Source organism: Bactrocera oleae, chromosome 5, assembly GCF_042242935.1.
Source record: "Bactrocera oleae isolate idBacOlea1 chromosome 5, idBacOlea1, whole genome shotgun sequence".
In the NCBI taxonomy this organism is placed as follows: Eukaryota; Metazoa; Arthropoda; class Insecta; order Diptera; family Tephritidae; genus Bactrocera; species Bactrocera oleae.
This window is the reverse complement of record NC_091539.1, coordinates 23,758,374-23,896,122: the sequence shown is the minus strand read 5'-3', so window position 1 is coordinate 23,896,122 and position 137,749 is coordinate 23,758,374. Positions and strand designations below refer to the sequence as shown.

The window sequence follows — 137,749 nt, the reverse complement described above, 5'->3', positions numbered from 1 at the left end:
AATTTGGAATTAACGTAAACGGAGGAAAAAATGCTAAGGAAGTCAACGGAAACCTAAAAGATGAGATGAGGGATATACATGCTATGGTGAGATAGCGCACCAAAATTATAAGCGATAAAATGAAAGTAGAATACGACAAGGCAGTGAACTCTGAATGTGATTGGGTATTGTTATATAACCCACAACGAAAGAAAGGATTATCTCCCAAATTACAGTGTAATTGGGAAGGACCATACCAGGTTATTAAAAGACTCTTTTCTAATTAGAGTATTGCTCTTTACACGAGCAGTTAAGCTATAAGCAATAAGTTGTAAACTCGGAAAGCGAGCAATAAGTGTTAAGTTGTTGGACTTAGAAATAAAGATAAGTTTAAAGCATTAAATTCGGACTTTAATTTAACAATCCAGTGATCGAACTGAAGAGGGAGTTACAAGGTAGACGATATATCGAGAAATCCGTTACAATATTAAGGCCCTTATCAGGTCCCACGGTGGTAGGGGAAGGTATGCCCGCGCCAGGTATCCGTAAGCTCCGTTCGAGACTGGGCTATTAAGGACCCCCAGTCAAGTTGATCCTCGGGACTGGTATGACACTTTGATCCAGCCCTTTATAGTGCCCCCGACCATGGTAAGAGTCCTTATCTTTATGCTGTGCTATTGAGCAACAACGAACACACAGGTTAGAAGGCTGACCTTAGCTAGATCCTCACGATTACGGCAGGGGAGGACTGTTACCAGCTCGTCCCTTCTTACGTCGTGAAACTGTGGTATCTATTACCAGTCGGAAGCCTCTGGGAGGGTTCAGCGGGGGATTTCTGCCGACCTGAACACTCACTTACGCTTTTACAGACCGTACGGTATAATATCTCAGTCGAATACATTTATCTATTAATAGGTAGACTAATTTTAATAATTATAACTAAAAAACTAAATGTGTGGAAAGATCGTATATGCATTTTGAATAATGGCCACATTGATCAAATGAAAACAAAAGAGATCAACTGATTTCCACTACGGGCATAACTTTTGATTTTCTAGTGGCGAACTTTTGTTAAAGATTTACTATATAAGGGCTACCGGACTGTGCAGCAAACACAGTTCTAATTAGAGTGTTGCAATTGAGCTATAAGCAATAAGTTGTAAACTCGAATAACGAGTAATAAGTGTAAAGTTGTTAGAATTAGAAATATATATAAATGTATAACCATTATGTTGGGACTTTTATTTAACATCCAATAATCCAACTCTAGTGTGAGTTACAAGGTAAACGATTTATCGAGAACTCCGTTACAACACTGTGACGAACAAAATTGAACCGACGATAAAATGCCAGAAGAGTTATTGTTTTGGTTAGCAGTTTGTTAACTTTAACATATAAACATGTTAGAATATTTGTTACCTATTTGTTAGCTGTAACAAGCATATCTGTTACCTCGATTATCCTCGATATGTTATTTAATTTGTTACCTATTTATTACTTCTAACAAATTCATATGTTAGCCTTTCGGTTACCTTCTTGTTACCATAACCAATTTCAATTCTTTTAAATAAAATATCATATTTTTTCTATCATGTCGATTTATTTAATTATTAAAACACATTTCCTTAATCTAAATATTAAAATTAATAAATACCTTATTTTTATTTTAATAGATGAAGACCAAAGCATATTTTTTATGCATATAGATTTATAATTGTAGTATAAGTAATTGTTAATAAGATTATATTGATAAATGCACTTTACTTGTTTAAGCATACATTTTAAGTGTTACTATCTATGTATATTTAGCTACATATACTTATATATATATATATACGTATATAGGTTTAAATGCTCATATATATATATATAGTTATATAAAAATAATGTGACGAACATAGATAATAGAACAAATCGAATGAACGATAAACTGCCAGAAGCAACTAGTTAGCGAATTCGTAGTTGCCAGAATGTTCTAGAAGCAATGTTTTGTTACAGATTTACTATATAAGGGCTGCCGGATTGTGCAGCGAACACAGTTCTAGTTAGAGTGTTGTCGTGATAAGAGCAATTAAGCTATAAGCAAGAAGTTGTAAGCTCGCATAATGAGCAATAAGTGTTAAGTTGTTGGAATTAGAAATAAAGATAAGTGTGTAGCCATTAAATTGGGACTTTTATTTAACAATCCAGTGATCGAACTCAAGAGTGAGTTACGGGTAGACGATTTATCGAGAAATCTGTTACAATAATAACACTACACAAGGTTTAAATAACAATCACTAATACTAGAATTATAAATCTACATATATGCATAAAAAATACGGTTTGGTTCTTTTATCACGATAATGCACCATGTCATACTAGTTCTGCGTGGTTTTTTGCCAAAATCACGACCATAAATGATATCATTGATGAGTAAAAATTTCTCCAATTTAACCAATTAAAATGCTTGTATCGTCTTGATACCTTCAACAGAATTGTGTTGAAATTGCACTATTAGTTGTTTTATATTCAAATTATGATATACATATATTATTATCAGTTATGATTAAATAAATCATAATTATAGATTATTATAATGCCGATATATGGCCTTAATTATATACAAGTATAACATCTAGAAAAGTTATATTATTTACTTACTTGTATTCATTAAGCTATCTTTACCTCACATAACAACGCCAAATGAGGAAAGTTCACGTACAAGCCGTAGATATGGTGCACAGCATTCATTTCCTCTTCAACCAATTTACGCATAACCTCTAAGCATGGAATATTCCACCTCGATACGCAGCAACCATGGGGAAATCGGGCTTTTCAAAGTAGACATTTACGTATTCTTGATTTGCCGAGATGACAGTCCTCTACGTATAAGTAGAAGTCTTGGCCATTACTTTACGCAAAGTGGTGTGCTCCAAACGACACTGCACATTCTTAGCCTTCTCGACGCCGCACACCCAATGTTGCGTTATTTGATGACACACCAACAAAATGTAAAGTGTTGAGAGTTGAGTGTCATCTTAAAACACTTAACAAATACACAAAGTAAATTAATAAGTATTTAGTTTAAGCATTGCACAGCCACGCTTGGCCGTGTAGTATGTTCACCCAAACTTTGAAGACTGTGAACATGCGCTTATTGATTTGGACAATGTCTTGCATATTCCAAATCTTGCGCTGCAAACTGCAAGGAAATACAATTTAGAGGAGGCAAGGAAATGTAAGTAATTGGTCTTTCTAACTTTAAAGCAGAAAATGAGGTAACTTGCCTTGGAATCACCATTTGAAAAAATTTCAGCAACGCTTCTCCATAGCAACACAATTGATCCCACTACATTTCCAGGTCGGGCCGCGCATTGATAGTTTTCCTCAGTCCTCTGCTATTATATTTCATCTGTTCTTTAGAAACAACATAAAATTCTAGTACTTACTTATAAAAGAACTTTGTTGCTATAAAACAAAATAAAATAACATTATATTTAAATAGCAAATCAGAAATACGAACTTACCTCAAAATTTTTATCCAAATAATGCCGGCCATTGTTAATGAAAAATGGAATAGCGTGACTCTCTTTCTTACGCATTCAAAAAATATATAAGATGAATGTTGCCATTCTTGCAATAGAATTTTAAATTTTAAAACAAAAAGTTAGCTTTGAATATGTAGTGGTACAATAGGTGAAACTTTACAAATGTAGCACTAAATTAACACGGAAATTGTGCGTGAATTCATTAAAAAAGAGCCGAAATCATCGCTTAAATATATGGAATCGGAACTATCAATATCCGCAGCGTCGATTTATCGTATTTTGACAGAAAATTTGGGCCTCAGAAAGGTTTGTGCTCGATTTGTCCCGCACAATTTGAAACAACGCGAAAAAGACCTCAGAATTCAACATTCAAGAGACACTCACCACAGATTTTTTGACCAAAAATCGCATTCATATCATCAACCATTCACCCTATTCGCCTGATATGGCACTCTGCAATTTTTATTTGTTCGGAAAACTACATTTGGCCATGAAAGGAAACCGCCATGCTGACGTTGATGCCATCCTCAACGCTATACCGACAAATGGCCTAAAAAAGTCATTCGATAACCTTCTTGAACGTGCAAAAGGTGGTATTCAGGCGGAAGGAGACTATTTTGAAGGCGACCAATAAATTTAAAAAAAAAAATAATAATAATATTCGTTTTTTAATAAAAGTCCTGAAACTTTTGAATTGCACCTTGTATGTTCTTCGTCTCAGAGATTGAAACAAAAGGAATGTACTATACAGGCATGTTCCAGAAATCAAATGAAATTTATGTGATTTCCTTTTTATAAACCGAATGATATCAAGTAAGGTGTTCTGCAAACCGAATGACTTCTTAAATTTCGAAGTCATTCTATTTCACATCGTAATAGCTGTATGAATCAAATGACATATATTATCAACTGTAGCCTGTGTGTATATAAATATTGTATCGGATTTCACGATAAATCGTCTATCTTGTAGAATAGAATATATAAGAATAGAGGTATGCACCGCGACCTATGGTCTATTGTGCCCTCCCCTGAATCCCAACGACTCATCTAGCCCCAGCATATTGATGAACTCCAATATACTGCTAGGTGCTAGTGAAGCGATGCGATCCCTGTTTGGAAACATGGATCCAGAGAACTTAAATCTGCATCCACTAGCAGGTGTGATGGGGTTTCCGACTCCATTTCACAGAACCGGCAGTTTGCAGAAGAGACCAGCCCATGTTAAATAAATGCTTGTTGAGCCTGCAATGTCCGGTGTAGAACGCGACAAGTAGCCGGAATTTGTTTCTCGGGAGATTGATTACGGTTTCAAACCGTCTGAGGTCATAACCCCCCATTAGCGCTCGGGCATGTCGCATGCCTTAGAGATGTTGCCAATGTCTTTCCCTGCCTTCTCTTCCCTCTTTACGGAGCAGCTCTTTAATGGTGTGTGGACCAACTGCTACGCACGGTTCTGGTCCTACCATTTTTGTGGAGGCTGCAGAGCGGGCCAACTCCTCAGCCAGTTCATTTCCTGCTATAACCCTGTGACCAGGCACCCAGATGTGAGGCACTCTATTGTGACTAGATAGGCTGTTCAGCCATTCTATGCACTCCTGCACTAGTAGCGATTTGACCTCAAAAGCCGAAATCGCTTTAAGTACCGCCTGACTATCGCTGAATATGGCAATACTCTTATTGCAATAGTTGCGTTGGAGCTTTATCTCTACACACCAACTTATAGCATATGCTTCCGCCTGGAATATGCTAGGAAAACTTCCCATGGGAACGGAGAGCTTGGTGCGTGGTCCTGCTACCCCTGCACCAATCCCCTCCGCCGTTTTCGAGCCGTCGGTGTACCACTTGATAGTGCTATGCCTTAGCAGTAGGTCCAGCGTGGAATCATTCCATTCCGCCCTACTGCCAAGGGTAACTTTGAACTTCCTAGTGAAGTTTACTGTTATGGTAATGCTGTCCCTTGGAAGAAGGGCCAATGGCATTTCGTCCCTTAGGGCCTTCATCTGTTGGGACGTGATTACCTTCCCTTTGCCAAACCCTTCTGCTGACATTTGAAGCAGGGTCTGTTTGGCCGTCTGTTCGATCACTATATGTAACGGTGTGAGCTCCAGCAGTCGGACACGTACGCATCGCGCCCGACGCTGCTTCGCGTGAAGCGGTGCAGCCTTCAGCACCTTCGATCTTATTTCGTGATCAATGATGTTTTCCATACTTTTAAGTTAAGGAAGGAAGTTAAACATATTGGCCTAAAGGAGTTTGCCAACGAATAGCCTTTCCTTCCTACTTTGGGTATGAAGATCATCTTTGCAGTGCGCCAAGGCTCCGGGATATATGCCAGCGCCAGGCTATCCCTCATCAGCCGAACAAGGTGGGGCAGTAGGACCTGCTCTCCCTGTTGCAGAAATGCTGAAAGAATGCCATCCGCACCCGGAGACTTATATTTTTCGAAGGAGGCCACAGCCCACTTGATGGAGTCTGCAGTGAAGAACTGTTTTGCGACTGTCCAATCTATGCGAGATGGTTTTCCATACCATACCATAGGTCGAATCTGGTCTACTCGAATTGTCTCCGGTCCGTATAGGTGCTATCCGATCTTTTAATTGCTAGTACTGTGTCGGTCTTGCATCTAGCCAGAGCCTTATGCAGCCTTGCAGCCTCTGGCGTTAAGGAGACGCTTTCACAGAACTTGAAGCTCTTCTGCTTTGCTGACCTAATCTCCTTGTTGTAAGCAGTAAGGCTGTACCTGTAGTTCTCCCAGTGCCAGTTTTTTTCAGTTCTGAAAGCCGCAGCTGCTCTTGGTGGTCGTCTCTGGGGGGCAGTTGCTATTATATGCCTCTCTAATGGACTGGTTTAGCGCAGACAATCTGCTCTCCAGTCCAGAAGCAGTAGCAGTGCCGTCCAGCTGCCCCATCCTATTGACCTTTATTTCAAGCGTATCCCTAAAATTGGCCCAGTTCGTGTTTCTGGGAATACGCCTGTGAGCGAGTTGAATGACCTCTACCCCAAGTGCGAATCTTATGATACGGTGATCTGACATGGAGGGTTCCGATGACACTCTCCATTGCCCGATCAGCCCTGTCGTAATTTCGTTACTCAGAGTGATGTCAAGCACCTCCCTTCTTACACTGGTTACAAAGGGGGTTCGCAACCCCATGTTTACAATACTTATATTCCTACTGGGTATAAATTCATGTAGATATTTACCCCCTGTATTGCAGTCCGTGCTGCCCCATTCCGTGTGAAGGGCGTTGGCGTCGCATCCCCGGACTAGGGGCAGGTAATCCCTCCTGCAGTATTCAACGAGGTTTCCGGCGGCCTCTGGTTGTGCTGTCACTGTGTCTCCCGGAAAGTAGGCCGCTGCCAGGACGAAGTCCGCTCCTTCGTTACTTTTAGCCTGCACAGCGACCAGTTCTTGTGTTGGGAACTCTGAAATACAAAAGAAAGCAATATCGGTCCTAACTTCTATACAGGTTTTGGTGTCTCACTTGAGAGATCCCAGATTACCTTATTATTCACCGTTGTGATGCATCTGACCTCTCCCTTGTAGATCCATGGCGCCTGGATCAGCAGAATGCCCAGACCATCCGCTGTGAACCTGCTCGCGATGACAGGCGAGGCCGACGCCGCGTGTTGCAGGTTCACCCGGGCAACTTCAGTATGTGGACCCACTATAGGATCGGTTCCGTGAGGAGCTGGTCCTCATCTACGCCGTCTTAGGTCCTTGCGTCGTACTGGTGCCACGATGAGTCGCAACCTCATCTACCAGCATCTTCTCCCCCGTTTCGCTTTCGGTGGCCGTCTTAGGCTTAAATGGCCTCAGGACCACCGAGCTGAATCTGTAAAGCTCTCTCTCTTGACGAATTATACGATTCGTCATCGATGCAGAGATTGAGCCTCCACCCTGCATCCTCGACCTTGCCGGTGACTACTCGCCAGGCCGATATGCTTACGCCCTCGTTCTGATTTTGAATGAGCCCGAGAGCAAACTCATACGGCTTACCTGCGCACCTGGGGAGGAACACCGTCATACTATGCATGGGCGGTATGTCGTTTCCTTTTTTGCGCAGAGGACGGGGGCATTCCAGCCTGCCAGCCTGGGAGCGATCTCCCTTAGTCAGCTTGCAGACCTCTCGTCCTTGCAGTCCACCTGCAGCATGCTTCCTTTAAAGTAAACTCCATGGAATGAGGCTTTTTAGACAGACTCTCTGAATATCTCTTCCATGAGTAGTTCCTGAAGCACAGTAAGCTCCTCCGACACCAGTGTCTCCGCCGGGTAGTTTAGAGGCAGCACAGCCATACGAATGCCTTTAAGGGGCTCCTGTGGCGTTAGCTGCCCACTTTTGCGCTGTGCGGCCTGAGTTGCGTTAACCGAGCGTTGGCTTCAATTTCCTCTACTCCGTTTACTGCTGGACGCGGGTTTGCCACCCTTCCGCTTCTCCGAGACAGGCGAGGCATTGTTTCTCCTCACCCTGTTACGCGCCAACTTTTCGGCTTCCTCCGGAGTTCTTCCCTCCTGGAGGTGTCTGAGGTACCATTTAAGGCTGGCACCGCTCATTCCTCCCCTCCTGGGATCATCCTGTCCGCCTGGACTCCCAGTTGGTAGTAGAGGGGGTAGTCTTCCTCCCCTCTTCCATTTCCGTTTGCGTGCTCCATTTCCAGTAGATGCGCGTTGCGAGTCACCCAAGTCCGAGCAGGTGATTATGCTCGAGGGAACCTCGATGGGGTTCGCTTTATCAGCGTCGGCTACAATCTCGGCTGCAGAGCGCCGCTGCACGAGGGCATGTCGTCGTCATCGTCCCTTGCATGCTCCTCGAACAGCGCCCGCTCTTCTGGCGAAAGGGCATCCAGGAAGCTGAACTTCTGTTTAGCCCCTGAAACTCCCTTACCTGCACCGGTGCTTGTTTTGATGGCCTTGTCTTTGTCCGTTCGCTGTTGTTGTTGCCTTATTGTATCCGTTATTGTGTTGTTGGTTGTTGTTGTTGTTTGCTTGTTGCTGCTCATTATTTTTCTTACGACCTTAGGCTCGACGTTGCGAGCCGTCCGGTCAACGTTTAGTAAGCGGAACGCAAAAGTCCACCGCGCCAGAGCCCCATAACGCGGTAAGGCCTCCGTTACTTCCCAGTTCGGCCCGGTATTGGGAAGGCTCCGTTAAAATACAGCCAAATTTACCACCTGGCTGCAAATCATCCAATGGGCACAGGAGTCGCATAACACTTTGGATTAGGAGGTGGCAGCTCTTGGTTGTCGCACGCATGCGGCTTTTGGCAACCTATGTGAGAGGTGCTAGGCAGTACATCCGAGCATTATAACTTCTTACTTATATCTCAATTGCTCTTTACACGGCAGCACTCTAACTAGAACTGTGTCTGCTTCTCGAACATTCTGGCAACCATGAATTTCGCTGTATGGTTGATTCCAGCAATTTATCGTCTATTCCATTTTGTTCTGATATCTTGCAACGATACACGTTTGATAATCAAAGACTTTACAGGAAAGGCTGCGCAAGTAGGCTCCCGGCCGTCGATATCCAGCAACTGCAATGATACGGTGGTGGCACACTTGGACAGCACATCATCGTAGAAAGCGCGCCAGTAGACCCCTTTAAACGTGGATCCAAAATCACCCGGACTCCAGGAAATTCACCCTTAATGGGAAGGCCTTATCGAGCAAAATCGTCCCGCCCTCATTACAACAAGAAAGTACGCCTCCTTCTTTTGTGGAAAAATTGCATTCTGGTAGGGATTTCAAGGCAGAGGGGTAACATAAACAAGCTAGTAAGTTTGATGAGTTTACCGCCACGCTCAATAAACAAGAGTAGGAGGAAGCTTCTAAGTGCTATTTCGCGACTGCACACACGAGCAAAAGAGCAAATCTTTAATTCTAAGAAGACTGATCTAGCTTTCACTCTTACTCAAGCTGCTGCAGAAGCAAGGGAGAAACAAAATAATCGGAAAACACCACCCTTAGAGTGAAGTCGACCAGCGAAGAAAGAGAAAAGGTTAGCGTTACCCGCTGTCGTAATAAATGAAAAGAGACGCTAAGTTATGAAAATTGGGTTACTGTCAAATACAAAGGTAAAAAATCTGATTAAAAGAGTAAGACTATCCATAGGCCCCCACCGAGAAAACGGGTAACATGTCTTATAGTGATATTCTCAAGGCGGTAAAAAAAAAGATGACACGTTACAACAATTAGGCGAGAATGTGTCACGAATCAGGAAGACAGCCAAAGGAGAGATTATGCTGGAGCTAATGAGAGCACAAAAAAGAAGTACCGATGAATAGAAGGAAGAAATTTACAAATTACTATGCAATAAGTCGAGAATAAAAGTTCTTACGTACAAGAACTTACTAGAAATCCGTGACCTAGATGATGTCATCCCAAAAGACGACATACTACAAACTATTTGTTCACATTTCAAGCAATCCAATCTCGGTGAAGACTCCACCAAGAGCATAAGAAAAGCATATGCAGGAATACAAACCGCAATTATAAGCCTTCTGGCGCGAGAAGAATCGCAACTATTAGACGCAGAAAAGATGAAAATTGGATGAGTTGAAATGTTAAAATTTAAAAAATGCTTCAGATGTCTGGAATATGGTCCCGTAGCCAGCAGATGCACTAATCTAGAAGACAAAAGCAGATGTTGTATAAAATGAGGAGAAAAGGAACTTTTCTGTGTATCCTGCGCTGAAAGAGAAAATACAAACCATCAAATTGGTAGTAAAAGATGCCCAGTTTACTTAGCAAAATGTACGGCTGGAAAATTAAATGTCTTCAAAGTAGTCTGAATCATTGTGAAGCAGCTGAAGAATTGCTAAAAAAAAAAAAACGGTGTGTGAGAATAATAGACCTCGTTCTAATCTGCGAGCAATAAAATAGGCCAAAAACAGGAACATTGGTCTCAGATAGCACAGGTAAAGTATCAATATGGGCCTGCGGCAACAAAGTGGTGCAAGATAGACTATTGACTGGTAGATCTTTCTATGTCAGAGCAAAGGTGTGGTGTCCACATCTGTCGTTGCTACGTGCCACGAAGTTTATCGCTAGAAGTGTATGAAAAAATGCTTAATGATCTAGTTAGAGATGTCCAAACAACGCCAAATCGAATAGCAATATATTTGAACGCCTGGGCTTTGGAATGCGGAAGTACAAAGATAAACTAACGGGGAAATGTCTTGCTCAAAGCATTCTCACTACTGGACGTGATACTGCGAAATAATTGACATAGTGTTATCAGTAGATCCTTAGCGAAAAAAACTAGGACTAGATATGTGAAATATTCACACATAACGACCATCAAGCAATAATGATAGATGTTGGCGAATATAAGAAATGCCAAAGAAGAAGGGAGCGGCCGAAAAAAGCCCAAAGTAGATGTTGGAAAGACGAATCAATGGATGAAGGCTTATTTACGATTATGATGGACGAAGAATTAAGTAACTCAAAAGACGCGAATTAGCCTGATGCTGCCATGATAAGAAAAAAGAACAACTGCCGTCGAACGCCAGTATATTTGTGTAGAAAAAGAACTGCACCAAATAATAATCGATGCAAGAATTAGTTATAAAGTAAATGTTGTTAAAGCCTGCGAAAAAGCTGCGAGAGTAAACACGGCCTTAAGCCGAATAATGGCTAACATAGACGAGCCTAGTCAGAGACGAAGGCTAACAGCTAAAGAGCGCGGCGAAGAAAGACAGCAGAGTATAAATGAGTGGCAAGCACTGTGGGATACAACACCCAAAGGACGATGGACACACATGTTGATCAGAGATGTTGAAACCTTATTTAATAGAAAGCACTTTTATTTGACACAGTTCCTGAATGTTCATGGTTGTTTTAGGGAATACCTATACAAATATGGTCACGATGATGCAGCAGTGTGCTCATCTTGTGGTAGTGAAAGAGATAATGCAAAACATGTCTTTTCCCACTGTCCGAGATATAACACATATAGAATAAATTTGGAGACTTAAATTTCTGAGATACTAATGTCAGAAAATATTGTGCTACACATATTACGGTCAAAGCAGGTGTGGAATATGTAAAGTCTTCAGCTGCAAAGCTTCTTGAAGAGCAGTGAAGATTAGAGGGAATATAGCGCTGCAAACAGCCAAAACCAGCGAGACGTTCCAGACAATAGGCTTAGCTAGCTCTATGATGTAATACTTAACGGGAGTTCCGCAAAGCAATCAAAGCTTCGAGTTATTTTCTTCAGATGTTTGTTTTAGTGGGTTAAAGTCTCACACTACTATTGTAAGGGCAACATAAAAAACACACTAATTGTTTCATGCGGAATCTTTTTGTTGACACGGACAACCAATGACCCGAAGATCATGTTTTTTGTTTTCATGTCAAAGAGTCAATCGTGTAAGAGAACTGACGCGAAGTAGAAAATCTGAGCTGTCCAGAAAAAAGCAAACGAACGATCGCCGATTGTCACCGCTTCCCTTCTTGCTCTTACAGGTTTGCCTACAAACCATCGTAGATATGTGTGTTTATATATGAGCATGCACACATATCGACGAAGATTTTTGCGAGCCACGGAAAAATATTTAAAAATTGATAAATATTTTAATCGAAAAGATGTATGTTGCCACTTTTTTCTGTGGTTTGCGGAGTTGTCACTTTTCCCTTCCAGAGAGAACATCAGAAGGTTTTCAATCTATGATTTTTAGCTTTTGCCATCGTCGCGAAAAGCCGCTTGTAGGCAAACGCATGCTCGGGGAGATGTTATGGCGTCTGCTTGCGTTTATGAATGAAAGTGGTGTTGTTGTGCATTTTACTATAAATGCGTGTGTGTGCTGCTTATGCTACTTGAGACGATTGTTTTGTTTGTAAGACAATGATAGTAGTTTTTGCTGGTAACACATTGACATGTGTACGCATATATGTATGCAAGATTGTGTATGCATTATCGGTTCGGCAATGTCATATTCACATGTGTGAGTCTCTGGAATATGGGCACGTAGCCAAAAGATGCACTTACCCAGAAGACAGGAGCGTATGCTGTATTAAGTGCGGAGAAAAGGGGCATTTTGCTAAAAGCTGTAGCAAGGAACCTTTCTGTACATCCTGCAAAAACGCTGGAAGGACAAATACAAACCACCAAATTGGTAGTAAAATATGTCCAGTTTACATAGCAGCATGTAAGATTGGAAAATGAAATGCCTGAAAATTAACCTAAACCATTGTGAAGCAGGACGAGAATTGCTGAAACAAACGGTGTATGAAAATAAAATTGAAAATTGTGGCAATATGGGCCTGCGGCGACAAAGCGGTGCAAGATAGTCCACTGCTTGGTAAATCCTTTTACGTAAGAGTAAAAGTGTGTGGTATTAATATCTATAGTTGTTACGTGCCACCAAGCGTATCGCTAGTAGACTTTAAAAAGTTTCTTGACGACCTAGTTAGGGATGTTCAAACAACAACACCAAATCTAATAGCAGGGGACTTCAACGTTTGGGCTCTGGAATGGGGAAGTCGAAAGACACATCAACGTGGAAGTGCCTTGCTTAAGGCATTCTCACTACTTGACGTGGTACTGCTAAACACGGGATCCAAGAACACTTTTGAAAATAATGGATATGGCTCCATAATTGACATAGTGTTTGTCAGTAGATCCCTATGAGGCAACATGAAGTGGCAGATGTGTGAAATGTATACACATAGCGACCACCAAGCCATAATGATAGAAGTTGGCAATAATGACGAACGCCAAGGGAAAAGCGTGCGGGTGAAAAAAGCACAAAGTAAAGGATGGAAACACGAAACCATGGACGAAGACGTATTTACCTTCATGTTGGACAAAGAAATAAGCAACTTAAATGACGCGAAAAAACTAGCAAACTTATTAATTGATCATCTTAGCAGAGCTCGCGATGCTGCTATGACAAGGAAAAAGCAATACAGCCGTCGAAGCCCAGTCTATTGGTGGAATAGTGAAATCGCTGATTTGAGGTGTCACAGAGTTAGGCGACAATATCAAAGAAGTAGAGGTACCGTGGAATATGAGTGGCTACGCGAGAGTTTTAAAAGAAAACGAAAAGAACTTTAAGCAGCAATTAGGAAAAGCAAATCCACATGCTTTAAAAAACTCTGTGACAAAGCAGATAAAAACCTATGGGGTGGAGCGTATAAGGCTGTAATGTCAAAAATTAGAGGCGATAAAGGGCAAATGCCGACCTGCCTGTATTACTAAAGGCTGTAGTATAAAACCTGTTTCTAGCACAACAAACGCAAGCAAAGGGAGAACAACCCTCTGACAACCAAGAACCCGCCGTTTTTCTAACAGTCGATGATAATGAGGTAGTGCAAGCATCGGAACGTTTCGGTAATGCAAAAGCGCCTGGATTGGATGGCATTCCAAACGGAGCATTAAAAACTGCTATAAAGGCCAAAACTAAATACTTCACAGAACTTTTCAATAAGTGTCTGCGGGATGGAGTTTTTCCGAATATATGGAAACGACAACATTTGGTTCTGCTATTAAAACCTAACAAGCCACCAGGAAACCAAAGTTCGTACAGGCCACTTTGTATGATCGATTCCAGTGGTAAGCTCTTCGAACGGATCATATGTGATCTGATAGAAAAACACCTTAAAGAAGTAGAGGGCCTATCTGACTATCAATACGGTTTTCGCAAAAGACGCTCGACAATTGACGCGATAAAAAAAACTGACCGAAATAGCAGGCAAAGCCGTTGAGGGCACTAGGTGGTTGTATGGCTCCAAGGAATACTGTGCAGTCATTACCTTGGATGTTAAAAATGCGTTCAATTTTGCGTGTTGGGCCCACACAACTCTAGCTTTAGAGATATTATATGACGGAATCCTTCGCCTTCTAATGACGAAAGAAGTGAAAATAATTGGGTATGCTGACGATATTGCGGTGAAAATCGTGGCAAAAGAACTGCACCAAATTGAGCGCATATGCAACTGGCAGGGCAAATAACAAAAGCCTTATTAATTTCAAGCAGGAAGAAAATGGAAGCCATCTTCTTATATAATATATTGACGGGCATAGCATCACGTCACAGCCATTTCTCAAATATTAAGGCGTAATAGTTGACGCGAGAATAAACTATAAAACAAATGAAGAGAAAGCTTGCGAAAAAGTTGTAAACACGACCTTAAGTCGAATAATGGCTAACCTAGGCGGACCTTGTCAGAACAGAAGGCTACTATTGACAAAAGTAACCCAATCAATAGTAATGTATGCAGCGCCTGTGTGGGCCAACGCTCTAAAGCAAAAATCATACGCCGAACCAGTTAGATCCTTGTTCAGGTTAAGACTCAGGTTAACACTTAGAGTTGCCAGCGCTTTCCGCACAGTGTCGCACGAGCCGCTGGAGTGATATCTGGTATAATGCCACCGGACATAATGGCTCTGGAGTATAAGAGAGTTTACGATAAAAGTAAAAATCTAGGCAGGCCTCTAACAGCTAAAGAGCGCGAAGAAGAAAGACAGCAGAGTGTAAATGAATGGCAAGCACGGTGGGACGATGGACGCACTTGTTGATCAAAGACGTTAAGAAACATGGCAATATTGACTTTTATTTGACGCAGCTCCTAAGTGGGCATGGTTGTTTTAGGGAATACCTTTATAAATATGGTCACGACGAGGCAGAAATGTGCTCATATTCTGGCAGTGCGAAAGAGAATGCAGAACACGTTTTTTTCCTTTGTCATGTTTGAATTTGGAAACCCAAATTTTTCAGAGAGAGTGCCAGAAAATCTGGTTCTACACATGCAACGGTCAAAGCAGGTGTGGGATTATGGAAAATGGGAATGGAAAATTAGCTTTTAAATCCCTAAGACGTTGTAGCCAATAGGCTTAGCTGCCCCTGTGATGTAATACTTAACGGTAGTTCCTCAGGGGAATCATAAAAAAAAAAACTATGAGATATGTTCTTGAGATGTTTTTATTTTTTTTAGTGGTTTAAAGTCTCACACTACTGTTGTAAGGGCAACAGTGTCTTTCGATAATTTTTTCACATATCGCCAAAAAAAAAAAAAAAATACTCACATATGTACATATAGAGCCGAGAAGTGATAATATGGTGATTTGAATGAGTGACAGCGTTTACACGTTTTAAATGATGAAAGATATTATTAATATAAATTACTAGTGCAATATATTTACTTTTTTAGTATATTATGATAGAATATTATGTATATAGTATACACATAGCCTGTATATATTATATTATCAAACATAAGAAATATTTATTTAAAAAATATGTCTTATTTTCACATTCACTACATATATTCCTTTGAAATATTCAGTATAATTTAATTAAAATGTAATCAATTATATCAACATGCTTTCATAGCTATTCACATAAGGAATTTTATATCAATGCATGTGATTGCATATAAACGTATAAAAATATAAGCAAAAGGTCTAACATACGTCTGTGATAGCAATATATATTTTTGAGCATAATTTTCACTCAATACTTAGCTCTGTTTACGCGCCACTAATAAAATTTCTCTTTCCGAGCAAGCTGATGTGATTGTACTAAATTTGAAAAATATATGTATGTATAGCAATTGGAAAATAAAAATGTTATGCGCTTTTTATGTTTGTCTAGGGTTGCTAGCTCTGGCCTAAGCTGTAAAATTAATGATTTTTTATTGTAATAACATTTAAACGCAAGATAGAATTTTCTTATTTTAAAAGTAATATAAATATATTAAAAAATATAATAACCTCAGAACAATAATCTAAGATTTTAAATGAGAAAAAAAAAACATTTAATTGGAAGCCTGTGAGGGGTAAAGTACTGACTATTTGACCATAGAGACCATTAAAAAACCATACAAATAGCTGGTACATTGAACATCAGCATAGTGTGGATATTCGATTTCGTCACTTTCTGCATTAATTTCTGATTCGGCGACTTGGTTGGATTGCAAATAAAAATGATCTGAATCTAAATCACTCATATTAGAATCAATTTCTCAACTATTTCTTCAAAATTACTCCGGCGGTTTATTTATATAAAAGACAGAACAATTATATAAATAAACTTACTATACAGTTGTTTGAATTCCCGAAATAATAAAATAGTTACGCAAACACAGAGCTCCGGTATTTTTACCTGTAAAAATATTTGACAAGCTATAAATATGTTCAAATTTACAAACCACAGTGCATACTTCGGCTTACAAAGTTATACCAGAGAATATAAATTAACGAGGAGGATAAATTGAATTTTGTATGATGTTCCATTGGACGGCTAACAGAGCTGAAAAATTCCGAGCAGGCAACTCACCATTTTCTGTGGTATTCGCCGCTATTTAGCAGAGATGAGAATGCTCTCTGGCAGAAATATGTACAAAACGACTATTAACTTGCAGAGAATCTGTCTGCATGCATAAAAAGAAACATAAAAGTCTTTGAACGGAAAATAAAAATGCCACTTCACATGTGTGTAATTATGAAATATTTTTTGTGTTGAAAAATTTGTAAAATCAGATCGCCAGAGAGTCCCTTGTTCAATCCCAATCACACAAACATAAATATGTATATATACAAACAAACATACAATCATACGATTATGTCTCTACAAAACAATCAAAAACATGAATGAATCAAAAACAGCAAAAACATGCCTTTCAACTCTGCTTCCCGCACAAGCGTCGCTGCCTACAAACTATATCGCGACGATGGCAAAAATTTATAATGGTATTTTTCTGAATTTAATAAGAAATGACGCAACAGTGTCGGCAGCTGAACAAAAATTGCAAAACTATTAAATATTCTAATTATACAATTTATTCTATTTGAAAAATAAAAATCAAGAAATGGAAAATAAATTCCGCTGCGATTCGAATCTGGGCACTCATCGATGACTCTTTAAGCGTTTACAAATCAGACCACGGTTGGTGATGAATTGTGTTGTCTTAATTATGGTTTGATTATTCATTTAAGAAATATATGATGTTCAAAAAATTTTTTAAGACCGCAGAAATATGCTTTTGAAGAACATTTGCTTTCAGAAATAAACAGACAAATGTGCAAACGTCATAATATATTGTACAATGTATGTATGTCCATTTGCATATCTGTTTCTACGATAGTCAAATTTCTCTAGGAAAATTAACTGAAATTAATATTGAAATAAAATAGACTTTTGAGCAACAAATATTTTATTAAAAATTCAAATACATGTTTTTATACACATTAATTAAATTAATTTAAATTTGTAAAATATTTGTAAAATAAAACTATTATCAAAAGATCTAAAAATTGTAAAATGGGCCGAAACGAAACAAAGAAGTACATATTTACATACATAATTACTTTTGCATATAGAATTCCCTAGTTGAAAAAAAAATTGAAGCAGGAATGTGAAATGCCGACGGCTAAACGCAATTTTTTCAATTTTTTACAGCAATTCCTTGGTTGAGAAAAGTAACAAGTAGCATGAATGTGAAATGCCGACGGCAAAATACAATTATGTACTTTTTTGTATTTGGAGGACTATGACCTTTTTTGTGCTGCAATTTGCAAGGGATTTTGTTTTGAATTCTTGATTTTCTATTGCAGCACCACCTTAAGAGCCAATTTTTCTTCTACTTTGGAATGGTTTGTAAAATATACTTGTGCTCAACACTGGCGAGCGTTCTTTATTAGTGCACTTCAAGTATAAAAATGGACGTATAGCAAAACTACATTATTTCTGCGCGTTGATTGCGACAAGATGTAGCTTGTATATGTATAGATTTATGTGGTACACATGGCTTGTTGCTAGGTACATTTGAAGTATTTGAACACGAGCACATCTCTATTGCTATTGTGTCTAAGCTAGCACAAATAGTTTTCACATAGACATAGAGTCTTCGGTAGACTTCAATGATATTAAACACATCTCATATACAATTTAAAATATCACGTCCACCGTTGAATTACCGTTAAAAAAAATCCATAAATGAAATTGTCAGATTCAATGCATTAACTGCTAAGAGTATGGGCACACCAAATCGCATTGCTCTCTTGGTAGTGTTTGTGTATTTAGTATGTGGTAATCTACACCCAAATGTACTCTTAACAAAAAGAATTTTTCCAAAAAATTTTGAAATTGTGGTCGAACCATAGGGAAAGGTGAGTAAGTTTGGTGGGGCATGTAAAAATGGGGTTAGTATTATATGCTTTTTACAGAGGGTATGTTTAGTATGGTGGGGCATGTAAAAAGGGGGTTAGTATTATGCTTTTTACAGAGCATATGTTTAGTATGTCATGATCATTTCTGGATAGGTAGAAGTTTAATCTACTACAATAACCAGAACGAAGGAGCGCAAGTTTGATTTCACGAAGAAACTTGAGCACAAGATCTACCGTAGGTTGTTTTTCGACTTCTAGGACGCCATTCTGTGGAAAAGACGCAATATAGATGTTGATAGCTCCCCTGCAAATGGCATTCAGTATTTATCTGAAGTTTGTCGTGTCCGAAAATTCTCTTGATATTATCTGTGAGGGCATCCCAGAAGAACTGCTTGAAGATAAGTGCATTGTGTTCCTTAACCTGGAACATACTGTGCAGATGTTCAATAGGAGACATAAAGAGACATCCAGTTTGTCCAGAGTGCAATGAAGTGAATGCTGAGAAGCTTGCATGTTCTTTAACTGCGTCTGTTGCACACAGTCGACCATTGCTGCGTAGTTTATGACCAGTCAGCCGACTGCCTTGTAAGTGGCCAGCAAAGTGTATTTGTTCTTGCCAAGGCACAGTTACAAAAATGGTTGCTGAAGATACGTTTTAGGTTTCATATAGGAGATAGTTAGGATTTTGGGCTCCTTGCAGGGAAGAAGCGAGAATGATCGTATTAGTGCCTATAATAATAAGGTGTTACGTGGCCTCTTCACAGGTAACATCTATTGTCAACCTTTTGTTACATTTGTTTTCATTGCCGTTGGTAATAGTATCCTATGGTCATTTGTTGTGGTTATAAAATTTTTTACAAAAATTAGAAAGCTTTAAATAACTAGCTAAGATAAAATTCGCCGGCTAGAACGCACGCAGCCACCATTAGCCATCATTCTCGAAAGAGCATTATGGAATATGTTAACTTTATCGGAAGTATGCGTCAGGTGTTCTTTAAATTTTAGTTTGGAGTCCAATATTACTCCCAAATACTTCATGCTGTCATCCGCATATGCGATCGTTTACATGTTTCGTGGTTGCTGTTTTCTTAGCACCCGTCGTAAATCAGGTTCCATAGTAGAGAGTCCAAGACCGAGCCTTGCGATACTCCACTCGAGATAAAGAAGCTCTGAGTGCACTCGTCTGTGTCGAAAAACATTTCGAAATAGCTCTTTATAATATCTGCAAGATATTGCAGAGCGCGTATTTCGTATATAGCTTTCATTATACATATTGGCCTATTTGACGGAGTTGAACGCATTCTTCACATATAGGGTGATAAGCGCGCAATACTTTTTTTTGTGCTTTTCGCTTTGCATCAGACCTGTGTTTTGAAAGAAAAGTACGTTGTAAGCTTTCGTATAAGTTCGTTCAATTCAAAAAATAACGCGGCTCTCATCTTTTTAAGCTTTGCCACGCAACAGTCGCCATTTTTATATGATGGAAATACCAAAAGAAAAGCTATCTTTCTGCCCTTTCCTTTTTCACTTCGTTGTTAATGTATTAATTGTCAAGTAAAGCGAGGAAGGTTCCATGTGAATCAGCCCTTAACCGCTAGATGGGTTGTAGGGTCAAAGGTAAAGTCCTAGAAGCAGAGTTTACTGCCAGCAACGGTTATCAGGATATTTATTCGGGGAACTATTCTATATGATAAAAATAGCCATACACGACACACTAGTGTTTTCGATCGGTAGTAAATCTTTTCACCATAAACGACATACAGATCCTTCTTGCGTTCGTCCTAGAGATGGAAAAGTTTTACAAAGAATCGATTCAAAATTGTGGCGAACACGAATACCAGAACAAATCAGAATCGACGATAAACTGCCAGAAGCAACTAGACAGCGAGTTCGTAGTTGCCAGAATGTTCTAGTAGCGAACTTTTGTTAAAAATTTACTATATGAGCAGAGAACGTAAAATATAGAGAAGGTCCAACTACGGACCAGCGTCTGAATTGTCAAAACCTAACAAAATGCGATGAGCGTGTTTCACCACAGTCGGCTCGGAAGGAGAAATTTTAACAGTGACGAGTGAACAGAGCTGAGCATTGAATAAAAATTATGCTCAGAGACTTGCGTTGATTTAACAGCCGCATGTTACTCTTTTGGCTTATATTTTTATACGCGTATATGCAATCATATTTATTGATATGAATATTATCCAACATTCTAATAAAATTATGTAATTTTAAAAATATTATATATAGTCAATTTGGGAATTTAATGATTTTATTTAGATTTTACATAATATACTTTCCCAATAGAGATTAAATTTATTACAATATAAAATATGTATATGTACATATGTACATCTTTTATCATATTAATCTTATATATAATCATATGTACATATAAGTATCTGCACAAGCACATTTGAATGTGCGGATTCAGAAATTCAAATCATAATTTTATCATATTATATATCAACACAATATATGTGCGCGCATTGATTTATATGTACACACATATACATATGTATGTATAAATGACATTGCCGAACAAATAATGTATACACAAACCAACCTACATATGTATGTCTATGCGTACATATGTATATATGTCACCCGCAAAAACTACAAACATTGTTCTAAAAAAACAATAATCATGACAAGTCAATATGTCAGCCAAATAGCCGAATCCCAAATTTATACTAAAATATACAACAACAACATTTTCATTCATGAACGCAGGCGTACTTTTGACAAGCAACCTCGCTTCATTCATAAAAACAGATACCCGCGCATCCCCTAAAGCATACTCTTGCCTACAAGTGTCTTTTCACGACGATGGCAAAAGCTAAAAATCATAAATTGAACAAATTTCTGATATTCCCTCTAGAAGGGAAAAGTGACAACTCCGCAAATTAGAGTATTAAAATATTTTAGAATAAAAGTGACAAATATTTCTTAAAGAAAGTATTCAATATTCCTTTGATGTATGTATACTGTAATCCCGGGTTAAGTATCACTCCTCCAATCCCTCTTATCTGCCTGTGTCTTGCTGCATCTCACGTTTTTTTTTTTTAATTTTTTAAGGAAAACGGTAATTTTTTTTTAAATACATAGAAATTATTTTTTTTGGTACCACTCGCTTAAGTACCACAATCGCTTATGTACTACAAAGCATAAAAAATCTGCAAATTGGTTTTGGCACTTAACCGGGATTGACTGTATTTGTGAAAGAATGTAAATATTCGAATTTTTTGCACTTGCCCATATGCGATATATGTTTGTAAAAGTGTGTATGGTTTCCCATGAAACAAAGTCCTTCGACACAGTGACTCTTTGACAAGAAAACAAAAAACATGAGCTTCGGCCATTGGTTGTCTGTGGCAACGGAGATTTCCCATGAAACAATGAGTGTACATATTTACATACAAATGTTGCATGTAGACAAATAAATAATTATAATGGGTATTTTCATATTTGTTTACATGCACATAATTATACATATATTATGTATAAGAATATTTGCGACCGCTTGGTCTTTTCAAGAGGTGTACAAAATCAAACCCAGAAATCTGACTGAACTGAAGCAGTCCATTAAATAGATAATTGAGGCAATCCCGAATTAGGTGTCGCATATGCGTGGTTGAGTATGGAAGAATATTTAATTGTTTAAATAAAATAAAATTTTCTATACAATAAAAAAACTATATGTAATGCATTGACTAAAAAGAAATTTATTGCGGTTTAATTTTGTAGCACGATTCGTTAGCCACCCTGTATAGGCAGAATATCTTCAAATTATATGCAAAGTCGTTTGCGCATTGTAAATATACGAATCTGTAAGCGTAAATTTCTTAACATTGAAATTAGCATTATTTTTCACAATTAACATTGAAATAGCTCAATTCTGCTATTTTTCAGTCCCCTGATGTTCGGTGGTGAAACACGCTCATCGTTTTCAGTACCCCTTCAAAATGTGGTGAAACACGCTCATCTCTTTCAGTCCCCCTACGAAGCATGAACTATTTTGCTAATGGCCGCACTGTGAACCTTCTCTATGATATACGTTCTCTGATATAAGGCTGCGAACTGTGCAGCAGACTTAGTTCTAATTAGAGTGTTGCCATGTAAAAAAACAATTAAGCTATAAGCAATAAGTTGTAATTTCGATTATCGAGCAATAAGTGTTAAGTTGTTGGAATAAAGATAAGTGTATAGCCATTATGTAGGGACTTTAATTTAACAATCTAGTGATCGAACTCAAGAGTGAGTTACAGGTAGACGATTTTTCGAGAAATCCGTTACAATTGGTGTCAGAAGTGGGATTGTCAAATAAATTCCCAAGGAGATAATTATTTGAAAATGGCCAAGTTTAACGATCTGAAGATTCTACAACTGAAAAAGGAGCTGGAGCAACGTCGTTTGGCGACAAATGGATAAAAAACAGAATTACAATCACGGTTGAGAGAGGCCATGAGGCGAAAAACATTAATGTTGAGGAATATGTCTTTCACATGGAATTAAAGGAAGAGACAACAAAGATAGGAAGAGGCTCAATGCTCGTCAAAGACTGTGGACATAAACATGATTTTTGCTGCAATATCGCAGATGGGAAAGACATGTCAACGCAAATATCGATACAAATAGCAGAGGTGTCATCACAAATGTTGGCACAACACTCCCAATTGTCCTCGTTAAAAACGCAGTTGGAAGAGCAGTTCGCAGCGCAAGATGCACGTATATCAGCACAGGTGTCCACACAGTTGGAAGAGCAGTTTGCAGCGCAAAATGTACGTATATCAGCACAGGTGATCTCACAACTAGCAGAAGCGTCCACAGACACAGATGTGTTTTGATAGTCATGGACTATTTCAGCAAACGGCCAGAGGCATACGCAATTCCTAGCCAAGAGGCAGGAACAATGGCGGATGTATTCATCAACAATTGGGTATCGAGATATGGTGTTCCAATAGAATTACATTCTGATCAAGAGAGAAATTTTGAATCAGCTCTAATTCAGGAGATATGCCAGAAACTGGGTATCCGGAAAAGGCGTACTACATCCGCAGTCCGATGGCATGGTAAAACGATTCAATCGATCTTTGGAAGAGCATTTGAGGAAAGTTTTGGACAATTATCAAAAAGATTGGGATACCCATATATTCTTGTTCCTGATGGCTTATCGGTCTGCTGTACATGAAACAACGGGGCAGACTCCAGCAAGGATAATTTTTGGAAAGAAGAATTCAATAGCATATTAGAAGACGAGATGAGGGATATTCATGCGATGGTGAGACTGCGCACTAAAATTATGAGCGATAAGATGAAAGCAAAATACGACAAGGCTCTGAGGGTTTTACTGAAGGCGATTGTGTATTGTTACATAACCCACAACAAAAGAAAGGGTTATCTCCCAAATTACAGTGTAATTGGGAAGGACCATACCAGGTTATTAAACGACTGAATGATGTAGTGTATCGCATATAGACCATTGGAAGATCAAGGAATAAAATGAAGGTGGTTCACCTGGAACGGCTTGCAGCGTTTGGTACCGCAAATATGTCTAATCAGGACGATCAGACTTAGGTAGAGAACAGTGTGGCGAACACGAATACCAGAACAAATCAGGATCGACGATAAACTGCCAGAAGCAACTAGAAGTTCTAGTAGCGAACTTTTGTTAAAAATTTACTATATAAGGGCTGCCGGATTGTGCAGCAGACACAGTTCTAATTAGAGTGTTGACGTGTAAAAAACAATTAAGCTATAAGCAATAAGTTGTAAACTCGAATATCGAGCAATAAGTGTTAAGTTGTTGGAATATAGAAAAGTGTATAGCCATTAAATTGGGATTTTAATTTAACAAACCAGTGATCGAGCTCAAAAGTGAGTTACAGGTAGACGATTTATCGAGAAATCCGTTATAGTATATTACAGAGAAGGTTCAATTGCTGACCAGCCTGTAAAGTGTTAAAACCTAACAATATTCGATGAGTGGATTGCACTACAGCTAGCTCGTAAGGAGATATTTCAACAGTGGCGCGTGCACAGAGCTGAGGATTGAATGAAAATTATGCTCAGAAGTTTACATTGATATTACAGCCGAATGTTAGCTTTTTGGCTTATATTTTAATATGTTTATATGCAATAATATTTATTGAAATGAATTTCATCTTGCAAATTTTTATGCATACATGCAAAACTGATTAGACTCTAATTAAATTATGTAATTTTCAAAGAGTCGAAGTATTGACGACTGCTTGCGCGACGAATAGCGTCACAACATTGTGTTGTTGGTAGAAAATCCGAGCTGCGTCGAAAAAAAATAACGAACGGCCGTCGATTGTCTCTGTCTACGTATGTTAAAATTGTAAAATATTGTAAATAGTCAAACGCTTTGTTGCCATTTTTGTCACTATGCATTCTGTGTGTTACGGAGTAGTCACTTTTCGCTTCTCGAAAGAACATCAGAAATTTGTTCAATTTATTATTTTTAGCTTTTGTCATCGTCGCGAAAAGACGCTTGCAGGCAAAAGCATTCTCGGGGAGATGCGGGGCTATCTGCTTTTATGAATGAAACGTCGTTGCTTTTTGAAAGTACGCCCGCGTTCATGAAAGAAAATGTTGTTGTTGTGTGATTTACTATACATTTGAGTTTTGGCTATTTTATATTGACTTGTGATGATGTTGTTTTTGTGCGAGTTACATATAATATTTATATGTGTATGCATATACATACTTATTGGTTTGTGTATGCATTATATAGTGTATTGAAAAGTGATAAAATCGTGATTTGAATTTCGGAATACATACATTAAAATGCGCATGTATATTTATACATATGTACATATGACTTTATAAGATTAATATGATGAAAGATGAATTTATAGGTTTTAATATATTTAATCACTAGTGGTAGCAATTATAATACAAAATATTTATTAGGAATGGATATTATCAAAATTAAATAGTATTATTAAATGACCAAAATGGCTATAAATTGTATTTTGAAAATTACAAAATTTAATTAAAGTCTTATCAGTGACCACTGTTAAAATTTCCTTCTGAGCTAGCTGTGGTGATATCGAATTTTGTTCGGTTTTGACAATTCACACGCTTGTCTGCAATTGAACCTTCTCTATCATATACGTTCTCTGGTGGCATATTCTTTGTTTTTTGACTAGCGCAATTTAGTAAGCACTCTCTAGTCACTTTTTGAGACATTTTGAAGTAAATTCTCAGCTTGTGACATGTTATTATTCACGATAACTTGTTTTAAATCACAGAATACTGTCTCAAATTTATCACTTGATAGTAAGGGGTTACAAAACTAATAAGAATTTTTGTTTTCAATTTTAAATATACAGACACTTCACTTATAGAGATCTTCATAGTTATTTATTAAATGACGATGTTATATATTGGAAACAGCTCTAACACGTAAAAATAAAAAGAATATCAATTTTAAATAAATTTCTTAATTATTGTATATCAAAGTCTACATTTTATATATATTTTTATTGATAATTATATTTTTTGACTGCTATATAGAAAATTTAATATATATTTGTTATCGAAATTTTTTTTCATTAATGTTTTATATACATTTCTTAATATCGAAATGTAATAGCTGATTAGATCTCTTCATTTTCAATTGAGAGATTTGTGTGACTGTCACGTACTAAAGTTTAAAATCGTCTCAAGTTACAAAAATTATCTGACAACATTAAAATTATCGAAACAGCACTTATTGCCTGTCTAAATGCCTGTTAACTTGGTCAAAATATTACTATCGCAATCTGCTGGTAACTTTATGTTGATGTGTTATACACAGACAAACTGTTGAGTTATAAACAATAATGTAAAATGCATATAAAGCAGGTAAGATATTATTATATGAAAATAAAAGGGATTTTAAATTTCGGTATTACAGATTATAATACAAGGATTTAAAAGCTACAAAGACCAAACAGTGGTCGAACCTTTTGACAAGAGACATAATGTGGTTGTTGGAAGGAACGGTTCTGGAAAGAGTAATTTTTTTTATGGTAAGAAAATAAAAAAATAGCGGTGTGTTGAATTATAGTTCATACTTGAGTAAGGTCACATATTTCGAATGCAGGTGTAAAAGTATCTTATATCGTTTAGGCCCCCCAACTAAGGAGGCCTCAAAAATTAAATTGTTTTTTAAATCTTATTTCATTTTACGCGAAGATTACAAATCGGGGGGCGGAATGTGAATTTTTTCAATAATTTATGTATATAAGTATATACAAACTTTGCACAATTTAAAGTGCGTATATTAGGTCGTATATCTTTGATTTATAATGAATTAGATTCATATATTTTTAACTTCTATATCCAGTAACACTTTTCCTAATTCTTTTCACACATCAGTTTTAACTTAGTACTTAGTACAAAAATAACTTTAATACAATATTTAACTTTTGTTCAATTCTTCTTATTAACACGATAACAAAGTGGCATTCGGCTGGGATTTAGAATAGCCTCCTCCGAATTCGGAGTTAAATGGGTGTGTACAGAGAGAGGAGGTTCTACAGATTAAGAAAATATATATATTTATCTAAAGTGCGTGTTTCTTATTATTATCCTACCTTAATGGTAAGAAATACATTACTAGTTTTTCGCGTAGAACTCTTCGGTATTGGCGGTCGATTCAACACCGGGGTGTCCTCAATTCGGGAAAACTTTAGTTTTTTTTTCTAAATTTTATTGGATTGGCCAGGGTTATTTTTTTGAAGCGCAGCCGAAGGCCGCCAGTGCAAAAATGAGTTTGACGCGATTGAATTATGAACACCCGGTGTTGGACCGACCAGGGTTAATTTTTTTGAAGCGCGGCCGAAGGCCGCCAGTGCAAATAAAAAATCTTAACAAAAAAAAGCAATGTTAAAGAGAATATATCACTCTCTATAAACTTCAATTTTTAATAAGGATAATTATAGTAACTGAAGATTTTGAAAATTTGATATATGAATACATATGGCAGAAAAATATAGTAAATCAGCATCATGACCCATTTGTGAAATTATCAGATGCAATAAGACATACGTTTAAGCCATAAAACCTTTTTCTTTTATTAAAATGGAAAATTAAGTTCATAATATTTTGTAGAGGGTGATTGGGTTTTTTTATTTATTTTGATTGCTTTCATCCGTTTGGATATGGCAACACTTGTTAGCTGTCAACATGGAACCCATTTGTTATTGTTCATATTACGAAAATTGTGTAAAAATTAAATGCTTATTAAAAGCAAATACTTAAATATTTAATATAAAAGAAATATGTGCCTTCGGATGCGCTCCAATAAAATAACCCTGGTTAATCCAACACCGGGCTGACGGCAGTTCTCCTTTTTGTGTTGAAGGCCTTCGGCCGCGCTTCAAAAAATAACCCAGTTCTTTCGCGTGGAACTCCGTTTTTCGATGGCGGTTGTTGTTGTAGCGACAGAATTCTGATGGCGGTCTTTGGCAGCTCTTCAAAAACAAAAAAAAACATAACACTGGTTGGTCCAACACCGGGATTTACCAAGACAAAGGAAATTCTGAAAGAGTTTGCTTTACTTTCATCATTTCCTTGAGCAGTAAATTTTTAAAAACTATAAGCTTTGTAGTTTAAAGTGTTGCTTCTCATTGAGTTAGGTTAGGTTAATAAAAATCACAGAGAACATTTTGTAGAGCATTCAATTTCCTCAAAAATTTATAAAACGAAATATGTTTTCAAGTAATGGGAAGCGACATATGAATCTTTCAATTTGATCATAAGAAAAAAGTAGAGAACGGTAAAGCGAAGGACCTTCACGTTATAATTAAGAGCTGATACTAGAAGATCGTTTCTTAGAGGTGTCTACCGACCAATTGTTCGAAGTACCTAGCGAAAAAAACAATTTTTTTTGGCCCACACTAATCTATATGTTACTAAACTCTACCACATTGGTTAGACCAATGCATTTCCGATGGGATTCTAGGTTAAATCTTTCTCTATTGTAGTCGTTTAAAACATACAAATCTACTTAAACTTGATAGTTGTTGTTGTTATTGTAGCGGTAGAATTCTGCCGAGTTGACAGTCCTTGGCCGAAATAAATCCGGTTACGTAGACCCGACTGTCGTGGGAACGGTTAAACTTGCTGGTCTTAGGGATGAATGCCATGCCAGGTTGCTAATGGGGGGTTACGACTTCACAAGGTTTAAAAATGTTATCAATCTCCCGATAAACATATCCCAACTACTTGTCGCGTTCTTCACTGGCCATTGCAGGCTCAAGAAGCATCTTTTGAACATGGGCTTAGTCTCTTCTGCAAACTGACGATTCTGTGACATGCTGCATATGTCACACAAAAATAACATATTACGGGCTTCAACGGGAACACTGGTAAAAATGCATTGGCACAAATTTAGCGACTACAACAACTCCAAGCGCGGTGGCACATTCAAATTGCCTATTTGATCCAATTGTTTATTCAGGGAAAAATTAAGCCAAAACCAAAAACTAAACCAATGATTTTGCAGTAAGAGGACCATTCTAGCACTGGACAGGTTTTTGACACTGTCGAAGCAACGTTACGCTTCCTCCAGGGATGAAGAAAAGAATTATCTCGTCAATCATCCATACTATTTCGAAGTTGAAATTTTAAGTCGGAAATAATTAAATAGGGAGTTCCGCCAAGCCGTGTCCTTTCCCAACTACTGTTTAACTTCTGTATCTCAAAACACCCTCCTCTACCAGAGGGAAATTCGATTACTTCGGGGCTCCGCAGAGCGGTGTCCTCTCCCCGCTACTGTTTAACATATATATCTCAAAACTCGCATTACTTTGGGTTTAGGCTTTAGGTTAGGATGGCGATCCTAAAAAGGATCTCAGTTGGACAGCTTAGAACGCCGGTCCGTTGTGGTACCGAAAAACTCCTATAAAGCTAGATCAAAAGACACTTACATGTCGACAAGGCGCTTTGAGCCTATAACAAATTTGTTGGGACGGCTAATATCCATTTAGGCTAAGTCTTCTGAAGGCAGACTTTCTTGACTAGCTTTGATTGCACGGTTCGCGCACTCAGAGCTATTATTGCCGCTCTGCTGTTGGAGTGAATGTTCTCTTCTTTAAACGAGGTTGCACTTCGTAGCAGTACGTCTAGCGCCACATTGATAGCAGCCACTTCCACCTGAAAAACACTGCAGAGGTCCTGTAGCCTGAAACTAAGATTGACGTAAAACTCACTGAAAAGAGATATCGTTGGGGTAGTCCGTAGTGCACCGGAGTTCCCGATGAGCGCCGCTCTTTGGACCCGCTCAAGTTTTTCGGTTTCGTAGAGCCAGAACTCCACCTTTGGTGAGAGTCCCCACATTTTCCCTATAGCTCCCCTGCAGAAATATAAGGCGACCGAATGCTTTCTTAACTCGCTTCTCAATGTTTCGCCTTTAGGAAAGCTTTCTTCGAAGGATAAGCCTTAGGTATTTCATCTTATCAACGGCTTAGAGACGTAAACTCCCGAAAGAGGGAAGAGGCCTCCTAGTAAATAAAACCATTTCAGTTTTACTTGGGTTGAGGGCTAGGCCGCTTCTATTCTCCCAGTTGAATACCACGTTTAGATACCCTTTGGTTAAGAACCAAATCATCAGCATAGGATATCGCCAGGCAGCCTCCTTCGAGTTCTTTAAATAGGTCGTTTACCACCAAGATCGAGAGTAGTTAAGGGAGTACTCCTTTTAACCTTTCTGGTTGCTTTGGCACTACCCTACTCTACTACGACCATTCTGTCTCCAAAAAGACTAAATATGAGGTGCTTGTGGTTCGATTCCACCTCAAACTTTTCTAGGGCTTTACGGCTGCCTCTGGCCGCACGTTGTTGTTCGCGTAGATGTAGCCAGCCAGTTGCATGGCACCTTGACCGTACGCTGTAGTTGCGCCGGTATAATGCCATCAGGTCCCGGGGACTTGAAACCAATATATTTATGATTGGAGAAAAAGTGGTCGTCTAGAACTCTCCATTCCCAGATCAAGGGAGCGCCTTTTCTAGAGGTTAGCATAACATCAAGGACTTTCGCCCTGCTAGCAGTCACAAAAGTAGGACAATTTCTCCTATTACCAATAGAAGGTCTACACCACATATAAAATCAAAATGAACCTTACCTCTTGCGTTAATGTCCGGACGGTGTGCCTAAAATTGGCATCCGAGCCTATTAAATCTGCGACTCCTTTACGTTTGGCCTATGCCAGAGCCCTCCCCAACACGTCCGGAGGTGGCTCTACATCGTCGTCATGCGGCATGTAGGCTGAGACAAGCCAGAGTTCTCCAGCACTGTCCTCCTGCCCAGCAGGGACGACATCCTCGTTGCTGAAATCAGGTAAAAGAAAAACGTTAAGTTCGTTTCTGACCAACAAACAGGCTCTGATAGGGTCGCTATACCCTCTCTTTCGCCCCAGCCGGAGTCAGCGGGTCATCCGACCGTTCAGAGATGACCGGCGCAAAGAAGGCAGGGTATCAATCCTGCATACTCACGACACACCGGCCCAGGGTTCAACCCATCCCTCTCATTACTTTATACACTGATGATTGCGCGACATCGATAGTGGACATAGGAATCGATGATATGTGTTGAAAAACATCTATCTTCTTGACCTTTATCGCTTCTTCACTGCAAGAAGCCTAAAACTCTCTCTTCCTAACCCCTATAATCAACTTCCTAACCCCTATTAACCAACTGTGCTAGGGCATACAGACTAGATCTGAACATTTTTCTCCATGAAGTTAAACTTCCGACAGTGAACAACCCTAAAATTTTGGTAGTTACGTTTGATAGTCTGTACTCCTTCACTCCGCACACGACCACGCTTATTACCAAAGTAGAGAGCCGCAACAATATTTTGAAGACGTTAGCCGGAAGCACCTGCGATAAGGACAAATTTAGAACACTTCTCTCCGGGATACTACAGGATGTCTCTTGATGTCAACCGTCGAACACCTCCATTAGAAGCCCGGGTGCTTCCGGTTGAGGAATATAATGCACGCCTTTCCAAGCAGTTGCTACTGGGTTCTTTTCGTAGAAATCAGACCAAGAGGAACCCCAGCGCAACTTTGTTCTGAATACTGCAGTAAGTTAAACACTTACTTATCCAGAATATGCCTCGTCATACATGACACTAACCACCTCCTTGCATGCCCTGCAATACCCACTTACTTAACACCCCTTTCCCGTTCATCCGACTCCGTCGAAACCCTTGAGTGATTTCAACTGCGTATGGCTGACTTTTTGCCGAAAATATTGGTCAATTTGTGATATATTTTATTGAAATTTGGGGAGAATGTTATTTTAATAATAATATACACTAGCCCTCATAAGTCTACGCTCCTTTGCAAAATAACTATTTACTGCTTTTAAGTCTTAGAAACCATCGCTTAAAGAACTAAAATTTTTTATGTATGCTATTGTCCTCAGTAAACTAAATTGCTAACAGTACTAATCATGCCACACAGACAGGTGACGCCATAGATCACAGGGCTTTTGTTCCTGCACTAGAGAAACTGATACGTTCAAGTGTATGCTCATCTCGTTTCAGTTATAGTTATTCAGGAGTGTTGTATTGTAGAATCGGTTAGTTGTCAGAATCATCGGAATCGATAAAAAAAATGTTGTAAATGTAATGAACCAATAATATCTGAATTGGTTTGACTTTCGACAGAACAGAAATTGTATCGGTTTTGGATGTCACGGAAACCAATTTTATCGGTTTTGTTATCAGAAACAAAGCAAGAGCATAACCGCTGACAGATTTGAAATGTAAGTTAAAGTAAAGAATGTCATAATTATTGAGTTATGGAAAAAATCCATATATTTTAAGAGGATTAAGAAATCGTAATAAACGTAATTTAACAATGCAATTTCTACCAATGGTCTATGCTATTTTGGGTTTTTTTTTAGACCTTTATTGTGCAATTTAATAAGATGTAATTCTTTCATCCTTTTTAATTTTTTTCGCTTTGTCTTCATTACTACCAAAACCGCGAAATGTTTAAAAATCTATAAATTAAGGCTTTATAAAAATTGTTTTTATTATAAAAATGAGTTTTTATTTAAATTAGTCGGGTGTACGATACAATAACTAGAACTGAAACGAGATGAGCGTACACTTTTGAGGCATCAATTTCTTTGGTGCGGGAACAAAAGTCCCGTTATCTATAGCGTCACTTGTCTATGTGGCATGATTAGTACCGTTAGCAATTTATTTTGCTGAGGACAATAGTATAGTGTACCTCTGTGTCAAAAATGTTGAATCGTGTCAATACTTCCCTTAGCCCAATATACCTAATATAAAGATTTTCGAACTTCCAATTGGCTTTATACCACTTACGTATATCGGCAAAAATGTGAATTATCTTAATAAAGTTGGGTGAGTATGTTTTTCCCAGTGTCTTTGTGCCTAAAATGGATAAAATCGGGCGAAAACTTTCTTTAGCCCCCATATAACTGATATTCAGGATTTTGAAACGGACGATTAACGTTACAACTCATATAGTAGCCAAAATGTGGAGCATCTTCTCTGTTATTGTAATTGCCAAAATTAGATAAAATCAGGTCAATACTACCGGATATATTAGTAAACGTAAACATCTAAGATATCTTAGCAAAATGAACTGAGAGTATAATAAATTATCTAAGAGTATAATATTGGATGTACTATAGTTTAATGCCCCAACTCCCTTATACTATATATAATGATATTCGTTATTCTAACAAACCATAAGCCGAATGGTCGGTCAGTTTGTGAGTTATATGTAGGCAGCATTTTTTAAAATAAAGATTTGCCAACAACTGAAGGTATTTCCCCGGCGTGGATCCTTACAAGTTGCAAGGAGTTGAAGAGTATTGCGTAAAAATTTCAAGTCGATTGCAGCTAAATTGACGAAGTTTCGAAAAATTGTGCGCCTGTCTAATTATTTTTACATCAGATTTCAATACTTTAAAGCATTTTCCTCACAATTCCCGTTTGCATCTCATAACTTCAAAACTACACCGATTTTTTTGAAATTTTTACTATTTCTGTACATAATTTTCGACGGAAAGTTTAGTTTTCTTTAATTTGTTAATAATTTTTATTTTACAATAGAAAATTAACTGATTTTTTCGTTATAAATCGAGTTTGTTGATTTTGGATGATCCAGCCCCAAATTATGTGATGCACCGCAAACCTACTTTTTCTGAGACATGTTCACTATTAATGTCTTTTTAAATATTTTTTCGTGTACTGCACCTCCTTTTCTTCCAGTTCCTCGCAGTCGCACACTAAATGGTCGTCGATCCACGTCTGTTAAGCGCATGCGAGGTTATTGTTGTTGTAGCGGTTATCTAATCCCCGCTTGGGCAGTAAACTTCGGGTTGGTTGTCATTGACCATTGGCCAGTGCTACAACGCAAGAGCACAACGAAGTGAGTTGGCAAGGGCCCCCTCTTGCTAGGCCTTTGTCTTTGCAGTTTCCAGGTATTCTGCTATGGCCAGGCACCCAAACGAGTCTGATAATAAAATAGCTAAATTCTATTGCTATTGTATTGTAAGTTAGCTTAGCGCTAGTATTGCCGCTCTGCTGTTGGAGTGAATTCTCACTTCCCTGAAAGATAATATGTTTACTGATACTTTAATGGCAGCTAATTGGGAATGAAAAACACTGCTATCTAATAGCCCACACAACCTGGGTCTTTAAGAGACCTTCGTAGCAGTGCATTTACCGTCTATATCCACGGGTGCTCTGTGTGGGTAAAATGGCACTGAGTTGGTGTAGTCCGTAGTACGCTGCAGATTCTGATAAGTAAAAAGTGCGCAAAATTATTCAATCTGCTTTAAAAACTTAAAATGTAAGTATTTACTAACGTTTGTTTCAATAGCTATAGTCCGCTTGCAAAGGCTGCATTCGGAAGAAATGTGAATGCAGAGCAAATGAAAGAGGACAATTCAACAAATTTTTACTAACCACCGGTGAGGGAGAAGTAGCTCAAATTTGCGGAATCTATTCGTCCGTGGAAGACAGCGCAAGTAGTCCTTGATTTGGGATTAACGTCAATACTATCGATGTCGTCAGCGATTTTCTGGATGTCATTCTTTCCGATACTGATGAATTTGCCGGCGGCGAAGTTCACACTAGACAACTGCAACGCGTAATACATTTTTGTTCATATTCGAATACTGATCCGTTACTCTGGCTGATTCTGTCACTTTGATTCATATACACGAATCGAACCGTTCGTCTTCAAATCAGTAACAAAGAACAAATTTGAATCCTTAGCGATCAGCTTATACATGATTTTCTTATGAACGTTAGCATTTAAAAAGAATAATCATATTTGTATGATTGAAATGTTCGACACACAAATACGCTTGTTTGTGTATGTTAACCCTTTGAGTGCCGGAATCCGATATATCGGCTCTTGTTGCACTGGCGAGAAGTGCCAGAGCCGATATATCGGCCCGCGCCTTGTAGCGCTTTACTAATTGCATTGCGGGAGAACTCTATCTCAAAATAAATTTAAAATACAATACGTTATAAATTATCTAATTTCATTACAAGAGAATTAAAATAAATAGTTTTTCGTTGCATTTCTTTGACGACAACATTTTCCTATCGCTTGGAGGTACCGAAATCTAAAAAAAACTCCGATGGTCGAGTTATGTTTTATTTTCGTTATGTAGTTTTGTTTATCTTGTTACAAAATGCATTGGAAATGCTAAGTATATACTTTATAATAATTGGCCCATACAAAATTATGATGGAAGGTGACTGTTTGTATATGCAAATATGTTTTGTATAAGAGAACTCAACTTTTACTTTTTTTTATAAACATTTATACTTTTGTTGTTTCTAAAATTTTAATTGAATACAAAAATAACTAGTGTTATTATTTTGTTCTGTATTTCATCCACAATATATGGTTTTTTGAATCATGTAAATATTGTTCCTCGTTGGGTTTTTAAAAACATTTTCCCGAATCCTTGTAAAACTATAAAATTCGGCAGATTTTTCTCGTATTTATTTTTCTCCCCTATTTAGCCCGGCACTAAAAGGGTTAATATACATACATACATACATACATATATGTATGGAAAAAATGCATTTAATTTTTTTTTTTACTTTACCATTAAAGGAATCGAAAATTATTGTTACGAAATGTGTTTATTAGTTTTTAATAAAAAATATATAGATAATTGTAAGTTATTTAAATAAATAAATTTTTTATAAATATGTGATAAGTTCTTTCAGCTTCAAATATACACTGACACAGATGTTTTCACGCATCGAAACCTTCCAACATGCGCTCAAATCCAAAGTTTATATTATATATGTTTACTCGAATATGCCTCACATGATTTAAATCAATCATACATTACACGAGGAAATTTGCCTGTACTCGTGGCTTACCCGCAAGCATACATTGGCTCAATTCAATCTATCGTCGCAGCGCAATGTGCTGATCGGCCATACTTTACTCGATTGTGACAAAGAAAAGATTCTTCATATTCGAATTGATCAACAATGTTGTGTATGATCAGCCGAATTGATTTGATAGCTTTTCCGGTTCGAGGGTTTGATCTGACTTAATCATACTCGTTGCAGGTCTCTGGTCCATACACCGATAAGATGAAAATATGAATCGAATGCAATAGTGGACTGCAAGTGCGTAGTGTGCAGTATATAAAGCTATAGATAAATTGACTAACTTAGTCGCGCAACAGCACGTGTTCATTCCCAAACAAAACCAAAATCGCCGAAATTTGGTTACAGTAAATTTAATTTAAAAAATGGTAGAAATCGAATAAATTCGAGTCCAAAGAGATATTTACGTCACATCCATTAAAAATTGATATCTAAGAATTAAATCGAAGTCACTTAAATCAGGTTCCTTTTATTCAATAAAATCATATGCATATTGAACTATACGCATTAAGTTATTGTATTGTAATTTGATCGCGAATACATCAGCGGTATATTGAAGATATTCAGGAACTTCTTCATCAAAAAAATCTTTCACTATAGTATAGTAAAATCAACCAATCAACAAAAAGGTTATGATGGCGGCAAACATTTATGACTTTCACAGCTTTTTTTGGTGCCTATGAAAATTTTGTTTGCAGACATTTAAAGCAGCTAAGAGCTCCTACTCTCGCAACGATTTTTCTTGCCTTAAAAAGTGTTGTAAATTGAACCCGTGTTGTGATGTCCAGCGTTTGCCTCACGACCTCTTAAGTAAATGTGGCTCCAAGCCATATCGTGAATCTCCTAATAGCCAAGATCTATAGTTTCCGCCCGCATACTTAGATAAAATATATGTTTGGCACCATTTAAAGAAAAGATGAACGCGTCTTAACTGGAGCCAGGGTAGTATGCATCTACAGCCATTATACGCAGTCTGTAATCATAAATCTGTTAATGAACTGAATTAATATTAGCAACGAATTTTAAATTTTTAACTACAATCATGACATAATTTTTACAATTATAAATGTTCAATTCTGTCAACTCTTGGAAAAACCATCTGTAAATAAAAACTAAAGTATATATATTTTCTTTAAAGAAATTAAAGGTATTCAAAGTCCAAAATTCACAATGTAGACAACTGCTTTTGATTAGTTGGTTGATTCGATAATGTGCACAATTGTCTGCGGTAGGTAGACCACACTGTCTCATATAGTAAAAATTGGTATTCTGTTGTCGAATGGCTCGCGCTACTAGAGATGCATAAGGGAAGGAGAAGGAGTAGTCGAGGTAGGCTGATACATAACAAGTAAGGAAGACCTAAGTCCGGGTGTAACCGAACATTTTATATTCGCATTTTGTAGGAAAAATATCTTCAGGTGTTGCTAAACTTAATATTAAACATTTATTAACAGTTACTGCCCGAAAACGTGAAGATTTGGTATCTCATTCACGTATATTATAGGCATTAGCTACTTTTTAGTTTCATTACTATATTTTTCTTCGTGTATTAATAAAATTAAAATGATCATCAAATATGTAATAATGGCTCAACCAAAAGAAGCTATATTATTTAATATAGCGGGTATACCAGAAAAAGTCAGTCATTGGTATTAAGCTTCACATATTCGTTATTTGTGGTTTGATAAGTTATGACCCGATTTCGACCATTTTTATACGTAATACGTCATACCCAGGTCGCTTTTGTGCAAAGCTTTATTCCTTCATTGGTGTTTGATTTGTATACATCAAAGAGAAAGAATCATATGAAATGTAAAATTTTGGTCATATGGGAAGTAAGAGTGGTTGTATTTCGATTTCGCGTCAGGATAGCGTTATGTAGTTAATTTGGTTGAAATAGGTCGAGTAGTTCCCAAGATACATGATTTCGCGTGAAGGCCGGCAGTGGCATGACCATTGCCAAGTTTTTTTTTTTAATTATTAATTTGGAATGTAAAAATAAATGCTTCTGGCGTACTTACTTAGTTAGTTATCGTGCATTAAGAAGTTTTTAACATAATCGTTATGTGGGTGTGGGCATGGTTACTATCCGATTACATCCATTTTCACACAGTCTGAGGAGGTACTAAAAGGAGTCGCACTCAACAAGTTTGGTTGATATACACTTATGGACAAAATAATAGGTGCACACAGTTATTGTTTTATAACTTTGAAGTATTTGCAATTAAAACAATTTTGTTTTAGACGTATTTACACTTTACTTTATTAAACATAAATACACTCAGAAAAAAAAACCCGCGCAGTCGAAAATTTTCAACTATTCCATTTTTAAACTTACTATTCGCTCAAAATACGCTATTTGTCTAGTTTGACTTTTTTATTATGTGACTACATTAATTTACCGTTATTACTGAAACCGTTAGTTTATGCAAGCGTTTATTTCAGTACTTGCTGTAATTTCTTTTGAGTCAGTTGTAAAAATAAGCAAAGTTAAACATGGTGTTGTCAATAGAGAAGAAAGCAGAAATCATAGCTTTATATAAAAATAAAGTATCCAAACGTCAAATAACTCGTAAAATTGACATAAGTGATTGGAGTGTGCGCAATATTATTAAAAATTATACGAATTTTAATTCTTTAAATCGAAAAAAAGGCAGTGGGCGTCCGAAATAAGTAAAACCTCGACATGAACGACAAATTAAACAGATGTGCATTACTGGTCGCTTTCAACATGCTGGAAAAATCAATTCAATATTTTATTAAACTACTGGGGTAAAAATAACTACATGTTCTATGCAAAATGTCTTGAATAATCTTGGATTACGAGCGCGACATCTAGCTAAAACGCCACTTCTCATTACCCGAATGAACAGCGGCTAGAGTAGGCAAAATCACACAAATGTTGGACTGCATCAGACTGGGGAAATGTAATTTTTTCCGATGAATCCAAAATTATATAATTGTAGAAAATTAGAGCGTTTTTTAGAAAGCTGTGTTTTACCCACCATAAGCATTCGCCCTATTTAATGGTATGGAGGCCAATACCCAAGTTTGGTGTTGGGCAGTTTTTTATTCTTAAAGGATCTGTGAATGCAGAAAAATACATTGAAATTTTGAAAGAAAGAGTTTTGCCAACTATTGAACAGCTGTTCGAACACACTCAGGATGATTCAGCCCGTAGCCATAGAGCCAGTACGGTAAATAAGGCATAAAAATATTGAAATAGATTTTTCCATAATTCATTATAAACACTTACAGGTTACAAGCAGCCAAAAAAATTTTTATGGAATTGAGTCTCTCACGTGGCCAGGAAACAGTCCAGATCTCAATCCAATTAAGAACTGCTAGCATTATATGGTCAAAAGGATAAGAGAGAAGCGTCGAAAAAGTCTCAAAAAAATGGAACAAATTATTGAAGCTGTTTGGAGTGAAGATATTAATAAAAATTATCTTGAACGCTTGTTTAAATCCATGCCTAAACGAAAAGTCGAGGGTATTAGGAGGAGGGGGTGTCTACAAAATACTAAGGATTTTTTGTAACAAATAATTTCATTTTGCTTTGTTATGTATTCAATTTTTAAATACAAAACATATAAAACGTAAAATATGTAAATAACTTTTTTCAAAATTGTATTATTATTCATAATTGTTTGTGATGTGTGTGTGCTTGCATTTTTCACTAAAACAAGTGTTAAGCTATAAGTTTATTATATAAAAATGCTTTAAACATGAAGTGAATAATACTCAAAAAAAACTGTCTAACTTAAGATAACATAAAGGTTTTACGCTATATATAGCCGAATTTTTGGCAGGTTTCTAATGGGGTAGTATCCCAAAGTTCTTTTGCTTTCCGCCACAATTGCTCCTTATTTTGGAAAGAAAAGGCTGCCAATCTCCTCTTAAGGTCACTTTACAAGTTCTCAATCAGGTTGAGATGAGAGGATTGACTAGGCCATTGCATACAGGTAATATTTGCATCCCTGAACCACTCAGATATCAATCTTGATGTATGTTTTGAATAGTTATCTTGTTGATAACTCCATCTCAACTGCATATTTTCTTCAGCAGATGGTAGCAACACGTTTTGAAAAATGTCTCTGTACTCAATGGCGGTCATTGTGTCCTTTATCCAAAATAACGGACCAACGCTTTGCCAGGAAACAACATTATGTTCCGCCTATTATGTTCCGACTTTTAGGTGAATACCCATATCTTGGGATCTGCTTAACCGATTTCAACCAAATTTGGTACATAACATTCTTTTTATATATCTATGTTATGTGCAAAAATCGGATTACAACCACGCCTATTTTCTATATGACACCATTTTAAATTCCACTTGATTTTTTCACTTCCACTATGCAAATCAAGCAACAATGATTATATCGGGGTAAAACTTTGCGTGAATAATACGTTTAAAGTATGCCACCTTGTGACCAAAAATTGTCTAAATCGAACCAAAACTGTTCAAGCCCCTAAGTATTAAATATGTGGACTCCAGTGCCTATAGTTGACCTTCTACCCAAAATATCAGTCAATCCACAAAGAAATCTCAAACGAGTACACCATTTCAAGTATAAAATGTTCGGTTACATCCGAACTTAGCCCTTCCTTACTTGTTTTTGTTTCTGTTTGGTCAACGACTAGACGATAGAACGTACCATCAATGATAGATAAAGAGGTTTAGCAGATTAAAGTTCCGCACTTCAGCTTTCGATGCTTTGCCCTACCTAAAAAAAAAAAGACAAAGAGGTGAAGTTGATTTCGCAGGAACGAAACCCTTGGTTAATCATCTTTCTTCGTTTCCTCATACTTAGTGTAGTTTTTTTCAGACGCAGTTCTGTCGTTTTCTGTGTCTTAATCTGCGAACGTACATTAGTTTCTTATTCCTTGATATTATTATAGCAAGTAAAAAAAAGTATTAAAAATAAAATATTTATATTGGAATCAGGGAATCTCATGAATAAAAATAGGTACTACCCACTGATATGTTTATATTTTCTGTATTCATAATTTTTATTGAATTTTAATTGTTTAATTTTTTTTAGCAATACAGTTTGTGCTGAGTGATGAGTTTACTCACCTGCGTCCTGAACAAAGGCAGGCGCTTTTGCATGAAGGAACAGGCGCTAGGGTTATTTCGGCTTACGTTGAGATAATTTTCGATAATAGCGATAATCGAGTTCCAGTAAGTATACAAAATTTTCAGACTATTTTGAAATGGTATAATAAAATTTAACCTGCGTTTTTATTTATGTATTCCTTGCATGATATATTGGTACGTTTATTTTTTATTCTTTCAGAATTCGGTTAGCAAATATAATTGAAATACAATTTCTCTTATATATATTATAATATAATATTTTAAATTTTTTAATGTAAAATACATTTTATTTTCCACTTTCACTTTAGGGCACTTCACGGACAAACTGCGCTGCTACGTTTTCGCTTTACGAACGGGTGTCGAGATACAAAAAGAAGGGGCCATTCTGGTCTGAACAATCCTTTTTGTTTATTTGGGTGGGGAAAAAGACAGTGATTGAAGTGTCGGTGTATGGTGTGGTTGGTTAGTTGTAAATAGTTGTGTTGGTAGGTGATATGGTGTGTTGTAGGTGGTGTATGATATTGCATTGTGTTATGTTGTGTTGTATGATGTTGTACGGTAGGTTGTGTGCTTGGTTGAAAAATGTCGCGGGATCAGAAGTCGCATGAACTGTATGTAAGTTGATGTCACTGATTTTGGCTGGAATAAAAAAAATTGTGTTACGAGCTTGATTCACATTTTATTAAATAAAACTTCGAAATTGTCTTATTAACCCTTTTAGTGCCGGGATCCGATATATCGGCTCCGGCTGTACTTGCGAAAAGTGCCAGAGCCGATATATCGGCTCGCGCCTTGTAGCGGTTTACTACTCGCATTGCGGGAGAACTCTTATTTCAAAATAAATTTGTAATGCGTTATAAATGATCTAATTTTATTACAAGATAATTAAAAAAATATATTTTTTTGTTTGAACTCTTTGTGAACGAAGTTTTGCCTATCGCTTGAAGGTACCGAAACCTAACATAAACACCGTACCTTCACGTTATGTTTTGTTTTTGTTATGTAATATTGTTTTTCTTGTTACAAAATATATATTGGAAATACAAAGTATATACTTTATAATAGTTGACCCATATAAAATTATGATGAAAAGATGACTGTTTGTATGTGCAAATACGTTTTCTACACGAGATCTCAAATTCATTTCATTTACAAACGTTTTTACCTTTGTTTTTTCTATAATTTTCAAATTAGTTCGGAACAGCTTTTTGAATCAAGCAAACATTGTTTCTCGTTTGGATTTTACAAGCATTTTTCTGAACATTTGTAAAACTGTGCAATTCCGCTGGTTTTTTCGCATAAGCACCTCTATTTCGCCCGGCACTAAAAGGGTTAAGTATAGGAGCTAGACAAAATACTGAACCGATTTCTCAGTTATTAATACTGAAGTAAATTTTGTTTGTTCAATTTTGGGCCCGACAGATTTTGGGCATGATAAAACATTAAGTGGATTATCATTAAGATGTATCATATATTGACCGATATACAATATATGGTATACATTTCAATTAACTGATCAAAGTTAGTTTCTTTATAGTAGTGAAGATAATTTCCCAAAGATAAGCGGCAATTTTATGATATGAAATGAGTTTTCCCTACGTGGAAAGATAAAATTATGTTTTATTGCCATGAAAATTTATTAAAAAATAAAAAAACCTTAAAATTTACTTATTTTTCAACAAAACAACAAAAGGAGGTAAACTCAACAATTTTGCAAAAATGGCTGGAAGATAACTAATTGATTTAGTTACTAGGATATGTCACATAATCAATAAAAAATGAAGTTGTAACTCTCTAACACATTTTTTGTCCAAATTTTGTTTACGATTTTGCGTTGAAGCATGGTTTAAAATATGAATATAAAATCAATTAGAAAGCGAAATTTCGTATTTACCACTAAATTTCAGGTTTATTTAAAAACATACGCTTCTTCCATTTGCCAATTAACATTAAGGTGAACTCATAAATGGGAAATAATCTATTGAAATTATTTCATTTTTTATCTTAATGATATTGTAAGGCAATATCAAACTCATCTTTTATGACTTAATCAGTCTTAACTTCCTCTGTTAATTAATTAGGATGATGATTTACATATGCTTTGTTATTCTAAGTTCAATCCTTATGTGTTCATGGTCTATATTTTTCCTGTTTAAAACTTTAAAAAGATAGCGACAGATGTACTCATTTTATTTAATTTTCAAAAAATCAGATTTGACAGTTATTATTAATTAGCAACCAAAAAAACTTAATTTTTTGTTACAGTGCTACGTAAATTTTACTGCACATAGTATAAATCTTTCCATTTAATAGTAAAATGTTAAATTATCTGCTGTTCGTAGGGTTGAATACAAAAAGATAAGTGCGTTCTCAACCACTTCAATGCCAAAATCAATGCTAACATTAACAATTTACTACAACTATATCATCATCGTCACAATGAGCTATGGTGTAGACACTATACATCAGAACCGCCTTCATGTCGTTTACGCCAATAATTCCAGTCTTTATTACAATATTTTAGTTTTAGCCAGGGTGCTAGAAATCAAAATTTTGAATTGTGTGTGTTAGAATAATGTTTTTAGTCTAAGTTTTTTATGAAGTTGGGATGAAACGATTTCTTTGTTAGAGCCCCTCATAAGGTTCGTAAATACATAGTGTTAACTTCCAGAATCTTTATCGCCTTCTTGCCCGTCACCGAATAGAATCTCTTATTATATTCCACAGCCGCTTGAAGAAAGAGTTCACCTTTCCACACACTTTGTAGTTTACAGCAACTTCCTCGGCAAATTTTGATAATTTTCGGGAAGTAGTAATCAAGTAAAATCTGCTTTACATCGTCCTCTGCAAAGTAGGCAATTCCCAGTCGATAAAGATGTTTAGTCTTTATGCAAAGTAAAGTGAAAGTTCATTTTGAGGATGCGGATGACTCTTCAAGAATTATGTGTTTCCTGAAGCATTTCAGAGGCTTGTCCATAACCGTAATCACATGTGTCTTATATACCACCTAGAAGTGGGTCACGCTCATTGTCTAATTTTCAACGATTCGCATGCGGTTCTACTGATCGATATTTTCTGTAAAATTTAATATTTCTTCTTCGATTTTCTGTAACGAGTTAATATATGTATTTTCAGCCCTCCCCGGCTGTTATCCGATTTCACCTATTTCTTGTGTTGAAGAAGTGCTTAAAATACATGCATTTTGATATAGCAGTTGTTTATAAGATATAAACATTAAACATATTAGCATGCGGGGCTACGCCCACTTTTTAAAAACAATCCTTTTGGGCCTGTTGGGACACATACGAACGTACCGACAGAAGTTTTCTCACAATAAATGGGGACAACGCATTTTATTCATTTTAAATGTGTTCCGTCTGATATTTCCAAATTCAAATAATGGTTTCGAATAATTTTTGGGCAGAAAAAGTACAAGTGATAGTGCTCGCATAGTTTGCTAATTATTTGTGAATATTCGAATGTTTCAGCACATTATCGTTTATGGGACCTATGTGTCACCGTAGGTTTATTTCTTGGTATTAGTATGTTCCTCTGAGTGTTTGTTTTCCTAAAGGAAGTGGGGATTTAATTTTCTGATTTTTTTGTTTGTATTATATATCGTAAAATTAAAAAAATCACCAAAGCCGAGATTGATATGCTGGTTGCTTTATGGTTCGAAAGGGTTAAACCATAGGACAAAGAAATTTGAAGTTCATTGAAACATAAAATCGTTATATTTGGTAATTTTAAATAAATTTTCACGTTATCCACGAAATTACTAAATCGTTATGTATTAAATATTATAATCACAAAGTGCTTTACTGTCTGATCATAATTTTTTTTTTAGAGAATGGTATTTGTGAATAATTGAATTGATGACGACCGCAGTTTAATAACATTCATTGAAAAGTAGTATTTTCCTTGGATATATTCAGCAGTATCAAAGGGAAACGTCACAAAGAAGTAATAAACACGATTAATGCAATGAACCAGATTACTCAACTTGAAGTTTATGTTGCAGTAGAGCAGTGCAAATTTTGACATATATTTATATATACACTTGCGTTCAAAAAACCGGACTATATTTGTAGACTATTATGGCTATATATGCATATTTGGGATTTCAAAAAATTACATAAAACGAATATTAACACTTGATGTCAATAAAAACGCACCACCACTTTTGTGGACTATCTTCAGCTATATAACTGTAAATTAAAAAAAAAAATTCTACTAGATCTGGTAGCCACTAAGAAAAAAAATATTTTTTATGAAATAGGGTTGCACACTGTTCAGATATAGTCGTGTTTTGGTTATGTATTTGAAAAGTTGTGCAAAATGTCAAATAATAAAAAGAAATTAACGCGTGACCAAATAATTCGCATAATGGCATTAGACGAAGAAAATTTGTCTTTTCGGCAAATAGCAGCAGTATTGGTTGTAGCCATTCAATTCGTCTTTTACAAAAAAACAAAGAAAATAGTGATGTGTTGGAGCGTAAAAAGGGATCACGTCGTCTTCGAAAGTCAACTGAGAGAACAGAAAACTTACTGCGGCGGATAAGTTTAAGCGACCAAGTGGCCTTAACTGTCGAAATCATACGCCGACGGCTAGAGATGTGGGTTTATATGGAAGACGGCCTGTCAAAAAGCCACTATTAGTACAAAAAATGAAGGCTGCATGACTTTTTTGGGCTGAAAACTACCAAAATTGGGATACAAAATGATTGGCAACAGATTATGTGGACTGATCACACAACGTGTTCCGTTCAGGTGGTGAGAGGTTCCAGGATAATTGTGTAGTGAAAAAAGTTAAGGTTCCTTAAAGTCAAATGATTTAGGGCTGCTTTTCATGCTATGTTTGGGGCCTCTACAGCTTATTGATGAAATAATGAATGCACAAAAATATGCGACAGTGGTTAACAATTTTTTAATATTTTTTGATTGGAAACAAATCTTCTATACAACATTTATACAATTTTAGTGGGTTTGATCCTATTCAGCTCGGATTTTTATATTTAGTTGGCCAATACATTTAACGATCTAGGGATACAACGCTTGAAATGGCCTGGAAACTCGTCCGATTTTAACCCTATTGAGAACTTATGGCGCTTAATGAAGTGTGAAGTTGCTAAACAGAAGCCAACAAATAAAAATCAATTTATAAAGATTTTAGAACTGGTTTGGTATGGTCCCAATTGAGGTCCTAGTGAATTCCATGCCTTCAAGAAGTAAGGAAGTTATTGAGGCTAAAGGCGGAACGACTTTTTATTAGAAGCGCCTATTTTGTAGTCTACATATATTTCTACCGTTAGTGGTGAAAATGATTGAGTCGTTTTAAATTAACTTCACATTGTTTTCTTTTAATTAATTCTAAATATCATGGAATGTATATTTTTGTTAATTTTTTTTAAATTAATTGGTTATTCCTTATAAAAACCATTTTCGAGAAAAACTTTTGTGGATAACTAATTTACACTATGTAGCCAAACAAATAAAAATGGCCCTAATATTCTAACTTTATAAACAAATTGTTCATGTGATCTTATTTCAATACTTTATGGTGGTGCGTTTTTATTGACCGAAAGTGTAAATACATGCGTCAAAAGTGTACGCTCATCTCGTTTCAGTTCTAGTTATTGTATCGCACACCCGACCTCAACATCGCCTGAGCTATACCCTGGCATTCAAGGGTAGTATCCCTGCGGACGATGTCAACATCGATTACACGATACACACGGTGTAGTGCAGTATGAAGGCTAAGCCTCCATCATTATGGGAGGGATTGGTTATATTGAGGTCCTTAAGGCCGTGGAGGTCCTTTCTTGGCCACTCGATTTGAGCGGTGGCGAACAAGGTGCAGATTGCACAGCCGTTGAAGCAGGTGTCGCAGTAGTGCGTTGGCAGCATAGGGCCACGTAACTCGTGGTCCACTCCCTATGGGTCTTAAGGCCTGAGCAGGTCTTAAGATGTGTTGCGCCTAACCGAGGGATGAAGCCCTTTAGCGCAAATGCAGCAGAAGAAATCCTCGGGGTCCAGGTTGGACTCGATGCCAGCACGGGTCAAGAGGATACGGAGCAACCCTGCTGCTAGGCGTTGTTCTAATGACTACAAACTTAAACTAACATTTACCGATCCAAACAGGGTTAGATCGCCGAAATATCAGTCCTTGGCCGGATAAAATCCGGGTCAATTCCAGTAACGTAGAACCGGCTGTTGTGGGAATTCGCTCGTTTGTTCGTTTAGTTTGGTCAAAATGTTGGATATTTTATTGAAATTAAGTTAAATTTATTAATGGTTTAGCGCTTACTATAAAAGAAATTGGTCTTTGTCTAAACCACATATCTCTAATAAATCATATGTTAATGAATTCCGATCCTTTGGTTGACATTTTTCACATCAACTTAATATAATATATTTAACCTTTTCGGTTAAATTTTTCACATCAACTCAATATAATATATTTAACCTTTTCGGTGATATATATCACATGTATCTTATTTGAGGATGATTTTAGTATAATTTTCGCTGATGACAAGCAAAATAAATGTATAAGATTCCAATTTGATTATAATCCATTCACGACTTCGTCAAACAATGAAGTTGAACACTTTTGCTACTTTTTTACATAAATATATGTTTAAGTTTTGCCAGCATCTGAAAGTATTTTGCCGGCTTTGATCCTTGCAAGTTGCAAGAATATAAAATATTCGGTTACTTTTATTGTACTTTTCGCTAATAGTTTATTGCTCTCAGTTACATTTAAATAATTTGCTGTCATCATTAATGATTTTAGTTTTATTTATTATATTGTAGTTTATCTTCGCATTTTGTATTCCTTATGTTATAAGATATTGCATATTTCCTAGAACATTATTCTTTATCATCTACAGGTAAATTAATATACATAAGTATATTTTACTATATTTTAGATAGACAAAGAAGAAATATATCTACGAAGAGTCATTGGTTCTAAAAAAGATCAGTACTTTTTAAACAAAAAAGTAGTTCCCAGAACAGAAGTTGTGAACTTACTTGAATCTGCTGGATTTTCGAACTCTAACCCATACTATATTGTCAAGCAAGGAAAAATTAATCAAATGGCTACAGCAGCTGATTCATACAGATTAAAATTACTGCGCGAAGTAGCTGGTACTCGAGTATATGACGAACGAAAAGAAGAGTCGCTTAATATTTTGCGAGAAACCGAGGGCAAACTTGAAAAAATTTCAGAGTATCTCAGAACTATTGAGGAACGATTGAAAACATTAGAAGAAGAGAAGGAAGAGTTGAAGGAATATCAAAAATGGGATAAAGCAAGGCGAATGCTGGAGTATATAATACACGAAACTGAATTAAAGGAAACCAAAAAGGCACTCGATGATTTGAATGAACAAAAGAAATCATCTGTCGACAAGAAAAAAATTTATAACATCGAAATTCAGAAGGCTCAAGAAAACATAAAAGAAATTCAAAAGCGTTTAAAAGATGCAAAAAAAGACGTTATCTCAACGAAAGAAGAACGATCTGTATTGTTAACAGAACAGCAACAACTGCTGCGTGAAAAAACAAAGCTTGATCTTATTATAATCGATCTTAATGATGAAGTACAAGGGGATAATAAATCAAAAGAAAGAGCTGATCTAGAGTTAAAAAAATTAAAAATAACAATAGCGGAAAAAGAGAGAGAGTTGGATGATGTTAAACCGAAATACGAAGCTATGAAGCGTAAAGAAGAAGAATGTTCACGAGAGTTATCCCTTAAGGAGCAAAAAAGAAATGAGTTATATGCCAAGCAAGGACGGGGGTCCCAGTTTTCCTCAAGAGAAGATAGAGATAAATGGATTTTAAATGAATTAAAATCTCTAAGTAAACAAATAAGAGATAAAATTAATCACAATTCGAAATTAATGGAAGATTTAAAAAAGGATAGCAATGCTGAAGCAGATCTAAACAAAAAAATTGAAGAGCATTCTAACGAACTTGAACAACTGCGACTTCAAATAGATGATCATAACAAAAAATACTATGAATTGAAGAAAACCAAAGATCATTATCAAGCAATGAGGAATGAATTATGGAGAAAAGAAACTCAAATGACGCAACAACTACAAACACACAAGGAAGAACTATCTAAAACAGACCAAGCACTCAGAAGTATGGCAGGTAAACCAATATTAAACGGTCGAGATTCCGTTCGCAAAGTGTTGGATAATTTTTTTGAGCGTGGTTCTCCTTTTGATGAAATTGCCAAATCTTATTATGGACCAGTTATTGAAAATTTCAGTTGTGATAAGACAATATATACAGCTGTTGAAGTTACCGCTGGAAATAGACTATTTCATCATATCGTTGAGTCAGACAAAGTTGGAACTCAAATTTTGAAAGAAATGAACAAACTTAAGCTACCAGGGGAAGTTACATTTATGCCTCTAAATCGACTGCAAGTAAAAATACATGATTATCCGGATGATCCAGATTCGATTCCTATGCTCTCAAAGCTTAAATACGATGAACAGCATGACAAAGCATTGAGATACATATTTGGAAAAACTTTAATATGCAGAAATTTAGAAAGAGCAACAGAACTTGCTAAAAGCACTGGATTGGATTGTGTTACTTTGGATGGCGATCAGGTATCCTCTAAAGGATCTCTAACAGGTGGCTATTTTAATACATCACGATCACGTCTTGAAATACAGAAAAAACGGTCTGAATATACACAACAAATACGAGATTTTGAAAAAGAGTTAAGTAAACTAAGAAATGAGATCAAACAAACAGAAAATAGTATAAATTCAGTTGTTTCGGAAATGCAGAAAACAGAAACAAAACAAGGAAAAACCAAAGATATATTTGAGAAACTCCAAGGTGAAATTCGTTTGATGAAAGAAGAATTATTAAGGATTGAAAAATATAGATCAACCAGAGAAAGATCTGCATCTCAATGTAAAGCTAGTTTAGAAGCAATGAACAGCACAAAAGCTGGGTTGGAAGCTGAGCTTAAGCAAGAACTTTTATCCAGTTTGTCGGTACAAGATCAACGAGAAATAGATCAACTTAATGATGATATCAGGAAATTAAATCAGGAGAATAAAGAGGCTTTCACTCAAAGAATGCAGTTAGAAGTTGTAAAAAATAAGCTAGACAACCTATTAACCAATAATCTATTTCGAAGACGCGATGAATTAATTACAGCACTTCAAGAAATATCTGTCGAGGATCGGAAACGAAAACTCTTGAATTGTAAAAATGATTTAATATCTGCAGAAAAGAGGATTAAAAAAGTCAATATTGATCTGGAGGACATTGAAAAGAGGTATGCATATTTATATTTTCAACTATCTTGCATATTCCTAGTACTATGAGGGTCGCCTTTTACATTTCGGGATAAAAGAACAGAAACAAATGTTAATCATCAAAAATAGCTTTGTTGCTTTTAAAAATATTCTCCATTAAGATCTATACACTTTTGCATGCATTTGAACCAAATGTTGAAGCACTTTTGCCACTGACATGTGTTCTGAACGCATCAGCCGCCTCTTCAGGTGTCGAAAAACGTTGACCTCTTAGTTTATTTTTTACGTACGAGAATAAAAAAGAATCATTCGGTGCCAAATCAAAACTGTACGGTGGACGACTCATCAAATTGATGTTTTAAGTGCTCAAAAATGTAGTTTCAGTCGATGTGTGAGAGCTCGCATAGTCGTGATAAAGAATAATCCATCTTCGGCGGTTGGTTTTCCTGATTTTTTGAAAGACAACTGGCAAACAAATGGTTGTGTTCCACTCAGAGTTTACTGTTCTACATTGTTCTAGTGGTATGGTTACGACATGTCTAGTTTTTCCAAAAAAAACCAGACAACCATTTGGTTGGAAGTGCCTCGTTCGCGAACAACTTTTGTTCGATTCGGCTCATTTGAAAACTCCCATACAGCCGATAGCTTTTTACATTCGTGCTCATACGCGTAAACCCACGATTCATCACCTGTCACGATGTCATAGACGTGTTTCGAAGCACCGCTATCGTATTTTTTTTAACATTTCTCTCGACTAATTGATACGACCATTTTTTTGAGCGATTAAAAATCAAATGTTCATGCAATATTTAATGTACACATGCTGTCCCATTAATCCCTATGGTTATCTCAATCTCACTATAGGTCACATGACAATCTTGCAATATCAGTTTGCGCACAGCATCAATACTTTCCATTAAAACAACTGATTTTAGACGACCTTTACGAAATTCTTCTTGGAGTGATCTACGTCCTCGATTGAATTCACCATACTATTGATAAGCACTGGTTTTTGAGAGCTTCGTCGCCAAAAATTTTATTAAGTTCATCAATGTACTGTAGCTGAGTTAATCCAAGATATACAAAATAATCGGGAGAAAATTTTCGCGATTTAATTCCATTTTTGGCCGTGATGAATGTTTTTAGTTACTATAAACAACGCAAAAAGCGCTCATATGTCAAAACATTCTGAGTATATATAACATCAAAAATGTCAAACTTTACGATAAAGTTGTGAGTTACCAGATTGCAACTCGGGTTGCTAAGTCCCGAAATATAAAAGGCAACTTACGTGATTTGGAACTTTGAAGTTCATTAATATACATATATTTCAAAACCACATGAGTTTACCTCAATGGAACTAATATTATGCACATTTTTATTTTTATTGTATTGTGACAATATTATTTCTGCAGCTATTCGTTTTTTTTCCTTTCATTGTCAGGTTGCTGTTTAGTTCGTTAGGGCCTATTTCAATTATAAGCGAACAGATGGCGCCAGTTTCATGTAGGTTCAGGCAGACGAATGGGTGCCAAATGTCGATTTACAAGATGTGAAAAAAGGTTAAATTTGGCTAAAGAATTAGAACTCAATTTCATTGAAACTGATCATTTAACGGTGCGAAACGCAAAGTTTAAAAGAGAGTTAAGAAATTGTTTAGATCCCTATAGAGAGGTTTTAAAAGAAGACGAGTTAGGCGGAGTGTTGAAAGGATGAGTGTTGAAATATTAAATTTTACAAAAGTCTTTCTTGTTTTTGTTGGAAAACAGTTTTTTCAGTTTAGTTTTGGTATCATTTATTTATATAAACTCTTCAAGTACTTATTGGTCTCCGTATAACGCGGTACGAATGATGTGATTTGTACTAATTCTGCGTTTCTTATATATATTATATATTCAACGTAGAAGGTTTCCATAGAACGCGCTACGAATTAGCCTGGTGTGTACGGTTAAATCCGAGTTTCTTACAGCGCGGTTTCCATATAACGCGGTACGCACTCACCGCGTTATGGGAGGGTTGACTGTATTTATTTCTTATCATTCGTTTATTTTTGCAGAAGGTCCTAACGAAGGCTTTTGTTTTGTTTTTGCAAAATCACAGTCGATTTTACAATTACATTCGATGAGTGTTGAACAAAACATTGTCATACTATTAGACAGAGGGCATGCGATGCGCCCTCTTCTGTTCTCCTTCTGCCGTTATGCACTATTGATAACTACTATGCACATTCGGTAAGTTATATGTAGGCATACTGCTGATTTACATTACGCTCACATGTCACATTACAACCGATTCGTAATCGTATTTTGATCGTTATCGTTGAAGTTCGTGACTGTGTACTTGGAAACCTGTATTTATTTGTCGTTTAATATATAATATAATAATATAACTCAACTGCATCTTACCCAAAGCAATGCGTGAGCGAGGTCTTCTAGTAGATCTATATATAAGAGTCTGTTTTCTTTTTTTGTAAGCATAAATGTTATGAAATTCGTAGACATTCAGATTATTTCTTAGGAAGCTCTAGAATACTTGCATTCTAAAACTGGCGCAAAGAAATAAATAATCGAAAACAAAATGCTTATGCCTGTTACAGACATGTGGTAACCAGTCCATACTACGAACAAATGCCAGATATGTGTCACCAAACACTAGCACTTTTGTGCAATGTACTATTTTGCTGATAACAATACATTATATTTCATTGTAGTAAGAAACACAGCTAAAAAAGGTAACGAACTTAGATAAAAGCGTTTGCACAAAAGTTTTTTTTAAATATTCTATCAAAAAAAAAAAAAAAGAAGAATAATAATAATGAACACATCGTTGTTTAAAATTTTTTAAATTATTTGAATTATATATTGCCTATGAAACAAAGCTAGTATTTTGGTTTACTACTTTGCTATATGTGGCATCAACCGTAGTAAACAAAATACCATAATATTTGTATTATGGTATTGTTACCACATGTCTGTCACAGGCATTAAAGATACACGCTTGGTTACAAATCGATGATAAGCCTGCCAAAAAAGGCCATTGACATTATATATATCAAACACTTCAGAAACATAGGTTTTGAAAGGTATTAAATATAGTAATGTTGATTAGTCCTAAATTAAAGACATCTCTGGAACCAGTCAAAGCCATTCCATTGTAAATGTTCATGTAGGAATCATTTACGCAAATTCCCCACAATAAAGTAAATGATCGCAATGCCAATTAAATCCATGATTATTAATTCGTTAGTATTAGATACATACATTATAATTAGGAAAATAAACATTTACTATTATGAGTTATTTATAAGAGTTGACAACACATGTATTTTTTTATGTATTGTGGCGAACACGAATACCAGAACAAATCAGCATCGACGATAAACTGCCAGAAGCAACTAGACAGTGAATTCGTAGTTGCTGGAATGTTCTAGTAGCCAACTTTTGTTAAAAATTTACTATATAAGGGCGGCCGGGCTATATATAAGCTATAAGCAATAAGTTGTAAACTCGAATATAGAGCAATAAGTGTTAAGTTGTTGGAATAAAGATAAGTGTATAGCCATTAAATTGGGACTTTAATTTAACAATCTAGTGATCGAACTCAAGAGTGAGTTACAGGTAGACGATTTATCGAGAAATCCGTTACAATTGGTGTCAGAAGTGGGATTGTCAAATAAATTCCCAAGGAGATAATTATTTGAAAATGGCCAAGTTTAACGATCTGAAGATTCTACAACTGAAAAAGGAGCTGGAGCAACGTGGTTTGGCGACAAATGGATAAAAAACAGAATTACGATCACGGTTGAGAGAGGACATGAGGCGAAAAACATTAATGTTGAGGAATATGTCTTTCACATGAAATTAGAGGAAGAGACAACAAAGATAGGAAGAGGCTCAATGCTCGTCAAAGACTGTGGACATAAACATGATTTTTGCTGCAATATCGCAGATGGGAAAGACATGTCAACGCAAATATCGATACAAATAGCAGAGGTGTCATCACAAATGTTGGCACAACACTCCCAATTGTCCTCGTTAAAAACGCAGTTGGAAGAGCAGCTCGCAGCGCAAGATGCACGTATATCAGCACAGGTGTCCACACAGTTGGAAGAGCAGTTTGCAGCGCAAGATGCACGTATATCAGCACAGGTGATCTCACAACTAGCAGAAGCGTCCTCACAAATTTCGGAATGATAAAATTAAAACTGAAGTGGATGAATTGAAAGATCGTATCCGCGGGCTAAAATTAAATCGGCCAATTGTGTCAACAGCTTCTGCCAAGGTAAAACCTCCATCCTTTGATGGCACTGTTCCGTTCCACGTTTTTAAGCTTCAATTCGAAAAGGCGGCACCTTCAAATAATTGAAGATAAAGTAGCTGCATTGTTCGTTTCATTAAAAGGATCTGCAGCGGAGATATTACAGAGCATTTTAAACTGCGAGGCGAGTGGCTATGAAACTTTGATGGGTACATTAGAAAGACGGCATGGTAGTAAGCACAGGAAGCAGATCATTCAAATCGAGTTGCGAAATCGCCGCTAAAAAGGCAATGAGTCTCTGCAGGAGTTTTCTACATAGATTGAGAGGTTAGCTCACTTAGCTTATGCACATAAATCCGTGAAATACATCGACATTGACGTTTTGCAGAAACCGTTTCGTATGCTCTGACACAGGAAACTGCATCTCTGCTTTGCAATCAAAAATTTAAAGCTCACAAAGTAGAAATAGAGGAGTTCACACTTGGGTGAACCAATTACTTTAAAATATTGACAACATGCAGAAAGCACCTGAAAAATCTACGGAAGCGCATAAGAAAAATGATGGTGTGCTTAAATGCTTCAACTGCGGAAAAAGTGGCCATATTGCACGCAACTGTAACCAGTCCAATAATCCAGTTGGACGTAAACGGAAAGCTGAGGAAGATCAAGCAAATGTCAAATCAAACCAATCGTTAACCTAAAGCGAGCCAGCCGGAAAGGACACGAGCTGGCTCTCGCAAGCAAATGCCCTATAATCTCCATTTCACAAATAAGCAGGAATACGAGTAACGTTCCCGTTAGTGGATGCGTAGACGGTAAAAAGCGCATACTGACTGTGGATACGGGCGCATCACATTCCATAATTCGATCTGATCTGGTTAAAAAAGAAGTGAGACCATTAGCTGGGGTAAAGTTGCGTACTGCAACGGGAGAAGATACCGTAGTTCTCGGAAAGGTAACGTGCGAGATCGTAATTGGAAAAGCAGCCGTGTTACACAATTTTATAGTGGCAGATATCGTTGACGAAGTCATAATTGGAGTAGATTTTCTAGCGAATCAAGGAATCAAAATTGACATGAAAAACAGGATTATGTACAACGTTAGACGAGTGATAACAACAGAGAGCCAGCAGATTCCACCAACATCAGAAGCAGTTATTTGGGCAGAAATAGATGGAGACTATGGGACAAACAAGTGGTGGATTGTTCAGGTTTCAAAAGAATCTACACCAAACTTACTTATAGGCAAAACCTTGGCTATGACAAGACAAGATAAACGTGCTCCAGTAAGAGTACTTAATGAGTGCAAGTTACCAATCAAACTCTCCAAAGGAGCTGTATTAGGGCAGAGTGAAAAGATTGAGGTCATGATAAATTGCAAAATAGGTCTTCAGTGGTTCTCCATGGGCGAAAACGATATATCGAGCGAAATTAACGCATGGACCGAGGAACTAGAGGCAAACTTTCAAACTGCGGCTAAACAACTTCTTCACAGATAATCAACCATATTTGATAAAGACGATGCCAAACCAGGAAGAACGAAAGTTGTGAAACATTTTATTAACACAGGTGATGCCAGACCAATCCGCCAGGCTTCTCGGAGCGTTCCTTTAGCAAAACGTGAAGTTGTAAACCAGACCATACGTGAAATGAGAGAAAGCGGCGTAATCGAACCATTAGAGAGTCCGTGGAGCTCACTTGTAGTACTTGTGAAGAAGAAAGATGGCAACATGAAATTTTGTGTGAACTATAGAAGGTTGAATGATGTAACGAAGAAACTACCTAGAATCGATGACACACTGGACTCATTATCAGGCACAAAATGGTTATCAACACTTGATTTAAAAAGTGGTTATTGGCAAGTTGAGGTAAACGAAGAAGACAAAGAAAAGACGGCTTTCAGCATTGGAGGTCGTCTATGGCAATTTACCGTAATGCCCTTTGGATTATGTAATGCTCCTGCTGCTTTTGAGAGACTTATGGACCAGGTATTAAAAGGATTACACTGGAAGACCTGTTTGGTATACCTCGACGATATCATCGTGTTGGGTAAAAGCTCCGATGAACATCTTAAGAACTTGGAAAAGGTTTTCCAACGGATAGCTAGCACTGGTCTGAAGCTGAGTCCAAAGATGTGTTCCCTTTTCAAAAAGGAAGTTAGCTATTTAGGACAGAAAGTGATAACGGAGGGCATTTGCACAGCTAATGAACATATCGAGGCAGTAAGAGAATGGCCCGCTCCTAAAAGTTTACATGAATTGGGGAGTTTCCTTGGACTGTGTACTTATTATAGACGATTCGTTCCAAATTTTGCCAGCGTAGCTAGTAGCCTCTATGAACTCACGAAAAAAAAACAGAGTTTTTGAATGGAATAAAGAACAGGAAGTGGCTTTCCAAACTCTGAAGAAGCGGTTAAGTACTGCGCCAATGTCAGCATACTTGGTCCCAGGGTCAACGTTTATTTTGGATACGGATGCTTGTGGGTTTGCAGTAGGAGGCATTCTATCACAAGTCATTGATGGGCATGAGAAAGTGGTTGCATAATACAACCAGACAATATGCAAGCCAGAGAGAAATTATTATGTTACTCGGAGGGAATTACTGGCGTTGGTGAAGTGCATCAAACATTTTCATAAGTACCTATGGCCAGCGATTTCGTGTGAGGACAGATCATGCAGCATTAAAATGGCTTCTGCAATTCAGGAACCCAGAAGGACAGTTGGCACAGTGGGTTGAGAGACTCCAAAGTTACGACTTTTCTATAGAACATCGCAAAGGTATTAATCATGGAAATGCTGATACCATGTCCCGCCGTCCTGGTAATTTGGAATGCAGACATTGCTCACAAGCTGAGGCCAAAGAAGACAATATAGATGTCCAAGAGGATCCAGATTTGAAAAGTGTAATACATGGATTGGAGATGAATAAACGTCCAACGAGAGAAGAAATTGCTGCAGAAAGCCCAGTCGCTAAGGCTAATTGGGCACAATGGAATAGCGAAGATGGGCAAAGTTCACGAGCTCTGATGATTATTCCAAAAGTAAGAATTCCTGAAGTTGTCACCGAGCTGCACAACGGTCCAAGTGGAGGACACATGGGTATCACTAAAACCTTGGAGAAATTAAAACAAAGATTTTATTGGGTTGGTTGTCGTCAATCAGTTACTGATCTGATCGCCAATTGTGTCGAGTGCATTGCTGCTAAAGGGCCGAGGTCCAGGAGTCATGGTCAGATGAAGCAGTACCATTCGGGTGCGCCGTTTGAGCGAATTGCCATGGATGTAGCTGGTCCATTTCCTAGTAAGTTAGAAAACAGATGTGTTTTGATAGTCATGGACTATTTCAGCAAACGGCCAGAGGCATACGCAATTCCTAGCCAAGAGGCAGGAACAATGGCGGATGTATTCATCAACAATTGGGTATCGAGATATGGTGTTCCAATAGAATTACATTCTGATCAAGAGAGAAATTTTGAATCAGCTCTAATTCAGGAGATATGCCAGAAACTGGGTATCCGGAAAAGGCGTACTACATCCGCAGTCCGATGGCATGGTAAAACGATTCAATCGATCTTTGGAAGAACGTTTGAGGAAAGTTTTGGACAATTATCAAAAAGATTGGGATACCCATATATTCTTGTTCCTGATGGCTTATCGGTCTGCTGTACATGAAACAACGGGGCAGACTACAGCAAGGATAATTTTTGGGAATGATATTCGACTACCGATTGATTTAAAATTTGGAATTAACGCCAACGGAGGAAAGAATACGTATGGTGAGACTGCGCACTAAAATTATGAGCGATAAGATGAAAGCAAAATACGACAAGGCTCTGAGGGTTTTACTGAAGACGATTGGGTATTGTTACATAACCTACAACAAAAGAAAGGGTTATCTCCCAAATTACAGTGTAATTGGGAAGGATCATACCAGGTTATTAAACGACTGAATGATGTAGTGTATCGCATATAGACCATCGGAAGATCAAGGAATAAAATGAAGGTGGTTCATCTGGAACGGCTTGCAGCGTTTGGTACCGCAAATATGTCTAATCGGGACGATCAGACTTAGATAGAGAGCAGTGTGGCGAACACGAATACCAGAACAAATCAGAATCGACGATAAACTGCCAGAAGCAACTAGACAGCGAATTCATAGTTGCCAGAATGTTCTAGTAGCGAACTTATGTTAAAAATTTACTATATAAGGGCTGCCGGATTGTGCAGCAGACACAGTTCTAATTAGAGTTGTTGGAATAAAGATAAGTGTATAGCCATTAAATTGGGACTTTAATTTAACAATCTAGTGATCGAACTCAAGAGTGAGTTACAGGTAGACGATTTATCGAGAAATCCGTTACAGTATTTTGTATAGTTAAAATACACTAATGATTATTGTAACTAGAGTGATTGCCTGACATAGCAGAATGAAAATTGTCTGCAGACACGAGCTGGTCTGCTGTTAGAAAAATATCTATTAACTTTAAGATTCCTTTATATTACCATTTATTCTTATTTATACTTCATAAATAGTATAATGTGAACTGCTCTTTAAAATTATTTCTTTCAGAGTTCAACAAGCAGTTCATCTCCAAAAAACTCTTCAACTTGAGCTAGAAAATTTTATGCGGAAAGAAAAAGAAGCAGAAGAAAAAATAAATGAGGATGCAAAGAAAATGGAGAAATGGACGTCGAAAGAAATTTTACTTAATCAAAAACTTGACGAATGTGCAGAAAAAATTGCAAGTTTAGGTGCTTTACCTCAAGTTGATGGTGTTTATAGTAAAATGTCATTAAAATCTCTGTTTAAGGAACTTGAAAAGGCAAACCAGCATCTTAAGAAATATAACCACGTGAACAAAAAAGCTTTAGATCAATTTCTAAGTTTTTCAGAGCAAAAAGAAAAGTTATATAAACGAAAGGATGAATTGGATATAGGAGATCAAAAGATCCGTGAACTAATGAAGACGCTTGAAATGCAAAAAGTTGAAGCCATTCAGTTTACCTTTAAGCAAGTTGCCCAAAATTTTACTAAAGTATTTAAGAAATTGGTACCACAAGGGGCAGGTTACTTGATATTAAAAACTAAGGACAGTGACGATGAAAAAGACGATAAAGAAGTAGCTAATTCTGATGCCTTTACTGGAATTGGTATTCGAGTCTCCTTCACAGGAGTGGACGCTGAAATGCGAGAAATGAATCAATTATCTGGAGGTCAAAAATCGTTGGTGGCACTGGCATTAATTTTTGCAATTCAGAAATGTGATCCAGCGCCTTTTTATTTATTTGATGAAATTGATCAGGTAATTAACTGTTATTAACATGATGAGTTCCACTGATTTTTAAAATGCTTGCGTAGTAAGTTAACTAAAAAGTTTCTTATGCAATTTAAATTTAAGCGCCGAACATTTTTTAAACGAAGTTTGAAAGTGTCAAGAGTGAGGAAAAAGTTTCAAGTGCTGGCAAAACTTTATATTAAGTAGGGAAGGGCGATTTTACACATTTTCGGTGTTTAATTATAGTATATCCAATATTATACTTTCACTTAATTTTGCTAAGGTATCTTACATATTGACCGAAATATACGGTATAATGCCAGCCAGAAGTTTGACATTCCTAAATTTCAAATGTGGGGACTATGGGAAGTATTGAAATCATTTTGTCTATTTTAGGCACAAGAACATACTGTTATTAACAGTAAAGGGTTTCTGGTTTTCATTATGATATCTCACAGATTTCGATAATTTGAGATGACTACTATGGTGTTACAACATGTGTAAAGTTTTATTCCGATATCTTTACTGGTGCTTGATTTATAACTGTATGTTATGCTGTAATATGATGAGCTGTATATATGCAAACTAGTCCCGCAGTTTTTCAGCTATCGACCTAAAATTTTGTACCTATTGTTTCCTCACTAAGAAGCTGCTCTTTTGTCGGAATATAACATATAGCTGCCATACAACCTGAACAATCGGAATCAAGTATTTGTATGTAAAAGTGGTTGTATAGTAAAGTGCTTGCACAGAAAACTTTTTAATTTGACGATGTATCTTCACGAAATTAGGCGATAGTCATTATTTAAGGCAACAATGTACTCTCCGAAGAAATTGTTGAGATTAGATCACAATACCATATAGCTGTTTTTGTATGGAATATTTGTATTTGTAAAGGGTATTATAGCTTCGGTGCAACCAAAGTTAACGTTTTTTCTTGTTTATTTATCGTTTAGAACCAAAAAACGTTTATTGTACGAGAAAAGCTTGACCATCGAAAAAATACAGGTACATTTGGGAGATTTTGTCTCTATATACCATAGAAAAGAAAAAGGTTTCATGATGGAAACTTTTACGTAAGAAATACTTAATTTTATATGCTGGTCGTAACTGTAATCGAACTTGGGGCATGCGTTGTGGTCATAATATAATAACAAAATGGATATTGATGTTCACCGAAAAATAGTAAAAATCTAAGTGTGCAAATAGAGGATAGCAAAAAAAAATTCTCTTACATATCTTGAACTTTTCCGCAAGTGTTCACATGAAATTATAATTGTAGTACAAAGCGGGGAAATCGGAAATTGCTTATGTTATTTTCCTCTTTTTAACTGAATTTGCCAATTTAAATTCATGTTTGCTTAAGTCTAAAAAAATAGCCATTTTAAAATCATGAATACTTATCAAATCCTAAACATGAAATATAACTCTTTAAGTGGTTTATATTTCACTTGTGGTTTGAAAATACACAAACGATTGATCCATTTTAAATCCGAAAGGGAGATCGTAAATTTTTTCTATAGTGACGTTAATTAACCACAATTAATTGTTGGGTGCAATTAAGTGAATTTAGGTCATGATAATACAAACTAAATCGAATTGTACCATATGTATTCTAAATAATTATTTGTAATTCTCATATAAAAAATATATAACACCATTCGACAAACATTACATTTTTTCTGTGTATTGCACCAAACCAATTTTGTTATAAGCGCGAGATTGAGTCATAAGCAGAGATGTGCATGACCACAACCAAACGACCCTCACAAAGTGACACACTTACGATCTTTTAGCACATGATGGGTCTCAGCCCATCCCTGGTCGTAAGTAAAAATGTAATTTCTCCGTTTTTCGATGTATATCCGAATATTTGCCTTCTTGCTTATTTCAAACTTCTTTATTTATTATAGTATGTAAATGACTAAAAAATTCATGATTCAATTATATACAGTTGTGTCGATAGCCCAAGAACAACAATTTGTCAAAAGGGTTTTAATTTATAATGTCAAAATGAGCCGCTTTGTTTTGTTTTTTATGATCGCAAATTATTCAAAGTATTCAACCAACGAAAATTTGATTTTGAGTGATAACTGAATACGAATAGATTGCAAAACCTTCAAAATTATCAAAATGTAAATGAGAAATTCATGAGAAAAAAGAAACAACAGTTGTTTTGATATTATGAATTAAAAAACGTTTGGTAGGAAGCAGTGCATTTTGAAAAAAATGGTAAATTTTTTTTGAATCGTTTTTTCAACTGTTCAGTGGGGTCTTTTTATTGCATTTTTAAAGGAAACTTCCCATAGAACATTCTTCCAAACCTCTGGTGGCATTTTTTACATTTATTTACTACAGCAATACATTTTTGTCGGTTATCCAAGGAGTTATGTTTTTTACTAGCAATACGTCCGTGGAACCCTGATTTCTTCATAATTCTTCTGGCGAAGGAAACGCGTATGGACTTTTGGAACTCTTGCAAAGCATCAAAGGTCACCTGTCAGTTACCCTGACGTTTGTCTTTACAAGAAACACAACACTCCTCACTTCTCTTTGTACTAGCTTAGCAGAACGTCCAGATCTTGGCTTTGAAGTGATTATTCCTCCTTTTGCAATGTTATGAATAATTGTCTGACCTGTCTTTCAACTTCTACCGACGGGTTTTACTATTTGCCGGTTATTTTGGACGTTTATTGTGCAATTTAATAACAATTTGCCTTTCACTTCATTTTTTTTTCACTTTGCCTCCATTACTAACAAAACCACAAAATGTATCAAAATACATTAATAAGATTGTTTTTCATATAAAACCGCGTTTTTTATTAAAATTCGAGGGGTGTGCGATACAATAACTAGAACTGAAACGAGATGAGCGTACACTTTTGACGCATGTATTTACACTTTCGGTCAATAAAAACGCACCACCAAAAAGTATTGAAATAAGATCACATGAACAATTTGTTTATAAAGTTAGAATATTAGGGCCATTTTTATTTGTTTGGCTACATAGTGTAAATTAGTTATCCACAAAAGTTTTTCTCGAAAATGGTTTTTATAAGGAATAACCAATTAATTTTAAAAAAATTAACAAAAATGTAAAACGACTAAATCATTGTCACCACTAACGGTAGAAATATAGACTACACAATAGGCGTTTCTAATAAAATTTCGTTCCGCCTTTAGCCTCAATAATTGCTTTAATTCTTGAAGGTACGGAATTCGCTAGGATCTCAAATGGGACCTTCTGTTTAGCAACTTCACGCGTCATAAAGTGCCAAAAGTGCTCAATAGGGTTTATATCGGACTAGTTTCCAGGCCATTTCAAGCGTTGTATCCTTAGATCGTTAAATGTATTATTTATTATTCCATCAATAAGGTGTAGAGGCCCCAAAACATAGTATGAAAAGCAGCCCTAAATCATTTGACTTTAAGAAAACTTAACTTTCTTCACTATACAATTAGCCTGGAACCTTTCACCACCTGAACGGCGCACGTAAAGCAAATTGTGTGACCTTAGCAAACTAAATTTACTTTCGTCAGACCACATAATCTGTTGCCAATCATTTTGATCCCAATTTTGGTAGTTTTCAGCCCAAGAAATTCATGCAGCCTTCATTTTTTGTGTTAATAGTGGCTTTTTGACAGTCCGTCTTCCATATAAACTCGCATCTCTAAGCCGTCGATGTATAGTTTTAACACTTGAATCCACTTGGTGAAAATTTTGCATCTCCGCCCTTATGGAAAGTGCACTTATAAAGCGGTCGTTAAAACTTATCCGCCGCAGTAAGTTGTCTGTTTGCTCAGTTGACTTTCGAGGACGACCTGATCCCTTTTTACGCTCCAACATATCACTATTCTCTTTTTTTTGTAAAAGACGAACTATAGTTGTATGGCTACAATCAATTCTAGCTGCTATTTGCCGAAAAGATAACTTTTCTTCATCTAATGCCAGTATGCGAATTTTTTGGTCGCGCGTTAATTTTTTATACTTGGCATTTTGCACAACTTTTTAAATACACATCCAAAACACGACTATAACTAAACAGTGTGCAACCAAATTTCATAAAAAATAATTTATTTCTTATTGGCTAACAGATCTAGTAGAAATTTTTTTAAATTTACAGTTATACAGCTGAAGATAGTCTACAAAAGTGGTGGTGCTTTTATATTGACATTAAGTGTATATGTACATAACATAATATAATATGCATAAGTTTCTTTCATCCGAGAATAGGACCTTTTTTTTCAAATTCTTCATATGTACAATTACATTTTATGAAGGCATTTAAAAAACCATACATTTTTTGTTGCGCGCGGTCAACTTTCTGAGCCGAAACTTATCGAGGTTTTGCCGCTATGGTACCATAAATCATGTGTATCAAGTTTCATTAAGGTATCTAAAATTTTACTCAAGTTATAACTTGCAAAGACGGACGGACAGACAGACTGTCGCTAAGATTTCAACTCGTATCGACATCCTGATCAGTTATATATACATAACCCTATATCTAATCTCGATCAATTTTAGGTGATACCAAAAATCTTTAGGTTAACAAAACAATTATAGGAGAATATAAAAAAAAAATGTAAATAGTTATATTGAACTACGCGGACCAACCTTTGTATTGGTTATTACGTTCACAATAGCTTACACGAATTTAGATAAATATGCTTTGAAAACTTAGCTTAGTAATATAATTTGTGTCCTTAGCAAAAAAAAAAAAAAAACAATTTAGTTTACGTACACAATGTCCTTAAACATCTAAAGGTAACCAATTATTTGTGTCTAAGACTATTAAATATGCTGTACATGGATTTTCATTTTTTGGTCAAACGTGAAATCGTGGTCGTCAAATTCCATTTGAAACTTGGAAAACTATCTTAGACTTGTATAAGGAGAATGGAACATATGCAATCGGCCGAATTATTAACAAATCGCCATGGCGCAGAACATATGACAGAGTATTCGAAATGTACTCCACAAAAATAGGTACATTGCTCGAATCTCTCTGGCGAATCGACAAAAGCGGGTTGCATTTGCAGAAAATACGTTGATGAACCTGACTCGTTTTGGGATAACATGGTATGTAGTGACGAGTCAAAATTCAATATTTTTGGTTCGAATGGCGCTCAGATAGTATGTAGAAAACCCCAATGAAACCTTAAACATTCAAAATAAAATTTACAATGAACAGCACCTTCATTTACAAATTTGGAGAAAAAATTCGAACAGTGTGCATCCTATCTAGGATTAGATTTGAAAACCGTGCCGGCGTCTTCAAGCAAGTTGCTAACTTAATTTACATTAAAAAAAATTGCAAGTTAATATTTCAAAAATATACGTAACCTTTTTTTGTGGTAAAAATTAAAGTTCCTAGTTTTATTTGTTTTTTATCGTTTTGTTTTTTTTAAAACTTGAGAAAATGAAAAAATACTTATGGTTGCGAATATATGGTATGTATGATCAAAATATAATCAATTTGCGTTTTTATATATAAGATGCTCACTGTTTACGTCACATCAGCTTAATTATATACACATTCAATATTCTTTTATTCTTAGATAACATGTGGTCAGAGTATATATATAAGTACCAAGTGAATGATAGGTAAAATTGTTAATGTTAGTAGTAATTTTTAATAAATCAAACAATACCCTGTTAGCCACTTATCGGCTAAATCATCGGTTAATTACCCAACAGTACTACCAGAGATTTCTGTTAACCCTCAAGGGGACGCGCGACGTCGATTCGACCGCATTTAATACATTTTCGCTGATAATAATAATTCTTAACGCATGCATATCTTGTCCTAAGTAGCTTGTCTTGTTTTCACTACCTAAAAAATAAACAGTTTAGCCTTACTAACCGTGCCCCCTTACCCACGGAATTCAATTGTTTCATTCACGGTGCAAGGGTGCACACGTCATTTGCAATGAATGTTATCTTGGTGAAGATATCGATTTTGAAAAAAACTAGACTAGGTTATTTTAATTATTTGATCTCATGAAACCAACTGTTTTTATAATTTTATTTTTTGTGATTAGTTACTAGATATTTAAAGCTAGTTTCTGGAACCTATGATGGTTTTTTGTTCTTAAAACTGGGATTTCAATCTAAAGAAAAGTTAAGTTATTTTTTATTCATTTTATAACTTAATTGGTTACCTAAAGTTAGTTTTTATTTTGACAAATTAATGTCCTAGACAATGACTATTATTCCTAATTATAAAAAAAAATATACAGATTTGTTTAAATGAGATAAGCCTCCCCTACACATACACACCACTCTACTTGATAAAAACTTGTGCACCCTAGTATAACCACTACAATACACCACACTCATACATCACCACACGGGACAACACAACATACCACAGCATCCCGCCTGTACACCCCCTCAGCAAACAAAAAGGATGGTCTCCGCAGCAGATACACCTCATTCAATACGAACGCGATCCAGTGCGCTACTTTCTTTCGATGAAACAACGATTCAACGCGTTTGTCCTTTTTTTCGCTACGTTACCTCGATGCAGTGACTGGACATTATGCATAATCTTTTGTCGGTCAACTTAATCGGCAGCTCCACAAGTGATTTTCGATACATACTTGGATCCTCGCCGCCTTACTCGTCAACTTTACATTTGTTAATTTAATTACTAATGTATTTTACATATATATTTTGTATCGTAACATAGTGCACGAATAAACAGAAAATATAAAAATTACACTTCATTATTTGCGAGCGAAACGGGTGCAGTGACATAAAAATACATATATGCATATGCTTAAGTACATATACAAGTATGTCTACAAACAAACACCACATTTTCAACAAGCAAAATTGTTCAAAAAGCCAAAAACACAATTCGGGCGCGAAATACTAAAACACCTAATAACAAAACATACATAAACGGGCGCGAATTTAAAACAAACGATAGTAAACAAGAACAACACTCACTAAAACCAGGCACAACTGGAAGCAGAGAAAAAGGAATTGACAACAAAGGAACACACATGCATACATACAAACAGAACCCTACCCATGCAAAACCAAAGTGAGCGTATTTATTTCACTTAATATTTTATATACATATGTAAATATGTTTGTTTGAATACGGTTTTATATGACATAAAACCTGTAGCTGTAAATCCGTTTTTACTAATATAAAAAACGATTATCAAACTGGTATAAATTACGGTAAAGATCGAAATACCCTTGACAATAAAACTAGTTTGGTGCAATATATATATCCAAATATATATAATATGTAAATAATCATTGTATGCCTATCAGCTTACCTTTGTGTTTTCAAATACACATATTTCACACACACAAAAACATAATTCAAGTATTTACTTACAAATATTTTCCGGCAATACCCCTTATTTTTAACAAAAACAATAAGCAGGATTGCCTATAATAAGTAAGCAAAGGCACAAACATATAACAAAAATTAAAAGACAAAGAAAAAGCAACAAAATAAATAGAAACATGCATATTTACATATTTATTAAATCAAATTACATATTTACATACACATAAGTGCATACGGAGAATACCTGCACATTATCAATTCCTTTCTCGCGCTCTCTCTCAATTGCATTAGAAAATAAACATACATACGCACAAACAATCCGTGCATACTTATGTACAAAGTGTATTGATCTCTTCAACGAGCTCTCAATTTCACGAGCGAATAAATATACTCATACAAGTCCGTGTATTAGGGTGTACCGATATACATTAACATAAGGAACTGAAAAATATAATTAAATGTAAAGTGCGGTTTTTTAATCATTAAATTAAATAAAGTTTTGCAAAACAAAAAACAAAAAAACGGTATAAATTATCACATATCGCTACATTGAAATCAGTTTACACTGAAACAATTTTAATCAACTTTGACACATATGGTTAATAACGAAAAAAATCAAACTTCACCTGCAGGAGCTACACGCTCAAAACTGGTTGATAAATTTATTTCAGAAAGTGACAGGTTAACAAGTTACTGCACTAGATTTTCATTTTCACCGATTCAAGACTACTCTGAATTGGTACTTGAAATCAAAATTCAACATCTCGACAATTTTTGAACACGTCTCCAAGCGTCTCATGACGCCTTAGTAGAATCTGACGATTCAGATCTATCACAAAACTTTAAATCATTGGCTTACGCCAAATACGAAAACTTAGACCAGTACGAAGCTATTGAAGCTATGATCTCCGATCAGTTAAAGCTAATAAAAGCTTTTGCACCTAGTCCACATGCGAGAGTAGAGCGGCCACAAGAACAAAATCATATGGCAAGTTCAGGCATCCACCTCGAGGTGCCCGCATGTGACACAGAAACATTTTATGGAGGTTATGAAAAATGGCCGTCCTTACGGGACATGTTTACAGCCGTCTACATCAACCATCCCAAATTATCAAAAGCGCAAAAATTGTATCACCTCCGATACAAAGCAAAAGGCCAAGCAGGCGCAATAGTAAAATAGTTCGCACTTAATGACGACAATTTCAATTTGGCTTGGGAAGCTCATAAAGCAAGATATGAAAATACCCTATACTGGTAAACATATGCACTGTCGCACTACCAGTAAATTGTTACTTTTGTGGGAGCAATCGCTCTCATCTCGAAAAAAATGCCCAACGTGGCAACAAATGAAAGACTTCCTAACTACACAGTATGAAATCACTGAAAGGGTAGATGAAAAACTAATTAAAACAAAAATTGTTCAACACGACCTAAAAAGAAGCTTCAATAGACCGCAAGCTAGTAGCAAAAACAAATTAAATAAAAGCTTGTACAAAACGCAATCGTTCACAACAATTATTCGTCATGCGAACTATGCACAAGCGAGAAATTCAAAAAAGTAAAAATTAAAGAAAGAAAATATTTGGTGAGTTCAAAAAAATTATGTACAAATTGCTTGTCACATGCGCATAAATATATAAATTGAATAAGCAACTTCAATTGCTTATATTGTCACAAAAGACACCACACAATGCTTCATTACAGCAAGTTTCCCATATCATCCAAAAGCAGCGCTTATGAGAAAAGAACCACGGGTTTAATTGCAAAAGCACATCCCCAAAATCAAAATCCCGAAAATTGCCAAGAAGCACGATGCTGCTCAGAGGCATTAAAAACATAAACGCTACACAGCGAAATTCAAACCAGGGTATTACTACCCACAGCAGTTATCTACATCGAACATCGAGGGGAACTCTATAAAGTTAGAGCCTTAATATATAATAATAAACTGCCATCAAAACAAACAAATTTTGAAATTACGGGAATGGGCAGAAGAGCAGTCCAAAACTCAATAAAATCTGCCCCATAACCCTAATTTCCTTCCAAGCGGGTAAGCGAATTGCAACAGAAGCTATAGTCCTACCACAATTTACTAAAATGCTTCCAAGCTATCACATAAATAGCAAGCATTGGCAAAAGGTTTTGCACCTAAAGCTAGCAGATCCCAACTGCAACACCCCCGGTAAAATAGGTAATCTAATAGGCAGCGATCTTATACCGCAAATAGTACTTGAAGGTGTTGACAAATTATAAACCACCCTTCTAGCCCAAAACAATATATTTAGTTGCATTCTAAGTGGACTAGTTACATAACTAGTTTCCACATCAACAATTCAAGTTGACGAAAACTGTAAAGAATACGTTAATCCACAATTCCGTAAATGTTGGGAAATTAAAGAACTTTTCCCTTTATCAGTTACAATCTAAGAAGATCAGTATTGTGAAGACTTTACAAAGCCACAACTACTCGATCAGATAATGATCGGTACGTCGTACGACTACCACTAAATTCACAATGTTCCAACACTCCACGAATTGGCTGAAATAATAAAGTCAAAGTCCCTTCTGACACAGAAGTTTAAAAACACAAATATGTAACTATTCGACCCCGCAGGATGACTCTTGCCAATAATGATATAAAAACCCCACATCAAAAATCTTGAACTATATGGCGCGCTACTACTTGCCAAATTAGTGCATACGCATTTAACATAAAATCGACACCTCCCTTTTACATAATTAAGTATATAATAATTAATATAGTTAAGGGATCACCATACTTTCGATGTGATACTGTGACGCACCCAGACTTAAAAAAAAGCAAAGGTCGCACTAATCGCAACTATCTAAGCGCACGTCATACTGATAGTCTATGAGAAACACTAGTAAAAGTTGTAAATCTTACTTCAAAAAAGTGAGCGAAAATCACAAATGTTACTCTCGCAAGACCTCTTCAAAGGTTTTAAAGGCGCATCCATCCTGGCCACACCTGAGCCAGGCGTGGAATCGCTATCCCTTATGATGTTTATGGAAAAAATAATATTTAAAGGACCTCAACAAGAGGCCAAAGTACGCCAAACCTTGGAGATTGGGTCCTTACTAATAATTCCGTAAAATGTAAAACAAAAAAAGAACAAATACCATGAGTTGTAAAATCAACAACAAATTCAAGTAGAGAGTAGATCAACATGACTACTCCTACAAATCAATAAAATTGCTTACCGCTGTGACTTCCTGGGTACTTTCTTCCATCTTTCATATACATAATATTATACACACATAAACTGATATTTTATAACACAAACTCATTAATTAATAAAGAACTAGCAGCTGATTATGAAATATTTACATAAGATCTTCTACTTGCTTGGTTGTTTGACATCTTCATATTTTCGCTCACGACAATGCTTGGTTTAATTTAAAATATACTTAAATAATAAGATTTATTAGACATTTTAAAGTTTTTATAAATATACGCTACATTATTGTTTTCTTCTCTTGTTTTTAGGCGCTTGATGCTCAACATAGGAAAGCCGTGGCTGATATGATACACGAATTAAGTGACCAGGCTCAATTTATAACTACTACATTTAGACCTGAGCTACTTGAAAATGCTCATAAGTTTTATGGAGTTCGATTTAGAAACAAGGTTAGCCATATAGATTGCGTCACCAAGGAACAAGCAAAAGATTTTGTCGAGGATGATAACACACATGCATAGATTTTGTGAACCACTCGTTTTATCAATAAAAAGGAATTTTTTAAGTATAATTTAATGTTATTTGGATTAGGTAAGGTTAAACCGGCTGGCTGTAATGCCATACATAGTCCTTTGTAGTGCCAGATAGAGGTTTATTAATACGAGCTGAAGTTTACGTCGTGCAGGCCGTCAAGGCTTTTTGCAAAATTTTAATAGAGACCTGACATCTAATATTATACTCCATCCAGTCCCTTTAACTGCGAAGCCTCCAGATATCTAAGTCGTGTTCTAGATAAGGCCGGAGATATACAGAATAGATGTTTCAGCGTCTATGCCATACCTACTTCCCTGCAGTTTCTATTTGTGTCATCGTTAATAATGCCCATACGGCTCGGATATGATGCCAGTAAGTTGTGTCCTGTGACTAGGCCAACAACCTGCAGTCTTTTCGGGAGCGTACGAGTAGAAAGTTTGCGTGTTTTCTTTCTGTTCATTTCATCTCGCCCTAATCCAATTGCTAGCTATTTCGAAAATTTCGTTTAGTATAGTTTTTAACGATTTGCGTATGTCTTGAACTGGTTCGGTAGTCAAGCAGATGGCACCTTTGGCAATCTCATCAGCTATTTTGGACCACCTGGCCTGGAACCCAGCATATAGTAAATTGCAAGTTTAGGTGCTTTATCTCAAGTTGATCGTGTTTATAACAAAATGTCATTAAAATATCTGTTAAAGAATCAAAAAACCAAACCAGCATCAAAGCCTTAAATCAATTTCTTCAGTTTACCTTTAAGCAAGTTGCCCAAAATTTTACTAAAGTATTTAAGAAAATGGTACCACAAGGAGCAGGTTACTTGATACTAAAATCCAGAGCCTTTTTATTTATTTAATGAAATTGATCAGGTAATTAACTGTTATTAACATGATGAGTTTCTGAAATGCTTGCGTAGTAAGTTAACTAAAAAGTTTCTTAAGCTATTTAGATTTAAGTTGGGTGCAGCTGAACATTTTTTAAACGAAGTTTGTAAGTGTCAAGGGCGTGGACAAATTTTCAAGTGCTTCATATTAAATAAGTGTAAATGACCAAAATAAATATTGCTTTTGTTTATTTAAGTCTGTTTATTCAAAGTTTGTTTATTCAACGTTTGTTTATTTAAATTTTGTTTATTCAAAGTATAAATTTTATTTAACTGAATAATCCTCGCAACTCGCGCTACGTTGCCTGTCCGTTATGATGTTTGATGTCGAAACGTTTTTTCCATTTAGCCCTTTCTATGTTAATTCGTTCGGCCGCTGATTTCAGTCGGAAGTCTTCATGTTGAGTTTTTCCGTCGTTGTCGTCATCTGTGATAGCTTGGATCAATCGATTCGTTGTGACGTCGCGTGGCTTTTAATTGAAAACTAAGCTATTGGGGCTTTGTTTCGTAGTTGCGTTGCTTTGGGAGTTTATGCTCCATTGAAGTTGTGGTAGTGCTTCGTCCCATTCTTTATCGGCTTTAATGCTGCATTTGAGTGATGCCAAAACTGTCTTATTGACACGCTTGGCTTAACCGTTGGCACGGGGCGTGCGCACTGCTACTTTGACATGCTTGATGTCATACCTGTCGGTGAAGCTCTGAAACTCCTTTGATGTGAAAGCTGTGCCCCTGTCGGAAACTATGCGCGTCGGGCACCCATAGATTGTACTGTAATCTCGTAGTGTGCTGACAACGGGAGTTGTTTTCGTATTACGTAATGCTTTTAGTATAACATATTTCGTGAAAGCACACACAATGACCAAGATGTATACATTGCCATGTTTACTTCGTATAAGAGGCCCTAGATGGTCAATATGTATACATCTAAATGGTATTGGCACCACTTCGCTAACATGGAGCTGTGCTTCCTTCTTGCCACCCGATGCTTTGTTAATGCAACATTCTGGACACGATGCAATATAGGATTTCACATACGGTCGCATACGAGCAAACCAAAAGTCTTTGGATAATCGTTCGCATGTCTTATCCAGTCCAAAATGTCCCGCCTCATCGTGACATGCTCTCACTAAACGCCATTTTACGCCTCTCGGGACCACTAGCCTCTTGTTTTCCTGTACTTTGCGATATAACCGCTTACCTTGCCATATATAGTCATCTTTCAGTTGCTGTGCGTTAAATGTTTCTTTGCCGTTTAAAACTTCGATGATTTCTTTTAATGTCTCGTCGTCTTTGCATCGTCGATACCCAATCGTTGTCAATTTTCACCACGGGATAAATTGATTCGGCGATCGTTGTTGGTTCTACTGGTGGAAGCGTTGGACATCTGCTTAACCCATCAGCTATTCTTTGTATCTGCGCGGTGAACGAATTGAAAGTCAAACTCCTGTAATTTGAGCCACCACCTAGCCACTCGCGGTAGCAGTGGTGTTGTCGCTTTAGTGACCGCCACGGCGTTGCAGTCTGTGATTACCTTAAACCTATGTCCAATCAAATACATTCGGTAACGTTGCAGTGTTTCAACTATCGCCAGAACTTCTAATTCGTGGCTAGCGTCGTTGCGTTCTGCGTCATTACACTGTCTGCTGAAATAGAATACAGGTTTCCACTCGGACCCCTCGTCGTTCTGCATTAGCACTCCGAATAACCCTGCGGAACTGGCATCCGTGTGCACCTCGTGGGCTTTTGTTGCGTCGTATGTAGTTAAGACTGGCTTGGTTGTTATTAGACTTTTAAGCTTTTCAAATGCGTCGTTTTGTTCTTCATTCCAAACAAACTCTGCGTTCTTCTTTAGTAACAATGTCAATGGTTGTGCCAAAATGCTGTACCCTTTAACAAACTTCCGGAAGTAACCAGTTATACCCAGAAATTGTCGTACGGCTTTTGTTATTGTTGGTTTCGGAAACTTATCATGCCCCAGGAAACGTACATGCTGCGCTAAAAATGTACATTTGGATGGTCTAAGCGTAAGACCTGACGCTTTTACGGCTTCAAGAAATTCTTTAAGTACCTCGATACCTTCGTCGACTGTTTTTGTGGCTATGATGACCTCATCTACATAGTTGACCACTTTGTCGGGATGCTTAAGTGTCTTGATTAAATTGACAATAATTTCCTGGAAAACCATGGGAGCGTTTACCAACCCAAAAGGCATAACGTTATGCTCGAACAATCCGTCAGGTGTTAAAAATGCTGTGAATTTCTTTGATTTTTCGTTCATTGGTACTTGATAGTAAACGGATGTCATGTCCAGTGTTGAAGAGAACTTAATTCCCGATAACCGTGAAAGTTGCTCTTCGACTATCGGCATTACATAGTTTTTCTTAACAGTGACTTCATTGAGTGCTCGGTAGTCAATACACATTCGACTTTCGCCGTTGGACTTCTTCACTAAGAGAACTGATGCTTCGTGTGGTGTATTACTCGGACGGATGATGTCGTTGTCTAGCAGTTCCTTTAAAATCTTTGATAAAATTGGTCGCTGTGAGAACGGAACTTGATAACGTTTGCCCAGAATAGGCCCTGGTACAGTAACTTCTATCGTCATATGCGCGTTGTTACATCTACCGATTTGGTTGATACTTTCTGCAAAACAATTTGTATAAGTCAACAAAATATTCATTGCCTTGCTTCGTTCCTGCTCCGATAAAACGCTGGATACGTTAAGGTCTACCCTTTTAGCTTCTTGCAGATGTAGCACCCCCTTTCCATTTACCATTTGATAACCGTTACTTTGTAGAACGTCTCGACCCACTAAAATATCGTAGGGTAATAACTCGTCCTGAACTAGGTATAGTGTCACTTCATGTTTGACGTTGTCGATTGTTGCAACTACGTTGACCTGACGTGTCACCTTTACTGTGGACCCGCCGAAACCCATGAAGCATCTGTTAGCTTCCTGAGTCTGCATCCCGTTGGCTGCCGTTTCCCGTATCAACGAGCATACGCTGCCCGTATCGATGAACGCTTCAAATTTATTCCCATTAAGCTCCACTATTTTCACAACTGGGGGAGCCCCGTCGTCTGCCTGGTGATTGGTAATCTGTGCAACTGATGCCTTTTTACTGCATGGTTTAGCTTCATGACCCATTTTTGAACATATCGAGCATCGTAGTTTCCGTTGTGGTTGCGGGCACTTGGCTGCCATGTGTCCCAACTCGTTTCAATTGAAGCACTTTATATGTGTGTACTTCCCATTGTATTTAAGCCAACGTTTGGCCATGCATTTAATTTTGTGTTGCACTGCGATCAAAACTCTGGTTTCCTTCCAGCCGTAGCATTGTTGCAATTGTTCAGTTCGCGTTATAAATTGTGTTGCTGACGTTGAACCTTTTATTGGGTCGAATTCAGGCATAATCCCTATAGTGTCCTGAATCGACATCTCTCGCTGTATTGGTCTTCTTAAATCATGAGCTGATTCCCAAGTTGATACACTTGACCCTGGTTACTCTAAGTTGTTGTTGTTTGCCGCTTGTTGAATTTCCTCCCTATTCGGTACCGCTGTTGAATTTTGGGTGATCGCTACCATAGCTGACGTTAAACCTGCGATTGCTTCTTTTAAACTGTTGAGTTGCACTTGTAGATCACTTGTACTCTTCAGTACCTGGCTCTCTCTTCTTACCAGATGCTTGCACCCGCTATTACGTTGTGTGTGTATTTCTCTTAAAATTTTATCCGTTAACTCGCTGATGTAGTGACGTTGAATTGGCGTCGTTTCGTCGCTTCGGTTCACAACTTCGTAGCAGCGCAGTTGATATTTTATAAGCAGATACGCTCGCGACGCCCGTTGCACGTTCGAGCTTGCTAATTTTCTGCTGCTTAATCACATGCAAAGTTACAAGTCATTCTGTCAATTAATTATTTGTTTACAAGCCATCGAAGTTGACGTGTCAGAGTATTTTTTATGGAAAAATTTTATTGCGCGCAGTGATTAGATTCTTTGTTTTGAAAGGTTTAAAAGCAAAGGAAGTTTATGAACAGGTGTTAGAAGTGTAAAAGGAGTCCTCACCTTCAAAACTCACCGTTGAATTTAGGGCTGGTGAATTTAAACGTGGTCGTACTAGGCTTGAAGACGAACCACGCAAAGGACGACGAAAAACCTCAACCACACCAAAAATCATTGAACAAGTTCATAATATTGTTAGTGAAGATCCAAGTTTGACTAAGCTAATGCTAAAGGCATCTCAGACGAACGAGTACTTCATATTTTACATGGAGAATTACATATGAAAAAGCTGTTTGGAAAGCTAATGCCGCACACGTTAACAATTCAACAAAAACTGGATCGAAAACAAATTTCTCAGCATAATTTGGAGCGTTTTAAGCAGAACAAAACCGATTTTTTGCGTCGTTTTATAACTATGGATGAAACTTGGATGTACCACCATGATCCTAAATTGAACCAAGAATGTTTGCAGTGGACTAAAGCTGGTTGTTCAGCTCCAAAGCAGGTGAAGTCACAACGATCAGCAAAGATCGATCAAACAGTTTTTTGGGATGCAAAAGGAATTTTGTTGATTGATTATCTGCAGAAAGGTTAAACAATCAACTCTGAATTTTATTGCAGCCTTCTGGATCAGCTGGATGAAAAAATTCGTGAGAAAAGACTCATCAAGACAATGCACCTGCTCACAAAGATGTTTTAACAATGACAAAATACAACGAATTAAAGTACAAATTGCTTGAGCATCCACCGTATTCACCAGATTTGGCTCCCAGCGACTACTACCTCTTAAGAAACCTGAAACAATTCCTTCGTGGAAAGTGTTTTTCGTCGAATGAAGAAGCTATTACAGCCGTAGACGGGTATTTTACAGAGCTTCCCTAAAGTCATTATAGGGATGGCATAAAATTATTGGAGGATAATTGGATTAAGCGTTTTGAATTTAATTTAATAAATTTAAATTTGAGGTTATGTAAATATATTCAACAGTTATAGATCTTTTCATTACCTACAACAGTGCCATATAACTTTTTTCTATAGGAAATCGAGATAAACTATTTTAAACGTTTAAAAATTCAAATGAAAGGAATTCGTATTCGGCGCAGCTCTGGATAAAAAACCTCATTCAACATCTTTAAATAACGGCGCCCATTGACAGTTACTATTACACCGTTTTCTCCAAAGAAGTATGGCCCGACAATACACTTCTTGCGCCAAAATCCCGTCTGAATTCTCTTTAGGCGGAAATGACGGAGTGCAAGTATGGTACCGGTGCTCTATAAAAACCGTTTTTGGGTTCCTAAGCATTCATTTTAAAAATTTAAATAATAACATGCCAAATGTAAAAAAAGCAGAAAGATGACTTCGTACTAAAAAAGATTTTCTAATTCAGGTTTGTTTGAGCGCGCGTCAAAGATGGACAGTATCAAAGAGAAAATGGCTAAATTTTACAGTTTTTCTTCGATAAGGACGAAAACGCAAGCCGGGTGGCTGAAAATGTGAAAAGCGTTTATGGTCCTGATACTGTAACAGCCAATCATGCGCAAATTATCAAAATTTCACTTTCATCAGTCAGAATTTTCATTTTTCTATCGTTTGGCATACAACATTACCATCAATTTAAATCCACTCCAGAGAAAAACAGATTTTCGATTACAATTTTCCTTTTAAAGGTCGCACAGCATGTAACGGCTACCGAAATTTCAATTCATTGAAAGCTTTAGCGCTGAAACTAACACACATATACACATTGTTCAACTCATAAGGCCTTTGCGTAAGAAAAGGATGAACGATCACACATACACAATAGCTTCGATTGGAATTGGGCCTTAAGAAACTCGGATAAACATTAACAGAAATCTCTGGTAGCGCTGTTGGGTAATTCACCGGTGAGTTTACCGATACGAGGATTCTAGGGTAGTATTTCTGGTATGAGAGATAAGACGGTTTGACCAACCAACCTAAAAAATTAGGATTTTGCAGCTTATTAAACAGCTGAATAGTTTGAAACGAAAAATCAAAACAATTAAATTCAGTTATTGTTCACGAAAATGTGAATAAATATTAAAATGGACATTAGTTTTAATTTACATTACGATGACAAAAATGCTGGGACCAAAACTGATGTTGCGCACATTCAAAAAGGCCTTGGTTATTACGGAAATCCATTGGAACTTGCTAACACCAAGTTAGCCAAAGTTTGATTGACAATTAAAGGGCTTTTAAAATAATTTATTCATAAGCTATTTTTGTTTAAATAAGGAAATATTTTAATTCTTGCTAAATAGACGAAGGAACATTACCACAAACTCACCGTTTCATTGTTGACGGCAGTTCCATATGTAAGTATATAAAATGCTGCTTAAATGATTTTAACTTTGGGCTGGCGCCGACTACGATATCTGGAAAAGCAAAACGCTTCAAAAATTTAATTTTTCCAAAGTAAACAGGACTTTAAAAAAAAAAGACAGAACAAATGGTTTTATCGGCAAAATCAATTAATTTTATTCAAAATAGTCTCCTTCTGCTTTAATACAGCTTTTTGCACGGTCCAAAAGCATGTCGAACGAGTGTTTTAGCTCGTTGCCCGGTATGGCCGCCAGTATGCCGGTGCAAGCCTTTTGAATGGCCTCCACGTCTGTATAACGCTTTGCTTTCATCGGCAAATTAATTTTTCCGAAAAGGTAAAAGTCGCACGGTGCCATATCACGTGAATGCGGGAGTGGTTGATTGTTAAAATGTGATTTTTGGTCAAATAATCGGCCACAAGCGTCGATCGATGAGACGGCGCATTATCGTGCAAAAAACGCCAACTTCCATCTTCGCGATATTCGGGCCGAACACATCGAATACGGTAGAATACCGCATTATCGTTTTGGCCGGGTGGAACAAATTCTTTGTAGACAATACCCTTGGAATCATAAAAACAAATCAGCATTGTGTCCTCATTTATGTCCTCACGACCACTTTGAAAACGTTGAAACCACTTGTGCACTCTGCTACGGGATAGGCAATCATCGCCATAAACTTGTTTTATCAATTGAAACATTTCGGTAAAAGTTTTACTAATTTTAAAACAAAATTTAATGTTGGCTCTTTGTTCGAAGCTCATTTCCGCACCGATGACATAAATATACTGACACTTAAAACGCAATAACTTCACTTCCAATAGATGAAATGTCATGAATTTTTTACTAGAAGTCGATAAAGGATAGCAGATTCTAACGCACTAGTCGACATATAGATAGCGCCACTGGAGTTTACTTTGTTACTTTTTTACAGTTTACTTTGGAATGCACCTTGTATGTTCTCAACACTTCACACGGTCCCTTATTTTTATTGTATAGCTCAACAGATTTTTCACCTTTCTATGTATTTTTATCAATAAGTGATTAAAATAGTTTAAAAATATTGATTAAAATCTCCAATTTGTTAGGGAGCATACACCACCAATGCATTTCACAACTTCATTTATAAACGCGTGGATTCTAAAAGGTGTCGATTGCCGTAGTTTTATCGCACGGGTTGACGAACCAAAACGAATGTGTTTAAGCGAAAGATACCGTGAGGGCGATGATCCTGTCGTTTTTGTTAGTGAGGTGGTGTACAGGTTTCGTGTTATGGTGTGTTTCGTTGTCCTATGTGGTGTGGTTTCATCGGGTGTGGTGTATTATGCTGTGTTATATTGGGGTGTGCCATTGCTTCTCCAATTAGAGCGGTGTACTTGGAGGGGGGAGTTAAACATATTTAAACATCCTGGACTCCCTAAGCGAATATATTGCCTACAATTAAACGTGTGTGCCGTTGCATGTATTTCGGCGTACTGCTGATGGAGTAGCCGAGGGCACATTGATGAAGTAGTGGTATATACATACCTTGTTACACATCCATACACAATATTCAGACAGACAACTGAGACCGTATACTGATAAACATATGCACCGCCACATTACCAGAAAAATCATTATCATTTTCCTCATAAATCAAGTTTTCACATCCGAACAGTACAAATATATGCAGATTATGCACAAGAGGGCATAAACTACAATCTTGCGAGAAATTTAAAAACTTAAAAGTTAACGAACGAAATAGTTTTGTCAGATCAAAAAAAGTATGGACAAATTGCATGTCATATGCGCATATTCATAATGAATGCAGGAGAAAATTCAATTGCATCTACTGTCAAAAGACATCATTCAATGCTTAAATACAGCACATTTCCCATCTCACCCCAAAAGAGCGTATATATTAGTACAAAAAATCCACGGGTTTAGTTTCAACAGCCAATCCCCTCCAAACCCTCAAACGCTACACAGCGAAATACAAAATAAGGTATTACTACCCACAGCAGTCATCTCCATCGAACATCGAGGAGAACTCTACCAACTTAGAACCTTAATAGACCAAGGACCACAACGATCCTTCAAAACGTCTAGGGCACAAAATAGGCTAATACTGCCATCAAAACAAATAGCAAGCATTGGCAAAAGGTTTCACACCTGAAGCTGGCAGATCCCAACTGCAATACCCCCGCTAAAATAGATATAACAGTATCGCATAACGCAAATAATACTTGAAAGTGTTGAAAAAATTTCAACCACTTTGCTATTCCAAAATACTATAATTGGTCGAATTCTAAATGGTCTAGTTACTGAACCAGTTTTCACATCAACAGCTCAAGTTGACGAAAATTCAAAAGAATACCTTAATTTACAATTGAAGACGTTTCAGGAGTTAGTAAAACTCCCCCTCATATCAATTGCAACCCCAGAAGATCATTATTGTGAAGACTTCTACAAAGCCACAACTACTAGATCAAACAATGGCCGGTACGCAATACGACTACCACTAAATTCACAATGTTGCAACACTATTGAATTGGCAGAAAAAAAGACCTTCTGAGAAGATCAGTTTTAAAAATACTAATATGTAATTAAAAATAATGATACAAAAATCCTGCTTCACAAATCTTGAGCTATGTGGCGCGCTACTTCTTACCAAATTAGTGCATACGCACTTAACATATAACATAATAAAAGGACATGCAACGATGTTAGCAAAACACTTCATAAGAAACCTGTGACCAAAAGCGAGTTTTATTTTGGGCTAAATAAAAATCATAAATAATCATTTATGATTTTTACTTTTTCCTCTGTCAAAAATAATGATTATTATAAAAATAATCATACTTATATGTATCTAATGTTGACATACACTGCATCTTTGTTAATCGACAACTAAAGCGAATCTTACGAAAGTACATACCATCTGTATATAAATGTTTATACGTTAAATCTAATTTTGTTTAGTGTTGATTAATCTTAAAAATGATCTCAGCTATATTTCCCAATATATCTCACGGACTTATTACCACTTAGTTCATTTCCTTTAGAATACTTCCATTTACCTATTCACGTTTAATTTGTTTTTTTTAAATACGTTCTGCCGTTATGTCTGATGACAAGTAAACTTTCTGAAGCGGAAGTTTGGAACATTATAAATTATCCGCTTTATTAACTGAAAAAATAACTTACCGAATATTTTTTCCAATTAAAATTATGTTTATAATAAGTTGATATCTTAATATACCTATATTGTCTCTTGTTTATATTCTGAGTAATTGCTAATTTCTTCTTAAGCGTTCATTTGCAACTTTTAATAAAATATCCGCCAAGATCCGCAAACTCGTTAAATGAAAACAGTTCCATACTATTAATTACAATTACATTTACTTTATATCTTCTTGTCTATCCTGCAAAACTCCTCTGTATTTTTGTAAAAATAGCGGCGTTTTTTTCGGAATTTTACTTTCAAGGATCGGTCCATCGCTGCTATCGATTTCAGAAAAAGGTAAGTTTCTTTTACCTCTACGTATAACATAATTTAGTTCCTCAAGGTTCTAGTACAAAAAAACAGAGATGGTATCGAAATTATTTTAAAACATAACAGCAACTTACTTTCCCAGGACTTTTAGAAAATTCATATGTAAGAACCGGAGAATGTGAATGCTCGGATTTTTCCATTCTCGATATTGTTATAAGATTATTAGATAATTTTCGCGGAAATGACTGCTTCTCCGTTGGATGTGGAGACAAGGGCACATTTTGCTGCTGAAATTTTAAATATTTTAATTCAGTCGATACTACTAAATACATAACTTACCGCTTGTTGTTTCCCACTAAAATTAAGAGCGTACGGGGTTAAATTCTTAACGTATATGTTATTATAAAAATAGATTATATCGCGATATTTTGCATGTGATCCGTCTGAAAATAAAATACGATTCATTGCAATAATGCGTTGCAATTTCATAGGAACAATAATAAAAATATGGATTCTCTATAGTTACAGCTACTAAATTATTGCAAATGTATTTCTACTAAACAGCTGCACGAATGTATTCGTTTTTGGAGTCATTCTCTTTACTCTCAAAGCATGTACAATATTAAAAACGATATCTATAAGAGTATTGGAATGAGTGAAAATATTTGACGAATGGAATGCGTATTATCATTTTTGTAACGCAGTATTCTTTATTCTCGTTTCATTACTCTATGGTTTTGCTTTTTCACCTGTAAGTTCCAGTTCATACACAGACTCTTTTGTAACCCAAACCAATTTATTGTGGACGAGGGGACGACGAGGAAAGACGAAGGAGCCGTGTCACTCTCGTGGTCGGGTGGCACGCTTTGTTTAATTGTTCGTAACAGCTCGCTGCTACCCTTTTGCATTAATTTTCATTTTCAATTGATCTCATGGATGTAACAGCGCTCGGTTTCAAATGAATATATACTATTCGTTCAGAAATTTGAATTCTGTTATCTATTTTTTGTATGTATTATGCAAATATGTATGCATAGAACAATATTTTGAATTAAGACACTAAAAAATATTAAATTTAAATTTTTAATAACATATAGCAGTATTAAATGTAATAATTTACGAGTATACATAAAATAATTATAATAAAAATGGTTACTTTACTTTTTTATATTTACATAAAATATTAAGATGCTTTCATATTATATTTATTTTTTTTAATGTCAAAGGATTTAGTTCGAATATCATTTTATTTAAAACAAGAATTGTAATTAATTCAAGAATGTTTTATAATAAATAAAAAATAAAAGGAGTAAAAGAATTATGGATTTTTCATACTTTCCAAAAGATTAGTAAATTCATGTTATAAATTTGGCCTTGAAAATATTAGTAGTGGTGGATTAGAATTTCCCGACTTAAGTATTTCTTTGAAAGTAAGCGGGTATTATGCATATTGTTTTACCACATTCATGGTAATTCCTTGCAAGCAAAATGTGAGACCACCACATGCAACTGATATAAGCAACACACTCTAAGTGTCGCGTAGCCGAACCGCACAGGCATATGCGAAAATTGTATGAAAAGGAATGACAGAAAAACTCTATTCGAGTTGTTGGACACTTTTGGCTCGTGTGAACGCACAGAGCGACACCAAAAGAGAATTTGCCAATAATGAGCGACTAAAGAGTCCCCATGTACCACAAATCTAGCCAAGAGGCGGTAACAGAGTTTTTATTTTTTAATTTTTATACAAATTTTGAAAGTAAAAATTTAATTCTTAATTCTTGAATTTTAAAATTAAAATAATTACAAAATAAAAGAAAAATTTTAATCTAAATAACCACTCAATTGGTTTTTTAATGCATCATTTGTAACTGTGGTCGCTAAGCAACCATATACTAAAATTTGTAATTTAGTCAGTTTTCACATGAAGTTCACGAAAGCATTCCCCCTTTTACTTAAATTTGTCAAAATATATAATAATATTTATACTCTTGCAACATGTTGCTACAGAGTATAATAGTTTCGTTCACCTAACGGTTGTTTGTATCACCTAAAACTAATCGAGATAGATAACTGCAAGCGATGACTTGAGTAAAAATTGAGACATCTTGATGAAACTTGGTATACACTTTACCACCCAAGGGAGATTGGTATTGCAAATGGGTTGAATTGGACCATTGCCACGCCCACAAAACGCCATTAAACGAAAACTTTTAAGGTGACATAACTAAACCGCAAATTAAGTTGCAAAAATTTGGTATAGGAGAAGTAGCCAGAATCTGTGGCCTGAAATTTTTTTAAAAGTGGGCGTGGATCCGCCCCTAAAGGTTTTAGTGTACATATCTTTCAAAACGCTTAAGATATATCAACCTAACTTGCGAAGAACTAGTGATTTTATCACCTCCCTATTATAATGACAATCGGATAACCACACCATCTGTGGGGTGACATTTTTTTTAAGTGGGCGTGGCTCCGCCCCTATATGGTTTAATGTACATATCTTCCACACCGCTTAAGATATTCACACATTCACAGTGTTCACCGACTTCCACTCGCGAACTTGAAGTCAGACAACAACCCTTCGCAGAGCTCGAGTTGCCACGAGATTCTAGAGTAAACCTTCCGCAACTTTGTTCTGGAAAATCTAGCAGGTTAATTTCTTACCTATCCAGAATCGACCTCGACATACCAAATATATGCCCAGCATGCAATGAGTCTCCCATGACAATAACCACCTCTTTGTATGGCCAACGAACCCCACTCATCTAACACGTTTCTCCCTATGGTCCGAACCCGTCGAAACAGCTCGTTTCCTGGGATTCCTGTTAGATGAGTTCGACGGCAACCAAACTGAAGCTTACCACCCAAGCGAGGATTAGATAATCGGTAAAACAACAACAACAAAATGGCTATTTAGGATCTGTTGTGAAAATTTGTCAAGGGGCGTGGCACCGCCCACCTTTAGGTGAAGTCCTATACCTTAGGAACAACTCGACCGATTTCAACCAAATTTGGTGTGTGAGTTTGTCCAAACATTCTTATTAGAATCGAAATTGAATGACAACTACGCCTAATTCTTTCATAACAAACCTTTAAATTCCGTCTGATTTTTTCACTTTAGAATATATAATACAAATCAAACACCAATAAATTTATCAGATTATAATTTTGGCCTCAAGGTGTTTTATATTACGTTCAAAAATTGTCAAAATCGCACTACAACTTGTGCCAAAATTGGTAAAAGCAGGTCAACATTTCCCGTAGCCCCCATGTACCTAACATAAATCATATTGACCGATAAGAAATCTTAATAAAATTCTGATAAAATCTTTTTTTAATAACAGTGCATCCAGTGCATATAATACAAAATATTGCTTTGACTCGTAGACTGACACCTACACTATATCCGAATATAATAGGGGTATAACATGTGATACAAGCAAGAAATATTCACTTATACTTTGTATACAAAGGTATCGTCTCAAATACAAATAACACAAATTTTGCAGGACTGTTTCTGACTTACTTTCTTCTTCTGCTGCTTCAATTAGAACTTCTCTATAGGTGCGACTTTGCGCTTGAGGTTGCTTTCTATAAAACTTCATTATATCCGTAAATGACTTAAATTTTATATCTTGCACCTATAAAAAAAATTGGAAATTGTAAGATTTTTCTAAAAACTATAGTATATTTATATATGCATATATATATACGAACCCTTATATATAAATATATTCCACACATTAGCATTTGATCGAGATGACGGTCTTGCATTAACTCCGTTCTTTGGGTAATTGAATATTCAAAAAGAGTCCACAATTTATTTAAATGTGGTTCTTCTGCCAACTTAAGTTCACGACACAACTCTTTCAACCTAATCCATGCAAGTTTATAGAACTGTAATTAAAAAAGCTCAATATTAAACTATAAAAATATAATTTAGCAGGTGTTTACTTTTCTACAAAATATTGTTAATGACGCGGTGTGTCTTGCTCCATCAACTTGTTTTTTAACAATGGTTTCTTTTGTGTTAGAGCTTTCTAAAATTTAAAACTGTATTACTCGCAAATAAATTTAAAATTGTAAGTTTCACCTCTCGCACTATTAAAGAGATCTCTCCGGGTTGACTCATTAACAATTGTAGAACTAAAGGTTTCATATGCTGAGCAATTTGGGGACTGCTGTACTAAAATTGAAATAAAAAATTTAACTTACATAAAAACGCTATGAATTAGTTCCTATATTCAATAAAGAGTATATATGTAAGTATATATAAAATAATGTATGTATGTACGCATTCATTTTCTATCATCGATTCTTACCGTAATGTTTTTGAGGAGCGAATTGGAAATTATTTTTTTAGTTTCCATTAATAATTTGAAAAAAAATATACTTTTAAGTTGGTTTTTGCATATATATTTTAAATTGAGATTTATACAAATTTAATTGGTACTAACAAATTACAACTCAAGTTGTCAAACAAATAAATTATAATTTTTAGGCGACCCTTTAACTAGGTGCTTATTCTACAATTTAAACCGTTATCATTATGATTTAAAGAATATGCAAATTTAAATTTAACATAACAAATATTTAAAAAATAAGCCATTGACTAAGAATAATATACATAACAATATGTAAAAACTTACTCTGAGACTGATTTCGTTTTGCTAAATTATCAACATCTACATCAGACCATGTTGGCAACGCCGAAGTTCTAATGATGTTCCAAAGAGGCGATTCACTTTTCCAAGCTAATGATTCAAGGCAAGTTTCTTCAATGTAGTTTAAATGTTTAATCAATGGACGCGACAGTACTTCATCATGGCTTCTTACAACTATTTCTATAATTTTATGAAAATGGTAAGCAGATATTTTGAAGCACGTTAATACCCATGGAAATTTCTTTTGAGATTGATATGCATCAAGCACAATTTCCACACAGCAGACAATTAGCGTTGTTATAAAAGTTTCAGTCCCCAGTAATATTTTGATATTTATATTAGGTTTCGTTCTTGTTTCTACTCGCAAAATTTTATCCAATAAATAAAAAAATAATGATTCTGCTGTCTTAAACCGGTTGCCGACGTCAGCATTATTCAAAGCAGATGTGAATTCATTTTGCATTTTAGTTAATTTTTCATAAATCCTGTTTAAGGTTTCCATACCAGCTTGTCTGCAGAATAAGAGAGAAATGTACATAGTACGTATTTACATAAACATTAATAATATAACATTAAAATTGACTTAAGTAAATTTTGTGTACTACGCAATATATATTTAAAAAGTAAATTATTTTTTAACGTTTACTGTAAACCTTAAACTTAAAATTTTATTATATATTTTTATTTGTATATTATATAAAATATTTTAACGGAAAATAATTTTTTCTACATTACAGATACATGAAGCAACAATTAAATATTTTTGGATTTTGATACTGTTCAATATGCTCATGTATTAAGGATAAAATCATGGATGTAATTGTTTATTAATTTTTATAACTGGTACTCATATAATACGATAAATAGCATAATTATTTAGTATATAGGCAAGCATAAGAATAACTTGCTGTTCTTTGCGCTTTTGCACCATATCTATAACAGATATTACTACAAATTAAGGAAAATACTCAGAAACTCTTAAGCTGACGTTTGGTGAAAAATATACTGATACAACTTATTGAGCTGCTAGGCATTACGATTTAACGCTACATATGATGAAACTTCAAAAACTGAAAACATGACCCATTGAAATAATTTACTACAACAAAAGTTACTATATATTTCACTATAACAAGAAGAAATAATTTTGAATTCTAATAAAGATAAATTGCAGAGTGTTATTCTAGAATATTATTGTATACTATGTTGTAAGTTTTTCCGTCCGGAGCAAATATATATAAAGTACGGGCAATGGACACACGCGAACAGGCTTCACATAGTTCACCATAAGATAACCATGGCTTTTGTTTATAGTAACAGCAAAGCGGAGCTTGACGGGATACTAAACCATTTTGAATTGAAATGGAGTGTCAGAGGAATTATTGGAGTCCGCGGTATGACAACACTGTTTCCCTTACCGCCACCAAATAAAATAAAGGTACAAAGTATATTTTGCCCCAATGTATTAATCCGAGCCCCTGTTCTATTGCATATTGGTACATTTAGTTTCATTTTAGGTTTATAGTACGGTACACTCAACAGTTCAATGGCATTTAAAAACTGCATCCATGGTACACTAAATTCTGTATCCATGATTGCATCCATTGACAAATACTTCTTCATTTCTTCATGCACTTCTTTTAAAATGTCGGTATCGATTCTATTAACCACTTAATATTTTGGTGCCAATATTGCTCTTACGCACAGTCACTGATCACAACTCTACTAATTATAAATTATCTTGAAAGTGAAATATAACTTTCATCGTCAATGTCTATTAGTATCTTAACCAAGGAAACTATTTCCGACCATTGTAGTTCTCATATTGACTTTCGACACTATCTTTGTGAGAGTTTGTAAGTACCATAGCCGTTATTGTAGGCGGGGTAGCCAACGTATCCACCGTAGCCACCGAGACTCAGACCAAATCCAGTACCCAGTCGCTCAAAGTTCGGTTTTGGTGCAGGAACGGCATGAAGCGCGGCAATAAGTGTGCAGGCGAATGCGAATTTCGAGAACTGTTCGTTGCAAATTAGGAGGGTAAAGAAGTGGTGCTTTTTTACCAAAATTTAAAAAAATGTTTTAGTAAATAAAACCTTGTCACTTACATAACCAGCCATCTTGCCTCTTTCGAGACATTTTTTGTTTTGCTAGGTTTTAAAATTTTTCGACAACCAATCATATCTGCCAGAGAATTTAATTTTTTCACAATTCTATGTCATTTCTAATACCGTAACAAATCACATTTATAAGATTAGTAGGTATATGTTAATCATATACACATTCTTTGAATAGATAAACCAGCTTAAACAAAGCGAGCACAGTGTTGGGAATTGAAGAATAATATTCAAAATTTTGTCACAATATGGGAACTTATATTCAGATATTGGCTTTGATGATCAAATAAGAAATAAAACTTCTAATTTGCAGATTTAGTGCATAGTTATACCCGTATTTATGTTTGTTTTTAAAATGAGTAATTTAAATGTAATCTGATATAAAAAGGGTACCTTATAAAATCAGATGGTCCGGAAATATTTGCAATATCTTTAAGTTTCTTTACATTATTAGTTGCACTGGCTACCGGTTCTGGAAAGTCTTCTTTGTTTGGCAAAATATGTTTACGGGTGTAAGGGGTCTGTGGATTTGTAGCCTTTTAAAATAAAATATACGTAGCTTAATATGACTCTACTAATCTAAATGCCATTTTACTTACGGAATGACTTTCCACACCTACATCTGTAAAACAGTTCAATTAGGTTACATACATATATTATATATGTAATTATTTATTTTTGTAATGTAACTTACCTGAATTGCCTAATTTCCTATAATTAGGATTGCTAAGCAAGATTCTTTCATCGAATTCCCCAACACTGAGTACATATTGCTCATAAGCACTATTTAAAGATTTTACATTCCGTTCGAAGTTCTCATTGGAAATTATTCCCAAAAACGTATTCTCATTTCCATGTATTGTCTACAATTGAATATGTTTTAAGTTTACACAAAATTACATATACGTATGTACATATGTATATGACAGCATAGAAATAAACAACTTTTTAGTATGAAACAATGAATAAAAATCAAATTAATATATTATTAATCCTCAAACAAATATACAAAATTTCAAGAATTTTTAAATTTATGTCAAGAAAGATTGCGGAAAAAGTACAAACTCCAGAAAAACTAATTTTGTTTTTGTGCAACGTGTAGACTTTTTTGAATAAAATGTATAATCCGATCATAATTCAAGTTATATTTCATAGTAAAAGTATCATTTAAAAATACGCATTGTCACAGTGATTTTTTTTAAACATGATACAGAGGGTAGAACGATTTCAAAATCATATTAAATAAAATAAACGGTTATAAAAAAATTGTTTATATTTTTGACGATGATCCTGTGAAGTCCATCCATCGAGACTTAAAAATGCCCACTGTAAAAGAAACAACTGAAGAATTTAGACTCGTTAACTGCACCGAATCAACAAAGTAGGAGACTAAAAAGATATCATCGTTTAAATCTCCGCTTTCGAATCAATTGATCTCGCCTTCAATTTTGTAAATTATTTTAATTGTACTTCAACATTATTGTTTTTGTCAGCTATTGTAATTTTAATAATAAAACAGATTTTAAATATAACTGATTATACAAAAAACTCTTGATGATCGGTCAGTTTGTATGGAAGCTATATGCTATAGTGATTCGATCTAAACCATTTATTCGGATATTGCAGAGTTGTCGTGAACAATAGGGCTTGCTTTTTTTATGTTAGTTTGTTTGGCAGCTTTATGCTATAGTGGTCCGATTCCGACTAATGATCAGCTTCTGGTAGAAAAAATTCAGAACGATATATTAAAAACTGAGGGACTAGTTCGCGTTTATATAGGCGGACCTGTTCGTGACGCTATGATTATATATTATGAATAATATCATTTATATATATTTTTATGAGGTCTTCGTTTCCTTCTAGATGTTACGAACTTCCTGACAAACTTATATACATATATACTTATGTATATCTACCCATAGTTATATATTCATATTTATTCATATGGGTGTAAAAATTGTGTTTACCTTCGTTTTGAAAAACTTCGTAAAAATTCTCTTACAATGATTTTCTTTCATGTCTTTTGCATCATTAGGCAAAGCACCAGCTAAATTGCAAAGCGCTCCGATAATACAATGGTTGTGAAGTTGTTGGGAATCGTATAACGACGTGCCCCAGTTTCCCGGGATGCCCACAAAATTCCGATTGACGAGATCTACACGATTTTCTCCTAACACATTTATGTATATCAAATCTATGCAACAAAGCAACAAATGAAAGGATGTCACAATATCCATGTTGTAACTAGGGTCTTCGTTCTTTGCACATAAATATAGACACCAACATAAATCATATAGCTTCGTGGACGAACATCTTGCAACAGACCTTAAAATAAAAGTTAAAATATTGTATTAATAGACATGACACAAAGTTAAGTGCAAATGGTTATTAATATTATTATAAACTCTAATTGCTTGAATAGCATTTTTCCTCGCTGAACCCTAATGGTTTATTTTGCGATACGCTGTCTTAAAAATTTATTGGTACGTGTCTTGAACTTTGCTCCATTAGATTTATAAACAATTATTTATTTTGAAATAGCTTAATCACTTAGTTCAACAACATAAGGTTAAATGCTTAAAAATTATGAATAATTGAAAAGAAGTCTGAAGTATACTACAGGAAAGAAAAACGATATTTACTGAACTGTTGCCGTTGACACAATTAACACATTCGCTGCCAAGCCTAAATTATATGTCATTCCCATTGCCATTGATTCATCAATCTGCGTCAACCATACCCCAAGAACAAAGTTCCCTTCATTATCTTGATGCTATTCCTGCCACACAACACAAGAAAAACCCAACCCGAAAATGTAGAGTTTGTGCAACGAAAAGCATTCGAAAGGAGACTCGGTATTACTGTCCAAGCTGTCCTGATAAACCTCCACTATGCATTGGACTTTGTTATAAATCCTATCATGAAGATAAGGTATCATAAGTGATTTAGTTGCTATAAGATTTTGTAATAAATACACGATGAAGTTGATTTTAGTAATAAATACACGATGAAGTTGCTTTTTGCGTGAAAGATCTTTCTCTATAAGAAATAATGTATTATTTTTTTAAAAAAATGTTGTATTTTTCAAGTTTTTTACATATTCATATTATGTTTGTGGCAAAAAGAAATTTGCTAATTCAAAAGCCTGCATGTTAAAGACGAGTATACTCGTCCTTGGCAGCGAATGGGTTAAACAAAACCCTTAAGCCCTAACGTAGCTCAAAACTAAAAACTAGCTGTAACAAAAAATGTAATGTAGTATAATCCAAAATTATGAATCTCTTAAATATAAAAAATACTTTTTAAAGTTTAATTATTTTTATAGTTAAATTAAATACCTGTATTTTGTATTTTTTTTATCATTTCGAGATGTAATAAATAACTTTTCGAAAATATCATTGTATCTACAATAGAGATGAAATGTTATCCCAGGAGTACGTTCCAATCTTTCTATTTGACGAAGAAAACTGCATGGTAAATTGGCCATTTCATGCCAAACTTTAATTTTCAATATGAATTCGGATATACTATTAAAGAAATTACATGATAATAAAAAACTTTTTGAAATGTTTATATACTTAAGTACTATACCTTATGTTACAGCATCGAAGCATTTTGTTTAGAGAAATACAATTTCCCATCACTATTGCATTTGATTCACCCACTGTAGGTGTGTAAGATAATCTGCATGCAGCATACAGTGCACAACAAAACCAATGTAAAGGTTCACCCTATTTACAAAATAAGAGTATGTGAAATAATGTTCGTTTTCCCAATTTTGAAAGAGGATTTGGTACCTCTAATGTTGACCGCTGCAGTACTTCCTCAAACATTTTCCACGACATATCTTCTGTTTCCCGATCCATATTGAGTTCTCTACACAAGTCCTCATATTGACAACGCAAATTAGCAGCCTTATTAACCGACATTTTTATAGTTATTTACACTTATTATTATTAGCTTCAGCTCAAAGACCCGTCCAAATTAAAATATTACTTAAATCAAAACAAAATTAAAGGATACAAAACTGGGCCTTGCGAAACCATTACCAAACAATTATCACTGTTTTCACCGCCAGAAAAATTTATGTATCTTATTCCCCAATGACACTGTCTTTTTTATTACTAATGCATGAAATATATTGTATGTACATATCTATATGTAAATTCCCAATTTTCTAAGCTGTTGTAAATGTCACAAAAAGGCGGGAATCAAAATCGTTGCCACACGTTGTGAAAGTAGTTGAATTTTGCAACCCTTTATTATCTGAATTAATAGATTTTAACAATAATCTAAATATTGAATTATACTATTATTGCACTATACATTGTAAAATAAATGTATAAAAACGAGTTAGTAAAATGCTAGTGAATATAAAAGTGAAAAATATAAGTGTATAACTCATTTCAAATCGAAAACATGTGTACTTTAATTAGTTAAAATTTTCAACTTACAACGTAAATATCTCGAAAACTATAAGCTTCCCGAGTCTATATCTATATCCATTCTTGATCTGCTCTATCCACACATACCCATTTTATTCCCGAAAGCATGGGACCGTATACTAAAGTTTTCCCAAATTTTACATTTTGCTGTGACAAATGGAAAGTAAAATCTTAATAAAACTAGAAAAAATGCATTGATTTGAAGATTGGTTAATCATTGAGAATTTTAAGTAACGTGCTAGGCTTCTACATGTTTTTTAAAGACTTCTTCTTTCGGTTGAGCTAACCAAAACTTAACTGACAGATGGTTGCTAACAAGAAATTGAGAAAACTGCCTTTACCGGTATAACCGGATTCGACCATTCGGTTAACCGGTTAACCCACAACAGCAGGTTCTACGTTACCGTAATTGGCCCGGAATTTATCCGGCCAAGGTCTGTTATTTCGGCGATCTAACCCTGTTTGGATCGGTAAGTGTTAGTTTAAGTTTGTCGGCATTAGAGCAACGCCCAGCAGCAAGGTTGCTCCGTATTCTCTTGACCCGGGCTGGCATTGAGTCCAACCCGGGCCCCGACAAATTCTTCTGCTGCATTTGCTCTAAAAGGCTCCATCCAAAATCCGACTCGGTTAGGTGCAACACATGCAAGGGATGGAGCAATATTAAGATCTGCTCAGGCCCTAAGACCCATAGGGAGTGGACCACGAGTTACGTGGCCGCATGCTGCCAACGCACTACTTTGACAACTGCCTCAATGGCTATGCGACCTGCCGCGCACTGCGCCGCCACTCCAGTCGAGTGGCCAAGTAAGGACCTCCACGTCCCTAAGGAGCTCACATAGGCAGCATGACTCCCAGTCTGACCAACCCCCAATGAGCCCGGAACGCGCATCGATAGCTGCGTTCCGCAGAGACACTACCCTTGAATGTCAGGGTATAGCTGTCCGGTCAGGCGATGTGGAGCTCGAGATATTTAATATAGTCATTCAAGTTATATGTTGCCCAACAGGATATCACGCGAACATAGGTGCGCTACTTCGTGGTGAAAACCGTTTGATGCTAGGTGACTTTAACGCGCACCACGTTCTTTGGCACTCCTGCCTTTCAACCGATCGTAAGATGACGAAGCCCCAACCAGGATTATGGGCACCTGTAATACAATAGCTTGCTAGATATTACCATCGCCAGCGGTGGTCTGATAAATAGCATAACCTGCCCATAATTATCTCGATTGAGAAACCTCCCGAATTTATTTCTGTGGACAACCGCACCTCTATTATCTTTAACAAAGCTAACACAGAATTTACCAAGAGAACCTTCAACGCACTACCCATTCCTACGGACGTCATCTTTGGAGAGCATCAATTCCGCAAGGTGATCACTGCTGCTACGGCTCTCTTCATACTGGCTGGAAGAGTCGCGTAACTCCGCCCTAATTTCTCAGCCGAAGCAGCTATATTAGCAAACGAGCGCGATACCTTAACCCATGCCGATCCCTGTGATCACTGAATAATGGATCTTAATTTGGAGATTCGGCAAAAGGTAAATCAACATAAGCGGGCAAAATTAATAGAGCACTTGAAGTCCTGCAACTTCTCTACCGGTGTAAGCTTTGGACTACTGTCAAGGCCTTGTCTAATCCAGAAAGACATGACGACCGGGTTGAAATTCAATGGTCATGCCTCCTCGGACAGGAAGAAGTACGCGAGCTATTTCAGACGGCGATTCACAATGCACTCTTCGGCAGACAAGACCAAACGATGTGTTACCGACGGCTGCGCCAAATGCAAAAGACTGCGCGCCACTTACTTTTATCTATGGGGAGGTTTAGAGTGTCATTCACAATTGTCTAAATCCATTGGCACTGATGGAATAAACGTGCTAACATGCTGCTGCTATAACACCTAGGCTTGACGGGAGTAAGCTATCTCATCAAGGTCTTCAACCTGTCGCTGACTGCTCTTCAAATACCTGATGTGTGGAAAGTCGGATGAGTGGCCCCACTACTGAAACCTGGAAGTCCGTCAACAAAGGAGATTCTTATCGTTTGATAACTCTCCTTTCTTTTTTTTTGTTCTACATAAACTCACTTAGCTTATGCACATTAATCTGTGGAATACATCGAGGCCACGAAAATTTAGACCTTCGTCAATGGAAAACGAGTTAACACTATACGCTTCGCTGCATTAGCATGTCCTAATTATACGTTTGAGGAAACCGTCTCTGCTTAGCAATCAAGAATTTATACCTCATAAAGTAGAAATAGAAGAACACACTTGGGTGAACCAATTACTTGAAAAAATTTACAACAAAAACAAATGATGATGTGGTTAAATGCTTCAACTGCTGAAAAAGTAATCACATTGCACGCAACCAGTTTCACCAGTCCAACAATCCAGTTCGACGTAAACGCAAAGTTAAGGAAGATCAAGCAAATGTCAAATCCAAAACTTCGTTAAATTAAAGAGGGCCATCCGAAATGGACACGGCTGGCTCCCGCAAGCAAATGTCCTGTAATCTCCATCTCTCAAATAAGCAGGAATACGAGTAAAGTTACCATTAGTGGATGTGTAGAAGGCAAAAAGCGCATACTGACTGCGAATACGGGGACCCAAGTTCTCGGAAAAGTAATGTGCGAGAACGTTGTTGGAAAGGCAGCCGTGTTACACAATTTCATAGTGGCAGATATCGTCGACAAAGTAATAATTGAAGTAGACTTTCTAGCGAATCAAGGAATCAAAATTGACATGAAGAACAGGATTATTACCTATAGAAATATGGAAGTGCCACTTTTGTTTGGTTACGATAATAAATACAAAGTTAGACGAGTGATAACAACAGAGAGTCGGCAGATTGCACCAAATTCAGAGGCAGTTATTTGGGCAGAAAAAGATGGAACCTATGGAACCAACAAGTGGTGGATTGTTGAGCCCACCAAACTTACTTATAGGCGAAACCCTGACTATGACAAGACAAGATAAACGGGTTCCAGTAAGAGTACTTAATGTGTGCAAGTTACCAATCAAACTCTCCAAAGGAGCTATATTAGGCCAGAGTCAAGTATAGAAGCCGTGATAAATTTCGAAATAGGGTTTGAGGAAGATTTCAAGGACGAAAACGAGATATCCAGCGAAATAAACGCATGTACCGAAGAACTACAGCAAACCATCAAAATAGAAGATAGGAAGAACCAAAGACGTGAAACATTTTATTGACACACAGCTGATGCAAGACCAATCCGAAGCGTTCCTTTAGCAAAACGTGAAGTTGTAAGCCAGACCATACGTGAAATGACCGAAAGCGGCGCAATCGAACCATCAGAGAGTCCATGGAGCTCACCTGTAGCACTTGTGAAGAAGAAAGATGGCAACATGAGATTTTGTGTGGACTATCGAAGGTTGAATGATGTAATGAAGAAAGACTATTATCCACTACCTAGAATCGATGGCACGCTGGACTCGTTATCAGCCATAAAATGGTTTTCAACACTTAATTTGAAATGAGGTTATTGGCAAGTTGAGGTAAACAAAGAAGACAAAGAAAAGACAGCTTTCAACGTTGGAGATGGTCTATGGCAATTTACCGTAATGCTCTTTGGATTATGTAACGCTCCTGCTACTTTTGAGATACTTATGGACCAGGTACTAAAAGGATTACACTGGAAGACCTGTTGAGTATACCTCGACGATATCATCGTGTTGGGTAAAAGCTTCGATGAAAACCTTATGAATTTGGAAGAGGTTTTCCAACGGATAGCTGGTGCTGGTCTAAAGCTGAACCTAAGAAAGTGCTCCCTTTTCAAAAAGGAAGTAAGCTACTTAGGACACAAAGTGACAACGGAGGACATTTGCACAGCTAATGAAAAAATTAAAGGCAGTAAATGATTGGCCCACTCCTAAAAGTTTACATGAATTGGGGAGTTTCCTTGGACTGTGTACCTATTATAGACGATTCGTTGCAAATTTTGTCAGCGTAGCTAGTAGCCTCCATAAACCCACGAAAAAGAACAGCGTTTTTGAATGGAATAAAGAACAAGAAGTGCCTTTTCAAACTCCGAAGAAACGGTTTAGTACTGCGCCAATGTTAGCATACCCGGTCCCAGGATCAGCGTTTATTTTGGATACGGATGATAGTGGATTTGCAGTAGGAGGCGTTCTATCACAAGTAATGGGCATGAGAAAGTGGTTGAGTATTACAGCCAGACAATAAGCAAGCCAGAGAGAAATTATTGTGTTACTCGGAGGGAATTACTGGCGTTGGTGAAGTGCATCAAACCTTTGTATAAGTACATTTACGGCCAGCGATTTCGTGTGAAGACAGATCATGCAGCATTAATTTGGCTTCTACAATTCAGGAACCCAGAAGGTCAGTTGGCGCGGTGTATTGAGAGACTCCAAAGTACCGATTTCTCTATAGAACATCGCAAAGTTAGTAGTCATGGAAACCTGATGCCATGTCCCGGCGTCCTGGTAATTTGGAATGCAGACATTGCTCTAAAGCTGAGGCCAAAGAAGACATTATAGATATTCGATTATTGACAATAACATCAGACTGGGATCCTGAGGAGCTATGGAAATGTCAGCAAAAAGATTCAGATTTGAAAAGTGTAATACGAGGATTGGAGATGAATAAACATCCAGGGGGAGAAGAAATAGCTGCAGAAGGCCCAGTCGCAAAGGCTTGACAGCTTGAAACGCCGGTCCGTTGTGATACCTAAAAAACTCCTATAATCTGGATTAAAAGACCCTTACAAGTCGACGAAACTCTTTGTGCTTACAACAAACTTGTTAAGACGGCCAATATCCATTTCGGCTAAGTATTCAGGTCCGCCAAAAGTGTGATTGCCGAGATATTTCAATCTCAGCCTAGCGAAAGCCGGACAGTGGAGGAGAAAGTGCAGGGATGATTCCACCTCGCCCTTTTCCATGCAACTTTGGCAACTAGCATCGGGTAGTACTTTAAGCCGAACCGCATGAGTGCCCATTGGACAGTGTCCAGTGAGAACTCCTACCATGGCGGCGAGATGAACTTTGCGAGAAGTTCCCCCGACCTCTTGCGCTCTACTCTTGGCCAGAAGGATCTCGCGGTCGCACAGGAGTTGGTCGTCGACCAGCGTCAACTAAGTGCATGCGAGATCCATTGATCCACAGCTAGAACGCAAGACGTTAACAGAGATCCAACTCGATCCCATTCCGATGTGAGCGGGGCAAGGGTGCCCCCATTGGCTAGCTCATAGACTTTGCAGTTTTCAACGATTCTGCTGTGACCAGGCACCCAAACGAGCCTGATATTGAAATAGCCAGATGCTACCTCTAGTGAGGACAGACACTCCTTGACTAGCTTTGATTGCACGGTTGGCGCGCTCTGAGCTAGTATTGCCCCCCTACTATCAGAGTGGATGCTCACTTCTACAAACGAGGCTGCACTATGTAGCAGTACTTCTACCACCACCTTGATAGCAGCCACTTACGCCCGAAAAACCATACAGTGGTCCGGTAGCCTGAAGGTAAGACTCACGGAGAGCTCCTTGCAGAAAACCCCCCCTCCAACCTTCCCTCCTATTGTGTCGAGTTTATTGCTGCTAAAGGACCGAGGTGCAAGAATCATGGTCAGATGAAGCAGTAGAATTCAGGTGCGCCGTTTGGGCGTACTGCCATGGATATAGCTGGACCATTTCCTATCAGTAAATTAGGAAACAAACATCTTTTGGTAGTCATGGACTATTTCAGGAACAGTAGCGTATATATTCATTAACAATTGGTTATCGAGATATGGTCTTCCAATAGAATTACATTCTGACCAAAGGAGGAATTTAGAATCAGCTCTGATACAGGAGATATGTCAGAAACTGGATATCCGGAAAACCCGTACAACTGCACTACATCCGCATTCCGATGGCATGGTGGAACGGTTTAATCGAACTTTGGAAGAATATTTGAGAAAAATTGTGGACAAAAAATTGTGCAAAAAGATTGGGATACCCATAAATCTTTGTTCCTGATGGCTTATCGGTCTCCTGTGCATGAAACAACGGGGCAGACTCCTCCAAGGGTAATTTTTTTAATTATCTTCGACTTCCGATTGATTTGAAATTTGAAATTAACGCCAACAGAGGAAGGAATGCTAAGGAAGTCAAAAGCATCCTAGAAGATGAGATAAGGAATGTATATGCTATGGCGAGACAGCGCACCAAAATTATGAGCGATAAAATGAAATCAAAATACGACAAGGCACTGAACTCTTAGGGTTTAATTGAAGGCGATTGTGTATTGTTATATAACCCACAACGAAAGAAAGGGTTGTCTCCAAATTAAAGTGTTATCGGGAATGACCATACCAGGTTATTAAACGACTCAACAATGTAGTGTATCGCATACAGACCATTGAAGGGCCCTTCAGGGAATAAAATGACGGTGGTTCATCTGGAACGTCTTGCAGCGTTTGGTATCGCAAATATGTCTAATCGAGATGATCAGACTTAGGTGCAGGGTAGTGTGGCGAACACGCATACCAGAACAAAATAGAATCGACGATAAACTGCCAGAAGCAACTAGACAGCGAATTCGTAGTTGCCAGAATGTTCTAGTAGCGAACTTTTGTTAAAGCTTTACTATATAAGGGATGCCGGACTGGGCAACAAACACAGTTCTAATTAGAGTGTTGGCGTGTATAGGACAATTAAGCTATAAGCAAGAAGTTGTAAACTCGAATAGCGAGCAATAAGTGTTAAGCTGTTGAAATTAGAAGTAAAGATAAGTGTATAGCATTAAATTAAGATATTTATTTAAAAATCCAATGATCGAACTCAAGAGTGAGTTGCAAGGTAGACGATTTATCGAAAAATCCGTTACAATATGCTCATAATTATTATTTTTTTTATGTTATTATTTCTTCCATGCAATACAATAAGTCAGCAATGACTTAGAAAAACGCATGAAAGTGAGCAGTATAGATATATTGCGTATCAATTGCGAATAGCCATGTGTTAAAGAGAGATGCAAACTCACACTTAAATTTTTCAGCTGTCACTGTTCTTGTAGTGAATGTATATCAGCGTTGTCGTTTTGGTCCGACCGGACCAAAATTGGTAGTTTCATTGGCCTTTGGTAGTTTGGTTGGTAGGCAATATTTTTATCAGATGTATTTTGAATGAAAGTTAATCTTAAGATTTGTTCGCTTAAAATTGCGTACTTCCTCATTTGCTATTTAACTAAAAATAGTCATGAATGGGACCCATCTGCTCAATGTGTGCAAAATGATAGATAAAGATGGAAACGGTCAAGAATTTGATATATTCGCGCATTTATTTAACGCGCATAATATTAACACAGACAGACAGAAAGACGGACGGGCGGACAGACAGACAGTCAATCGGAATTCAACTCGTCTCGTCATCCCGATCATTTATACATATATGTATATAAACCTATCGCTATATAACCCGATTATATTTAGGTGATACAATCAACCGTTAGGTGAACAAAACTATTATACAGTAGCAACATGTTGCAAGAGTATAAAAATACTTCCAAACAAGTAAGGAAGTGTTAAGTTCGGGTGTAACCGAACATTTTATATTGTTGCAACTTGCAAGGATCAAATTAGAGAAAATACCTTAAGTTTTAAGGAAAACTTTATATAAAAACAAGCAAGGAAGGGCTAAGTTCGAATGTAACCGAACATTTTATACTCTCACAAAGTTAAATGGTATACTCGTTTGAGATTTCTTTATATATTTTAATTATTAGAAGTAGGAACTGTTGCTTTAGTTATTTACATTCACAGTGAAGATAATTAGAGCAATTTGTAAACTAAACTTACTTAAACCATTAGAATTCGTTCTTGTGTTTTTTGTATACGCTTATAATTGATTTTATATAGAATGCATTACAACTGTATTGAGAAGTATGAAAAGAAATCGTTTTTGGACAGTGAATAACATTTTTTATTTATTATATCGATATTATTATACATGTTTAGCTTAAAAATAATAAATATTAACAAATTTATTATTATATTAATTTGTATATAATATTTACAATATTACACATAAATTTTTATAGAGATTCTTATACATATATCCAAATTATATTTCTTTTCACCTTATACTATTTAATTTCTATCATATATTTATACAATAATATTATATCATATATAATAAGAAATTATGCATATAATTTAAATTTTCTTAATTAGATTATTTACATATTTTTTATAAAATTGTCTTAAAAACTACTGTCAAAATTACTATACCATTCTAATTCGATTATATTTGGAAAAAAAATGAAGAACTATTGCACTAAGTCTGAAAACTTTAGTTCGAAATAGAGACACAAATACTGTCATGATAGCTGTGTACTGTCTCAAAAGTAATTGCATTAACACGGGAAGGATACATGTTTGAAAATGCCCAATCATTTTGTGTACCGGCAGGTGTAGTTGAATATTCTGCACCAAACAGGGAACTAAAGTTTTTTTCTTGGAGCAGATTTCTTATTACAGTCCCTGTAGACATTAAACAAATGTTAAAATCTCCAACAATTAGCACATTTTGATTGCCTAACTCAGAAGTAAGGACTTCCTGTCCAATTAAATGTCTGACAGAGAAAGCTGAATTTCTATATAGAACCAGAATTTTAATATTGAAACATTTAAACAAAACCGCTTCTAAAACTTTGCGGCCTGAATAAATTTTCTTTACAGCCTTTGATTCTATAGAGCAAGCAATACTATGATTTGCATATATTATAATGCCCCGTTTATTTATGTTGCTTGTTTCCGTGCTATCAATCCTCAGCTCGTTAATTGGAGTAAATCCTGGTATATCAAAACTTTCGCAAGGATAACTCCAAGCTTCTACAAAATATAACATATCTGAAGATAGCATCAAACAGTCGCTTTATATCATTAATGTGAGCGGGAAATTTGATGTTCTGATGTTCGGGAAATCATAAAATTGAAACTTGTTGTCAGAGCTTTATTTGTGTTCAATTCCCTCAGTTCCCTAAATACAGGATCCGATTCAGAAAATTTATTAGCAGGAATAAAATTTCCTATGATGGATAGACCTCCTGCAGAAGTAGCTCGACTATATATTGAAAAGATTTTAGAACTTTTTCAATTGTTGTCCAAGAACTTTCTAAAGGATGAGGCTTTTTTGATCGTGCTATCAAACAGAAAACAAATAAAAAACAATGCAAATCAATTTGCATAAGTTGTCCAGCTGCCCCATTAACCAAGCCATCACACGTGTTTATATTCACATTTGGCGGAGGTTTTTAGTGTCAATTCATAGGGCAGAAGTCCCTGCATTTCAGAAGTTTTGAAAAGTTTAACTCTTTCCAAAATATTATCATTTTCACTTATACCAATTCCTTTAACTGAGTCTTTTGCAGTTGAAAGGATAGCTTCAGTTGGGATTCGACTGAGCTTAAGGGCATTGAAATTACTTGTCTCTTCATTGGACCAAAATAAATGTATGGCATCATCGGGAGCTTCTTCGAAATTAACTACTCGAGTTTCAATGAGTGATATGCCCTCATTTGTCATAGTACCAGATGTCATATGGTTTAATGCAATTGCAAAGGCCTGATCCTCCCGTTCTCTCATTATTTCTGTTAATTCAATGTATTTCAATAATTCCCACAAAGGGGAACCAACTAAAGTGCTGTATGCATCATTGGGATTAGGAGAGAATATCCACCTATCTCTAACAGGTGAGAGTTGCTTCAAATCACCAAACACGATGATCGGTATACCACCGAAGGGCTGTCTGCTTTGAAAATTTGTTTTAATCTCACATCAACAGAGCTAAACATACGAGCACCTACCATCGATATTACAACAATTATGATTAATTTTAAATCGATAAGTCTGGAATACAATGAATTAACTGTGCCATTGCTAAGTGGCCTCAACTCTCTATTCAACTAATTAACAGGTAAAGAGAATATTGAATGAAGGGTCATTCCACCTATTCCGAATGCTGCTTTACCCGTAGGTGCGCAAAGAAGAACTTTTAAGGAACTTGAATTGTATCCAGGTGTAGAATTGTAACGATGGTTAAAACCCTGATATATTGCAGATATCAAGCGACTCTTTCCTACACCTGCACCGTCGCCAATGAACTCATAAAATGGGCGATTTGTTTTTAGCTGGTGCATCAAATGTGTCAAATAGGTACTTTGCTTAGTATTTAGACTTTGAGCTAAAGAAAATAGTTCCTCAACTGGAATTAAAGGGGGTAGTTTAATAAGTATAATATTGCAATCAGATTCAGTGCCATTATCTGTTGAATATTCACCATGCAAGTCCAGCAAATTAATATTTGGATTTATTTCTGGAAGTGCCAACACTCTGAACTCATTTTCCACGATAGGTAGCTCATTTAGAGCACCTTCCTCAAAGTCTATTTCATTATAAAGACTTTCAAGAACATTTTCAAGTTCTTTTTGCTCAAAAACATCATATTTTCTTTGATTTTTCTCAATTATAATACGATGTGTTATGCAAGTCTGCTCATTATCGTTTTCAATGAGATCTTGCTGTTCATTCTGCCATGAATAGTAAAGCATTACCATTTGGCGGAAATACTCAACTCTGGCCAAATCTGGGTTAAACCTTCTATACCGAATAACACAAGGTTTGGTACGTTTTTTCACAAAACCGCTACCGTCTTTAAGAGGCATGGCAACCCCGTTTCTAGTAAATTATCCTCTCCCTCTTCCCTCTCTTCTTCTTCAGGATCACTGTCTTGTGCTCTTCTAATAGATTTAAAAAAATTATACCTAGATGCAAAATCAGCTAAACAAAGAGTTTCTAACTGATCGGATCTTTGAACATAACGGCCTAAAATACCGGCTACGAATATTTCAGTCGAACCCGAAGGAAAGTTCCGCTCTAGGTTTCACCATTCGAACACGTTCCTCAGGTCGAGAGGTATTTATAAATATTTCTGCATTACTTGCTTCCGAAAGATGTAGCCCAATGCAACAAAATACTGGTTCTTGTGCATTTAAGAGCCTAAAAATTCCCCTGTTAAACTTGTTAATATAATTAATTATATAATAAAAATGAACAGCAAGCATATGCATCTAGTATATATTGGATATCCATATTGGTTCTATGGAGTTCCAAAATCAGAGGATTATAAGCGTTTATAAAACGATCCTGTAATTTTCTTTTTAGAAAAATTTTGGGTTTTGTTAAACTTGACCTAAGAGCTAACAAATAGTCATCAAAAGACATATTTATTCTACTATCAGACAGGAAGTGTTCAAAGTCGTTTAAATTAGAAATGTCTTCTGTAGTCATAATGACAAAACTGTTGTCCTCTTATTTCTCTAGTACAAGACCGCCTGTGGTTATGCTTTTGATAACCCAAATAATTTTCTAAGTGGCTGATCGAACCATCTGTAGAAATATAATTGTCAAAATACTAATGACATCAGGGAATATCTGCCGATCTTGAAGGTTGTTTCTGGGAGCATTATTAAACCAATACATGCCATGTACATGCGGGGAACCTCTCTGTTGAAACTCCACTCTCCAGTAGAAATTTGTAACAAAATGCTCTCCAAAAATGCCTGCGTTATCTTTAAAAATCTTAAGAATTTGTCGATAGCGGTAGTCAAAATATCTAGCACAAGTAACCGCGTCTGACCGAATTAAGCGATATCTATCTTGGGTTGTTAAACTGTTGGCTTCCTCTTCCGAAATATCTTTAGAATCAACAGTTTTAGAGAGGATGACCAAAAGCTCAACCCACTGAGATTCTGCAGCCGTTAAAGTGATAAAGAAGGTTGGAAGCCCAAATTGGCGAATCATAGCGATTGCCTTTTACTTCTCAGCTTTCCAGTGCGCAGGTGAGGATCTAACGCCTTTCAAACCATCACCGTGTTAAATCAAGTTTTGAATAAAGTTTTCGTTTAATAGATTTTGGGCCGTAACTCGGTTGCGACCTGAAAACTTTCTAAAGCAAATGGATGTACTATTCTTAATTTGTAGCAGTTCTAATTTTTTGTAATCATAGAACAACTTTCTAATGGTACACGCTCTTCTGTCAAAACGGCGAATTTCAGAACGTATTATCTTGCTATACGTTTCAGAGCATGTACGTTTCTGCCCAACGTATATTGTTCCAAATGACAACTCTTCTGAATTATTATCTTGAATTATGTCAATTGGTTTTTGTCCTTCACCTGGCGCTATAACTGAACGGTTATAGTCTAAGTTTTCTACAGGAAAATTGTCCAAAAGAGTTTCTTGACCGCCTGGAGTTAGCTCTGATGGTAAAAGACTCGTGGGAATATTATTACCTTAGGGGTTTTCATGAGAAGTTTGTGCCGCATGAAAAGATTGAACCAATCGGGAATCCTCTGCAGATGCAACTAACGGAACTTCTTCTTGGTTAATAAATTCTGAAATCCAGTTTTCATTAATATGTTTATTGTGCTCACGATACAGAGGGGTATTCACTAAGAACTACAAAACTTCCATAATCTTTTCGGGGTATATGGTATCGATCACGTAATCATGATTGTATTCCAAACGCCTTCTTAAGTGAATTTGTATAACATGAGCCTAATCAAAGGACTTTGGTAGAGATGTCACAATATTGTTAACAGAAATTGGTATATTAACAAAAGCATTTTTGAGCAAACTCTGAACTTGATATCCTAACGGACGGATTGTCATAAAAGGTAATCTAGGCATTATGAGACGCTCTTCAATTGGGGTTAAACCTTTCAAACAATCCGGTATTTCAGAAAAGTCTAGACCGTTAGCTAAACATATTTTTGGAACGTTCTTTTTAACAGTCGCATTTTTCAAGTAGCACAAAAATTGTAATTTCCATCTTCTGAAGGAAATTTTTGCAAGAAAAAGAAGGCGAATGCAGCATTCGGGTGACCTTGCGTAATATTTTCGAAATTTAATTTGCGAACTTGGTGTGAAAACCATAAGCCACCGCAGCAAATACATATTTCAGTAGGGCCCTTATTTATATTTTGGAAATAAATGTTTTTAAAATCTGTTAAATTGTCACTATTATCAGTTTCTATAACGTTATTTTCTATCGTTAATCGGATTCGTTGGGACTGCCTAGTAAGCTGTCGACATTGTGTTTCTCTATCACGCTTCTCTCTCCTTATTTCAGGATTTCTTCTTGCATGTTCCCTTTGAATTTGATCATGAATGCGCTCTAAAGTCCTATACTCAGGATTTCTTGCACGAAGTTCTCTATGATCCCTAGTGTTCCTACTTTGTTCATCATAACGTACCTCAGGATTTTCTCGACGAGATCTATGATCTCGAGTATTTGTTATTTGCTCTTCAGAGCGAATTTGGGGATCTTGCCGCCTTGTTCTATGTTTAACAGTATTTACTACTTGCTCAACAGTTCGAACCTCGGGATGTTCTCGACGAGATCTATGACCTCGAGTATTTCTTATTTGCTCTTCAGAGCGAATTTGTGGATCTTGCCGCCTTGTTCTACAATATGTTGAACAGTATTTAAAACTTGCTCAACAGATCGAACCTCGGGGTCTTCGCGCCGAGATTTATGACCTCGAGTATTTCTTATTTACTCTAAAGTCCTATACTCATTTGCTCTTCACTGTATATAATAATACTTTAAACACTATATAACTAATACACTAAAATTTGTTTGAATAAAGCACTTTGCTGGTAAAGACATCTAGTGTAACTAAAACTACAAACACAGTGTACTGATATTTATTATACTTTTGCAACATGTTGGTACAGCTTACGTACTTTTGTATACCTATATATTACTTAGCTATTCACTAACATTATAATACATAATATTTAGTTATATGTATATTTTAGAAATTAGTAGTTTATATTATATCATTGTATTGAAATTAAGTGCTCGGAAAACCCCTCCGTAAATTGCTTTTGTTAAACGCTTTCTAAAACAGGGGGATCTATGGTACCTATTTTGTAGGGTCTACCCATCAAGGCTAAATTAACAATAACTTACATATAATTAAGTATGGTATACACATATGTAGAGCAGGTATGTATATTTTCTTCTTTCTCTCTTAATATCTAAACCTTTCATTAGTTGCCAACGGCGCTGGGTAAAAATGTAATTTTCTTGAGTTTACAATTCACCTCATGACCGTCATATTAAAAAGTGACGTAAAACTGAAATAATAGACAGTAGCACTTAAACCGATAGGGTCGCAGTTTATCTACAACCACATAAAAAGGGTCTTAAGCCCTTTTGATACTCCACTACTAATATTTATTTCGATTTTTTCTAGAAATATATTTTTGCTCTATACAAAGTTCAGCACTCTAGGAAACTTTTTTACATTGTTGTCTGGTATATTTTGTAATAAGTTCAACATGATGGCTGAGAAAATATACTTATCCACTGATTATCACCAAATATTGGAAGAAATATATGATATAGAAATCTACATATATATATCTCGATTAGTTTTAGGTGATGCAAACAACCGTTTGGTGAACAAAAGTATACTCTGTTGCAACATGTTGCGAAAGTATAAAAATGTTGCGAAAGAATTCAACTTTCATTATTCGATTATTATTTGGTATCTTATTAACTTATGTAATTGATCATAGATTTTTTTAGTGTCAATATTATTTTTTTCAGCGAAATGTTAACTTTAATAAAAATATGCTATTTAACTCAAACATAATATATGTGATATAAACTGACCCAAAGGGGTTAGATTCAATATGCGGGGTATATACCACGTTATTTTTAAGTAAAACTGTCCATTTAAATTCATTAAATTATCAAATTGACGAAAAAAAGTATACCATAAGTAGTATATGTGAGCTGGAAAATTCGTGGACTGATTTCGCCAAACGGAAGATTGAATTTTTTACATAAAATATGTTAATGTAATTCAAAGGTCAGGAAATTCCTTCAAATCTTATATTAAAAAAATGTTGAGAAAGTATTCAAGATGCATTATTAAATGAAATAGTGATTTAATTACAATCAAATTTGGCATCTTCTTGACTTATATAAAAGGCCATAAAATTAGTCTCATTTTTATTGCTTGAAGTAAGATATACATAAGTATAAATGTTTAATATCAACCAAAGTGGCTAAAAATTATATTATAAGCTAATGTGGCAAACGTCTACCAGAGAATCGGAATTCATTATATGAAGCTGTGAGGTTTAGACCAAATATATATACAAGGTGCGTTCCAAAGTAAACAGGACTTTAAAGACAGAACAAATGGTTTTATTGTCAAAATCAATTAATTTTATTCAAAATAGTCTCCTTCTGCTTTAATACAGCTTTTTGTACGGTCCAAAAGCATGTCGAATGAGTGTTTTAGCTCGTTGCCCGGTATGGCCGCCAGTATGCCGGTGCAAGCCTTTTGAATGGCCTCCACGTCTGTATAACGCTTTCCTTTCATCGTCAAATGCATTTTTCTAAAAAGGTAGAAGTCTCACGGTGCCATATCAGGTGAATACGGGGAGTGGTTGATTGTTAAAATGTCATTTTTGGTCAAATAATCGGCTACAAGCGTCGATCGATGAGACGGCGCATTATCGTGCAACAAACGCCAACTTCCATCTTCGCGATATTCGGGAAGAACACGTCGAATACGGCGCACCAAACGCTTCAAAACTCCAAGGTAGAATACCGCTTTAACATTTTGGCCGGGTGGAACAAATTCTTTGTGGACAATACCCTTGGAACCATAAAAACAAATCAGCATTGTCTTCACTTTTGACTTCTTCAGGCGCGATTTTTTGGGTTTCAGCTCATTTCTCATTTATGTCCTCACGACTACTTTAAAAACGATGAAACCACTCTGGTATATAATATATGTCCTTAAAATACATATGTTGGACTCTCATCTGGAGTTTTTTTCCGCCAAATTTGGGTGATGTGAATGACAAACAAAGCGAGAGGATCTATAAGGACATTTGCTTAATGGAGAAGCGCTATCAAGGGAAATGGAGCGCAGGAATGGTAGCAGATTATTGTTGCAAATTAAAAAAAACCTACCAGAAGCCAAATATTGACGAAAACCATAAGTATTTACTCTATACTAAGCAATAAGATTTTGAAATAAAGCTGTTTGTACTTCTTAAGAAAATATATGTTTTGATGTCACAAGAAAACGTGACGTGACAGGTTTTTTTTCATTCACATATTATTTTTTAGAGTTTCCATGTAATAAACAAAATTTTATTAACCAGTGTTGTTATTGTAGTAAAAAAAATGTCAAATCAGGCCACTTAATATTTCGAATAAGATTTACTTTCATGCTTTTTTGTTGCCAAATACTTTTTAAGAATTAAAGTAGGTAGTTCGCAAATAATTTTTCAGATCCTTCAAATTTAAAAAAGCTTTAAATACTAAGGCACTGAGCTTTTTGAGGAATCTAGTAATTTTAGAATAATCATTCATATTAACAATGTTTTTTTTAAAGCACCATTTAAATAAATGCGTAACAGTAAAAAGGCGCATTTATTTGAGGTAAACGCTTGTCCGATTATGTTTTGAAGCAGGCCTGCAATCAACTACTAATTAATGATATTTTAAAATATGAACTGAATACTGAACAGTAGAGATATTAAAAAAGTGTTGAAAATATAGTACGCCGGGAACATTGGTAAAATATTTGGAGCTTCAACAGATGAACTGCAAAACAAAAATATATATTATATGTAAGTATAGATAAATGTATCTAAAGAAATTAAACAATAAATATTCTTTTAATAAACATGCTCCAGATCCAGTCGTTGGCATTGCAGTTATACTATCACTCGATTTAAAAACTCAGGTACTAGGTAAAACTATAGATAACATAACATAACATGTAGAATTCTAAGTATTTAAATTCAAAAATTTACTTGTGTATGTATTGACATAGCTATCCAGTTAACTACTTGGCGATTCAAAGAAAGCTGTTATAATAATTAGAAAAATCCAGTCTAAATTAGATATATTAATTCCTGCGAACACATATGCAATTTGAAAGAAACTACTGAGGTCTTTTTACTTTTAATTTCAAACTAGTAAACAATGTTTTGGGAATCAACAATGCTGTGGTGAAAACAATACGGCTACATTTTCTGACAAAAACCAAGTCTTAACACTCCTAGCAGTGTTCTTTGGGCCGTTATCCTGCATAAAAATGATTCAGGCATCTGTTTCTCTGCAAATGGCTTCATTGTACCCGCCAATATATCTTTATATAAATACTGATCCATTCGTTGAGTTATCCGTCGAATATTACCAACTCCACTATGCTTTAAAGTTTTTAAATTGTACTGAGTTCTTTGTTTGGCGGAAATTGTTTTCCATCTGATTCAAACAAGTCAAACTTGGATTCATCTCCCCACAGTATTTGTTTCCAAAAATTTAAGGATTTTCCGATATGCGCCTTTGCAAATTGAATACGACGCTTTAAGTTTTTTGACACGTGCGGTGGTTTTTTGTTTTTTTTGTTTGCAATGAATCCTCGTAGTAATTTTAAAGAAGATGACGTCTGATGGTTCGTGTTGATACTTCATTGCTAAAAACATTGAACTGAAACGCGTGCTGTATTTAATATTATACTATTTTGGCCTTAATTATGTGGCCAACAGTCTATACTCGTATATACGAAATAAGGTAGTTTACAAAAGGTTTCATTTGAAATTATGTATATCGCAATGACAAAAATTACAATTTAACCTTACCGCAATAATTTTAAAACAGAAGTCACTAAAATTCACCTTCACTATAATGGGAACGTTCATCTAACTTTGTAAATAATTTTTATAACATTTCATCGCTAGTGCCTTAGTAAATGATGGTAACTTTTGAGTACTTACCTATAAATTATGCGTGGAAAGAAACCGAGCCTGGTTAAAATCCAGACAACAGTAAATATCGCACATATAAAATCACACAACTTCTGATATTTCGCTTACTTTGTCAATTTTGCAGCCTAGAATTGAAAATTTATATAATTAAACAAGTAAGGAAGGGCTAAGTCCGGATGTAACCGAACATTTTATACTCTCGCAAAGTCAAATGGTATATTCGTATGAGATTTCTTTGTGGATTGGCTGATATTTTCGGTAGAAGGTCAACTATAGGCACTGGGGTCCACATATTTAGTACTTAGGGGCTTGAACAGTTTTGGTTCGATTTAGACAATTTTTGGTCACAAGGTGGCATACTTTAAACGTATTATTCACGCAAAGTTTTACTCCGATATAATCATTGTTGCTTAATATGCATAGTGGAAAGTAAAAGAATCAGATGGAATTGAAAAAGGTGTTATATGGGAAATAGGCGTGGTTGTAGTCCGATTTCGTGCATTTTCGCACTATAACATAGAAATATGTTTTTAATTAGTGGCGTTTTGTGGGCGTGGCAGTGGTGCGATTACGCCCATCTGCAATACCAGCCGTCTCACGGTACCAAGAAACATGTCTACCAAGTTTCATAAAGATATCTCAATTTTTACTCAAGTTACAGCTTGCACGGACGGACAGACGGACGGACGGACAGACAGTCACCCGGATTTCAACTCGTCTCTTCATCCTGATCATTTATATATTATATATATAACCCTATATCTAACTCGATTAGTTTTAGGTAATACAAACAACCGTTAGGTGAACAAAACTATTATACTTTGTAGCAACAGGTTGCGAGAGTATAATAAAACTATTCCTGTTTTATCTATTTTGAGTGTTCTGAATTTTAGAAATAATTGAATAATATGGGTTGCTTTGGCATCATTGGTTAATACAAAGTTAAAAGAGATGGTATTATTGGTTTACATATATCATGTTTATTGGGTTTGACAAAAACCAAGGGACTAATTGCAGACTGATTTTGAATATTCATTGTTTTGATTTACGTCGAATCACGATGAAAGAAGAAACAATTCATAAAGCCATTATAAGTGAGATAAGACGCTTGTGTAAAGATAAAACGTTTATAATTGCAAATACGGTTTTTTTAAGAGTACAAAAATATGTTATTATTTAATATTCATTAGTTAATATATACATACATTAATATGAATACATTAATATGAATGTATGTATAATGTATAACTTACACTGTATTTCATTTTCTCGCAGATTTTACAGTGTAAGTATTGCTGCTATTTCAACTGCAAAAACATTTCACCAATTTGGGGTGAAGTGGATTAGACCGCTATGGAAGCATAAAAACTTTAATATAGTCCAGTCATTATAAGTATGTGTAAGTATGCATGTAAGTTCACCTCGGAATTCAGATACCCAGCTGTAAGTCTGTAAATACTTGTATATTGACACCCTAAAAGTTGTCTCAAAACCTACATATGGTAGGGTGTACGCAACTATTAAATTTCAAGGTCAAAGGTCACAAAAATCGGTTTTTTGCGTTTTTTTGTAAATATCTCATTTCCTATGGGTTTTTTGCTATTGGTATTTATTATCAATATTGTAGAATACAAAATTCTCTACAAATTTTGTTAAAAAAATTTTTTCATACGGTGAACCGTTTTCGAGATAGAGAGCTTAGAGCGCGCGGTCACAGCATCACTTCAGGTCAACCGGTGCCTCCGATCAAAAACGCGCCATATATAGTTGATGAACTATCGATAAATCAATGATTATAAATATTTGTCAATTTTTATTAACTATTATATTATATTTTATCATTTTTTCCTAACCTATCCACTTTTTATTTAGTATTAATTTATTTAACAACACTTACCTGCCCATGAAATTGCAGAATTGTTAATGAAAATATAGGAATTATATTTGAATTTAAAACTTATTAATATTAATAACTTCTTACATGATAAAAAAAAATTTATTAAAAAATATCATTCAATACATTTATTTTTATTAAAAGTAAAAAAATGGAATAAAGGGTACAAAAACTACAATTTATAATTTTAATCATCTTCTTCCTCTTCATCGTCGTCTTCCGGCTGCTGGTAAATTTCAAACTGGTCTTCATTATCGTCTTCAACGACATTTGTTTCAAGTTCTTCCATGATTTCGGGGTCAAAAGTTCCATCTTTGTTAATGTCGCTCTGATATGGTAGAGCATTGAAACAAGCTTGCCCATTACATTGGCCACAAGCTAAAGAGCATTGCAAGCCCGCTTTCCTGCATCCGCATCGCAAACCACAACCACTCTTGCAGTTGCAGAAAATTGTATTTAGCAAATGTTCTGGAGCAGGTGGTAAAATTGTCATGATAGGCTCCAGAAAATCGTTTCGCATTGTCCAACCCCATACCTGGGGTTCCAAATCATGCCCTAACCAAGTTTGAACTTGATAATATACACGTTCGAAATGTTGATGAGCAGCTGCACTTGTTGGTGGAATATTTGAAAGCTGCACAGGTTTATTAAGTTTTGTAGCCTTGACGTAATGCATATAACGAAGATGATCAAGACTTTTCACAGATTTCGGAGCATTATAGACTGCCAATAAGGTTTGAGTTCCACTCTCTAATAATCTCTGGGCCGAACAATTTTCTTCCTCAAATGCTGCAGCTAGTTCATCCAAATTAGTCAGTTTCTCAAAAACTTTTAAAAATGTTTTTTTTTTCTTTTTAAAAAGCGCAGAAGTTGTGTCACATCCACTTAATGCGTGGAGAAATAAAATATGTGTTTTGGAATGAGGATAATTATCAAAACTTTTAGTCGAGTATATCTCCGTTTTTACATTGCCTTTCCCAACTTTTTTAAAGAAAATTTCTTGTTCGTAAGACAGTGTACGCCCAATTAAAATGATGAGTAAATCAATATCCTTTTATTTACAAATTTACAGATTTTAAAGAAGATGCACTTAATTATTTTCTAATTAAAATGTCATTAGTGTTAATGGGAATATAATTATAGTAAGATTTAAGTTTTTCCCTTCATTATTTTTTAATTTTAGGAAACGGTGATCAGTATTATTGAATAGATAAAGATTAAAGGCATGAAGAAAATGATAAAATATAATATAATAGTTAATAAAAATTGACAAATATTTATAATCATTGATTTATCGGTAGTATCAACTATATATGGCGCGTTTTTGATCGGAGGCACCGGTTGACCTGAAGTGATGCTGTGACCGCGCGCTCTAAGCCCTCTATCTCGAAAACGGTTCACCGTATGAAAAAAATTTTTAAACAAAATTTGTAGAGAATTTTGTATTCTACAATATTGATAATAAATACCAATAGCAAAAAACCCATAGGAAATGAGATATTTACAAAAAAAACGCAAAAAACCGATTTTTGTGACCTTTGACCTTGAAATTTAATAGTTGCGTACACCCTACCATATGTAGGTTTTGAGACAACTTTTAGGGTGTCAATATACAAGTATTTACATACTTACAGCTGGGTATCTGAATTCCGAGATTCTTACCTAATTTAAGCTTAAATGACTGGACTAATATTTGTGTTGGTAGTTTCGACGAATTCGGCTGTGTTGAATATAATAAGTCGGCTCTATTCAACTGTCAAACATGCAACTTTAACTTTGATTATAAATTTACATATTTAAGGTTATAATTTATCACTAAAATCTGACTACTATAAAATGCTGGACAGACGCCACATTCACAATATTTTTTTTTGCGTTTAAGTTAAGCATGTTCTAAATTTTGTATCCAATTTTAGTCGATTCGATAGTAGTCTATCAGCCTATAGAATATTAATATAATAACTTTTGACTATGGTGAGATTGAGATAATCTAAAAATGATGAGAGAAATTCTAACTTACCTCTAAAAATATGTCGGCACAGTCATGTCCGACAAGAACTAAGGAACCGACGCGGTGTAAATTACAAACCCAGCTCAATGCCATAAGTAGCAGTGTGACCATATGATGAACAAACATTTGCCAAAAATTTTTCCGCTTAACGTCAATAAAGTCTTACAGTAAGGAACCAATAAAAAGCCCTGGATATATAATACCACCATATGTTGCTAGAAATAGACTAAACAAATATTTTGTTGCCAATGTAATGTAAATAAACATATTTCACCTAAAATAGGGAAATATCGCTTGTAACTGCTGATACATGTACTCATTTATCTTCTGATCATTCTCCTGTGCGAACAAACCTTATAATACTATAATTTTTCATTGTACTAACAATGTTTAGTGTAAGAAACACAGCAAAAAAAGTAACGAACTTCAATAAAATATTCTGTCAAAACGGCATTAAAAATTCATTAATAAAATGACAAATAAAATATTTTTCACACATATTTTTCTTGAAATGCACATACTGCCTTTTTTTATGGCGGAGTTTTAGGCACACTTTAACCAATTATTAATCTCTTAGGTCTTCGAAAAATTCAACTCTGACAAATAAGTAAGGGCTAAGTTTAGGTGTACCCGAAAATTTTTACTCTTGCAACTTGCAAGGATCAAAGCCGGTGAAATACATTCACTACTATTACTACTTTATATTCAAAATCTTGAGAAACATATTAACACAATTAACTCAAATGAAATACAATACATATATGTTATGTGATATTAACACAATCAAATTTAATATATAAGATATATAACATCAATCAAATAATAGGAAATCCCAATTTCATCCTGGACTAATGAAAATCATTATATCTATGTAGTATATCAGAGTTTGGTTAATTTGTGGATCGATATCGCACATTTTCAGCATTAAACTATAGGATATACTGTATATTATACTTTCACTTAATTTTGTTAAGATATCTTAAATCAAGAGGAAGCTTGAAATTCTTATAACGGGTGATCCAAGTAGAGGTACCTTTTTCAATACCCTTTTTTTGACAAATCACGCGTGAGTCGTATAAAGCTGTCATATTATTTCAATTACGAAATTCACCTTCTGTATAGAATGTGTTTCGCGCGCTTCGCTGAACTTATGGTCAATATATACGGCCTACTGAGCGTACTATTCGCAGCATCATCACCCATCATGAGGCCCAACATTCATTATTGGATACTATTCGACCGAATAGACCATGTCCAGCACGCAGTGAAGAAAATATAGCGACCGTAACTGAGAGTGTACACGAAGACTGTGGAGAGTCGATTCGGCGACGTTCGCAGCAACTCGGACTGACTTATGGAACGACTTGGCGCATTTTACGACGAGATCTTAAATTGAAATCGTACAAAATACAACTTGAGCAAGAATTGAAGCCGCTCGACCTTCCCAAGCGACATCGATTCGCCCTATGGGCTCTTGAAAAGTTCCAAGAAGATCCGATGTTTTCAAGCCAAATTTTGTATGTTTAATTAATATGTAACAAGCAAAATTGCCGCATTTGGGACGAAGAGCAACCTGAAGACGTTCAAGAGCTGCCATTTCATCCAGAAAAATAACGGTTTGGTGTAGTTTGTGGGCTGGTGGAATCATCGGTCCATATTTCTTCAAAAATGATGCCGGTAAGGAAGTTTTAGTGGTTTTTTTTAAAGTAGGGGCTTTTGAAATGGATCACTCTATAGTACGTCTGAATGTCAAAAATGGGAGGAATCGGGTAAATACTTCCCATAGCCCCCATATACCTAATGTAATGCTTTTCGAACTTAATAGTGACTTTATATCGCATATATCGGCCAATATGTGAGTTATCTCAATGAAATTGAAACAGCGTGTTTTTCTAATAACAGTGTATCTAAATTGAATAAAATTGTGTGAAAACTTGATCTAGCACCTATATAACTAATATATATCAGAATTTTCGAACATCTGGCTGACTACTTCATAAAGATTTGTGATGATACCTTAAGATAGTAGTCTGGTAACTTGGAAATATCGAATTTTTTTTCGAAAATACTAGTTAAATGTTGTATATGAAAAGTACAGTGTAAAAATTTTAGAACGAAAATCGAAATAGTGACGAAGTTATAGCACCTATATATACGTGAGCGTCTGGTAGTAGTACGCATATAAATAGAAACATTTTTAATGGGGTCAAACTTTAAACGCGTTTGCCTCGAAACAACGTTTTTAGGCCCGGCCCGGATGATTCAAATTGAAATTTGATAATGTTAATTCTACTTATCAATAGCTCTCGCAGAAACTATGTTCTTTTTTTACGCTAACTTACTATTTTACAGATCGATTTCTACTTTAAAAAAATTCACTTTTTTCGAAGCCAACCATTCTTTTATTTTGCAACGAAATTGTTTAATCCTATTTCCAACCAGAATGATAAGCTCACAGAACAATAAAAATTTTTATTTTTTATTTTAGATGTCCTCAAGCGACCAAATCACCGGGACCAGCCAACTTTTTTTTAGACGCTCACTTCTGTGCTACGAAACAACAAATTTAAAAAAAAAAGGCATAAAGAACTTTTTTGTACACTCTGAGATACTATTAATAATATATTATATTACAAAATCAAACTAATTGAATTCTGTTTTTTTTCAAATAAAATATTCCCAAAAAAGCATAAAAAAATGCAAGTTATCAGACTACTACCTTAATGAAGCCCAGGGAGCATTTTATTAGTAAGTGGTAATGGCAAAAATAGATAAAATCGGGTCAATACTACTCTCAACTCCCATATATTATATATTATGATTTTCGTTTTTCTAACAAGTTTTATGGCAAACATGTTCATTGTGTAAGTTATGTATTTAAAAAAGTTGATGTTCTCAAGTACACCTGAGCAATGTCCAGATTAATGCAATCAACCCGTCCCTTTCTCTGCCTCCAATATATTCTATATAATATTCCCGACTGTCTGCCTGACTTGAAACCATTTAGGTTGGTCAAAACGTGTGATATTTTAATGAAAATAAATGGACAAGTTTTCTTAAAAATTATGTGGTTTGGCGCTGAATTAGAACGAAATTGGTCTAGACCTTGGTTTAGACCTCTAATTCCTAATACATTGAACTCCGATCCTCTGGTTGACGTTTTCCACATCAACTCAATATTTATTTGGCTGCTGGTTTGTCGGTAGGTTTCTCTTTTTTATACTCTCGCAATCTGTTGCTACAGAGTATAATAGTTTTGTTCACCTAACAGTTGTTTGTATTACCTAAAACTAATAATATAGGGTTATATATATATAAATGATCTGGATGAAGAGACGAGTTGAAATCCACTAAACACGCCAGAGACATTAAATTTTATCTCTGGGATGATATGAGATGACTTTATAGGAACCGCGTTCAAAATTAGACAGTGGGCGTGGCACCGCCCACTTTTAGGTGAAACTCCATATCTTGGGATCTGCTTAACCGATTTCAACCAAATTTGGTGCATAACGTTCTTTTCATATTTCTATGTCATAGTGCGAAATGGGCGAAATCGGACTACAACCACGCCTATTTCCCATATAACACCATTTTCAATTCCATCTGATTCTTTCACTTTCCACTATGCATATCAAGCAACAATGATTATATCGAGGTAAAACTTTGCGTGAATAATACGTTTAAAGTATGCCACCTTGTGACCAATTGTCTAAATCGGACCAAAACTGTTCAAGCCCCTAAGTACTAAATATGTGGACCCCAGTGCCTATAGTTGACCTTCTACCGAAAATATCAGCCAATCCACAAAGAAATCTCAAACGAGTATACCATTTGACTTTGCGAGAGTATAAAATGTTCGGTTACATCCGAATTTAGCCCTTCCTTACTTGTTTTTTAAATATCTTTTAACCCAATTTTATTGATATTATAATAGTAATTGTATATTTTAATTAAAAGTCATGTAAGTGGCAAACCCTTTTTTTATGTTACGAAAGTTATTGTACCAGTATTATACTAACGAATAGGTGGCATATTGATATAATATAATATTATGGCATAAAGGCAAGAAGCAGCATCGCTTGGACCAATTATATTTATTAGACATCGGAGTCCTAAACTGACGGAAATTGTATTACCCGGCTCGACATTAATACTTTAATTTAAAATAAATAAAGCTCTGATTGTTGATATTCTCACCTTATCTTGACACTAAAACCTTTTATTCTGCTGCACATTATATTGAGGTTAGTGCTGCAAACACTCTTTATGCAGCTTAACTTCTATTCTAAGTTCGTCAAAAATCTCTAACCTGTAGGATGTCTTCAGAGATGTTTTCTTCATCTCATTAGTTTTGAAGTTTTCTGAGACTGGTGAAATCATCCAAAGCGTTATTGGCTCAAAAACTTTATATACATCCTCTAATGTGTCATCAAATACAGGTGCCGGCTCGGAGAACACATAAAAAAACTCGTGATTCAACAATATTATGTAACCTTTGTTAATATATTTTATATTTCGGATTTGTAATAAGCAGTGATGTCATCCTCCTTCGTGAAATAAGCCTTTTCTCAATGATTGCTTTCGGGCTCTACAAAAAATTAAATTTACTAAGTATGATTATTTCCCTCGCTCTCATTTCTTTGTTTCATTTTACGATTTCTGTCAAAAACTTTAGCAAATACTTTGAACAGTGCTTCCCAAAAATTTAAACTCAGGATTGTTATTTGTGTTATCAAGTAGACTGGCTTTAGTAGACTTTAGAAAAAAAAGTCCTGTTATAGTCCAGCGCATGCGTAACGGCAACTATGCTCCACTAGCCCTTTGCAATTGGGGTGAAAGGTAATTTCGATTTCTTACAATTCATCTAAAATGAATTATTACAAGTTGGTACATCTGTCGTGAGTTAGTGCAAGCTATAAGTCATTCTTTGTTTACAAGGCATTTGAAGTTGACGTGAATTAAGTTTAGCACGCCGGAAAACGGTTTTTTTTTTAAATAATGAGACGAGTTATTTATTTACAGCGAACTATCGCTGGATAATGTGGAAATCAGACTGATTTTATTAAATAATATTTCTTATACCGAAAGTTCATAGTTTACTCAATGTTAAATAAATTTAGAAAGAATGCTTATTAAGTGATTGGGTTATTGAACTTCACAATTTTGATCAATTCAAAGAATTGGTACAGAATATAATTTTGTTTTGTTCAATTTATTTATAATAATTTCAAGTGGTAGGAAACGGTCTCAAATTACATATACTTTGTATTAATTGATTTATTATCCCTTTTTATTAGTATGGTTTAAAAGTTTACTTATTTTATTTATTTCTTTTTTTATTATTTTGAATAATGTTTTTAATATTTCTTATTGTATCATTAAAATAGGAGTTAATCTGCACTTGTTAATTTGTTGTATCTATTATGTTATCAGTATTCACTAAACGTCTCTGTATTTCTTGTCTATCGTCGTCGTCCATATTCCCAAATAACCATTTTGTCAAGCTACCTATTTCATTTATTAAACCTTGTCTTTTTCTACCTTCCTTGCGTAATAATGTCAATAATTTGTTTTTAGCGTCTAACAATGAATTTAGTATTTCTTTATGATTAATTTTTATTGAATTTATATATGCTGTTATTTGTTGCAAAATATCCTTAATTTCGTTTATATCTATTATATGTGATACTACAATATATCTGAATCCTTCACTATTTCTTCTCTTCTTATTTGTACGTCCGTGTGTCCTCCTTGTTTCGTTAGTTGAGTCACCACTATTGTTCCTTTAGTCAGATGTGTCCATATTATTGTTAGTAAAACTATTATGATGAATACGCTTTAATAAATCTTTCCTATACTTCGGCTCCACCTTGTGTCGTACAGCTTTATAATTCTTTATAAATCCCTCTGCTCTTTTTTCCTCATAATCTTCTCTATTTCTATTTAACTTTGTTACTACGTTATTATTTTTTTGCTTTTGCTTGCTACCTTATTATTGACTTTATTATTGTGTACATCTATAGGGTTAAATTTTATTGTCGAATGAAACCTCCCATTGTAAATACGAATAGATTTTTGTATTAATTGTTTAATTGACATATTTTTTCTTAAATTTGTACAGTACCCTGAATTTTTCTAATATATTGTAGTATAGTGAAATCTCTCTATATCTGAATAACCAGTATGTAAATTGCGTTTCGTTAAATGTAATATTCTATTTTCATTATCTAAATATTGTTTTATTATAACAGCTTTAAATTGGTTGTCTGCAATTATATTTTTTGGTTTTTCTAACTTCGAAAAATGATCTTCTAAATTTTCAATTATAGTTATATGATATCTATCGTTTAATGGATAAGCGGCGCCATATTTTGAAAATTTATCAATAATAGTTAAAAAATAAAAATTCTTTACGACAAACGTATCAATATGTATGATTTGGTTTTTATCTGTGGGTGTTTCAGTGAATTTTAGTTTTAACTGGGTTCCTATGTCTTGTCAAATTTCGCATTGATTAACAACTATTTGAATCAGCTCCATTTATTTCGGATAATAGATTTTATATTTTTAATTGATTATATGATTCCTGTATGCCTGAGTGTACACTTTCCCTAATGTGATAAAATGAACTTTGTTTGACTGCTTCAATTTCGGTGTCGATATCTTACGCTCGCATTGTGCATTTAGTAAATTTTACTTGGTTATCGTTTGAATACATTTCTATCAACTTTTTTGTACTATAGTATAACTGTGTTCGGATATTTCCGAGAATATGCCTACATTTCCTTTCGAAATTTATCTCCAAAAATTTCTGCCATTATATCAAAATCATTTTCTCTGATAAAAATAATCCTTGTTCCATGTATTGTCTTAAACTCTTCGATTTTGTTATTTGTTAAAATTATTTGAGTTTTGTACTTATTCACCATCTTTTCTTTAATTTAAAAATGGTCTCCTAGACTTTCGTCTGTTGAATGTATTGTTGCCATTGTGACGTCGTCTTCTCCATTATTAACAGAAAGACATTTTTTTAACATATCTGTATTTTCATTTTCCACTTTTTCTGAAATAGAGTCTTTATTTAAAGCTCTAGAAGCATAACACAGGGGTGTCCCTCTTGTGATAAGACTGCCCCAATTGCATAATTCAATGCATCTGTTTTTAAAGTAAATTTGTTCTCAAAATCTGGATAACGCAAAATCGGATGTGTACTTATTAATGTTTTTAATTTTTAGAATGCTTCGATATTCGTGGGGTCTTTTATATTGATTTTAGCACCTTATTTTAGATATTTTGTATGTGGTTAGTCTATCTTCGCATAATCTTTCATAAACTTTCTATAGTACCCTGTAGCGCCGAAGAAACTTTTGATTTGTTCCTCTGTTCGTGGTAACTCCAGATTGTTTATTACCTTAATTTTGTTTGGATTAGCCTTCATTCCTTCTTTTGTTATAATATGCCCTAAAAATTCTGTCTCCCCTTTCATAAAATTACATTTATCTATTTTTTAATTTTAAAATTTGGATTTTCAAGGACTTTGAAAATATCTGTTACGGGTTTAATATGTTCATTTAAAGATGTGCTAAAAATCCAAATATTTTCTAAATAGACAACGTATGTTTTATTGATATACAGGGGTGTTGTAGAATCTGATAGTTGTTAAAATCAGAATTGACACCGATAAAAAAATGTAGTAGGTGTCATGAATTCAGATATAATATTTAGTTGGATTCTAAGTGGACTAGTTACATACCCAGTTTCCACATCAACAATTCAAGTTGACGAAAACTGTAAAGAATACGTTAACCCACAATTCCGTAAATGTTGGGAGTTTAAAGAACTTTTCCCCTTATCAGTTACAATCCAAGAAGATCAATATTGTGAAGACTTCTACAAAGCCACAACTACTCGATCAGATAATGGTCGGTACGTCGTACGACTACCACTAAATTCACAATGTTCCAACACTCCACGGATTGGCAGAAATAATAAAGTCAAAGTCCCTTCTGACACAGAAGTTTAGATACACAAATATGTAACTTATCGATCCCGCAGGATGACTCTTGCCAATAATGATATAAAAACCCCACATCAAAAATCTTGAACTATATGGCGCGCTACTACTTGCCAAATTAGTGCATACGCATTTAACATAAAAACGACACCTCCCTTTTACATAATTATGTATATAATAATTAAAAAATAAAGTTAAGGGATCACCATACTTCCGATGTTATACTCTGACGCACCCAGCCTTAAAAAAAAGCAAAAGTCGCACTAATCGCAACTATCTAAGCGCAAATCATACTGATAGTCTATGAGAAACACTAGTAAAAGTTGTAAATCTTACTTCAAAAAAGTGAGCGAAAATCACAAATGTTACTCTCGCAAGACCTCTTCAAAGGTTTCAAAGGAGCATCCATCCTGGCCACACATGAGCCAGGCGTGGAATCGCTATCCTTAATGATGCTTATGGAAAAAATAATATTTAAAGGACCTAAACAAGAGGCCAAAGAACGCCAAACCTTGGAGATTGGGTCCTTACTAATAATTCCGTAAAATGTAAAACAAAAAAAGAGCAAATACCATGAGTTGTAAAATCAACAACAAATTCAAGTAGAGAGTAGATCAACATGACTACTCCTACAAATCAATAAAATTGCTTACCGGTAGCACACCTAAATACATACCAAATAAGTTTTTAAACCAAAGCCGTTTTCAACGCTTACAGTATTTATGCCACGTCTTAGGCTACTCCACCGTGCCTTATGAGTTGCACTTTGTGTATATATTAGTTTCTGCGCTAATTCTGTGATTGCATTGGTGTTTCGGTAGCCGTGACTTCCTGGGTACTTTCTTCCATCTTTCATATACATAATATTATACACACATAAACTGATATTTTATAACACAAACTCATTAATTAATAAAGAACTAGCAACTGATTATGAAATATTTACATAAGATCTTCTACTTGCTTGGTTGTTTGACATCTTCATATTTTCGCTCACGACAATGCTTGGTTTAATTTAAAATATACTTAAATAATATGATTTATTAAACATTTTAAAGTTTTTATAAATATACGCTACTATATTGTTTTCTTCTCTTGTTTTTAGGCGCTTGATGTTCAACATAGGAAAGCCGTGGCTGATATGATACACGAATTAAGTGACCAGGCTCAATTTATAACTACTACATTTAGACCTGAGCTACTTGAAAATGCTTATAAGTTTTATGGAGTTCGATTTAGAAACAAGGTTAGCCTGATAGATTGCGTCACCAAGGAACAAGCAAAAGATTTTGTCGAGGATGATAACACACATGCATAGATTTTGTGAACCACTCGTTTTATCAATAAAAAGGAATTTTTTAAGTATAATTTAATGTTATTTGGATTAGGTAAGGTTAAACCGGCTGGCTGTAATGCCCTACATAGTCCTTTGTAGTGCCAGATAGAGGTTTATTAATACGAAGAGCTGAAGTTTACGTAGTGCAGGACGTCAAGGCTTTTTGCAAAATTTTAATAGAGACCTGACATCTAATATTATACTCCATCCAGTCCCTTTAACTGCGAAGCCTCTAGATATCTAAGTCGTGTTCTAGATAAGGCCGGAGATATACAGAATAGATGTTTCAGCGTCTATGTCATACCTACTTCCCTGCAGTTTCTATTTGTGTCATCGTTAATAATGCCCATACGGCTCGGATATGATGCCAGTAAGTTGTGTCCTGTGACTAGGCCAACAACCTGCAGTCTTTTCGGGAGCGTACGAGTAGAAAGTTTGCGTGTTTTCTTTCTGTTCATTTCATCTCGCCCTAATCCAATTGCTAGCTATTTCGAAAATTTCGTTTAGTATAGTTTTTAACGATTTGCGTATGTCTTGAACTGGTTCGGTAGTCAAGCAGATGGCACCTTTGGCAATCTCATCAGCTATTTTGGACCACCTGTGTGGCCTGGAACCCAGCATATAGTAAATTGCAAGTTTAGGTGCTTTATCTCAAGTTGATCGTGTTTATAACAAAATGTCATTAAAATATCTGTTAAAGAATCTTCAAAAGGCAAACCAGCATCAAAGCCTTGAATCAATTTCTAAGTTTTTCAAAAAAGATCCGTGAACTAATGAAGACGCTTGAAATGCAAAAAGTTGAAGTCATTCAGTTTACCTTTAAGCAAGTTGCCCAAAATTTTACTAAAGTATTTAAGAAATTGGTACCACAAGGAGCAGGTTACTTGATACTAAAATCCAGAGCCTTTTTATTTATTTAATGAAATTGATCAGGTAATTAACTGTTATTAACATTCAACATAAGTTTCTGAAATGCTTGCATAGTAAGTTAACTAAAAAGTTTCTTAAGCTATTTAGATTTAAGTTGGGTGCAGCTGAACATTTTTTAAACGAAGTTTGTAAGTATCAAGGGCGTGGAAAAATTTTCAAGTGCTTTATATTAAATAAGTAGTGCTTTTGTTTATTTAAGTCTGTTTATTCAAAGTTTGTTTATTCAACGTTTGTTTATTTAAATTTTGTTTATTCAAAGTATAAATTTTATTTAACTGAATAATCCTCGCAACTCGCGCTACGTTGCCTGTCCGTTATGATGTTTGATGTCGAAACGTTTTTTCCATTTAGCCCTTTCTATGTTAATTCGTTCGGCCGCTGATTTCAGTCGGAAGTCTTCATGTTGAGTTTTTCCGTCGTTGTCGTCATCTGTGATAGCTTGGATCAATCGATTCGTTGTGACGTCGCGTGGCTTATAATTGAAAACTAAGCTATTGGGGCTTTGTTTCGTAGTTGCGTTGCTTTGGGAGTTTATGCTCCATTGAAGTTGTGGTAGTGCTTCGTCCCATTCTTTATCGGCTTTAATGCTGCATTTGAGTGATGCCAAAACTGTCTTATTGACACGCTCGGCTTGACCGTTGGCACGGGGTCGGTGAAGCTCTGAAACTCCTTTGATGTGAAAGCTGTGCCCCTGTCGGAAACTATGTGCCTCGGGCACCCATAGATTGTAATGTAATCTCGTAGTGTGCTGACAACGGGAGTTGTTTTCGTATTACGTAATGCTTTTAGTATAACATATTTCGTGAAAGCACACACAATGACCAAGATGTATACATGTTTACTTCGTATAAAAGGCCCTAGATGGTCAATATGTATGCACATAAATGGTATTGGCACCACTTCACTAACATGGAGCTGTGCTTCCTTCTTGCCACCCGATGCTTTGTTAATGCAACATTCTGGACACGATGCAATATAGGATTTCACATACGGTCGCATACGAGCAAACCAAAAGTCTTTGGATAATCGTTCGCATGTCTTATCCAGTCCAAAATGTCCCGCCTCATCGTGACATGCTCTCACTAAACGCCATTTTACGCCTCTCGGGACCACTAGCCTCTTGTTTTCCTGTACTTTGCGATATAACCGCTGACCTTGCCATATATAGTCATCTTTCAGTTGCTGTGCGTTAAATGTTTCTTTGCCGTTTAAAACTTCGATGATTTCTTTTAATGTCTCATCTTGTCTTTGCATCGTCCATACCCAATCGTTGTCAATTTTCACCACGGGATAAATTGATTCGGCGATCGTTGTTGGTTCTACTGGTGGAAGCGTTGGACATCTGCTTAACCCATCAGCTAACGTATTCTTTGTACCTGCGCGGTGAACGCATTGAAAGTCAAACTCCTGTAATTTGAGTCACCACCTAGCCACTCGCGGTAGCAGTGGTGTTGTCGCTTTAGTGACCGCCACGGCGTTGCAGTCTGTGATTACCTTAAACCTATGTCCAATCAAATACATTCGGTAACGTTGCAGTGTTTCAACTATCGCCAGAACTTCCAATTCGTGGCTAGCGTAGTTGCGTTCTGCGTCATTACACTGTCTGCTGAAATAGAATACAGGTTTCCACTCGGACCCCTCGTCGTTCTGCATTAGCACTCCGGATAACCCTGCGGAACTGGCATCCTTGTGCACCTCGTGGGCTTTTGTTGCGTCGTATATAGTTAAGACTGGCTTGGTTGTTATTAGACTTTTAAGCTTTTCAAATGCGTCGTTTTGTTCTTCATTCCAAACAAACTCTGCGTTCTTCTTTAGTAACAATGTCAATGGTTGTGCCAAAATGCTGTACCCTTTAACAAACTTACGGAAGTAACCAGTTATACCCAGAAATTGTGGTACGGCTTTTGTTGTTGTTGGTTTCGGAAATTCTTCAATTACTTCGGTTTTGATTTCCCCTGGTCGTAAGCCTTTACTGTCTATATCATGCCCCAGGAAACGTACATGCTGCGCTAAAAATGTACATTTGGATGGTCTAAGCGTAAGACCTGACGCTTTTACGGCTTCAAGAAATTCTTTAAGTACCTCGATACCTTCGTCGACTGTTTTTGTGGCTATGATGACCTCATCTACATAGTTGACCACTTTGTCCCTATGCTTAAGTGTCTTGATTAAATTGACAATAATTTCCTGGAAAACCATGGGAGCGTTTACCAACCCAAAAGGCATAACGTTATGCTCGACCAATCCGTCAGGTGTTAAAAATGCTGTGAATTTCTTTGATTCTTCGTTCATTGGTACTTGATAGTAACCGGATGTCATGTCCAGTGTTGAAAAGAACTTATTTCCCGATAACCGTGAAAGTTGCTCTTCGACTATCGGCATTACATAGTTTTTCTTAACAGTGACTTCATTGAGTGCTCGGTAGTCAATACACATTCGACTTTCGCCGTTGGACTTCTTCACTAAGAGAACTGATGCTGCGTGTGGTGAATTACTCGGACGGATGATGTCGTTGTCTAGCAGTTCCTTTAAAACCTTTGATAAAATTGGTCGCTGTGAAAACGGAACTTGATAACGTTTGCCCAGAATAGGCCCTGGTACAGTATCTTCTATCGTCATATGCGCGTTGTTACATTTACCGATTTGGTTGATACTTTCTGCAAAAAAATGTTTATAAGTCAACAAAATATTCATTGCCTTGCCTCGTGCCTGCTCTGATAAATCGCTGGATACGTTAAGGTCTACCCTTTTAGCTTCTTGCAGATGTAGCACCCCCTTTCCATTTACCATTTGATAACCGTTACTTTGTAGAACGTCTCGACCCACTAAAATATCGTAGGGTAATAACTCGTCCTGAACTAGGTATAGTGTCACTTCATGTTTGACGTTGTCGATTGTTGCAACTACGTTGACCTGACGTGCCACCTTTACTGTGGACCCGCCGAAACCCATGAAGCATCTGTTAGCTTCCTGAGTCTGCTTCCCGTTGGCTGCCGTTTCCCGTATCAACGAGCTTCAAATTTATTCCCATTAAGCTCCACTATTTTCACAACTGGGGGAGCCCCGTCGTCTTCCTGGTGATTGGTAATCTTTGCAACTGATGCCTTTTTACTGCATGTTTTAGCTTCATGACCCATTTTTGAACATATCGAGCATCATAGTTTCCGTTGTGGTTACGGGCACTTGGCTGCCATGTGTCCCAACTCGTTGCAATTGAAGCACTTTATTTGTGTGTACTTCCCATTGTATTTAATTTCGGTCTTCGTTGGCTGGTTTGGTGGTATTGATGTTACCGATGCACTACTGATTGCTGATAAATTCTTTAATGCAACCAATAGTTCACTACACGTTGTAAAATTCATCGTTGCTAATGGCTTAGTTACTGCGCTATCATTGAGACCGCTGATGATGTGCATGTTGATAGATACGTCATTAACCCTACCTTGCCTACCTATGGTTAGCATAGAGTAAAAATACTCTACATAGTCTTCGCCGTTTTTACATTTGCGTTTCATAAGCAATTTATGAATCTCCGCTGCATTGTGCGTTGTTGGAAAATCCGCTTTAAATGCGTGAGTTAAGGAACGTTTACTTATCCTAAACAAACAAACATCAAAACAACCTTATCTTCGAATGAACAATGAAAACAACATTAAACAAAACAACCTTATCTCAGAACAATGCAAATGTGTTTAATATATGTTATATGTAAAGAAACTATCAACTAGTAATAAGTAACACTAGTTAGTATAAATAGCAGTAAGATCTATGTAACAAGTTAGTCTTAAGAATATCAATAAAGAGTACACATTTCGGTGCAGCTCAAAAGTATATTTCTTTCGACTCATATCGTGTAAGCGATATTAACTCGTGCACAAATTCTGACCAGGTCTGAAAAACTGATTGTGCATCCAGCCAACGTTTAGCCATGCTTTTCATTTTGTGTTGCACTGCGATCAAAACTCTGTTTTCCTTCCAGCCGTAGCATTGTTGCAATTGTTCAGTTCGCGTTATAAATGGTGTTGCTGACGTTGAACCTTTTATTGGGTCGATTTCAGGCATAATCCCTATAGTGTCCTGAATCGACATCTCTCGCTGTATTGGTCTTCTTAAATCATGAGCTGATTCCCAAGTTGATACACTTGACCCTGGTGACTCTAAGTTGTTGTTGTTTGCCGCTTGTTGAATTTCCTCCCTATTCGGTACCGCTGTTGAATTTTGGGTGATCGCTGCCATAGCTGACGTTAAACCTGCGATTGCTTCTTTTAAACTGTTGAGTTGCACTTGTAGATCACTTGTACTCTTCAGTACCTGGCTCTCTCTTCTTACCAGATGCTTGCACCCGCTATTACGTTGTGTGTGTATTTCTCTTAAAATTTTGTCCGTTAACTCGCTGATGTAGTGACGTTGAATTGGCGTCGTTTCGTCGCTTCGGTTCACAACTTCGTAGCAGCGCAGTTGATATTTTAAAAGCAGATAAGCTGTTTGTTGATTTGCACGCGTTGCACATACTTCGTTTGTCTTATTTCGTAAGACGTTGATATTTCGCTGTGGTGTCTTTCGCAGAATGAAATTCTGCAAAACAAGGAACTTTACCGTTGCGCCGTTTTGCAATTCGTGTCGTTTTGCGCTGCTCAACCCTTGGATCGCTGAAAAACACTTGTTCCTCTCTTTTACGCCGTTACACCACTGCTACGTTTTATTTTTCTCCTTTGTAGACTATTGATACGCTAATCCCACTTCTGAGATGTAAATGACCAAAATAAATATTACTTTTGTTTATTTAAGTCTGTTTATTCAAAGTTTGTTTATTTAAATTTTGTTTATTCAAAGTATAAATTTTATTTAACTGAATAATCCTCGCAACTCGCGCTACGTTGCCTGTCCTGTCTCGTTGCCTCGTTTCGACTGACTACTCGTTGTCTGCCTTGCCACACCGTTCATCCTCTGCCGTATTGCCATCTAACGTTGACATAAGAAAGGGCGATTTTACACATTTTTGGTGTTAAATTATAGTAACTATATCCAATATTATGCGTTCACCTAATTTTGCTAAAGTATTTTACATATTGACCGAAATATACGGTATAATGCCATATGTTATGCTGTAATATTTCTTCACATTTTCGGATATGATAATAAATAACGAATAAATACTAATTTATAGAGAATCGATGCGAGCGACGTGAGTGGCGCACTGGTTTCGATTACGTAGCAGGATAATGCACTGTGCATAATATCTATAATAAGTATTTCTTCGATAAAGTGAACATACAGTTTGGTTGAAGAGTTTCTTCTCTCACCAAGAAATAGCACAACTAGCTCCAATTTTTTTTTTAATGGGTACATTTGTCGTGCGATCACATGCAAAGTTACAAGTCATTCTGTCAAATAATTCTTTGTTTACAAGCCATCGAAGTTGACGTGTCAGAGTATTTTTTATGGAAAAATTTTATTGCGCGCAGTGATTAGATTCTTTGTTTTGAAAGGTTTAAAAGCAAAGGAAGTTTATGAACAGGTGTTAGAAGTGTAAAAGGAGTCCTCACCTTCAAAACTCACCGTTGAATTTAGGGCTGGTGAATTTAAACGTGGTCGTACTAGGCTTTATTAAATTAAATTCAAAACACTTAATCAAATTATCCTCCAATAATTTTATGCCGTCCCTATAATGACTTTAAGGAAGCTCTGTAAAATACCCGTCTACGGCTGTAATAGCTTCTTCATTCGACGAAAAACACTTTCCACGAAGGAATTGTTTCAGGTTTCTTAAGAGGTAGTAGTCGCTGGGAGCCAAATCTGGTGAATACGGTGGATGCTCAAGCAATTTGTACTTTAATTCGTTGTATTTTGTCATTGTTAAAACATCTTTGTGAGCAGGTGCATTGTCTTGATGAGTCTTTTCTCACGAATTTTTTCATCCAGCTGATCCAGAAGGCTGCAATAAAATTCAGAGTTGATTGTTTAACCTTTCTGCAGATAATCAATCAACAAAATTCCTTTTGCATCCCAAAAAACTGTTTGATCGATCTTTGCTGATCGTTGTGACTTCACCTGCTTTGGAGCTGAACAACCAGCTTTAGTCCACTGCAAACATTCTTGGTTCAATTTAGGATCATGGTGGTACATCCAAGTTTCATCCATAGTTATAAAACGACGCAAAAAATCGGTTTTGTTCTGCTTAAAACGCTCCAAATTATGCTGAGAAATTTGTTTTCGATCCAGTTTTTGTTGAATTGTTAACGTGTGCGGCATTAGCTTTCCAAACAGCTTTTTCATATGTAATTCTCCATGTAAAATATGAAGTACTCGTTCGTCTGAGATGCCTTTAGCATTAGCTTAGTCAAACTTGGATCTTCACTAACAATATTATGAACTTGTTCAATGATTTTTGGTGTGGTTGAGGTTTTTCGTCGTCCTTTGCGTGGTTCGTCTTCAAGCCTAGTACGACCACGTTTAAATTCACCAGCCCTAAATTCAACGGTGAGTTTTGAAGGTGAGGACTCCTTTTACACTTGTAACACCTGTTCATAAACTTCCTTTGCTTTTAAACCTTTCAAAACAAAGAATCTAATCACTGCGCGCAATAAAATTTTTCCATAAAAAATACTCTGACACGTCAACTTCGATGGCTTGTAAACAAATAATTAATTGACAGAATGACTTGTAACTTTGCATGTGATCGCACGACAAACGTACCCACTTAAGAAAAAAAATTGGAGCTAGTGATGGTATTTCTTGGTGAGAGAAGAAACTCTTCAACCAAACTGTATGTTCACTTTATCGAAGAAATACTTATTATAGATTCCAATCAGTTTTTTGGGATGCAAAAGGAATTTTGTTGATTGATTATCTGCAGAAAGGTTAAACAATCAACTCTGAATTTTATTGCAGCCTTCTGGATCAGCTGGATGAAAAAATTCGTGAGAAAAGACTCATTAAGACAATGCACCTGCTCACAAAGATGTTTTAACAATGACAAAATACAACGAATTAAAGTACAAATTGCTTGAGCATCCACCGTATTCACCAGATTAGGCTCCCAGCGACTACTACCTCTTAAGAAACCTGAAACAATTCCTTCGTGGAAAGTGTTTTTCGTCGAATGAAGAAGCTATTACAGCCGTAGACGGGTATTTTACAGAGCTTCCTTAAAGTCATTATAGGGATGGCATAAAATTATTGGAGGATAATTGGATTAAGCGTTTTAAATTTAATTTAATAAATTTAAATTTGAGGTTATGTAAATATATTCAACAGTTATAGATCTTTTCATTACCTACAACAGTGTCATATAACTTTTTTCTATAGGAAATCGAGATAAACTATTTTAAACGTTTAAAAATTCAAATGAAAGGAATTCGTATTCGGCGCAGCTCTGGATAAAAAACCTCATTCAACATCTTTAAATAACGGCGCCCATTGACAGTTACTATTACACCGTTTTCTCCAAAAAAGTATGGCCCGACAATACACTTCTTGCGCCAAAATCCCGTCTGAATTCCCTTTAGGCGGAAATGACGGAGTGCAAGTATGGTACCGGTGCTCTATAAAAACCGTTTTTGGGTTCCTAAGCATTCATTTTAAAAATTTAAATAATAACATGCCAAATGTAAAAAAAGCAGAAAGATGACATTTCGTACTAAAAAAGATTTTCTAATTCAGGTTTGTTTGAGCGCGCGTCAAAGATGGACAGTATCAAAGAGAAAATGGCTAAATTTTACAGTTTTTCTTCGATAAGGACGAAAACGCAAGCCGGGTGGCTGAAAATGTGAATAGCGTTTATGGTCCTGATACTGTAACAGCCAATCATGCGCAAATTGTCAAAATTTCACTTTCATCAGTCAGAATTTTCATTTTTCTATCGTTTGGCATACAACATTACCATCAATTTAAATACACTCCAGAGAAAAACAGATTTTCGATTACAATTTTCCCTTTAAAGGTCGCACAGCATGTAACGGCTACCGAAATTTCAATTCATTGAAAGCTTTAGCGCTGAAACTAACACACATATACACATTGTTCAACTCATAAGGCCTTTGCGTAAGAAAAGGATGAACGATCACACATACACAATAGCTTCGATTGGAATTGGGCCTTAAGAAACTCGGATAAACATTAACAGAAATCTCTGGTAGCGCTGTTGGGTAATTCACCGGTGAGTTTACCGATACGAGGATTCTAGGGTAGTATTTCTGGTATGAGAGATAAGACGGTTTGACCAACCAACCTAAAAAATTAGGATTTTGCAGCTTATTAAACAGCTGAATAGTTTGAAACGAAAAATCAAAACAATTAAATTCAGTTATTGTTCACGAAAATGTGAATAAATATTAAAATGGACATTAGTTTTAATTTACATTACGATGACAAAAATGCTGGGACCAAAACTGATGTTGCGCACATTCAAAAAGGCCTTGGTTATTACGGAAATCCATTGGAACTTGCTAACACCAAGTTAGCCAAAGTTTGATTGACAATTAAAGGGCTTTTAAAATAATTTATTCATAAGCTATTTTTGTTTAAATAAGGAAATATTTTAATTCTTGCTAAATAGTCGAAGGAACATTACCACAAACTCACCATTTCATTGTTGACGGCAGTTCCATATGTAAGTATATAAAATGCTGCTTAAAGGATTTTAACTTTGGGCTGGCGCCGACTACGATATCTATGGTTGTTTAAAATATTATGAACATCGTATTTGTGCACAGTGGATAAAACACAAATGACTGGAAAAGCAAAACGATTCAAAAATTTAATTTTTCCAAAGTAAACAGGACTTTAAAAAAAAAAGACAGAACAAATGGTTTTATCGGCAAAATCAATTAATTTTATTTAAAATAGTCTCCTTCTGCTTTAATACAGCTTTTTGTACGGTCCAAAAGCATATCGAATGAGTGTTTTAGCTCGTTGTCCGGTATGGCCGCCAGTATGCCGGTGCAAGCCTTTTGAATGGCCTCCACGTCTGTATAACGCTTTCCTTTAATCGGCAAATGCATTTTTTCGAAAAGGTAGAAGTCGCACGGTGCCATATCAGGTGAATACGGGGAGTGGTTGATTGTTAAAATGTGATTTTTGGTCAAATAATCGGCCACAAGCGGCGATCGATGAGACGGCGCATTATCGTGCAACAAACGCCAACTTCCATCTTCGCGATATTCGGGCCGAATACGGTAGAATATCGCATTCACGTTTTGGCCGGGTGGACAATGCCCTTGGAATCATAAAAATCAGCATTGTGTCCTCATTTATGTCCTCACGACCACTTTGAAAACGTTGAAACCACTTGTGCACTCTGCTACGGGATAGGCAATCACGCCATAAACTTGTTTCATCAATTGAAACGTTTCGGTAAAAGTTTTACCAATTTTTAAAATAAAATTTAATGTTGGCTCTTTGTTCGAAGCTCATTTTCGTTCCGACAAAAACATACTGACACTTAAAACGCAATAACTTTACTTCCAATAGATGAAATGTCATGAAATTTTTACTAGAAGTTTATAAAGGATAGCAGATTCTAACGCACTAGAGTTTACTTTGATACTTTTTTACTGTTTACTTTGGAACGCACCTTGTACTAATTTCATTCTAATTCAGCGTCAAACCACATAACTTTTACGAAATCTTATCCACTTAATTTCGTTACAATATCACATTTTGATCAACCGGAACGGTTTAAAGTCAGGTGGAAAGACGGAAATCATATATAAAAGTATATTGGGAATAGAGAAAGATATTAATTTTGACATTGCTCAGCTATACTCGAGAACATATTTTGAAGCAATTTTATATATAAAAAAAAAAAATTTTAATACTCACTGACCGACATATTCAGCATAAAACTGGTTAGAATAACTAAAAGCATTATAAGTAGTATATGGAAGTTGAGGGTAGTATTAACCCGATTTTATCAATTTTTGTCACTACCACATACTACTAACATGCCACAGATTAAAAAAATGCTCCCACTGTTTCATTAAGGCACCTCACATACCATCACTAATCATATGGAGTAAAGTCAGACAGATGTTCGAAAATCCTAATATTAGTTACATGGGGGCTAGGTAAAATTTCACCCGATTTCATCCATTTTAGACACATATACCTATACCTTGTTATGAGCAAAACACGCTCTCTAATTTTCATTGGGATAACTCACATACTGGGCGATATACGCGATATAAAGTCACCCGGAAGTTCAAAAATCTGTATATTTGGTATATGAGGGCTATAGGAAGTATTAATCCGATTCAACCCATTTTTGACACAAAAACATACCATTCTCGAGAATTTCAATTATATATCTTATACATTGACCGATATTTTCGGTAAAAAGTTAACTATAAGCACTGGGGTCCACATATTCAGTACCTAGGGGCTTGAACAGTTTAGAGAATTTTTGGTCACAAGGTGGCATACTTTAAACGCATTATTCACGCAAAGTTTTACCCTGATACAATCATTGTTGCTTGATTTGCATACTGGAAAGGGAAATGGAATTTTAAATGGTGTTATATGGGAAATAGGCGCGGTTGTAGTCCGATTTCGCCCACTTTCGCACTATAACATAGAAATATAAAAAGAATGTTATGTACCGAATTTGGCTAAAATCGGTTAAGCGGATCCCAAGATATGGGTTTTTACCTAAAAGTTAGTGGTGCCACGCCCACTGACTACTTTTGAACGCGGTTCCTATAAAGTCATATCATACCATCCTAGAGATAAAATTTAATGTCTCTGACTTGTTTAGTGCTTGGTTTATCGCGCTTTTAGTATTTTTTAACAGTACCGTTATATGGGGAGTGGCGGGGGGTGTCACCCGATTTCACCCGTTTTCACACTGTAGATAGAGGTGCTAAAAACATTTGCTTCCAGTGAATTTTATTATAGCTTCAGTGGTATAGGAGATATGCACATTAAACCCATGAGAGGCGGGACCACGCCCACTTAAAAAAAAATTTTAACTACAGATGCCCCTCCTTAATGTGATCCTGTATACCAAATAACAGTCTTGTATCTTATTGCAGAGCTTAGTTATGGCAATTTATTTGTTTTTGATTAATGGCATTTTGTGGGCGTGGCAGTGGTTTGATTACCAAGTTTCGTAAAGATATCTCAATTTTTACTCAAGTTACAGCTTGCACGGACGGACGGATGGACGGACAGACAGTCACCCGGATTTCAACTCGTCTCTTCATCCTGATCATTTTTATATAGGTATATACCTCTATATCTAACTCGATTAGTTTTAGGTGATACAAACAACCGTTAGGAGAGTAAATGGATTACAATCAAATTTGACATTCTATTAAGTTATGTTATAGGTCACATATTCACTTAGTTTTATTACTACATTTTACTTCGCGTCAGCTAAAATTATATTTAAATCATCTTCAAATGAGATATATAGGACTAAAGAAGTTAAATGTAATGTAATGATATAAGGTTTGGACCAAAGTTTACACCAATTTCATTCATATTCCAACACAATTTTTAGGAAAACTTGTTCATTTCATTTTATTAAAGTGTCACACATTTTGTCAAGTGGAAAGTTGGAAATTATTATACAGGCTATATTGGGAACAGAGAAATGGATGGGATGATTGAGGTGCCACGCCCATTGTCCAATTTTGCATCCTGCTCCTATAAAGTCTCCTTGTACCATTCTCTATGATATATTTAATGTCTCTTATGCATTTTGTTATTGATTTATCGGTCATTAAGTAGTTTTAAACAAAACCGTTATATGGCGAGTGGACGAGATTATCATCTGATATCACATATTTTTACACTATCGTAAGAAATGTTGAAAGGATTTGTACTGTGCGAATTTGGGTGAAATATTTTGAATGGTTTGGGAGATATATACATTTAACCTATTAAAGGGTGAGGCCACGTTAATTTTTTTTAATTTTCAGTCCACATGTTTACTTGTATATAACTCCATATCTATCTCGAATAGTTTTAGGTGGTACAAACAACTGTTTGGTGATAAAACTATTATACTCTGTAGAAACATGCTGCCAGAGAATAAAAATGTTAACTTCGGTTGCATCGAAGATATAATACTCTTCACAAATACAAAAGATTCCATACATAAACTTGATCTCGATCTGTAAATTTGTATGACAGCTATATGCTGAACAATCTATTCGGCAATTACTGTTGCCTTCAACAATACACCTTGCCAAATTTCGTTAGGATATTTTCCATGCAAAGACAAGATTTTGATCGTTCAGTTTGTATGGCAGCTGTAAGCTATAGTGGTTCGATATCGGCGGTTCCATCATAATTTCTTTGGAAGAAAAGAACGAGTTCAAAATTCCAGACTGATATCTCATAAACTAAGAAACTAGTTCCCGTATATACACACAGAGGGGTATGTCGAAATCGAATCAGTTCGTCATGCCGATCATTTATATATATTTGTTATAGTCTCCGGCGTTTTCTTCTGGGTGAAACAGACTCTGTGGTAAACTTAATTACCTTGTGGGAAATACGAAATACATTTAATTTATTCGACCTATTTTTGATAATTCATAGATCTATTTTTATAAACAAATAATTTTGCTTTCAATTTGGAACTATTAATTAAATTATTTTTCTTGAGCAATGTAGATAAGACCCATCAGTTATTAATTTATAAACTTCGGAGTTGGTCGTACAAAATTGTGATTGTGACAAATTTTTGAACTTTGTCTCTGTGTTTATCATGTAGCGCGAGAAGTAGCGGCAGGGGGGATTCATCGCGACGCTACAAGCTCAAACATG

At 35.9% G+C, this 137,749-nt stretch overlaps 2 protein-coding genes and 4 long non-coding RNA genes across 9 annotated transcripts; 2 read left to right on the top strand and 4 right to left on the bottom strand.

The window, feature by feature from the left end:
- Nucleotides 1–15,414: 15,414 nt before the first annotated feature.
- Nucleotides 15,415–17,083, bottom strand: LOC118680294 (uncharacterized). Its single transcript, XR_004975802.2, has 2 exons — nt 16,671–17,083; nt 15,415–16,612 (listed from the first exon to the last, which is right to left on the bottom strand). It is a non-coding gene; the product is annotated as an uncharacterized lncRNA (long non-coding RNA).
- A 9,268-nt stretch (nt 17,084–26,351) lies between these two features.
- On the top strand, nt 26,352–124,077 carry SMC3 (structural maintenance of chromosomes 3). 2 transcript variants are annotated; one of them, XR_011396352.1, is made up of 7 exons: nt 26,352–26,487; nt 26,540–26,654; nt 41,093–41,232; nt 48,080–50,466; nt 59,271–60,003; nt 70,801–71,892; nt 123,815–124,077. XR_011396352.1 is itself a non-coding variant. In XM_036372070.2 (7 exons), exons 1-7 carry the CDS (start codon nt 26,473–26,475, stop codon nt 70,806–70,808), a joined length of 3,450 nt encoding a protein of 1,149 aa, XP_036227963.1. In that variant the 5' UTR covers nt 26,352–26,472; the 3' UTR covers nt 70,809–70,899. The 2 variants fall into 2 exon arrangements, 1 of the variants encoding a protein (XP_036227963.1); XM_036372070.2 differs by lacking the exon at nt 123,815–124,077 and adding an exon at nt 60,933–60,984 and having other exon boundaries at nt 70,801–70,899.
- LOC118682720 (uncharacterized) lies at nt 41,720–61,852 on the bottom strand. The gene is made up of 2 exons (XR_004978521.2): nt 61,763–61,852; nt 41,720–41,787 (listed from the first exon to the last, which is right to left on the bottom strand). It is a non-coding gene; the product is annotated as an uncharacterized lncRNA (long non-coding RNA).
- LOC138857272 (uncharacterized) lies at nt 62,120–65,346 on the top strand. The gene is made up of 2 exons (XR_011396356.1): nt 62,120–62,208; nt 62,272–65,346. It is a non-coding gene; the product is annotated as an uncharacterized lncRNA (long non-coding RNA).
- LOC106624564 (retinoblastoma family protein) lies at nt 81,392–92,684 on the bottom strand. 3 transcript variants are annotated; one of them, XM_014244302.3, is made up of 15 exons: nt 92,308–92,684; nt 92,102–92,241; nt 91,849–92,037; nt 90,478–90,835; nt 89,205–89,373; nt 89,110–89,132; nt 88,904–89,046; nt 86,379–86,905; nt 85,823–85,915; nt 85,684–85,769; nt 85,447–85,626; nt 85,256–85,370; nt 82,069–82,172; nt 81,864–82,016; nt 81,392–81,805 (listed from the first exon to the last, which is right to left on the bottom strand). In XM_014244302.3, the coding sequence occupies exons 1-15, from the start codon at nt 92,437–92,439 to the stop codon at nt 81,635–81,637; spliced, it is 2,583 nt and encodes an 860-aa protein (XP_014099777.1). In that variant the 5' UTR covers nt 92,440–92,684; the 3' UTR covers nt 81,392–81,634. The 3 variants fall into 3 exon arrangements, with proteins under 3 accessions (XP_014099777.1, XP_014099778.1, XP_014099779.1); XM_014244303.3 differs by having other exon boundaries at nt 81,864–82,013; XM_014244304.3 differs by having other exon boundaries at nt 88,904–89,031.
- LOC138857271 (uncharacterized) lies at nt 109,213–119,295 on the bottom strand. The gene is made up of 4 exons (XR_011396353.1): nt 118,893–119,295; nt 114,702–114,918; nt 110,797–110,912; nt 109,213–109,618 (listed from the first exon to the last, which is right to left on the bottom strand). It is a non-coding gene; the product is annotated as an uncharacterized lncRNA (long non-coding RNA).
- Nucleotides 124,078–137,749: the final 13,672 nt, after the last annotated feature.

Bases quoted from the DNA above. Each gene is read 5' to 3' on its own strand.
- LOC106624564 (XM_014244302.3), bottom strand. From the start codon at position 92,439: ATGTCGGTTAATAAGGCTGCTAATTTGCGTTGTCAATATGAGGACTTG. The intron at 85,916-86,378 runs GTAAGTTTTTAC...TTTCAATTTTAG, and splicing joins AAAACGAAATCAGTCTCAGA to TACAGCAGTCCCCAAATTGC. The intron at 82,173-85,255 runs GTAAGTCAGAAA...TTTTATTTTCAG, and splicing joins TGAAGCAGCAGAAGAAGAAA to ACGGATCACATGCAAAATAT.
- SMC3 (XM_036372070.2), top strand. The intron at 26,655-41,092 runs GTAAGAAAATAA...AATTTTTTTTAG, and splicing joins AAAGAGTAATTTTTTTTATG to CAATACAGTTTGTGCTGAGT. The intron at 50,467-59,270 runs GTATGCATATTT...TATTTCTTTCAG, and splicing joins CTGGAGGACATTGAAAAGAG to AGTTCAACAAGCAGTTCATC.